The following is a 121,896-nucleotide window of genomic DNA, read 5'->3' as shown; positions in this document are numbered from 1 at the left end:
AAGTGTGTACATTTTTAATATATAAGGCAACACCTCCTCCCTTTTTCCCCTGTCTATCCTTCCTGAGCAAGCTGTACCCATCCACACCCACATTCCAATCATGTGTATTATCCCACCAAGTTTCAGTGATGCCAACAATGTCATAGTTGTATTTATTTATTAGCACTTCCAGTTCTTCCTGCTTATTCCCCATACTTCTCACATTTGTATATAGGCATCTAAGATACTGGTTTGATCTTTCCTCCCAGTTTTGTCCTGACCCTCCTTTCTCTCTGACAATATAGCCCACACTCCCTCTCGTTTCCGACCCATCTCCATGTTGCCCACTTACCTGTGGGCTTTGCTCACCTGTCCCCGTCGAACCTAGTTGAAAGCCCTCCTCACTAGGTTAGCCAGTCTGTGTCCAAATAGGGTCTTTCCTCTCCTCGAAAGGTGAACGCCATCTCTGCCTAGCGGTCCTTCCTCGAATAGCATGCCGTGGTCTAGGAAGCCAAAGCCCTCCTGGCGACACCATCTTCGCAGCCAGGCATTCACCTCCATGATGCATCTGTCTCTGCCCGGGCCCCTACCTTTGACAGGAAGAATTGAAGAGAATACCACCTGCGCTCCAAACTCCTTCACCCGTACTCCCAGAGCCCTGTAGTCACTCTTGATCCACTCAGTGTCACACCGCGCAGTATCATTTGTGCCCACATGGATGAGTAGCATGGGGTAGTAGTCAGAGGGCTGGATAATCCTCAACAATGCCTCCGTAACGTCTCGGATACGGGCTCCCGGCAGGCAGCATACCTCCCGAGATGAAATGTCAGGGCGACAGATGGGCGCCTCCGTCCCTCTCAGCAGAGAGTCTCCGACCACCACTACCCTACGTTTCCTATTCGCAGTGGTGGCAGCAGACCTCCCAGCCTTAGGGGTACGAGGCTTCTCCTCCTTTACTGTAGGGAGTGATTCCTTCTTTCCTGTATCAAGAAGAGCATAACGGTTACCTATTACCACGGCAGGAGGGTTTGGAGCAGGGGTGGAGCACTGCCTGCTGCCAGAAGTAACCAGCTGCCAGTGTCCACCCTGAGCCATCTCCTCCTCCACCAGTGGTGTATCAGCAGTCCTGTGTACTGGGACAGCTACCTCAGCTGTCTCCACATGGACACTGTCGAGGAATTGCTTGTGGATTCGGATGCTCCTCAACCTAGCTACCTCCTCCTGTAGCTCTCCCACCTGCTGCCTGAGAGATTCCACCAGCAGGCACCTCTCACATTGGATGGTCCCCCCAGCCTGGATATCAGTAAGTGGAAATTGCAAGTTACAGTCTCTGCAAAACCACACCAGGATCTGGGTAGAAGCATCCATGCTCAGGCGCTCTGTCTGGCTACAGGCACAGGTGGAGGAGACAGAAGCAGTGCTGGCACAGGTGTTGCGGGTCTTCCTAACCATCGTAAGCCTCCCTCTGTCAAACTCCCGTCTGCAGCCCCCTGTCCACTGAAAGGGTTGTTTAAGCAAGAAGTTTTGAATGTAGTTGGTTTATAGGTATTAAGGGGAATAAAGAGAAAACAGATAGAACCGGCAAGGGACCCTCGCCCCCTTCCTAACTCCCTTGCGAAACTCCCTGTTAGCAGCCCCTGGTCGCAAAAGCTCCCTGGTCGCTTGTGCGCTGCTTTATAAAGCCCTGGCCTGTATGAATGCCCCGCCCACTGATTAAGGCTCAGCCACTTACCAGAGGCTTCTAGCTTTCAAACCTTCCTTTGAAGCTCACAGCTTCCAACTGCCAGCCACAGCACAGGGTCCTTCAAACAATCAAAACAAACAAACAGACTGACAAACAGAAGCTCAGCACACAGCAAGTAACCCTCAAACACAAACAAACACACACTACAGACAGTCACTTACCCCAAAAGGGTGCTGTATTGCTCCTCCTTCACCTGGAGAACTCCCTTGCGAAACTCCCTGTTAGCAGCCCCTGTTTGCATCAGTGATCTAGATAATGGCATAGAGAGTACAATTATAAAGTTTGCGGATGATACCAAGCTGGGAGGGGTTGCAAGTGCTTTGGAGGATAGGATTAAAATTCAAAAGGATCTGGACAAACTGGAGAAATGGTCTGAAGTAAATAGGATGAAAGTCAATAAGGACAAATACAAAGTATTCCACTTAGGAAGGAACAATCATTTACACATACAAAATGGGAAATGACTGCCTAGGAAGGAGTACTGTGGAACGAGATCTGGGAATTAAAGTGGATCACAAGGTAAATATGAGTCAACAATGTGATACTGTTGCAAAAAAAGCAAACAACATTCTGAGATGTATTAGCACCAGTGCTATAAGCATGACGTGAGAAGTAATTTTTCCACTCTAGTTCACACTTATACAACCTCAAGCACCTGAGAGAGAGAATTGGGTCCAGTTCTGGACACCACATTTCAGGAAAGATGGAGACAAATTGGAGGAAGTCCAGAGAAGAGCAATACAAATGATTAAAGGGCTAGAAAACATGACCTATGACAGAAGATTGAAAAAATTGGGTTTGTTTAGTCTGTAGAAGAGGAGTGAAAGGAATTGTACAAGGCACTGGAAGACCTCATTTGAAATACTGTGTATAATTCTGGTCACTCAAGTTTAAAAAAGATTAATTCAGATTAGAACAGGTGCAGAGAAGAGCTACTAGGATGCTCAGGGGAATGGAGGGCCTATTTTATGAGAGGAGACTGGAAGAGTTTGGCTTATTTAGTCTAGCAAAAAGAAGCCTGGGAGGGGATATGATTGCTCTCTATAAATCCCAGGGAGGGTGAAATTCTATTTAAGCTAACGCACTGTGTTGGCACAAGAACAAATGGGTATAAACTGGCCATGAACAAATTCAGACTGGATCTTAGAAGAAGGTTTCTAACCATCAGAGGCTCTGGAACAGCCTCCCACTAGGAGTTGTGGGGGCAAACAACTTAATTACTTTTAAGAGAAAGATGGACAAATTTATGAGTGTGAATGTAGGGTGGGGTTGCTTGTGATTGTAGGGGGCAGGGCTCAGCAACATCCAAGCTCACTTCTGGTTTATATCTTATGTTCCTAAAAAGTTCATGCCTCAGGGTTTCAGACAGCCTAAAACCTAGGGTTTTCTTCCCCCAGCGTATTCTGTATATTTTTAATCTCCTTCTTCTGAAACATCAAGGATGGCTATAGCTGGAGATAGGACATTGTGGGGTCATGGGCCAGGGCACTGAGGTGGCATCGAGTATTCTCTTTCTCTCTCTCAGATGCGTGGCTGGCTGGTTCTTGCTCACATGCTCAGGGTCTAATTGGTTGGCATATGTGGCATCCCTGCCACTGTGGGGTTTCAGGTACTGGTACACCTTGGTTCTTCCTATTTGCTACCCGTAGCACATAATAGTCTAGTTTCCTGTGGGCTGTAATACTTTGATCTAATTTTGGTTGTTGGGTTTATTGTGTGGGTGCTAGGTGACGTTGGTGGCCTGTGATACACAGGAGGTCAGACTGGATGATATGGTGGTCACTTCAGGCCTTAAACTCTATGACACAGCCCACGGCTCTACCCCCTTGATGCAGGATTGTTCACTTGCCTCATCCAGGAGGCACAACCGAAGGTATACAGGTGCCCTCTTCTCCTTAGGTCTCTGGTCATCCTCAGGCTGAATCCTTTGTGAGCTCTACAGGCCTTCTATTCTCCCTAAGACCAACACAGTCCTTTCCAGGTTACTACACCTGAACAGCCTCTCATTACTACCTGCTCCCTACTTCCTTCACTGTGGGCTTGATCCTGTGCCCATGTAAGCCAATGGAAAAGCTCCCTCTCATTTAAATGGTGCAGGATCAGGGCCTCTGTGAGCTTTCAGACTCTCTTGGTGCTATCTGTGGGCTGCCAACATGTGATTCTTAGTCTCCTAACTGAGCTGCATGCCAGATCTGAAACCTTATCCCCTAATGGGGCCAGTTTACCCTGTGACACACAGGATAAACAGAATGTGTATCTGTAACTGAGTTCAGAAGAGGCAATGGCAGTGAAGAAAAGGAAGCAGGGATGTGAAGCAGGGATGGGATTAACATGTTATAAGGAATTTGATACTTGTGATGTGGGTTTCATATTTATCTATGCAAGATTTTGGCTAGGCTATCACTTTCAATCATCAGCTGAGACCAGTGGCATAAGGAAACTGGAGGAGACGGAGACCATAGGCAATAATAATTTTCAAATGTCTGATGTCTGGAGCATCTGAAATTTCATTTGGACACCTCAGGATACACTTAGGGAGAATGATTTGAGGTGTGACATGGACTTATGTAACCTCCTAATGTAATGTAATGTATCAAGTGAGAAGTCAACTATGGCTTTCAAAAGGTAACTAGTTGAAAACATTTTGACAGAAAACAAATGTGAAAAGAAAAGATTTCAGTTAGTTTCTTGGCTGGTTATTTGAGAGGAAGGTTACTTGTAAAAAGCACAGGGTAGATTAGTTTCCAGCAGTGTAATGCTGTCATCTCTCTAACTTCATTAATGCTTCACTGAACTGCTCTAGAGTCATTAGACTGGCCCATGTCACATGTGTTCTGGCTATGAATGCTTTCTTTGTCTCCACTGTTAGAGTGAAAAATGAAAGACGCTGGAGTGGAACTGATTTTGCATGCTGAGAATCTGTGTGAGTGTGAATAGAAAGACCCTCCCTCAACCTAAAATCTATTGATTTTTTTTCCTGTTTAGAAACTAAAAATATAAGGAATAATCAGGTATGTGGGGTGTGTGTTTAAACTGCTTTGAGAACCAATAGGAAGCAAAGCTTGTAGAGAGGCCATGGGGAATACTCCAACAACTGTTACATATTTTTAAGAGGAAAAAAATGAAGATATTTACAATATCTACACACTGATTTCTGAGAATTATTTATAAGAGAGACATTTTGACAGAAGATAAAATAACTTGATGAATAATAAGAAAGAACATTTATAAAATAAATGGATATTTTCCCATATATCTCTATACTATATACAAAAAAAGCTACACTGATAGAATGTTATTAAGGTTGCGAAATCAACACTCAGCAATTAGAAAATACCAGAGTTAAAGTTGCCATGCAGTGTTGTCACAGTATGCAGACAGACAGCTTGAAACAATAGCTCTAACAGGCACTCATTCATTTCAATGGAATGTTAACTCTGGAAGCTAATAGTGACATCAACAATGTCCACAAGTTAACTATTTCATTGCTGATTAATTTAGCAGCAATATCCAGCTACTCTGAGAGTGGTGGGCCTGGGCTAGTGCTACCATCAACCCTCGGAAAAGGCATTTCATTTGTGAGGAGTGGTTTGGAAAAAGGCACTGACATCAAATTCAATGTACTTTTTTTTATTTTTGAACAGTGAAAAAAACCTTAAACCTGTTTTAACATCATTTACAGCCAGATTGTGCCCTGCTCTTATGAGTCTATGCAGGGGAGAAAGTAAAGCCCTTCCTCTACTCCATATGTGGCTGTGTGGGAGCTACCAGATCTCAGGTCTGACCCCATGAGAAAGAGCAGGTCTGCTTGCCAAGCAGTAAGTTGATGGGAAGGGGCACATAGTAGGCAAAGTGACGGCTCCCGCTACTTCTCCCTGCATATGAGTGGGGCAGAACATGCTATCCCTGGCAAAGAGCAGACACATAATCTCATCAGTAGAAAAGTGCTTTTTTTTAGTAGGAATTTGCCATTTCATGCAGTGCATCATTTAAAAAGTGATGCTACAGTGATTTTGTAGGCTTTTAAATAAAGAGCAATTTTTTTAATGTTTGCAGTGTTTTGGGCTTAGTACATTGGGCATTGTCTGACAGATTTCATTTTCCCCATTATATTGAAAAAAAGTACTGTAACAATATAGTTACACAACAAGCTGCTTCAGATACTCTGTCAGCAACAATCTACATATAAAAGAATGTACATTTTTATATATATATATATATACACATAGACACATTTATTTAGTAATCTGTAACATAGTGAAGTTGCACGTCAGCTCTCATTGCCACAGGCTAATAGTCTCTAACAAAGCTCAGCATCAACACCAACCACTAATAAACAAGGGGAAACTCAGTGGAGAGTGAGCTGGTCATAGCTACTGAGACGTGTTACTCTCAGAGGCTTTGCAGATTCTTACAGTTCACTAACCATGCCCAAATTAGAGATTAGTACCAGTGATTTTATTGTGAAATTTACTTTACTTACGGCAATGTATTGCAGCACATTACCTCAACCTAAGACCTAAAGGATGGTTGCACACCTGAAAACATATTTATGCATTTTCCCCTTCCTCTGAACCATCCAAGACCTGATCCTAAACGGTACCGATCACCCTCACTGAAATCAAAGGGAAAAGAGAAACTCAGCAACAATCTTCCCTTTTTGGTGATTTGAAACTGCTGTTTCCTGGTGGGTCATAAGATACTGATGCTGAAACGTGTCCTTAGCTGGCTGTACTTCACTTTGGTCCAGTGGGGTTTGGGTGGAAAATTCTGCATTTGGTGTGTGGGTGGAATATTGTATTTATTTATTTATATATAAATGGCAGCTGTTTGCAGCTGCTTTGAGTTTTGGAATGCTGGGAGTAGTCCCTCTGCAATTCCGAAAGCGCACATGTATAGATAGATGTGTGGAAGATCTGAGTTTTTAAAGCTTTGATATCTCAGGACAAAACTCTTTAGTGATTGTTTTTATGGCAGATTTAAGATAGACATTAACATCTTCTTGTTGCATGGTATTGTGTTCCTGTTTGGTAAAAAAGTGGTTATAGTTGTCATAAGTTTTCTCACGCTTTAAAAACAGTTATGATTAATCATGAGTTATAGTATAAAGGGAGGCATTGTAGTTCATTGAAAAGGGCACTGGACCAGAACTTGATAGACTTTATTCTATCCCTCTCTACTTTGCCACAACATGTCACCTGTCTCAGTTTCCCCATCTGCGAAATGAAACATCTTTAAGTTCATGCTGACTCAACATTACCATTCTCACTTCTCTCTTGCCACCTGACAGTGAAAACCTCCTTAAGGGAATTCAGCAGCCAGTGGCTGACAGTTCAACCCCTTCTAGCCGGGTTTTGCATAGAAGAGTAGGCTTATTTATTAATTTATTTCTTCTAATGTATATACATTACAACAAAAGTGTTGAAGAAAAGTGCTAAGTGCTTTTTATACGAGCTAAAGCCCGGATCATACAGATCAGAATGAAACCAGCAGCTTCTCAAAATATGACCAACTACAAATAAAAACTAAGCCCTGTCAGGAGCCACTGTGTAGCTGAGCCAGTCTCTGGGCGACCTGATTGAATGCAGCTGATCCTGAAAGAAGCTGTCTGACGGCACCACCGGATTGGCTGCAGGAGTCAGCAGGCTGATACCTATGCTCAGTAGCAGCAGCTGCCACAGCAGTCCAGTGGCTTACAAAGATGACCTGTGTGAAACATGCAAAGCTAAGGAAACAGTTGGGCACCTGCTATGGCAATGCAGGGAGAATTAGAAGGAAAGATTCTTTATGGAGAATGGAGATGCCTCAAGGTGAAAGAATATAGTCTGACAGGACTGGGGAAAATGTGGGTAGCATTAAAAAAAGCACTACGGCGGTTTTCTTAAGAGTACAGGACAGAGTAAGAAGATGCAGATTTTTGAATATGTTAAAGCTGCGGTAAGGTGGTAGTCATAGCCTCACAAGCTGAGGCTGCTGCACCATAAAACATCAGGAAAAGAAAGAACAAGAAAGCCAAGCGGTTGCTCAATGCAGTCCTAGCTCGCAGCTGTGCTTTGTCCTGTTTCTAGCCCTGCTCCATCCCCAGCCTGTACCCACTTCTTGCTCCAGCCCCTAGCTTCTTTCTGACTCCTGGCTCAGACCCTTGGCTCTGCCTTCTGACTGTGACTCCAGTTAACCCTTGTGCTTAGGCTTTGGCTTCTGACTCCTGGCTCTGATCCTTGGCTTTGCTCCTGCCCTCCCCTGCCTTCCAGTCTGGATCCAGCTGTAGCTGGTAGGCCAGGCTTTTGCTCCAACCATTAGGCAAGACTGTCCATGACCTAGTTGCTGGTAGTTTGAACAGCCCAAGAAATTAAACGTGAGTGGGTGGGGGGGCCAGACTGCCCTTCAGATGATTCCATAAGGGTGGCTGTGCTCCTGCCAGACATTGTGGGAATCCTGCATTATGGGCCCTGATTATGGCCATGTGGATACAAACTGCAGCCCTGCAGCCCTATCGTCCAGATTGTATCTGCCCCTCCGGCTTCTAGGGAGCCAGAGACTCCAGTGTCCGGTAAGTTTGACAGGAACCATAACAAGTTCTGCAGTTTCATGAACCAGTGCCAATGGATATCCCCATCCATTCTCCAGATGTTAACTGGAGAGGCCCTGGCCAAAGGAGGCCAGAGGATTGGGCCAAAAGAAATCTGATGAGGTTCAACAAGGACAAGTGCAGAGTCCTGCACTTAGGATGGAAGAATCCCATGCACTGCTACAGACTAGGGACCGAATGGCTTGGCAGCAGTTCTGCAGAAAAGGACCTAGGGAGTTACAGTGGATGAGAAGTTGGATATAAGTCAACAGTGTGTCCTTGTTGCCAAGAAGGCTCACGGCATTTTGGGCTGTATAAGTAGGGGCATTGCCAGCAGATCGAGGGATGTGATCATTCCCCTCTATTCAGCATTGGTGAGGCCTCATTTGGAGTACTGTGTCCAGTTTTGGGCCCCACACTACAAGAAGGATGTGGAAAAATTGGAAAGAGTCCAGCGGAGGGCAACAAAAATGATTAGGAGGCTGGAGCACATGACTTATGAGGAGAGGCTGAGGGAACTGGGATTGTTTAGTCTGCAGAAGAGAAGAATGAGGGGGGATTTGATAGCTGCTTCCAACTACCTGAAAGGGGGTTCCAAAGAGGATGGATCTAGACTGTTCTTAGTGGTACCAGATGACAGAACAAGGAAAATGGTCTCAAGTTGCAGTGGGGGAGGTTTACGTTGGATATTAGGAAAAACTTTTTCACCAGGAGGGTGGTGAAGCACTGGAATAAGTTACTTAGGCTTGGTCTACACTAAACCCCCAAATCGAACTAAGGTACGCAACTTCAGCTACGTGAATAACGTAGCTGAAGTCGACGTACCTTAGTTCGAACTTACCGCCGTCCAGACCCGGCAGGCAGGCTCCCCCGTCGACTCCGCGTACTCCTCGCGGCGAGCAGGATTACCGGAGTCGACGGGGAGCACTTCTGAGTTCGATTTATCGCGTCCAGACTAAACGCGGTAAATCGAACCCAGAAGTTCGATTGCCTGCCGCCGAACCAGCACGGTAAGTATAGACAAGCCCTTTGGGAGGTGGTGGAATCTCCTTCCTTAGAGGTTTTTAAGGTCAGGCTTGACAAAGCCCTGGCTGGGATGATTTAGTTGGGGATTGGTCCTACTTTGAGCAGGGGGTTGGACTAGATGACCTCCTGAGGGCCCTTCCAACCCTGATATTCTATGATTCTTCCCTTCCAGGAGACTTCTAGTCCCCACCTCCTGCTGGAGAAGTTCAGAGTTTGTTCGAGCCATGGTGATTGTGTTTGATTATCTAAATTGCACATGGTCCACTGTGAATGAGCTTTTTGGGGTATGTCAGGGAACAGCTCAGCCATCTAGTTTGGGTATCTGTTCCAGTGCCTGGCAGCAGATACCAAATGGAATGAAGCAGCCCGGCACTACCACTTCTGACATGCCCTAAGTGAGGAAATCAAGGATGACGTGACAGGGGTGAAACCGCTGCCCAACCTGGGCACCTTGATCAAGCTTTGTATCCATACTGACTAAGCGCCGCCTGAGAGTGAGTTAAATTCCCAATCCCCTTCCACGCTCTCCTCCCAGGGGTCGGGGCAGATCAGCTGGCTTTGGCCTTATCTCTCTAACATGGAGAAGGGCTGGTGTCATGTTTCAGGTTTATGACTGTATTGCGGGGAATCTGGACACTATGCCATGGATTGCCCCACTAAGAACTGGGGCTTGTTTCAATCAGAAAGACTGCAGGTCTCAGCCCTGATGCAGGGGGTCGTCTTCACTCCAGGGCCCTGAACCCCACTTTATCTACCAGTATTCTAGCTAGGGATGGCCACTATGCCAGCACCGTCCAACTTCCCCTCCACTTACAACATTCCACCATATCAGAGGTCGAGCTGAGTGTGCTTGTGGACTCAGAGGGCTTCGACAATTTCATGGACTTAGACTTTGCTCTGGTTCACAACATTCAAACTCAGTACAAGAGCACCCCCATTTTGGTGGAGTTTATCAATGGATCCCCTTTTCCTCTGGCCTGATAACTTATCAAATGGCACCCTTGATTGTTATCATGCTCCAGGGTCACAGGACCTACAGTTTGGTCTGATCCATACAGCTGACTCTCCCATTATCCTGATTATTTCCTGGCTCATCACCCATGAGCCATGCATTAACTGGGGGCTTGGCACTGTCCTGTTTGCATTGGGACTCCCCTGTCAGTTTTGCCTCTTAAAATCATGTTCCGGACCAGAAGCCCCTCACAATCTCCACCACCTACCTGTGAATTCAGAGACCTCAGGATATACTCAAAGGAGCCATCTGTATGATCGCAACAGCTTCAGGAATCCTGGTGAAATACTGAGATTACACTGATGTTTCTGTTAGAAAAAGGGCTGATACTTTGTCACCCCATCACAGTGATGGTTGTCCAATTGACTTGCAATCTGGAACTGAGATCCCTTTTGGCTTTATGTACTCCCCTTTGGAACCTGAGCTCCAGATGCTCCAGGAGTACCTCTGTGAGAACCTGGAGAAAGAGTTCCTTTGCCCCTCCACTTCTCTGGCAGTGGCTCCAATCATCTCTGTGGCAAAGAAGGATGGCTCTTTATGTTGTCTATCGAGCTCTGAAAAAAGTGATGGTCTGAAATCACTACCCCTTGCCACTTATTAATAAACTCTTTGAGAGGCTCTGTTTAACCAAGATTGTTACTAAGTGGGATCTTCCTGGGGCCTACAGTCTGGTCTGAACCAGGGAAAGGGACAAATGGAAGACTGTGTTCCACACATGATACAGACATTTTCAATATTTTGTTATGCCTTTTGGGTTGTGTAACACAACAGCCATGTTCCAGAATTTTGGCAGTGTTATCTTCTGGAACATATTGGACCAGTTTGTGATTATTTATTTGGATGTTATTCTTGTTTTTTCTGGAAACCAGACTCTGCACGACCAACATGTATGCCACGTTCTCAGCAGACTCTGCCAAAACCATCTTTATGCCCAACTGGAGAAATGTGAGTTTGACATAAGAATGACCATGCTGAGTCAGACCAATGGTCCATCTAGCCCAGTATCCGGTCTCTCACTGTGGCCAGTGCCAGATGCTTCTGGTAGTTGGAGGGTTAGAAACACCTGGCGCATGGTGTTGCATGTCTGACCATCTTGGCTATTAGCCATTAATGGACCTGTTCTTTATGAACGTATCTAATTCTTTTCTGAACCCACTTATACTTTTGCCTTTCAGACCATCCCATGGGAATGAGCTCCACAGGCTGACTATGCATCATGTGAAAAAGTACTTTCTTTTGTTTGTTTTATACCTGCTGCTTGTTACTTTTATTGGGTGACCTCTGTTTCTTGTGTTATGTGAAGGGTTAAATAACACTTTCCTATTCACTTTTTTTCCATTCCATTAATGATTTTATAGATCTTTTTCATATCTCTCCTTAGTCATCTTTTCTAAGATGAACAGTCCCAGTCTTTTTAATCTCTCCTCATATGGAAGCTGTTCCATATCCCTAATAATTTTCATTGCTCTTATCTCCACCTTTTCCAATTCTAATGTATCTTTTTTGAGATGGGATGGCCAGCACTGCATGGAGTATTTACCCCTTTCCTAATGGTTCCTAACATTCTGTTAGCTTTTTTGACTGCTCCTGTACACTGAGAGCCCTGATAATTGTGCTTCTCTGAAAGAGATTTCACTTCATCTGGTCTCCAGGGGCACAGTTAGCATTTGAGCAGCTAAAGAAATCTTTTACCTTTTTGGTCACCCAGGTCCTGCCATGCTCTTCACATTAGGGGCTTTGAACTTTGCCATCTGAGCCATTCTGTCACACATACTGGCCCTCATAATAACCCATTCCAGCCCTGTGCCTTCTATTTGTGAACACTAACCCCCACTGAGAAGAATTATGATATCTGGGACAAATAATTCTTTGCAAGAAAAGTAGCATTTGAAGAATGGAGACACTTTCTGCAAAGAGCTTGGTTCCCAGTCCAGGTTCTTACCAACCACAAGAATCTGGAATATCCCTGAACTGCTCGTAAAATTAACCAGCAACAGATCTGCTGGTTGCATTTCTTTGCCAGATTCAACTTCCTCATCACCTACTGCGCTGGATCACAGAATGGGAAGGCAGATGCCCTATCCCACAAGGATGAACACTCTGAGTCAGATACGGCTCTCTTGACTACCATTTTATGCCATCCAATTTTATTCAAGGGACAACAAACAAAGATCTGATGTCTCTCTCCTCCGATCCCTGCTTCCCCAAGATATGCAAACTACTAAGATCTGTCACACCCTAAATTCTCCTCCTGTTCTGCCCGGTTGGGGGCTTCATTTGAAATATGGTCTACTTCATTATGGAAGGCACCTTTACATCCCAGAAGGTCAGCTCAGACTTGAGGTGTTAAAGTTGTGTCATAATACACTGGCTGCCAGTCACTTCAGACACTCTAAGACCCAAGACCTAATATTACGGAATTTCTGGTGGCCAGTGTTGAGTACTGATGTTAAAAGGTAAATTTAGTTCCTCCTATCTGTGCTGTCAGAGCAAGTGCCCACATGCCAAACCACTCAGTCTTCTCCAGCCTTTGCCTATCCCATCTTGCCCTTGGTCCTTGCATTCACTCCTCCCCAACCATGCAGGCAATGGCCCACCTTTTTCTAGATCATGTTTTTTTGCTCCATGTGCTGCCAACAGGAATAGTCTCAACTTGAGGTCAGCAATTCAGTTCCTATTTTTGGTGCAAACTTTCAGAAATGGAACTGCTTACCTCCTTGACCTATCACCCATAGACTAGGCAGGGAGAACCAGGTCCTTGAACAATACCACTGTTGCTTTGTCAGTTATCGTTAAGATGACTGGGACATCCTCCTGACATAAACAGAGATTTTAGGCTACAGTTGCCAGAATCCTTGGAGGTCCACCCGGTCTTCCATATGTCCCTTCTGAAACCTTATGCAGAGCATCCCTTTCCTAGCCACTCCACTTCACCACCACTTCCCACAGATGTCCAAGGCCAAGAGGAGTACAAGGTCTGGGAAATCCTACATGTCAAGGAAGTTTAAAGCAAACTCTGTTATCTGTGGGATTGGAAGGGCTATGGACTGCAAGAGGGATAGCTCAGTGGTTTGAGCATTGGCCTGCTAAACCCAGGGTTGTGAGTTCAATCCTTGAGGGGGCCACTTAAGGATCTGGGGCAAAATCAGTACTTGGTCCTGCTAGTGAAGGCAGGGGGCTGGACTTGATGACCTTTCAGGGTCCCTTCCAGTTCTAGGAGATAGGATATCTCCATTTAAAAATAATAATAAGGATTATGTATAAACTGTCCATGCTCTATGTGTCTTAAATCAAAACCATGCCCTGAAACCAGGTCCCATGACCCCTAGGAGGTGTCCTTGAAGGGGGGTACTGTCAGGGGCCAGCCTGCAGCAGAGCTAGTCTCAGGGCAACCTAATGAGCACAGTTGGTCCTGATAGAAGCTGTCTGACTGCACCACCTCATTGCTTGCAGGAGTCCACCAGCCACTCAAAGCCTTCCTACCCACAGTTATGCTTGATCCTGTCCCTGCCTCTGCAGTCTCTAGCCTCACTCCAGCTACAGCTTATACCTGCTCTAGACCCCACTTCTTCTTGGCTCAGACCCTTGCCTATGACTTGTGACTATGATTCCAGTTAGCGCTTTGGCTTCTGACTCTTGACTTTGCTCCTAGCCCTCCCCCTCTGGATCCAGGTGTAACTGATAGTTCAGATGCTTGCTACAAGCATTAGGACAACTCCCCCCCCATGACAATTACTGACATTGTCACTGACAATCCTAAATTGCCCACCATTCTGGCTTCAATAGAACTATGCTGATTTATACCAGTTGGTAGTCTAGCCTATTGATCTTTGCAGCAGCATCACATGGTGATCTCATAGTCTTTGCTATCCTTTCACCACCTGGACACTCTATGAATGCTTTCTCCCTCTAATTATTATCTACAGTTGCTCCCTGGATGTTTATAGATATTGGCCTGGAAAAAAAACAGCAACAACTTTATTGCTGTATCTTACTATTGCTATGTTTTTTCTTGTTTATATTTGGTGCTTCAAAAGAGCTCATTTCCCAGTGTTTAGGAAAATTATGAGCACAATTGATTGAGAGGAAAAATGTAGACAGGAAAATATGTATGAAAATTGTGAGTTCTTTAAAAAGAACATATTAGATGGTTAACAAGTCGCAATTTCACGGTGAAGAAACAGGATGAGTTTGCTAAAGCCCATCCTGATTCAGTGGTGAAGTGCAGACAGCTATTAGAAATAAAAAGCAATAAATAATAACAGAAAAAGGGGGGAATAGATAGCAATCAATATAAATCAGAAGGTATGAATGCAGAAAATTGATAAGGGAAGTTAAAGACATCGGGGAAAATCCATGTCTGGTGGGACTAAGACCAATAAGGAGGAATCTTTTTAAAGTATATTAGGAATGATAGAAATCCTAGCAATAATATAGGCCCATTACTATATGAAATGGTAAAACGGTTAATGATTAGGCTTGGATGGAATAGCTTTTTTTATTGGTAAACATCAATTTCATCACACACACACACACACACACACACACACACACACACACACACACACACACACACAAGCCAACAAAAAATCTGAAATTTACAGATAGGCAAAGTAAGAAAAATACTGCTTGAGAACTTATTAGAGTTTGAATTAAGAATATTTACTTTGTATATTTTGGTATGTGATGTTGACAATTTGTGTTGTAATGGTTATAAAGCTTTAACTTTTAAAATCTCAACATCTATTGTCATTAAATAATTATTGTCTAACCATCCCCCCTGATTTGCTGACACCAGCCCGAAGTCCCAGAACTGTGAAAATTTAAATAGATAAAAATTGAAAAAAAGTTTAAAAATAAACATCAATATCCATCAAAATTATAAAAATAAAATTAAAAAAGGCAAATTCTGCCAAGCCTAAAATGATGCAGAAAAGTCAGAATTATTCAAAAAATATTTCTGTTCTGTATTTGTAAAGAAGCAGGATGTACTAATTTTATATGAGAATAATGAAGTGCTTTCTAGTCCAACATCTACTAGGGATAAACATTTTTAAATGAGCAGGCTAGGACAACTGGCAGCCAGGAGCCCTAAATGAGTTGGCTGAGGAGATGTCTGGCCTCCTGATGTTAATTATTAATAAATATTAGAATAATGGAGAAATTTAAGAAGACTGGAAAAGTGCTACTGTTGTGCCAATATTCAAAAAGGACAAAGGGACAACCCAAGTAACTATAGGCTGGTTGGCCTGAAATCAATCCCACACAAAATAGAGAAAAAGTTGATACAGGATTCAATTTATAAAGAATTAGAGAACAGGGATACAATTAATGCCATTCAACTTGGTTTTATGTAGAATAGATCTTGTCAAACAAATCTGATTTCATTCTTTGAGGAGATTACAATATGGTTGATAAGGTAGCTGCACACATGTAATAGACTTAGGCTTTTTAAGGCATTTGACTTTATACCACATGGCATTCTGATTAAAATATGAGCACTGTACAATATCAATAGTGCACTCATGAAATGAATGGAGAACTGGCTCAATGACAGATCTCAAAAGGTAGTCAAAGGGGAATCATCATTGAATGGAGGTGTTTTCCAGTGGGGTTCCATAAAGACCAGTGCTATTCAACATTTTCATCAATGATCTGAAAATGAATGTAAAAATAATTGCTGATAAAATGTGCAGATGATTTAATGATTGGTAGAGTGGTAAATAATGAGGTACTGATACAGAGTGATCTGGATTGCTTGGTAACCTGGGCCCATTCAAACAAAAGGTGTTTTAATGCAGAGCTACACATCTAAGAACAAGGAATGCAGGCCATAATTTCAGAAGGATGGACTGTATTCTGAAAAGCAGTGACTCCAAAAAAGACTTAGGAATCATAGTGGAAAATAAACTGAACATGAGCTCCCAGTGCTATGCTGTGCCAAAAAGACCGAATGTGGTCCTTGGGTGTGTAAATGGGAGTAGTGAGTAAGAACAGGGAGGTGATTTTTCCTCTATATACAACATTGATGAAAGTGATATTGGGAATATTGGGCACAGTTCTGGTGTCCACATTTTAAAAAGGATGTGGAAAAATTGGAGAGAATGCAGAAAAGAGCTACCAAAAAAAGAGCTAGAGAAAACGAGAGACTTAACAAGCTCAATCTATTTAATTTATCAAAAAGAAGACTGAAAAAAACTGAGAAGTGACTTGATTACCATGTATAAGTGCCTTACAGGGAGAAATATCTGGTACTAAAGTGCTCTTTTCTCTAGTAGAGAAAGGCGTAACAAGAATCAGTACCTGGAGGCTGAAGGCAATAACATTCAAATTAGACACAAATTTTCAACAGTGAGGGTGATTAAGCACTGGAACAAAGTACCACAGGAAGTGGTGGATTCTGCATCCCTAGATGTCTTCAGATCTGGACTAGATGCCTTTCTGGAAGTTATGCTTTAGTCAACCCCGAGTTACTGGGCTCAGTAACTGGGTGAAATGTAATGCCCTGTGATATACAAGAGAGAGATTAGATGATCTAATAGTCCCTTTTAGCCTTAAATTCTATAAATATAAATAGGTCACATGGGCACATTAGTCATCCCCACGTTTACATACTGAGAAGTAAAATTAATGAAATGAAGATCTGAGCATCTCTTTGCTATCATTCTATATAATAGAAAATGTGGGTCCTTAACCCCACTTGCTTTTTGTGCACTGCTTTCCTCTCTAGACGTGCTCCACAAATGGATTCCCTTAATACAGCAACACTGTTCACCTTCCTCACATGAAAAATCCCACTGTTTTCAGCGGGATTGTTCACCTCAATAAAATCAGGTAGGGTATCAGCCATTGTGTTTTCAAGAATTTTACTGGGGATAGAGGTCAGGTTAATTATTCAGATCATTCTTCTTTTGCTTTTTAAACACTGGACCTATATTAATTCCCTCTCCAACCCCCCGTCCTTGGATGTTTCACCTGATTTCTATGATCTGTCAAATGTAATCACTACTGCTTTCTCGATTTCCTTTGCTAGGGCCTGATCCCAAGCCCATTGGCTTCAGTGGAAAGACTCCGCTTGACATCAATACGTATTGGATGAGGCTCTCATAGTCCTTCAGGAATCCCACCTGGTCTTCAAGATTTGTATTGGTGAAGGTCAGGTGAATAATTTTTACCACCTCCTTACTGCACTTTTTTTTGTCTGCATGGTCTATTTTATTCCTTTTAATTTGGCTCCCTGTGTATCTCTAGTCCTTGTCCTTCCTATTAAAAATGAAGACATATTTATGTAGGAGTTCTGCCATGTTAGAGCCCTTGGATATTGTTTTCTCTTCTGTGTTCTACATCCTATTTCATCCTCTGTCTGTCTTTTCCCCTTAATATATTAGGAAAAACTCTTATCTCTCCATCACACCTACGGTCAGCAGGATTTTGCTGTTTTTTTATTTATTTTTTTTAGCTTCTCTTATTTTTCATACCCTTGTTGATGGGTGTTATGCATTCTGTATTTGGCATCACTCAAGTAGAAATTCTACAAATGTAGGGCCTGATCCACTATCAACTGATGTTAGTGGAAAGGGTCAAATTAGTGTCAATGGGCACCATTGGATTATTCCCTTAATTTCTTTTGTATACCTCCTTTTAACTACATCAAGTGTTTTGTTACTATTTATGATTTTCCTTTTGATTAGGATTGTTCCTTTTTAGGCTTCAGGTTTAACATTAGGTTTCCCATACCATTAAAAGAAAAATAAACAAGTATGAGCTATCCTTTCTTGGATTTATTGTTTCCTAGATGTACATGTGGACTCCAGTTGGTAGTACAGTGCTTCTGTTATATACATTTGAATCATAAGGAGAATATGTGCCTATTGTGTCCATTAGTTCAAGATTTCTCCTTTGCTGCCTGGACAGAGATGATTTTACGTAAGATCACTTTATGCTCAGAGCCTGCAAACACTTATGCACAAGCTTTCATGCCTGTGAGCAAACCTATCAATTTAAAATTGGACTACGAATGTATGTAAAGTGAAACATGTGTAAGGGTTTTCAGGATCAGGGTCTTTGGTTCAATCGCTTGGTAAAAATAGGAAGCCAGTTTCTCTACCTACAGGATCCAAACAACACCTATTGATTTCCACAGGAGATACTCAGGTTCTACATAGGAGAATCAGGCCTTAGAAACCAGTAATATTTCAATATATCATACGCTGTAACCATTTTAAAGGTTCTTTGTGTAGAACGTCGTAAAATTTCATAGGAATGTTTCTCAATGGAACTTAAACTAACAGGTTTCATACAAAACCATGAAACATAGGTGGGTGCTGAGTTAGCTAAAATGGTTGGTTTATTAAATAAACAAACTAACCCCCCCCAAAAAAACAAACAAACAAACAAAAAAATCCCCAAACAGATGGCCCAATTTTGAAAATTCTCTGTATCTGGAACTCTTATACTGAAGAAAATGAAAATTCTGTGGGTAGTGGTCTTGCAGAGCTCTGGTCAACATACTAGGGCAGCATTTGCCAGCACAAGCGTGAAATATAAGCACATATGGAACCTGTCACTGAGAAGCATTTCTCTTTACCTAACCATAATCAGATTGTCTCCCTTTCTCCATCATGGGTCAGGTTTTTATACCACCTGATCACAGCTTGTTTCTCCCATAATCCAGTGCTCCAATCACAGAGAAAATTATGAGCAACTATTGCCATCCCAGAAGTGGTACTGTTCTGTAGAACCTTCCCTAGAAATCAGCCATTTCTGTTGAACCCTTGCCCTTTAAAATGTGCAGCTACATTTTCTACCTTATCATAATTAACCCCACGGTCTAACAGACAAATCCAGCAACATTTTGAATTATTCTCTTCAATCTGAATAAAACAAAACAAAACAAAACAACCCTTTATCCCCCACAAAGCTTAGTTGAGGAAGCAACTTGGCAAGAAATCAAGAGAGAAACAGCCAGACAGTGTGTGAGAGAGGGATGGTGGCTAGCCAGCCTCAGACAGAGATAGTCAAAGCAAAAATAAAAAAAGCTATTCATTTAGAAAGCCAGGTGCTCCTCACTCTCCTAGACTCTAAATTAGCTCTTTCTTTAGGCTGACATTTCAGCACAGCTGGCCAACATTACATCTCTTACTACTCCTTGGGGCGCTTCTCTTCTCCCCAAAGGCACTATAAATCCCTAGTGTCCCCTTTCCACCCTTCATTAGGGGCCCCATTTCCAGGTACGTCTTAAAAAAGGAAAAGTAAATCATGAAGGAATCCCATTCCTATCACAAACCAATCCTATTTTTTCCTGAGAGTCAGAAAAATAGCTGTGACTTCTGCAGCCACCACCAAGCATTAGCATGCTGGTTTCTAGGGGGTGGGGAGGCACCAGGAAGTAAATCTTGGGGAAGAGGAGCTATACTTGACATGCAAGGCATCCTCTTCCTTCTCTCCTCTTTCAGTGGCCTGCAAAGGATGGGGTAGGGCTGGAGCAACAGAGAGGGCAGGGAGTGTTACAATTGCTTTCTTCTAATGCAGCACAAGGATAAGGAAAACATTTTTATCACTAAAGCTACTCTGTCAGCTTCACTGTCCCAGCCCCATCCTGTCCGGCTTTCTGAGTCAATTGAAAGAAACAGTACACATAATACCATGTCTTCACCCCTTTTTTCTGCATCAGCAAAATTGTTAACAAAAAATACTGATCCAAACTGGGGCCCCTGCTTTAATCATGGACTGTGTACCAACACTGTAAGAAGAAAGTTTGAGGCCTCTTAGGATTTGTTATCTCTCAGCTTCACAACCTTTAAGGTCGGCAGAGTTGTTTTGGTCTGTCAGCCCAGAGGCATCCTAGTTGGGCTTACTCCAGTGATTGACATGAGGATTACCCTACAGCTCAGCAGAACTAATATGGGGTCTTTTTGCTGTAGAGGATTTTTTTTTTTAAGCACTCTTTACTGCTCTCTCCACCAGCTCATCCTCCTGTGGGTTGTGAGGGCTGGAACTAAAATGCTTTAAAAAGTCTGGTATTCAGATCTAGAAAACTTGGGATCATTATCAGTAGAAATGTATGGATCCAAAATTCCTTACAGGAGTTTGGATCCAGAGATTTGGTTCAGGCTTGTCTAGCAGTATTTAAATTGTAAGATCTTTGAAGCTGGGATAGCGTCTTCAGAAAGCACCTGTCTGTAAAGTTCCAAGCCTAGCATAGTGTTGATGCTATACAAACAAGAATCTGTAAATAAAACAATAAACAAGCAATAATAATTACAACCTAGATAATGGGTAACACAAGAATGGCTGATTGCAATCTAATGACAATTAAATATTGCATTCTCAGACACTGAAAATGTTCTAAAATACAACTCTTCAGCTTGCAACAGCAGATGTGAGACCACTGGAATCCAGGAGACTCAGCTGTCTTTGGGCTAAATTGTCCTCTCATTTCCAAGAGACTGGATTATGCAACAGGAAAATGAACTTGTGTTAGGTCATGAAGTTCCTCATAGACTTTTTATTGCTGTTTTCCACAAATGGTTGTTTAAGGACTCTAACCTGAGGGAGCATTAGTTACCTGAGAGGCAGCATGGTCTAAAGAGTAGAGCATTGGCCTAAAATTCAGGAGACCCGAGTTCTATTACCAGTTCTGCCAATGACCTGCTGCGTGGCTTTGTATAAGCCACTGTTCCTACGCTTCTTCTCTATCGTTCTTCTATATATAGACAATATATGCCTCTTGAGGGCAGGGATTATCTCTTACTATGTGTTAGCATACTATTAGTTAGTTAATAGCATGGAATAGGTTTTTTAGAATGTGTAGGGCTGAGTATTATAGGAATATGTAGCAATATGCAGACTATATGCACATTCCGTATATCACACCTATGTCACAGAACAGGAATGGGGCTAGAGGGTAACATTTTCAGAAATGCCTAAGTGAGTTAGAAGCTCAAGCCCCATTTTCAAAAGTGCCTAAGTCACCTCAGAGAGAGCTGTGCAAATAATACTTTTTTTGGTTTGCTGACAATTCCAGAAAAGTGGGGAAAAATTGCTTTGGGTCAACCTGCAAATAATTTAAAACACCAAAACAGACATGGCAAATTGAAAAGTAAAAGAAAAAAATTCATTTTGGGTAGAACAAAACTTTTTATTTGACCGGAATCAAAATGTTTCATGAGCCTTTTTAAACTATTTGCATTTTAAAAAATAACATGAAGAAAATTTCTACACACAGTCATTTCAACAGCCTAAATCAGAACTTTCCATTTAAAAAATGTTGAAATGAAACATTTTATCTTTTCCAGATTTGTTTGTTTTCAAAATGAACAAAACTGAAATGAATTCACAAAATGTCTTGATGTTGCTGAATCTGCATATTTAACAGACAAAAAGTTTTGGCTGAACATTTTCACCTGGCTCTAATTTAGGACCCTAAATCCCTTTGACTTTCAAGAAGATTTAGCTTCTTCAGTCACATAGGTGTTTTTGAAAATTTTACCCAGCACCTACATCTGATTCACAAGAAAGTCAGCAGTAAAAGGACTGCAGAGGTGCTGGTATATTAACAGAAATCTGAAACCTGATGACTGAGTGCCTGGCCACAATCAAGGAAGTAATAAGATATTTGAATGCGTGGAGAAATTAAACATATGCTAAGGGAAAATGCAATGCCCAATATTCAATAGGATTTTGCCTACTGTGCCTAGTATTGCAGAAAGATAGTGAAAAGATGGAAAGGTAAAAATGAAGGGGAACAAATGTATGTAGCTTCTTAAGCAGTGAATGGAGGCTAGAAAAACTAGTCTTGAGTATTTATTACAAATCAGGAAATTGCAGATCCAATCATGCAGTCCTCCATGTATGAAATTCAAGCATGGACCCTCCCCCCCGAAAGGAAAACTACTACAGGAGCTGACTTAATATAGGACATGAATGAAACACTGTATCTAAAAGGTATGATGGGAAGACTATAGATGCCCCAGAATGTTTTGAAATGTGTGAGATTCTGGAAGGAAAGGGAAATGAATTTGCAGTCTGGTAGGCCAGGATCAAAGGAGCTTTAGGAGGAACTTGTTTTTTCACTGGGATGGTTAGTGTGTAGAATCAATTGGTTTAAAAATCAATATGTATATTTAAGAAATGCCTAGAGGGAAAAATATATTACAAGATACAGTTGGAAAAAACAGACATGGATGGACAACATGATCTCCTTAGTGCCAAAAGTTTCTGTTATATAATGTGTGTGTTTCATTTGTACAAATGTCAAGGATTCATTAGATGATGAATTATGGAATTTAGGTTTGCAGTGCTACCCTCATGGTCAAGCAAAGCTGCAATTGTGCAAGGCAAGCGACCCTGAAATAAACATAGGAAGGAAAATAACATCTTGGTTTAGAAAGGATCCAACAAGCTGCTGCCCTTGAACATAGCTTATTATGTAGTTTCATTCCCTTGATGAGCTCAGAAGAATAAATAATAAAGGTCTTTCAGAAAGAATCCTGTATTTGTATTCCTGTCCAAGAACGGGAAGCAGACCTGAGTGTGCTCTTCCTAATTTGCCCCATCCTCTTTCTACCTTGTGTATTTGCATATATCTCACAAATGAGATACTCATTAGCTCTTGATTTATCATTGTATTTCGAGACCCCTTTTCCAACCCATTCCTTCCTCTCCTGCAATAGCAATCCAAGACTGACATTAACTTTTACTCTTGTTACTGTCCTGCCCAGTAATCATAGGCATTACAGGTGAGCTGGGGAAGGCCCAGGTTCACCAAGAGGCACAAATGGCTCCAGGAGGAATATGATGACATCAGTGACATTTCCACGTGGTCAGGAGCCGCTGCCTCCTTTGAGTGGCTGATGACGGAGTGTGTGTATGGGGAGTGGGGGCTCCCAGCTGCCACAGCTACTTGGCTACAGGTGGCTGGGGGAAGTTCCTAACTGCTTCTGCCTCTCTGGGTGGAGATGGGAGCACTGACTGCCACTGTTGGGCTCCCTCCTACCCAATTGCCACTGGTGTAGCTTGTGCAATGGCCTGGATCACTTTTCATCTTTATACCCTCTGAAGCAGGGAGCCCTGTGATGAGACTGGTTCACTTCCCCCCACCAGAGCTGAGAGCTGTCACCTCTACAGGTGCTCTTGGGGCCGGGCCCTGTGAGGAGGCTGCCTGCTACACCTGGATTGGGGGGGGGGTCCTGTTTGTGGGGAGGGACCTCCCTTCAACAGTATGCTGCCCAATAGTGAGCACTCTGCTGGAGTGGGAAGGGCTGAGGCCTCCCTCCTCCTGGATGCACCCAGCCTACCAAGTATGGGGAACACTGGACTAGGGAACAAGGAGGCCCCAGCCTCCCTGAAAAGCAGCAATAGCCAGGGGTTATGAACAGGCAGTGGGCCCCATCAGCCTATTTGAAAGCTCTTTTCATCACCAACACAAGTATTATGATTACTTATTGTTTTTATTATCATAGCAGCTAGGAGCAGGACCCAGTCAAAGAGCAGGACCCTATTGTGCTAGGTAATGGATAAACACAGAACAAAAAGACCTTGTCCCAAGGAGTTTAGAATCTAAGTAGGGGCAGAGTCATGTGGGATGGAGTGGGGCCACCTCTGGGTTTCTCTGAGTGGGTGTGTCTAGGATCCTCAGATGCCTTAATCCAGCTCTGGTTAGGGACAGTTGAGATTGTGAGGATATTTACAGGTATGAGGGGGAAGAAAGAGTGAGGAGGAAACAGATATGGTGAGGGGGGACAGAGGTGGGGGTTACAGGGAGAAGATCAGACCTGTGATCAGAGTCAGGTAAGAATCAGTGAAGTGTAGGACTGGGAAGGGCCTCAAATAGTCATCTCGTCCAGTCCTCTGCACTCAAGGCAGGACTACATAACAACTAGACCATTCCTGACATGTGTTCTTAAAAACCTCCAGTGACAGAGATTCACAGCTTCCCTTGGCAATTTATTCCAGCGTTTAACTACCCTGACAGGAAGTTTTTCCTAATGTCCAACCTAAACGGCCCTTGCTGCAATTTAAGCCCATTGCTTCTTGCAAGAGTTCACTTCTGATCTCATATCTGGCTATGAGCTGCTGCCAATGGGATGGCTCAGTATAGCCCCAACACACACTCACTGGAGTTTCTGCATTAACTAAATTTACCTGCAGTATAATCCTGCTTGCAGCATCGCCAGACAGACGGACACAGGGACAGATCAACAGTATCATCCCACTCCGTTTACAGCACCTGTAGGTCTGTGTAGTATCTACCTGTCCGTCTACTCAGGCTATATTCTCTCTCTCTCTCTCCCACACACACACCTTGATTTTCTCTGCACTATTGTCCTCACAACTCCGTCTCAGTTCATCTCCGCATAGAGCATCCAGAGATCGAATCTGTCTAATCACCTCTGAGAGTTGCACAGTGTTACAGTCCCACAACCCCCCCCCGCTATGTGTGTGCCACAGGAAGACACACACCGGCTGCTCTGCAAACCAAACCTCCAGCCACTGCTTGACACGCGCAGCACAGACACACACACACTCACATGCCCAGAGCGCTGCAAACTAACCCCCCTCTCCCGTCCGAAGTGAACAGGCTTCCGCAAGGCAGCCCCGCTCAGAGAGGGAGACCCCGGGACGCTCCGAGGGACACAGCAGGTGTGGAGACTCTGCCCATGGCTGACAAGAGCTTCATTGAGAAACCCGAGCCCTTCCCGCAGAAGGAGGAGGCTTTGGAGTGGGGCTACGAGGAAGGTAAGGAGAGGGTGGGAAGGCAGCGGGCTCCCGGAGCTGCTGGAGGGAGAAGTTTCATTGTGCGGGGGAGAAAGGGACGTTTCACCCATGGAAAGGCAAAGTACAGTGACATGCAGACCATCATCACACCGTCGTAATGCTGGCTTGTGGGGTTCCTCCTTAGCAGCTAAACTTTCATGGTGTCAAGGGGCACTGTCAACTTTCATTTGACCAAATCCATATGTGGTACAAACACCCTTTTATGCAACCTAAGACCAACAGAAATATTTTCCCCATTAAACAAACAAACAAAAACCTAACAGGAGAAATCAGGTATTTTAAAAATAAATAAATATTCCTCTGCTGCCTTTAAAATTCAGACACTGGAGCACTAAGAACCTGATAGTGAAACCGACTATAAAACAAAGTAGAACTGATTTAGCTGATTTCATTGTCCAAGGTCAAAGAAATGCAAAAAAGGCAAACTGATCATAAATTATGAGTAGCCAATGGGATTTTAAAAATTAATTCATGTTGAACTATCTAACAGTATTAGTAACAGGGGTAAAGGAATTTGTTGGTTTACAGCATTTTTTGACAGTGTCCCTTTAAGTGAAAGGGTCTATTCAATTATATATTTTTGCATGTATGTAAAGGTTAAAGCTGCATGCCCTTCATGAAAAACAGTCATATTTTATTTCCACATGCTAGCTTTTCATTTTATTTTTAGGAGTCGAATGGGGGTTGATCTTTCCTGATGCTAATGGAGAATACCAGTCTCCTATTAACTTGAATTCAAGAGAAGCCAAATATGACCCCTCACTACTAGAAGTACGTTTATCACCAAACTATGTTGTTTGCCGTGACTGCGAAGTAATTAATGATGGGCATTCCATTCAAATTATCCTTAAGTCAAAATCAGGTATGCTTAATCATTGTTTACATTTTTTCCCAACACAATAAAATGGATGATAAAGTTTAGATTGTCTTAAGGAATATTCTCTGCACAGTAACTGAACTGAGAAAGAACATTCACTTCTATAAATGAGCTGTGATCCAGATTCTGCATCATTTTAGTCAATAGTAGTTTTGCCACTGACTTTAATGGAAGCAGGAGTGAGCTTTGTGGGTAGCTGGATTGTTGTGGTCCAAAACTGGACATTCATTTTTGTGACACTGTTAGAAATCTAATAATTAATCCTATGTCAAGAAAGTTAGCTGCTGTTAGAAATCTAATAGTTAATCCTTATATCAAGAAAGTTTGCTGATGCCAGCCTGGTTCACAACATGCAGCATTGTTGAAAATTTCCGCTTATGATGGTGTGACCTAATTCACTTGAGCCAACAGTGTTTGAAGTTTAGAAATTGTCCAGAATATAACTAAGATGTTGTGGAACCCAAATTGTATTTTATACTTATGACTGACAGACTGATCCAAAGTCTATGGAAATCAACAGGAGTTTTCCATTGACTTCCATGGCTTTTGATGATGCACTATATGGATAACTGTGGACCTTGATGGTTCATTTAGGATAAGATGCTTGAATTATACTTAGGATGTTGATAGGCCTTCAATTGTAAAGGGTATTGCATCAGTATTTGCCCCTCCCCGCTTTTCCCGCCCCCCTCCAAAACCCCTAGAAAGCAATAAAAACACCATTTCCAAGTTGAAATCTTGGGTGAGGAATTCTGTGATCAGAACTTTGCATCTGGATGAGCTATGCTCAGTGCAGGACTTAAAAGTCTGGAGGGAAGGTGGAGAGAGGCAATCCTTTGTGATCTTCCAGTCCTGTGGTGGACAGGGGCCAGTTCAGACCCTGCATAAAGTTAGAGGAGTCTCAGAACTGTGCTGGCTGGTAACAAGACTGCTAGAGCCCAAGGCTTTCCAGCCATGCCTGACATGCCACCTACTCAAAGCAGTCTGGGAAGGATGGTGCAGAGCCAGCTTTATGTCACCTGGTTATTCACCTGTTCTGGGGGAATCCGCAGTTGCTCTGTTAGTGCAAAGAGGTCAGAGCAAGGGCCCAGGATCTGGCCTGTGATGTTTATTTTCATCAAACCATATAGGTGGCGGATTTGTATAGTGGAAGGAGAAACAGGCATGCAATGTACATCTTTGAGATGAGCTTTAGTCTGTCAAGATAGCACTAGGGATTCATGTTAATATTCAGAAAGTATGGTGTTTACCATATTTTAACAAGGATGAAAACTTGCATGATGTGACCAGTCAATTCACCACAGCAAGTGTTCTGAGGGCCACCAGTGATACATGGGCCATTGTTTGGGCACTTCTGTTGGAGGAGGGGGGGATTTTTACAGAGAGTTAAAAAGTTATACATGTCTGGATATGAGGTCCTTGAAAAGGAGTAAGTCACCTCTAAGTCACCACCGTGAATTCCTAGTGATAGTGCCTAACTGTTACTGTCTTTGGTGACATGTGGGAAATAAGCTGGCAGTCTCAGTTAAGTCCCATCTTCTGTTCCTAGGTCTGCCACAGATTTCCTGTCGCTTAATCTCTCTGTGCCCCCGTTCTCCATCTGTAAAATCAGGATAGATCTTTCATTACAGGTGTATGTCTTCTGCCTCCAGGAGGGGGAGGAAGGAGTTAATATAAGCTCCCTTAAGCTTAAAGACCACAACACTAGAACGCCTCTGTGTCCAGTTCTCTAAACTGGCCAAACCCAGGATCTTGCTATGGCTCCCACAGCTTGCCACCTCATGGGCTGCTGTGAAGACAAATCCATTTAGCCAGATTTTCTAAATGGGAGCTCCTGAGCACTGAGCACTTTTGAAAATATGGCCAATTAATGTATGAGAGGTTCCCATATACATGGCGTAGTAGCCATAGAAAAGCCTACAAATATATAAAGTGGAATGACTAAAATATACACCTCTACCCCGATATAACGCTGTCCTTGGGAGCCAAATAATCTTACCACGTTATAGGTGAAACCGCGTTATATCGAACTTGCTTTGATCCGCCGGAGTGTGCAGCTCCACCCCCCCCAGAGCGCTGCTTTACCGCGTTATATCTGAATTCGTGTTATATCGGGTCGCGTTATATCGGGGTAAAGGTGTATATTAAAATCAATAGTTATTCCATTTCAGACTATACATTTTTCAGCTGTATCATTGCACAGTGCACATATTGTTGTCATCTATAGAGCTATCATTAATGATGGTTCTTTTGATCCTTAATTCAGAACATACATTCAGACTCTTCATTTGACTTTATAAACATTTTACAGGCTGCATCCAGTTTGGGCACTGTGCATGTATGATATATAAGATGGAGAAAGCATGACTGACTTTACAATGGAGGAGAATAGATATGATTGAGAGCCTTCTTGAATATTTCAGAAATATTTTAGGGGCATTCTACTAGCAGAAACACTTCTTCTTTGACCACAATGCAGGTCAAGTATACTTTACAAGGAGTGACAGTTTCAGTTTCAGAACGCAACAAAAAAACTTCAAAACAGACTCCAAAGAGAGACAGCTGAACTTGAATTATATGCAAATTAGATACAATTAATTTAGGTTTGAACAGAGACTGGGAATGGTTGGGTCGTTACACTAATTGAATCTATTTCCTCATGTTAAAATATGTTAAAATATCCTCACAACTTCTATGGGTCATCTCGATTATCACTTCAAAGGTTTTTTTCTCTCTCCTGCTGATGATAGCTCATCTCAATTGATTGGCCTCTTACAGTTGGTATGACTACTCCCACCTTTTCATGTTCTCTGTACGTATAAATATCTTCTTTCTGTGTGTTCCATTCTATGCATCCAATGAAGTGGGCTGTAGCCCACGAAAGCTTAAACTCAAATAAATTTGTTAGTCTCTAAGGTGCCACAAGTACTCCTGTTCTTTTTGTGGATACAGGCTAACACGGCTGCTACTCTGAAAAAAAGTTTCAGAATGATTTTCCAATAGGGAATCACACATTGCAGAGAGGCAAAGTGCACATGAATATGTTCTATGCACTAATAATAAATAGTCTTAACATGAGATGAATGTTATGAATTAAGCCTCAGAGATAGGTTTGGTGATGGTCCTGTAGGTCCAAAACAATATTACAGTAGAGAGCACTTCCAGTCACACATATAATGGGAATAATATTTCCTTTCACCAAAAAAATCTGTGTTACTAAAGATATAATATTAATATAACACATTATCAGATTTTGCTGTATTCTGGACATGTTGGTTTCCTCAATGTTTATCACACTGAAGACAGTGAGAGACTAGAGTTTGATAGGCTTTGGAGCAGACCTGTAAGCATTCTAAGCCCCAAATCTGCCCTTGTATATGAGAACATTACTCCTACTGACTTCAGTGAAGAGTTTTAAGCATGTACCTGAATGCAATATTTGGTCCTAAGCAGCTTCAGGACTCACTGGACCAAACTCTGGTATGGATGGAAGTGAGGGCCAAAGTTTGGCTTCAGATCTGTACACCTATGTGTATATACCATTGCGAAAAGATAGATTAATGTCAAATGTTCAAGTTATAATTTATACTTCTTTTCATTTTTTATGACTGGGGGATGGATCTTTTTGTTGTTTAATTTTAAAGCATTATCCCACATTCACAACTATGGGTTTTAGAAACAGCAGTGGACTATTCTGGTGGTCTAGAGTACTGTGAAGCATCTTCCTAGTGGTTTACTTTAAGTAAATATAGTATAGTGTTGATATTGACTCTTAAGATTATTTATTATGAGCTCATGGAACATAAGGGCAACCTATATCTCACAAGCCTGGCAGGTGTTGTCTATCAAAATATCATTATCTAACAAAACATTGGCAGCCAAGAATGCCAGAGTTTCATGACCAATTTCCGCACAACAAACATAGGTGATACAGGCGAGGCATTTGTACAGCTACGAGGCAATTATGCACTTTGACACCAGAAGGAAACCACATCATCTGGTTAGAACACAGAGCGTCTGTTTGGTTATCAATCTATAAACCTATTCACTCTTTGGAGTGATAAGCATACAATGGTTTTATCTTGCAATATGACTAGCTGTTCCACCTTGTAAAACTCAGAATGCAGGATAATACCATTTTCATAGCATTATATAACTGAGAATGAATTGGGATTCTGCAGATGGGTAATAACACAGGAGAAAAGGCAGCAGGTATGTTAGCTTTGCTCCCATTCTCTCTTAGATAAATCGTAATAAAGAAGTTTGCAACAATCTCCCAATTGTTTGTGGACAATGTACTCAGCAGCTTGTTTGCTTGGAAAACTAAGTATGTCTTCATTTGTGTTCTTTTCCAGTGTTAGTAGGTGGTCCATTACCTCGGGGACATGAATTTGAACTACATGATGTTCAGTTTCACTGGGGGAGAGAAAACCAGCGTGGCTCTGAACACACTGTTAATTTTAAAGCTTTTCCCATGGAGGTAAGAATGACAACACATTACAAAAAACCTGTGCTATGCATAAGATGTTAAATCATTGCTTGATAACCTGGTAGTTCAAAACAGCTTTTATTTTAGCTCAGCATTTTTCATACGAAAAAACCGTCTGCTGAAGTGTGCTTTAGTGCCAGTAAATTGAGATTTGAGTCTTTAGTAATGTGCCTCTAGCATACATCGTATTGCATGATTAATTGGCCATAAAGTTAACTTGCAGAACTATTAACTTCTGTCTTAATAATATTAGCATTCTAACAAGATCTGCTATTTCAACACTTCCTATGTCACCTTGACTAATAGCTATAGTTGGGGGGAAATAGCTGCTGGAAGCCTTTCCATGGTAAATAATAATTAAATAATAAACTTGGTTTAAAAAAGCATAAATAAATTGTTCATGAAAAGCTTTAGACATCTGAAAACTGGAGGATGTATGAAATTCTTCTATATAATCATAGCATGGAGTGAAGCTCAGGTTTGGAAAGAAGGGTACAAATGTTCTGCAATCTTAAAATTTGAGCTGTTCCACAGATACTCAGCTTTATGTTCCACGATTGCAACTGTACTGCAGAAGATCATTCCAGTATTTTCATATACTGTGCACTTCATCTTATGTTTTATAAGGAGACTTTCATGCCTTTTTTCAGAGGTTTTAAAATTATTTTTGCCTTGCTATTTATCATAATCCCTTAGAAGCTCGAAATGCTCCATTTATGCTCTCCTCTTCAAGTGCTTGGGCATTTGTTACTGACTGGTTACACATGGAGCCCACTCTGCTGGAATAGAATTTTTTAAAAGAAAAAGGATAAAAATCAGTGTTTATTTAAAAAATAAATATAAAAATCCACACGGACTTGTGGAATAGATACAGGTTTAATGCGTAGCTTAAATACCTGTGTTAGGAACATTGGTCAGATCTTGGCCTCTGCTGTGACTGTTTTGTATCAGTCCACTGCAGAACTGGCTTCAGGAAAGTTACCCCTATATGGGGGACTCACCAGGTAATGTAGGGCCAGAGTAACAGCTTCTACACCCCCTTTTACTGGACCCTGTATAGATGCATCCCCACGCCAAAGCAGTTCCAGTGGCCCCTTGTGACAGTGGGCAACTGATGCAAGATAAAGCAAACCTGTCCCCAGTAAGTTAATGTCCATTTAAAAAATAAATCAGTATGTAAAAAAAGGTCAGCATGGAGGCAAGCCATGAAAAAGGTCCAGGGATTAGCCAACGGATCTGATCAGCCTCAGTGGGAACCCATGCTGCGTCTCCTTTAAGGGCAGCATGACAGCTGTGCTAAAACGTCCTGACAAAGTGAGGGATGTCAAACCCAAGATTTCATTACAGTTAGCACAGAAGTGTGTATATAGATCTATAGAAGAGCAAATTGGGTTCCACTTCATCTCTTGCATCAAAGCCATTTTTGGCTAAGTTCTGATCCTAGGATCTTGCTTACTGGTGACAGTAGGATAGGTCTAATGGCTGGAAGTTAAGATTTATTGATTATTTAAAATACATTGTAAAAGCAGCATACACATGCAGCCTTACACACAGGTCTCCAAGCAGATTTCTTTTGTGGGACATTATCACTCTTGGGTTAGAAGTCATGTACAGACAGATATACAGGCCGTAACCCCATGTCCCTTATTCCCACACTATCCTGCTTTGACAGCCTGTAGATTGACTTCTTTGCATGTCTTTTGGGGAGATTGAAATGGTGGAGGAACCACACTTTCTGTAGAAAACTTCTGCTCCATGTTCCCCTTCTACCTATGAGTTTTCTAGTCTTAGGCATACAGGACAGCTACATTTTGGTCCAAATATCATACTGTAAAAATTGAGGAGGGTGAAAATAGGTGCTCATGACAAATACATATGTTCCTTCAATAGTATGATTTATGTCACATCTTACAGAACACGGGATTCTAATCACTGTCTTCATTCTGGAGATTTCCACACATTACTTTTATCAAGAACAGTCACTTTGATCAGTAGAGCTATTTTCTTGCCTGTTATACGGGCATCTTTTTGTTCAGGAGCTGGTGGTCATAGTATGTATTTTAGGGCCTTGTTTTCAGCGGGTTGGTAGGTAACAGTAATTTAATGTGTACACTAATAGATAGTGATAGGTGTCTACCCAGTTGCATACCCATCTGTGGAGTATGTGTTCTCATCTTGTAGTGTGTATGTGTAAATGGGTATACACAAATGCAAGCCTGAGAATCAGGCCCCTGAGAGCTGTGCCTGGCTTTTCCACTAGAAGAGAATGTCTGTCCCAACTGCTGATTTTTGCCTTAGAAGCCTGAAATACATTTCTGTCACTGAGAATAAAAAACATTGGACGATAAGACTTTCAGGAGGACCCAAACCAAGTATATGAACAAATGATAAACAAAACTGCATGGTTTTTACTAAATCTATTAGCAACACACCAGACTGGGACTAGATTGTAATCTCTATTATTCCATTAACATCCCGAGTAATTCTATTGAAGCCAATGTAGTAACTCTGGATCTCAACTGATATATTTGATATGGCTCTCTGTATTTATTGATCAGAGCAGCAGTTTGATTTTGAATTCCGACTCTAAGATATAGGAACCATCCTACACACCCTTACATTAATAAACTGGGCCAGCTATTACAGAACAGCTACAGAATATCAGCGTAACAACCCTTGTAAAGTCTGACTTTAGACAGGAATGTTACTTCTCAATGTTTGGAAGAGGATTACTGCTTAGTTCCTTCCTCTGGTTCTTTACCCTTGATATAACTATTAGATAGGAATTAAGCAATATCCTGTATCTCTAAGTGTAACAATCTATTATTTTCTGACTAGACATCTTGGAATCTTGCACAGGGTTAGGACATTCAGGTTCATGGCTAAATAGATTAGCAAATTAGGTTTGTACTGTGACCTCTGGGACAAACACTTGAAATGATTTACCATGTTGTTTTAACAAAACTGCTGTTCATGTGACTCCTTCAGAGGCTAAATTTGTTGTTTTTATTATTATCAGAAATTCAGTAAAGTCTTGTTTTTTCAGCTTCCCCAGTGGAAGAAATCAAAATGTTGACTTTAATATATATGTTATCATTTTAATTGAAACCCTTGTAGTTGCAATAACCAAGATAAGCCAGACAAAGCAGCAAACTGCAGTCTAATGTAAACATTGTAACACCTTTTTTAACATGTACTGTACATGTTGTTCACAATCCTCCTCCCTTTGTTTCTAGAAAGAAATACAATGCCCAATCTTGCCTTGCAGCCAAAAACTGGGAGGAGGTATTTCATACAGCCTTCCTCAGAAATCATATGCAGTATTCTACTGAGCATACTCAGGGATACTTTACTCTCTCAGGCTGTTGTTGATGTTAAAAGTTTGATAAAGAGCTCAACAATAGAAGATTAGTATCTAGTTCCATTTCCTTGAAAGATACAGAGGCTAGACTGTGACTTGGAGTACACACCTATACAGCGGAGAAAAGGGAGTAAGAGCTACTCTTCTACCTGTGCATGAACTACCCAAGCCTTGAGTGTGGAGATGAATGAATAAGTGGGTGCTGCAACCGCCTTACTCTTCACCCCCTCCAGAAGGTGGGTGGGGAATGGGAAGGAAGGGGTGGCAAATGTGTGGAACCTTGATTCTCCCCCTCCTACTTGTTGCCTGCTGCAGGAATGGAGGTTAAGAATTTACTGCTGATATAGGCCAACAGCAAATTACCACCCTACTGGAGCAAGGGAGAAGCCTGGAGGGAATTGTGCCTCAGAGACGTGTCTCTGAATGTCATAGTATGTCCCTGAACTTGTCCTAGGCCGGTGTAGCTTACACACTGGTACTTGCTCAGGACTGGGCCAAACAGCACAATTTAACCCTAAAAGAACAATTAATTTTTAGAATCAATCACAGGAAGCTGCTATAAAATAAAACTGACACTGGTCAAAAATGGTTCCTCGCAATGCTAGCAATTTGACTGGGAGCAGAGTGGAGAATTCTGTAGAATCCAACCCTTTAAAATATTGGCTGATGTTAGCTTGTTTTGTACACACATTACTAGCCAGCTGCAGTATGTTTTTTCCAAATCTTGTGCAAACGATCAGTGGAAGGGAATAAGCTGCAAATCATTTCCAAGCCTTTCCAAGATGTAGAGGAAGAGAAACACCTTCCCTTTTGCTGTCATAAATTTTCAGTTAAAAAAAACCAACCTCACAGTTGCCTGCGGAGTCCGAATGAGTTTTGAACAGCAAAGCCAAACAAAAGTAAAAAATAAAATAAAATTGTCTTTTGCGTAATGTAATATAAACCAAACTCGTTTGTTCTGTAGTATTTTTCATCACGACAATAACTATCACTAAAAATGCTGTAATAAATACGTAAAACTCACCCAGTCTAAATGAAACAATTAGATTTTCTTTTGCTCATCTGAAATGATGCCATCTTAAGTATTTAATTGAGACAAAGTACTATTTTATGGCTTCAGACTAAAATTATGATATTACATTTCTCTCCCTCAAGCATCTTCACCATCTGTTTAGCAATACATAGGGTTTGGTTCTTTGGATTTTTTTAATGAGCACAGCTTTCAAATCAGATATATAGACTGTACCAATCTGCTCTTTTTCATTTCTGTGAGAAAAAATTCCATGCCCCTAACGCACAGGTTTATTCTCAACTTTACCTTAATCTTGAAATGTCTGAATTAGGTTTTGTTAAAGCATTTTGGACCAAATTCTGCTCACCTTTGGTATGTCTACACTGCAGTAAAACACCTGTGAATGGCTCATATGAGTTGGCTTGGGCTTGGGCCGCAGGGCTATAAAATTGCAGTACAGATGTTTGGGCTCATGCTGGAGCCTGGGTTTTGGGACCCTGAGGGGGGAGGGTCCCAGAGCCCAATCTCCAGCTTGAGCCCAAATGTCTATACTGCAGTTTTGTAGCTCCACATCTGAAGCCCCGCGAGCCCAAGTCAACTAACATGGGCCATCTGTGAGTGTTTTATTGCAATGTAGACATGTCTTTGAGTGAAATTCACCCCTTATTTTGCATATATGTATAGGGTGACCAGACATCCCATTTTTAAAGGGACAGTCCCATATTTAAGCTCTTTTGCAGGTGTCCCAACTTTCTCTTTAAAAAAAGGCAAATTATCCCGTATTTTCTGTCTCCCCCAACCATCAGTACTGGTGGGTCCTGCTGCTGGCCGGATCCCTGATCACTAGCTGCCCGCCCACCAGCGGTGAGTTGGGGGGGGGGGTCCAGTGGCCGACAATGGGGGTGGGTGTGCAAGGCTGGTGGTGGGGCTGGCTGCTCCCCATGCTGGTCTGTCAGCACAGCCCCCGCTGTGTGCTGGCTCTTGGCCAGCAGGCCCCGCCCCTCCACCCTGTTTCTGGCAGGCATTGGCTGCACGCTGCGATAGCTGGTGAGTGTGTGCAGGCGCTAGCCGGTGGCCTCTGCTGCCCACCCATCGGCCCTTTACGTGCTCCCCCTCTTGCTGTCCTCTCCTTGCTTTGCCCTTTCACATCCCCCCAGCCCCACTGCTCCTCCATATCTCCCCTCGGCGGGGTGCGTCCTGTTCCCAGCGCTGTGCAGAGAACCAGCCCTTGGTTGGGGTGCTCAGCTCACCAGCAGCCTGGCCAGCAGGCTCTTTCCGTCCCGCACTGCCTCTGGCTGGGCCGGCACCCTTGAAAAACCCAAGACCCTCCAGCCCAGGGCACTGGCCAGGAGGAGCTGAGCCCTGCATGTGCCAACCCCCCAGCACAGTGCTGGCATGGGGAAGCCTCTCAACCCCTCAGCTAAGGTCTGGAGTGTGTGTGGGGAAAGCGATTTCCAGCCTGTTCATGCCCCAAACCTGCAGGTCTCACAGTTTAGCACCCTCTTCACCTGCCCCCCCGTCCTTCCCTCAGGGAGTGCAAGGCTGCTGCTCCATCCCCTAGTCATCCTCCGCTGCTGAGCCACCTCTCTGGCCAGGTTAGCTGAAGCCCCTGCAGTCAGGTTCCTGGGCCTTGGTGCACAACGCATCCATAGGGCTTAACCCCTCCCTGCCCACGCTGTAGCTGGGGGACAGAAGGCGGCTGGGTTTTGTCGGTGGCCAGCAGCAGCCTGGAGGTATTAGCTGCCTTTCAACACTGTGTGGGAAGGAAGGAACAAGCTGCTTCCAACCACAGGGGAGCGGGGCAGGGAGAAGAGATGAGCTCTGCAAAGACATGGTCCAGGTCATCCCTTCCCCCCTCCTGCCCCTGCGGCTGGAAGCAGCTCCCATCCCTTCCCTCCGGCACAGTGCTGAAAGGTTGTTGCTGGACACATTCTGGAGTGAACCCTGGCAGAAATCTGGGGAGGGGGAGCATGTGACCCTGCGTCGCCCCTCCCCCATGTGTTACCTCGGGAAGACGTGGCACCATGTATCAGGAGAGGCGGGTCCATTCCGGGGGCCCAGCGAGGCATGGAGGGTGGAGAGCGCTGGGCAGGGAGGGTCGGGTCAGTCGGTCATCCCCCTGTGTGAGAAAGGTGTATGTAAGTGTGTGTGTGTCACCTCTCCCTGTATGAACCCCAAAGCCTTAAAGATAAGAATATAAATAAAAAGAATCCAACTACACAGTATTTCTTTTTGACAGGGGCTCAGACATCTTGATTTTAATTTGAACGTTTGTACTGCATAGTTCTGATTGCCATTGAATTTGCTTGAATACAAGTAATTTTACCAGGTGTCCCATATTCAGCATAGGGAAATATGGTCACCCTATATATGTAGTTCAGAGGCCTCTGTGCTGTTTATTTTATTCAATGATTTATTGCTTCATTTGTAAATTTGCTTGATAAAACAAAGCAAAGAAAAAAAATACATGTAATTGTAACACCAGGTCGGCAATGTCTACTCCCCTCCATGCACACACAAATCCTACTCCCTTTATCTCACACAAGTACTCCCTTTGACCTCAGTGAGTCTGGTGAGAGGAGTAAGGCAAGCAGGCCCATTTTAACAACACTTATTTCTAAGATTAGGCACCAATCTTGCACCACTGAAATCAGTGGGAGTTTTGCCAGTAACTTTAATGTGACTATGATCATAGGCAACCTATGGTACGCGTGTCAAAGGCGGCATACGAGCTGATTTTCAGTGGCACTCACACTGCCTGGGTCCTGGCCACCGGTCCGGGGGGCTCTGCATTTTAATTTAATTTTAAATGAAGCTTCTTAAACATTTTAAAAACCTTATTTACTTTACATACAACAATAGTTTAGTTATATATTATAGACTTATAGAGAGAGACCTTCTAAAAACGTTAAAATGTATTACTGGCACGCAAAACCTTAAATTAAAATGAATAAATGAAGACTCGGCACATCACTTCTGAAAGGTTGCCGACCCCTGATCTGGGCCATAAACTCAAATGGGAATGTTTTAAACACAGGCCTACATCTCATTCACCTCATTGATTTACTGCTTGTAAAGGATGGAATTCACTCCTTTGCAGAGGGGCAGCACAAAGCTTATGAATTGCTTAAGATCCACTTACGATCTCAAAATAAGGGGGTGAATTTCACTCTTTACAAGCAGGAATTGGCTCAGAGTGCTTTAACAAAACTTAATTCTGCTATTTTAAATTTCAATTTTAGGTTTTTCTGCTCATAATTTTTAAGAAGTATTTTTAATAAAGGAAGTTCCCTAATAGAATATTAACTTAATATTCAAATAACTAAATGACTGTTCAGTCTAGTATCATTGTTGATTAGTAATGTAGTGTTTAAAGTAGTGTTTTTTTATGACTAACAACTATTCTTCTATTCACAACCGGATCCAGATTCAAACCATCACTGATGAAAAAAATACATAATTTTACCTCTTATATAGAATGAAGGTATAACCATAATTTGTACCCCTTACATAATACTTTATGGATCAGACGGATTCCTGGTACAACTCCAGAATCATCACTGGAGTTACACTGGGGGTTGAATCTAGCTGATGCTCTGCAAAAAAGTATTTTCCAGCAGTTTTTCACTTAGTACGAACTTCAGATTTCCCCCTTATTTACTGGTTTGTGTTTTGTTTTTTGGCTGTTGTGCAAAACTGGAAACCCTCTCTCCCCCTCTCAGTAGACCAAAGAGAAACTGACAAAATGAAATACATTCATTATCATCATTTTAAAAGTAATATGAGCAGCATATGATTCCTGAAATAGCTTTGTTACCAGTTGCTAAGTTCTTTCAGTATTAGATTTGTTATTTGTTGCTGACAGATAATTTGATCCAAATGATCAGTCACAGTCCCCAAATTGTACTTTGATTCTAGGTAATTCACCAATATGAACACTGAGTGCTTATGGCTTAGCTCAGTCACACATAGTTTATACTTTGCAAAGAATACATTTAAGAACTTTGTATTGCAGTGTTGATTCATAAGGCACACCGGGTGCATTAATGGTTGATATGCTAGCAGGCGGGGATGGCTTTGCTATAGCCGGATGTAGGGAGAAATGCTTCTTCCAACTCTTTGAAAGAAGGGTATTCATGTGCTTATGTCAAATGTGTTTGGGGCCTTCTTTGTGAGCAAAAACTGCAATTTAATCCAGGGGTGATGCTGGGAAGACATACACGATACTACTCAGCCACCACCATTTAAGGGAAAAGTCACCAGCAGGTGGGTCCCAAACTGCTCATTGCCCATCTGCTCCCATTTCCAGGGATTTTCCTGTTTTTTTCCCAATTGTGCAGCAGATGCTTTTGAGTCTCATGCGCACCTCAGAATCTTTTGGGCTGGCTGCTGCAATAGTTCCTCTGAAGCACCACTGTTAACAGTGCAAAGGATTACGCATTTAAGAACTGGAAGGTCCCCACTACAGATAAATCAGCCAGAAAGCAAGGTACCCTTTTGGGTAAGAAATGACACATAGGGAATATTTGGTAGAAGGAAATGAGTAGCAAGCCATGGGAGAGGTCTGCGGTTGAGGGCTAATCTTTGCCTAGAAGGCCAACACACTAGGACCAAATCTTATTGTATTCACTCAGGGCTATGCTGTTGCACTTAGCCACAGTGTGTAGTAATGGCTGATCTGGAACTGCACTATCCTAGGGGGGAGCACTGAAGGTGGAATGTCTCACAGTTCCCTGGCTGTGTTGAAGGGAATGCAGTTTCTGAGACCTCTTTAAAGGATTCAGCATTATCTCCTCCATCCCTTGAGTAGATGAGGAAAATGCTGATTTGATGAAATTGAAATGTTTTGTGGGAATGTATCAATTTCATTGACATTTTTGACCAATAATTATCTAAATATTTTGTTTGGGTAAAGTCAAAATCTTTAGTTTCCATATGGCCAAAGCACTTCATTTCAACATTATTGTTTCAACTTTTATGCTATATGAAGTTCAGTATAACATACTGTAATATAGTCAAAATAATAATGTCAAAATGAAATGTTTTCATAAGATCATTTAGATATTTCTGAAATGAAAAATTTCCCCATTTTGCGGAAAATGACTTTTCATTATGATTTAGGATGAATGGAAATTTTGAAATGTCAGAATTCCTCATGGATTTAAAATTCTGAGTTTCAACCAGCTCTAATAAGCATCTATATAGCCAGACCATTCCCCTGAGGCCCAATCTAGTACCTCAATCACAGACTATCTCAGAGAAAAGCCATTATACAATACTAATGCAGCATGTAAAACTGCAATTCAACAGCAGGCCATTAAAGATACACAATGAAGATTATTATTGTTGGAAACTTGGGCAGTATTGAACTGAAAATTGTTCTGAGCTTCCTTGAAGTGTGTACTATTTAAGTATAACTGCTCATTGGAGAGAAGTCAAGGTTATGTTTGGAAAATAACTTACTCTTGCTGTTACTGTCATCCATTTAGAAAGAACCTCAGGTCACCTTACAGCAAATATCAACCCAAATTATCTGTAAAAATGAAATAAACAGATGGGAGTGATCATTGTGTTATTCTGCCTTCATTAGATAAATTTATGTATAAAAATAAAATCAGTGAGATTAAGATCCCCCGCCCTGCAGCCCTTGTTTAAATGACAAGTCCTTTCTCGGGTGAATAGTCTGGTTTTAAAGCCCTGGAAATTAATTGCAGTTTCCTTAGGCCCACTGATTTCAGTTGAGAAGCTGGTCATGTGAATACATTTTCCAGAATTACTCTCTTAAATCACACCTCTTCATGTTTTCTTTGCAGCTTAGAAAACTGGTGACTCTGATAGCACACAATATAGTTGACTCTTCCACAAGATGCAGCAAACTTGTATGCATTAATAATCACTATATATTAATCCAGTCTTCTTGCCAGATTTTGGTCTCTCAAAGCTTAAAAATAATATATCAACACACACACACAGCAAAGACATCTACATAGCAAAAACAGACTGGAGAGACTTTTACAGAAATCCCCATCTTTCCCACACACCCCTTCCTAGTCATCCTAATTAAGGGGCAGTGGGAGGCAAGGCTGGAGTGTACTGTACTCCAGCTATCTCCAGTTGAAGTACAGAATCTTGAGTACTATTATCAGCTGGCACAGATTAGAGCAGCTCCAAGGGTGCTGTATCACCTGGGCGGAAACTTGGCACAGCAAAGAATCTGGTCTATAAATCTGACCGCAGGATTTACACAGCATTTCACTTTCCTGGTGAAGGGTTTGTTGCAAAAAGCCAACAATCGGGAGCCAAGTAATGACATATTTGCTTTCTTCTTCTTTTGTTACTATATAGAATATTTATTAATGGTGGAAACAGTTTTCATTTTGAGATGATTCCTGTTTTCATTGTATCTCCTGCACACTTTCCTTCAGTAAAGGAAAATTGTAGAACACACCCAATAATTTACTTATAATGCATCCCTTAATTATACAATTGTGGGGGTGAAATTTATTCCTCCCATAACTAGTGAACAGCATGTGACCTGACACATAAGACCCTTGTATTGTTACCTTTGATGGCCTAACTGCACAACCTTCTCTTAGTTCCTCTACCAATCATACTGAGCTGTTTGCCCCCACAGTACTCTATGGCAGTGAGCCCTGCCTGTTAATCATATTGATTATCATGGTGATATTTTGGTCTCCTATGCAAAACTGGAGTAAAAAGGTTTTGTGTGTGGGGAGCTTAAAAGATTTTGCGGGGGATCAGGTCCTTCTCCCTGCAAACCAAGGCAGAGAGAGGAGAACCTTGCAGCTTGCTACAGGAGATACTAAGGCCCGTGGACTGCAGTGGCAGCTGTGGCTTACTACATTACGTGCAGGTGGCTCAAGGCCACATCTTGCCACTCCCATCGGTATTGAGAGGGCTGCTCAGCATTCATCTCTGTGTCCATCAGAGACTCCCTGTGTGGCCTCCTTGTTTCCTGATCTCATGCACAATGGAAATGAAGTAGGGCTGTCGATTAATCGCAGTTAACTCATGCGATTAACTCAAAAAAATTAATCACGATTAATCACAGTTTAAATCGCACTGTTAAACAATAGAATACCAATGGAACTGTATTAAATATTTTGGATGTTTTTCTACATTTTCATATATATTGTATTCTATGTTGTAATTGAAATTAAAATGTATATTATTTTTCATTATAAATATTTGCACTGTAAAAATGATAAACAAAAGAAATCGTATTTTTCAATTCACCTTACCCAAGTACTGCAATCTTTTTGTTGCGAAAGTGCAACTTACAAATGTAGATTTTTTTTTGTTATATAACTGCACTCAAAACCAAAACAATGTAAATCTTCAGAGCCTACAAGTCCACTCAGTCCTACTTCTTGTAAGACAAGTTATTTTACATTTACAGGAGGTAATGCTGCCCTCTTCTTATTTACAATGTCACCATAAAGTGAGAACAGGCATTTGCATGGCACTTTTGTAGCTGGCATTGAAAGGTGTTTAGGTGCCAGATATGCTAAACATTCGTATGCCCCCTTATGCTTCGGCCACCATTCCAGAGGACATGCTTCCATGCTGATGACGCTCATTAAAAAAATAATGTGTTAATTAAATTTGTGACTGAACTCCTTGGGGGAAAATTGTATGTCCCTGCTCTGTTTTATCCACCTTCTGCCATGTATTTCATGTTATTGCAGTCTCGGATGATGACCCAGCACATGTTGTTCATTTTAAGAACACTTTCACTGCAGATTTGACAAAATGCAAAGAAGGTACCAATGTGAGATTTCTAAAGATAGCTACAGCACTCGACCCAAGGTTTAAGAAGCTGAAGTGCCTTCCACAATCTGAGAGGGATGAGTTGTGGAGAATGCTTTCAGAAGTCTAAACAGAGCAACACTCCGATGTGGCAACTACAGAGCCTGAACCACCAAAAAAGAAAATCAATCTCCTGCTGGTGGCATCTGACTCAGATAATGAAAATGAACATGTGTTGATCTGCACTGCTTTGGATTGTTATCAAGCAGAACCCTTCATCAGCATGGGGGCATGTGCCCTGGAATGGTGATTGAAGCATGAAGGAACATATGAATCTTTAGTGCATCTGGCATGTAAATATCTTGCGATGCTAACTACAACAGTGCCATGAAAACACTTGTTCTCAGTTTCAGGTGACACTGTAAGCAAGAAACGGGCAGCATTATCTCCTGCAAATGTAAACAAACTTGTTTGTCTGAGCGATTGGCTGAACAAGAAGTAGGACTGAGTGGACTTGCAGGCTCTAAAATTTTACATTGTTTTATTTTTGAATGCAGGTTTTTTTTACATAATTCTACATCTCTACGTTCAAATTTCATGATAAAGAGATCGTACTATAGTACTTGTATTAGGTGAATTGAAAAATACTATGTTTTTTTACACTGCAAATATTTGTAATAAAAATAAATATAAAGTGAGCACTGCACACTTTGTATTCTGTGTTGTAATTGAAATCAATATATTTGAAAATGAAGAAAACATCCAAAATATTTAAATAAATGGTATTCTATTATTGTTTAACAGTGTGATTAATCACATGATTAATTTTTTTAATTGCGTGATTAATCGTGATTAAATTTTTTAATCGCTTGACAGCCCTAAAATGAAGTATTTCTGCTAAGATTAATCCCATCTTGTATTGTAAAATGGGGTGAAGAGGAGAACTTGGCTGGCCTTTTCTGTATTCCTCATCCTTTTCTGTATCTCTTTTTACTCTTTTTTCCAGCCTGCTAAAAATAGTTCTAGTCTTTAGAGTCTTTCCCTCTATGGAAGCCCTTCCTGCTGTTAATTCTGTTTTTCAAAGGACTGTCAATATTTCTGGTATGTCTTATTTGAGATGAGATTGCCATGTGTGAATTTACTGTTCAGCACGAGGACATACCACTGATTTATATGTAATGTCTCAATTCTCTATCCCTTCCTTAACAAAAGCCTAACAGCTTAGTTACTCTGACTGCTTAAGCACACTGGATTGTCCACAATGACACCTAGGGCTTTTTCTGAAATGGTACAACTAATTCAGAACCTATCACCGTGCGTATGGATAGTTCCAGCTGTTCCTTACGCTTTCACTCGTATAAATTGAAATTTCAACTGTAGGTGTGCCACACAGTTATCGAGTTTTGTTCAGGCCCTTTGGTGTGTGCCTTGCAGTCTTTCCCTTTATTGACTCGTTACTTCATTTTGCGTTGCCAGCAGATCTTCAACCCTTCTTCGAAGTTGCTAGTAAATAAATTGAACAACACTAGTCAGTGCTGGTTTTGGGCTACACCACTACCAGCCTCTTGCTATAGAACAGGCCATTTATTCCTAATCTACGCTTTCTATCGCTTAGCTAGTTTTTATTCCATGATTCAGAATGAAAATTGCTGAACAGCATCTCACTGTTACCTTGTGCTCTCCTCACATCTGTTCATTGTACCCACCTGTTGTCTCTTTTGGTCAGAGACTTATCTTTCTGTTGTGTATGTTTACAGAACCTAGCACAATAGGGCCCCAATCATTAACTGGACCTGTAAAGGTTACTGCACTACAAATAAATAAACATGTGAATAGTCATACTAATTCTGAGGGATTTTATATCACCAGCCCTTAGACTTTCAAAGTCAATTATATCCAATGGTTCTTTCTCATTCAGTGAATTATAACAGGTTAGAGAGATCCCATTTACCCTAGCAGAAGATGTGCTGTTTTTTCCCCATTATACTCATTGAGGTGCCTTCTAACTCTAATGATTTGTCAACTGTGTTTCCTAGCACTGAAATGCTGCTCTCCAGTCCATACTTCTCAGGATCACCTTTAACATTGTTTTCAAAGATGGGCTGTCACAGGGTGCCTCTGTTACTATCCAGTGAACCTCACTGCCTAACTAGCTCTGGTAGTTTCACAGCCAGCCACACACACTGGGCTGCTTATCTTATATCAAGGTGTGTATTTCCTCCTCTCTTAGGGCAGGTCTTCACTACAGGGGGGAGTCGATTTAAGATACGCAAATTCAGCTACGCGAATAGCGTAGCTGAATTCGACGTATCGGAGCCGACTTACCCCGCTGTGAGGACGGCGGCAAAATCGACCTCCGCGGCTCCCCGTTAACGGCGCTTACTCCCACCTCCGCTGGTGGAGTAAGAGCGTCGATTCGGGGATCGATTGTTGCGTCCCCGAGAGATCGATTTCTACCCGCCGATTCAGGCGGGTAGTGTAGACCTAGCCTTACATAGTAATACCACGCAATGCAGTCTTACAGCCAGGGTAGGCTTCTTTGCAGCCCATGCAAACTCTGTTTGCTTCCTTCTGAGCTGCCCCTTGCTTCCTGTTTCCTCCCCTTATGTTCTCTCCAATTACCTTGCTAGCCCACTGATTGTCACCCAAGTGCTCACAATGCACTCCCCTCCGGAAAGTGTATAATTGTCCTCAGCTGGACCTGCAGCCTTCTCCAGGCTGCAGCAATGTCAGTGTTCAGGGTGCTGCTGATAGCACTCTGTCACATGGGCACAGAGTTCTATTCACTTCTCTGTATAGCAGTCATTTTTGTCTGGTTTTAAAGGAGACTAAGGGAGTTAGGTGCCCAACTCCTGTTAAAATTCAGTGGGATTTCAGCATCCCTGGGGTTCATTTGAAAAGCCCAGCCTGTAATGATAAACTATATAGCTTTGTTAGCATCCCAGGTGCGTCTCCATCCACTGAGACCTCTCCTCAACAGTCTGCAATTATCCCACATGGAACAAAACTGTACAGCTGATGTGGATGCTCAGCTCAAGATCCTTGTACCCTATTCCTCAGAGCCACACTGGAATCAGAGCCACATTGGTTTCACTATTATTTATTTGTCTTGTGGTAGCATGGACCATGGCCCCATGGTGCTAGGTGCTATACAAACACAGAACAAAAAGATAGTTCTCATCAAGCCTTCTGCACCCATGGAAGGGACTAGGGAGGGAAGGCAAGTTCTGGCCAAAGTTGATGTTCTGTTCAGTTATCACTTAGCTTCACTCAGACTGAATTTGCATGGTTAAATGATATATTTTTAGCCTGACTGAACACCTGCACCTTGCCATTTAACCACACAGGCTTTGCTCATTCACTTTTTTGCTTCCTTTTTGTGTTGTGGGATACACAGACCTTCTGCCTCACCGCTAAGATATTCTCCAACAGCCTTTATACTGCTTCTATGAATTTTAATTTATTAACTTTCCCCTTCAGGCTGTTAATAACTAACTTCCTATTTAAAAAAAAAATCGCCATTTTGAAATTGAATGCCATGGTAGTATTCCTTGGTATGATCCCCCTATAAGGATGTGGAACTTAATTACTGTATATTATAGTCAGTCTTAGTGGCTCAAACACACTTGCTTCTTAAAACAATTCAGCAGTAAGTCAAGTTTCTCCCTTTTAAATGCTCACACAAACTATTGGTTATGGTAGTAAGAAATTGTTTTTCCAAGTCATGCCCTCATGTGACATTGTTTACTCAGTATTTGGGTAGCTGAAATTACATATTACCATTCTACTAGCTTCTATTGCCTTTCTGATCTCACATACATTTCTGGGCCATATCTTAAGCCAGTGGTTCTCAAACTTTTGTACTGGTGACCCCTTTCACATAGCAAGCCTCTGAGTGCGACCCCCAGCCCCCTTATAAATTAAAAACACTTTTTAATATATTTAACACCATTATAAATACCAGAGGCAAAGTGGGATTTGGGGTGGAGGCTGACAGTTTGCGATCCCCCCATATAAGAACCTCATGACCCCCCAAGGGATTCTGACCCCCAGTTGAGAACCCCTGTCCTAAGCTTTCACTAAGGTCCCTTTGCACTGTAGAAGCTATAAAAGGAACATCATACCAGTTCCAAATGGGCAGGTGAAGATTCCCTTTACTTCATACACTCTCCTCCACTTTTGTATCATGTTGTGGGTGGAACCAAACCATGATGCCCTCTAGAAAACCTGAACCTATGGAATGTCCTTTAAGGGCAGTGTTCCTCCACCTTTTTGATATCAGGGACCGGCTTGCTGCCTTCCTAAACTGTGCCAGGGAGATCTCAGGGATTGGTGCCGGTCCACGGATCGGTTGTTGAGAAACACTGCTCTAGAGGACTCTACTGGCTAGTGTAAGTTAGAGCAGTCCTTAGGATGTTCCAATTGATGTCAAGGGCAGGTTCAGCCCCAAGGCCAAGGGCAAGGGTGATGATGGCTCACCACAGCTTTTGCTTTCCCCCACAGTTGTGCCCTTTGACTTCATCTTTGTTCTGATTGAGAGCCCCATGTGCATCCTAATTTTATTAACCTCAGATTTGTATTCATGCTGAATCTACCTCATAAGTACTATTCTCTACACAGAAAACCTATTCTTCCTAAGAAGCTCTCTCTATATCCCATAGATTCTTTAATATGTAGTAATACTTCTCTTCCTCTTCTACCAAAACCATCTTTCTAGTATAAATTGCAGCCGGAAATCATGGTATAATGCAATTCATTCTCATCTAACTAGTACACTGAAGCCAATTATTATGAGACCTTCTCCATATTTCAGGCTTTCCAGCTCATCTATTTGGTTTTCAAGCTTCCGGCATTGGTATATAGGCATTTGTAGTCTTTATGTGTAATGATGCACTCATTTATATGTAACCCTTTGCACTGGGATGCCTATACTGGATTTCCCTGCCTTTCTTCTGGTGCAACCTAAATTAGAGCATGCCCTCAGATGCGAAATGTGAAGGAGAGCAAGGAAGAATACAACAAGGTGGAAAAGCTCAGGAGTCGAGTCTGTGACTCACCCTCCATTTTGGGACCCAGAAGAGGCTCCTCTGCAGCCATGCCACATGATGGAGGAGTTCAGCAATTTGGAAGAGGGAAATTCAAAGGGGTGCTGGACTGCAGTCATTGTTGAAGGGCAGGCTTCCCTCTGAACTGGGTTGCTATTCATGCAGATATCTGTCTGGAAGTTAATGCTGATCCTACCAGCTGTAACTTCTACTCCATGCTTGTATTGCACTTCGTCTTTGTCCGAGAGGGCCATTCCACAGTATTCATACAATATTTAAAACCAGAGTGAAATCAGGTTTGATAGGATACATTTGGATACCCCTCTCGATAAGCTTTGTGATGCTTAGCTCACCCAAACAGAACCTTGGAATCTCTTGAGCCTGAGATACACACAGAACTAATAGGGACAGTCTTTGTCTTAAGCCTTTAGACACATGCTTAGCTGACAACAATACTGGCCTAAACAAACTGTTCCAGAGATTACAGTACCTAGTTGCACAGTTAATGGGAAATTTCTGTGTAACCTAGTTCTGATGGAGAAACAAACAAGCTCCCAAGGATTAATTTACATTTGACATTGCTTGCATAAAAGATGGGAGTCTTTGTAATAATTAGCCCCTCAATGAGAGTAAGAATTCAGGCAATGGAAGAAAATGAATAGCTGATTGCAAAAATAGCACATTAGCACATGCTCAGTAATCATAGTGAAGTTACAGTAGCAACAAGATGTTTTTCTAACTTTGATACAGTTTAAGCTGTGGATCTGAAAAATAATTCTTCATAAATGGCACCATATTATTGTACATATCTGCTCACTATGATCCTCATTCTGGTCCCGCATTGTCAGACCCTCCCTGCCCCTCCCACAAAACCCAACAAGGGCATGCCACATTTCTGCCTTCCCATGGGGAACAAGTAGTGGAGCAGATATATAGAGAGAATCCACAGCATACTGCTGTGACGTTCCCCTGGTGTTCTCTGGACTAGTGATCTGGTAGGTCACTCCAATCCTTGACTCTGGGAGCCAGCCTTACCCTGCTCTGCTCTGAGAACCTCCACTCCTGGGCTGTTCATGTACAGCCTCTGGCATGTAAGCTGCTTTGATTGTGCAACCAAATGAAATAAAGGCAAAACGCATTCTTAGCTGATCTTAACACTTTCAGTGCCCTTACAAACTTAGATGCTTCTCACCACAGGCTGGCTGGTTGCCCTTCAGCCAGGCTCTCCCCTTTGATCAGCACTTCAGTCGCTTGGAGGTGATGTCTGTAGATGTAGGTGGAAGAGAGAGGAAGAGCATGACAAATGTCTCTCCCGTTTATCATGTTCTTTCTTCCCTCTTGGCTTTGTCCCTCCCACTTCAGAGTCAGGTGAGAATTACCTCATCACAGTCCCTGACTGACCAAGGGAAGGGGGATGACTCACTCAAGAGTCCAACAGATCCGTTGTTGCTGCCTAGGCCAGTGTCCTTTGTTCCTGTGAGGCTGGGCTGGGTTTGTCCCATACATGCCCTGATGAGGTATGAACTGCCCCTCTGTTTCTGGAGAGTTTTGCCTGGACTTGTTTTAAGCCACATTTTCAGCCTCATAACTATATACATGAAATTACAATCTATACCATTACTATAACAACAATGCTCAGTGCATCATGAGCCTTCTGAAGACACCCAACATGACAAACTTTGCATTGGATACCACACAATCATTTTATAAGGATGAACATAGAGGTGCAGGGGGTTCCCCCGAGGCACAGAGTGTCACAACTGTGACGTTTAAATCCTCAGCCATACTATTCACAGAGGCATGGAGAAGAACTCAGTGTGGGAAGAGCACAACTGGTAAGCTCATGAGCAGAACTAATCCTCAGGATCACATCACCATGTTAAAGGGGTGCCATGGGCCATGGCTGCTAGCTGGACTGGGGGAAGTGGCTACAGCCAGGTTGTGCGGGTGCTTCATGCTGCATTCTGTTCTCTCAACCAAAATGCTGTTGCCTTGTGCAGACTTTTTCCGTCAGGGCCCAGTCCTGCTGCCACTGAGGTCAATAGAAGTTTGCCTTTGAGGGAACATGAGCTGGCCTGTAATTGCCTTTCCAGTCCCAGCTGCTTAGTTTACTATTAAAACTGTCCTTTGACTAGTGGAGGATGAATAGTTCCTTATGTTTGTCCAAATAGCAAATGAGGGTTTCATAATTCCTCTCATAACAGTTAAAGGAAGTAAAAAAAATTATATATAATACTTTTTAATGTAGAAAAACTGGGCAAATTATTCCCTATTGTGTAAATGTATAAGATACTTATAGTCAGGGCTGGATTAAAGCTAAATGGGGTTTAGATCCACCAAACCTTTGTGCGCCTATCTCCCTAGACAGATGGCTTGCTCAGCCTCCTTTTCCCAGACAGACTTCCTCCTAAGGGTGAGCCCATTCCCTTTCTCAGAAGAGAAACAGGCCAACTCACCCTAGTAGGTAACTGGCTCCCATTTGCCCACCACAGCCACTGGGCAACATCCTACACCAATCTGTACTGTTAATCAGATGTGTCATCATAAACAATGGGCTGCGATTTATTTCATAGGGAGCTTTTCCATACAGCATCTCAGGAGAGGTCTGTCACTCAGATGACAGCTGGATATGGGAATGTGGCAGTACAGGGCAGGGCTAATAGTGAGTCAAGTCAGGCATAGCTTAGAAGACTAGGTAACATTGCAATCCAGAGTTTGCACTGCTGGATGTCTGCAGCCAGGTACATGATATAGCACTTCCTGACTAGGTTTCTTGATGTGTAAGAATAGGACTGGCTGACATCAGAGCTTTGTTCTCTGTGAACTCATGACCCCTCTGAGCTGCATAGAACAGCCATTGCCGTAGTCAGAAGTAAACTTTTACAAAATTCTGTGACTCTGTTTGTTATCCAAAGAAGCTGGCTGCCAGATCTAATAAACCTATCAGCAGTACAGAGAATGCCTCTGATTCCATGTCAGGCTCCAGCATCCCAGAGCCCCATCTTTTCATTCAGACATAAAAGATCTTGCTGTGGTGGCCTGGAAACAGAAAGGCATGGTTTCCTAAATCAGGGCGAGTTGATCATTTTAAAGTTGCAGGTACATTGTTAACATAGGGCCTGAAGCTCAGGTCCTTACTGAGTTCGTATTCAGTCCTTACTGATGCAAACTTCAAGTTAATGTCAGCGAGGATTTTGTCTGAGTAAAGCCATAAGAACTGAGATCAGCGCGTGTTTGGATTAAGGAAGGATGGAGAAAAAACTAAGTAAGGTCCTCAGGCTATGTCCCCTACAGAAAGAAATATTTCTCCTAGGCTCAATTCTGAGTTTCTTAGTGATACTTAAGAAGAAACTTCTCTCTAACTGATGGCAGAACAAGTCAATTTCATCAGCGCTGTGTTATTTATTTACCATTTTTAAGACTTCAGTTCACCTTGAAAGGAATTCGCTACTAACTTGCCACTCATCCAGCTACAATAAAATCCTCTGAATTATTATTTTCTCCTCCAAGGGAAAATAAGTTATTCTTTGACAGCTAAGGACCTTTTCCTAGTTTTATAAATAGTTTGTGAAAATACTTACCATTGTGCACCCAACTGGCAGAGTAGCAGAGTAGCTGACTCTTTTTGGCTCAATAAAAACAGCATAACCACTGAAAATCAAAACTTTAGCTGAGTAAATTGTACAGAACCTTTCCTGCTGTACTGACATGCTCAGCTTGTTTCTACTCTGAATGATGGATGCTTTAAAACCACATAATAGTAAACTGCCAGTACAGTCTAGTGGTTTTAATCTATTATTTTACCAGATCTGTGGTTATATTCATATCATTCTGGTATCACCAATATGTACTCTTTATATGACTGCCTCACATCAATGTAAAATGAAGGTTAGCAGAATATTGTGCATTAGTCTGATAAGGATCAAAAAGTTAGCATCACTCTCAGAATACACCTCTACCTCGATATAACGCTGTCCTTGGAAGCCAAAAAATCTTACCGCCTTATAGGTGAAACCGCGTTATATCGAACTTCCTTTGATCCACTGGAGTGGGCAACCCCGCCCCCCCCGGAGCACTGCTTTATCGCGTTATATCCGAATTCGTGTTATATCGGGGTAGAGGTGTAGTGAATATAAATTGTTACATGTTGGATGGGAAGTGAAGCTATGAAATGTACAGTTTACAAATGCATCATATATTTGTATTATAAAAATCTGCAAAAGTGTTGGGATCAGTTCTCCCAAGGTGGACCTCCTACTCCATTAATATTAACAGGAGTTGTTTGTTCTATCAACTGCGGAATGTAAGCCTTAGAGTTCAAATTGTATAATCTTTGTTGGTAGATGGGTTTCTTTTTTTTGCCACCAGTAGTTGTTTTTATTTTTGTGTCTCATGTTGTCACCTGACTTCTGTATGCCTACCCATATTACAAATAAAACAACGAACAAACAAAAAACCAGGCAAACAAAAAAGTAAAAAATAAATGATAATTTCCTCAGAGCAGAATTGTTTTTCTACTTGTTTTCTGATGTCTTCCTTTCTTGGTTCACCTATCTACTTATAATATATAGAGATATACCTATCTCATAGAGCTGGAAGGAACCGTGAAAGGTCATTGAGTCTAGCCCCCTGCCTTCATTAGCAGGACCAAGTACTGATTTTGCCCCAGATGGCCCCCTCAAGGGATTAAACTCACAACCCTGGATTTAGCAGGCCAATGCTCAAACCACTGAGCTATCCCTCCTCCTTATTACTTATACTTATATGGCCTCCATCAATTTAACCTCTGAATGATTCCCAAGCATATAAGACTAGAAGGAAGAGGTACAGTTTTGAACTTTCTTTCTTCCTCCCCAGTCTGGAGGAGAATTAGCTTGATTGGTTTTTTAATGAAGCTATAAATCTATTTATTTGTTTAAATGTGCATGTATAAAGTCATCAGTGCTAGAGTGAATGCAGTGAGGCATATGGTCATCCTAATAGTATGATTTGTGGTCATTTCTCATTCTGTTGCCTGTCTAATTCAGATTGTAAACTCCTGAGGACAAGGCCTTTGACTCCTTACTTGTCTGTGAAGTACCATGCACAATGTCTCCTGGAGCTCTTCCAGCAGGCACTGGAAGCATTCTCTCTGTAACCCCATTAGGAGCATGCACTGTGTGTTTACCTGAGGGGGTGGCGCTGTCCCCCCATATTTTTCCTGCCACTCTGAGCTATGTAGTGGACACTAGCAGAGAGTAGTGCCTGTGCTCAGGAGAATACCAGGCCTCCCACTGTAGCTGGCCCCTGCCTCAGTGAGCGTGAGGGAGGGAAGGCTCCTTGCACATGCAAAAACTAGGCCCAGTCTGTCCCTAACTAATGCTCGTATGCTCCCATCTGTCATCACAGTTAAATTCAGGAGTCTTTTAATTCATGCCATCCTATCCTGCCATTCTCTTATTCCCTTCTGCATCCATTTTTATCTCCTAGTAGTAACTGTCATCTCAGTGCCTGGTTTCTGCACCCACAAGGTGGCTCAAGCAACCTTTGAAGCCAAGGGACAGAACCAGGTACACAGAGCCCTACACAGATACAAAATTTGTCTCCTCATCTGATTCATGAGCCACAAAAATGGTCTGTGGATGTGGATATCCACTACAGGGCTCTATAGCTACAAGAAGAAAAGAGCAGTTCTCCTCCTCTGATGTAGACCATAATCATCCTGATTTCCACCAGCCTATTACTATTGTTATTTATTTCTATTACAGCAGCGCTGTAGTCATGGGCCAGGGCCCATTGTGCTAAGTGCTGTGCAAACACAGAACAAAAAGATGGTCCTTGCCCCCACAGAGCTTACAATCTAAACCTAGGGCATCCATGACCAGAGTCTGAAGTCTTAGAAACTTTTGGGTTGGAAAGTCCTACAAATGTTCCCCTAGTTCCTGCCCGGGCCCTGTGGCAGGATTGATTTAATAATTACTTAACCTGTTCCTAATTGATTGGTGTCTACACTAATCCTGAATATCTCCAGTGTGGACATTTCCACACCTCCCTTTGGCAGTTTGTTCTCTTGTCTAACTTCTCTTTATGTTTTAGGATTAAATACTGACGTCTACTACATTTATGCGTAACTAGTGAAGGGAAGGGAGGGAAAGAGGTGAGGAAAAGGCATATGGACCTTCTTCCCTCCTGGAAAAGTTTAGGGCAGAATATCTCTATAGTACTAAAGAGAGCCCTAGAGATAGCATGCTAGCATGTCAGCTCACAGCACTACCTCTCCAAGTGTTAGTGGGCTGTGGGGATGTGACTGCTCTCCAGCCAGCTGATACATCCTGTGGTTAACTGTATGTGCTAGCTAGAAACAGGTAGTCATGAGCTTTGCTCCAGTTCAGAGCAGCAGCAAGGTGCACTTCACAGCACAAATCCCCACCAGGGTTTCTGTAGCACAGGATGCACCTCACAGTATTTCTGCTCCTCCTTGTAGACTGGCCACAGCAAAATTTGATCACTAATGCTTTTCTTAATAATGGAGCTACAATTATCAGTCACGTTAAACAGAGATTGGAGCCCCATTGTACTGGACAACATACAAACTCATAGTAGTGGACAGTCTCTGCCCTGAAGAGCTTACAATCTAAATAGATAGGCGAGACACAGCGGGGAAGGCACAGAGAAGTGAAGTAATTTGCGCTTCCCAGTACACAGCCGGTCAGCTTCAGAAATAGAACCCAGGCCTCCTATACCCGAGTCTAGGGCCCTAGCTACTAGGCCAGTCTGCCTCTCAACAAGTAAAGGGTGCTGAAGTGCTATATGGGGCTTGTACATTCCCCCCCCGATTGAGCAAAATCTGAAGTCATGCATTTTCCTTTTAGACCTTCAGAAAACGACTTGTTGCAACGTTGCTGTCAGAATGCAGAAAAATGTCATTTTACAAATGTTACCTCTTTGAACGTAACAACACATTGAATGTCATGGTGGCTTTAGCTCAGATCTGCCTGTTGACTTAGTCAAAGTAATGGGCTCTCTAAACGTTCAAGACCATTGTTACGGTCACAGAAGGAAAGGTTTATGCTGACATTTAAAATAAAATTAATAGCAGTGATATGGGGTATTGTTTTCTGCAGTACCAAGGACATTGCCATCACAATTGCAGTCACTGGAATGTTGTTCTTTTTTGGGTGTCTGTACAAACCTGTTTGTAGGAAGTAGATTTTTCCTTGTTAATTTCAGGGTTTGTTATGTTCATGGGATTGCATGAGCCCCCTCTAGTGGCTAATGTAATATCTGCAAATTCCAGTCTAATCAAATAATGTAGCATTTTGGACAAATAGTCTGACTTAAGGTATAGCATTGCCTTCTAAACTAATTGGATTTGTATTAGTTCATCTTTTCCCTAGAGACAGATTTAGTAACTAAATTGTCTTTATTTGATTTTTTGTTTTGCTTTTTAAAGAATCATTTAATATTAAAAAGTGAAAATGGAAATAAAGGTCATTTTGTGAAAGTTTCAAATATATGAACAGAACAAAGTTACAAAAGGACCCATTTAAATAGTAAACTTAAACAAGATGTCAAATAGATTGATTTGCTCCTTCACACTGATTTGCTTCCAAGTAAGGTTTTATGAATGCAGGACATTCAGGGACACAACTTAGTTCTGCGTCTTGTTTTAGCTGGTAATTTATTTGCTTATAACTCCTGTAGCTACGGGTAAGTGTTTTTTTTATATTAGCACTGCTCAATGCAAGTGGACTTTCTAATGAAACTTAGCTTGGAGTTTTCTTTATCATGTCAAATATTTGTGTTCAGAATGAACAAAATGATCTATTATGCTAATTTGATTTGCAACAGTACATTTAAAAATCCTTTATTGAACGTTTCTGAAAGAATGATAATCAGAGTTGTATGTTTGGTTTCTATCCGAGCTGAAATAAGGGATGAGGCAGCAGTCTGAGGGCCTGATCATGGGAGATGCTGAGCAATCTAAGCCAACTCTCTGGGGGTGGAGAGCAGTCATCACTGCTTGGGGGTGCCAGGCAGAAATAGTAAGACGGAGAAAAACTCTATTTTACAAAACTATTTTTTGTGAAACTGGGAAAAATGCTAGCTAAGCAGGTGACATTTTCACCCCTCAAACACCAAACAATGCAAAACATCAATCACTCGATTTTACAACAGGGAATTAAATTTAGTTTTTTGTACCTGTTTTATCTGCATGGAATGTGCCAGGGCTGCTCCTAGATAAACTTAAAAGCAGACATGCTTGAGTGGGGGAAACCTCTGCAATGCCATAGCCAAGGAGATAACATGTTATCATTACAGCTGGAAACAGTCAGCTGTTTGAAATGCATATTGCCATTGACTATATAAAGCTGTCAGTGTTCCCCTTTCTTTCTTTTCATTAACAGATTGCTTCTATGACAGGGGTTCCCAATTCTTGCTGGGCAGCTGTACCAGTTTGCCAGAATAAGACCTCCCTTTTACCAGCCAGTGACTACTGCTTCCTGTTTACCTGTGCTGCTACTAATGCAAGCCCTGATTCAGGGAAGCTGGTTAAAAGTAGCTGGATGTCCACAGGCTTTTATTGACACTTTGGGGCCTGGGGGGGTGGGGAGGGGTGAAGGCAGTTTAATACACACTTATTATCCACCAATACCTTCATCTCTTGCATCTGCAAGCTGCCTGTCTCCACTTCTCCCCAGTCATGCTGCCTGTGTTTACCTTTTCCCCATTTCCCCTTTTCCCAACCCATTACATTCAATAAGCGGGGATGGGGGTGGGGGTAGGGGTAGCGGGGGGGGAGGGATTGTTGTTCATTGATGAGGTCCCAGCGGTTCACCATTGCAGTGGTAGTTCATGAGACATGTACTATCAAAAAGGCACAGCCAGCCAATTAAATGACTGTTAGGAAAAATCTATGTCCACAGCCATACTCTAACGTGGCGAATATGAATTTGTGGCTTGGAAGACAGAGAGCTAGCTGACAGTGACAGACGCCATGTCGATGGGTTGAGTTTGCAGAGTTTATTTCAGTGCCTCAAAATGAGGGAGTACACCATTTGTAATGCACTGGCTGTTACCACATTGATCCATGCCTTTGTCATGGATACTTGGCAGCTGAATGCAAGACATCCTTTCTGTGGTTAAAATAGGAGGGGAAGTTATCAACAGTACCTTCTTTCTTACTGGACTTATAATGGTCATCATGCGATTCCATCTTTTATAATATGTGCTAGCTTTGTTAGCTAAAATCACCTTCCTGTTTCTCAGGCATACACAAACTTTTACCTACTGGTGACATTGTCTGCATCATTTTGTTTTAGCTCCATCTAATCCACTGGAACTCTACACTGTACAGCAGTATTGATGAGGCAGTGGGGAAGAAGCACGGGATAGCTATCATTGCTCTGTTTGTGCAGGTAAATATTTTACTGTGGTAATCACATGTTATCATTTGGCTCCTATAGAAGAGTCCCCTTCTACTTTCTACTGTTAGTGATTTCAGAAAACAAAAGAAATCGACAGTTGCTTGTATTCTAATACAACAAGTATTTATCTACACGTAGCTTCAGTGCAAATGGTAACTAAAATGATATTTGATTAAAAGCAACATACACCTCTATCCTGATATAACGCTGTCCTCGGGAGCCAAAAAATCTTACCGTGTTATAGGTGAAACCGCATTATATCAAACTTGCTTTGATCCACTGGAGTGCACAGCCCCCCCCCCCCCCGAAGCGCTGCTTTACCGCGTTATATCCGAATTCGTGTTATATCGGGTCGCATTATATCGGGGCAGAGGTGTATTTAAAATAATGTAACTAAAGAATGGAAAACGTACCATCTAACAGTCTTGTCCTGCAGCTTTGTCATGTCATATAAGCTAAAGAGCAGTGGGCTGGGTGGGTACTTGGATGACATACCTTTAAAGAACACTTAGGTGGCAGCAGGAAGTGGTGTAGGAAATTTAGAAGGTGCCACGCTGTCTTCTCACTCAGTCAGTGCTAGGTGGTACTGTGCTGCTGCAGGTGCTGTATAAAAACTGAAGTGCTGACCACTCTTTTGTTTGTTAAAAGTCCCACAGCACTGATGTTCTGGCCAAACTTCCGTTGGGGTAATTACATCCTGTCTACCTCAGTTCACCCTGAAGTTTCAATTGGAAAAGGAAATTCTTAGTTTCTTGTCCTGAACTGTTGTGTACAACGGCATGGTGCTACCTGTAAATGGTGGCAGTAAAACATAGGCCTTTGCTGGGACAGGTGTGGAATCACACCTTTCCAGTGGGAACAAAAGGAGGTAGTGTGCCTCTGGGATATGACACCTCCTAGAGCTCTCAGGGACCACGTCCACTTAAAGTTTGCTCCCTTCCATTCTTGGCCAATTCTGTTATTCAGGCCCTGGGAGATACGGGGACGGGAGGAGTGTTGTGTGGATTAGTCTCCACTTACTTTCTGGCCCCAGTGCTGCCAATAGGGGTAACCCTGTAGATAGTTTGTGCTAGACCCAAGGACACCAGCATAGTATGGCCTCTGCACAGGAGTATAAGGAGGGGAGAGACTTTCCCTCTTCAGAGACATTGGACTGGGAGATGCTGGGTGATGGTGCTCACAGGGCAGCCCTTCCTGAAAAGTCAAAAATAAAGGAGCCGTGTAGCCTGTTGGTGACCCTGGGTGTTAATTGGGTGTTCATGTGATCCCCTGACTCTAAGTGACACTAAGTGGCTTCAAGAGCTGTGAACACTATGAACAAAGCCAACCAGTTTTGATTCCCAAACCCCCTGTGAACCCAAAGCATCGATTTCACATAGCCCTAGTCATGACAAGCAGTGAACGGTTCCGTTTAAGGAGGTTTGAGGAAGAGAGTTATGATTCACATTTAGATCAAATGGATTTTCTTTCACAGTTGTACTGTTAATTAGCCATATTCCATAATGAGCTTCTGAGCACCTCTGAGATTTACCTCTATTTGAATGTAAAGGGACATTGGTTACAGTCTCAGCGCTGAGATAGAATTGTTAAACAGTAATGCTAGAAATTCTCAGTTCTCTCAGCTTCGTATCCTACAGGCTTATGTCATAATTGCTTATGTAAGTCGCCCTCTAATTCCAGCAGAGGTAACTTTGGAGTCACTTACAAAGTTACATACGATTCTTAAATAAATCTTTGAAACGTAACCAATATCTTTTTTTCTACTTCTGTCTCTCGCCGTAAGCATTCCATGGTGTTTTCTTATTAGCCAAGAAAGGCTCCACATAATTAAAAATTGTCTAAAAAAATCATAGTTTGCTTTATGCTACTTATTAATGGTCCAGTGAGAAAACAAATTAAGTCACATTTCTTTTCAATTCTGTTAAAGGCAGAAAGAGTGATTTTTTTTTAAGCCTCTGTTTATAATTGCTTCTTGGAGGTTTCAAACTCTGAAACTTTTTTCCTCCTAAAAACCTATACGCACAAACACATGCCCTAACACCCCCAACACCACTAGTCAGTTGAAGTGTTGGGTGCTTTTTAAAAAAAAACTATTCCTGCCTTGGTGTCAGTTCCCCCTGCACTCCAATTCCACCCATGCACGGGCATTTACAAAAATTTGGCAGATTAGAAGAAAAGTCAAATTTTAGGTCTTTCAATCTTGTTAGAGTTCTTATGAATGTAAAAACACTGGGGGGGGGGGGGGGAGAGAGGAGGGGTCTTGTTCTGCTCTCACAAGCATGATGTAAGTTAGGAATAACTCCGCTGAAATCATGATGCATGGTGACATCAAAATCAAGCCCAGGAAGTTTTGTGAGTTCCCGATTTTTAGGGGGGAGGGATTTTCAAAATCACCTACTTAAGAGCATGAGTCCCACTGAAAGTCAATGGGTCCTGTGCTCCTAGATCACTTACATGCTTTTGAAAATGCTCCCGTATTTTATTCTCTTGCCCTTGTTATACAGGAGGTCTGATTAGATGATCACAATGGTCCCTTTTGATCCTAGGAAACTGTGAATCTATGATTCTATTCTTTATGGACTCTCACACCCCCTTCACCATCTTAGTATCTGAGTACCTTCCAATAAGGCATTAAGCAACGTGAGTAACATCGGTCAGATGTTGTTCATTCTTTCTCTCATCCTCTCCAGAGGGGGAGAATTGTGTGTGCAGTGAAGTTTTTGGCTTCTGTAGGTTTTTTATGCCCATGCTGCTCTATTAGTACTTATGTACCTAGCTCAGAAACATACTGCATTTAAACAATGACATTTTGTAAGCTATCTGAGCGCATTTGTGCCCATGTACATGTGCATACAGCTCTTAATGAAGTCAATGGCAGGCGTGCATGTATGTGTGAGCATATGTATATATCTCAGGTTAGAATCAGATCCTGATTCTACAATGCAACCTGGCTACTTTAAATCTACATTAAATAATCAGGATCTCTCACCTTAAAAATTTCTTTCTACATGTGTCTTTTGTCCGCTTTTCAAAGACATTCAATAAAGGTGTGGGGTGAAATCCTGGCCCCATTCAAGTCAATGGGAATGTTTTGGTAGTATAAAAGGGGTGTGGGTGTGTATGGGGGGGGGAGTGGGGAAGAAAGGGGTGAACTATGATTCTGCACTTTTCATCCAAACAAACTTTCCTTAGCTTCAATGAGAGGTTATCCTCAATAAGGAGTGGAGCACACAGCCTCAGCTATGCAATACTATGGGAACAAACTCAAAGGTTTCTGTCATGCTTGTGTACTAAGTTCTTTTCTATGTATTTTTCTAACAAAAATGTGTAAGGACAAATTGTAGCCTTGGCATTTATATCTCACAATGCTGCATGGCTTTGACCCTTACATGAAGCATGTGCTGCACTATTGAGGCAAAACAAGGTGAGTTCAGGCTTATTAGCCTTGACTTTGACTTTTTTTTTTCTGTCAGTTTCTGTTACTGTTTTAAAGTTACTTAAACCTAGTTTCATTCTGGCCAAGGTCTTTATTGTATGGGAATTAGTACCTCTTGTTTGAATTTGCCATGTAACAGAATAGTTGGTTAATCCAAGGTTGTGTACAAACAAGCACTGAACTGGCCAGACTTGTTGACCTCTCTCTTAGTTTTCAGAAACAACACAGCAGTGAAGTTCATTTTTGGGTTTGCTTGTTTGTTTGTTATGTTTCAGATAGGAAAGGAACATTTAGGTCTAAAGGCCGTAACTGAAGTTCTCCAGGACATCCAGTACAAGGTGAGGAATTGTCTGAGGGAAACAGAAATACTTGACAGAGATGGACTGAATGGGGGAAGGGCAAAGAAGATAAACTGAAGCAGAGAGTACAGTATCAGAAATGTTTGTGCTAAGATATCATGTGGGAGCCATAATACAGTGGTCACCATTAAAAGTCAATATTTAACAATAAATCCCACACAATTAGTACAGTTATTTCCTATTCTGACTGCAGGGAAAGTTTTAATCTCATATACCAGTGACGGTTCACAAGTATTGATTTTTTTAATGATACCAATACTTTGTCAGTGTGAACTCAACCACCAAGAAAGATCTGTACTGAATGTTCAAAGAACCCCAGTGTCAGTATTCCCCAACCTGTCAGGTTTCAAGTTATACAAGAACAGAATATGCAGGCCGAACACCCAGGCAAAATCACAACTGCAATATGGCTATAGCATAGTGGAACCCTGTTAAGAAAGTCAATGAATTAGATATGGCATTGGAATAGGATTCAGGGGATCTGGGTTTTCTTCCCAGCTTTGACACTGATTTATTCTGTGACCACTTAATCAAGACACTTAATCTCCCTGTCTCACTGTCCCCATCTGTAAAATGGGGATAATGATTATAAAGGGCTTTGAGATCGATGAATGACAAGCACTGTATAGGTCTGAAAAGACAGAAGTATAGGAATTTTAGGAATTATGTATTATTATTAATTAATCTGAATTTTAAATCTTGTTTTAGTTGAACAATAACTCATGTACTCCAGGTGTAGCATTCATTTCTACAAACTATTATTTTGTGTGTGTGTTTGTGTATGTGTGTGTCTGAGAGAGAGAGAGATTGTATAGAACTCTTTATACTCTATTGGTAGCACAGATAAAAATAGGAAGATCATGAATGCTCACTCATGAATTCAGAGGGCCAGCATGATACATGCTTTGTGCATATATACATTTTATTTGCACTAAGCACATCAACATAGTCTTATATTATAAAGTGTCACACCCAAAAGTCACATCTTCAATTTCAACCCAACTTTGCCATAATCAAAAGAGATTAATGAGAAGTTTATGATAATATATTCACGAATACTTAGAATTGGTATATTACATGTTTTCTAATAAGCTTTCCAAATCACAGAGTGAAGCACAACACTTCCTGCTCAGTGGGCCTGATCCAAACCCACTGAAGTCAGTGGAAGTCAATGGGTTTTGGATTGGATTTGTGTTAGGCATTTTTATGTGGGAAATACAAATCCAGAAGCTCAGGATTTGGCATGTAAGTGTAGGAAGGAACTGATTTTCAGCTGCTTTGTTTTAAAATGCATTTTTAGTTAATTAATTTTACTGCACCTGTTAATAATCTCTAGGTTCTTCCAATTTAAAATAAAAATTAAATCAAATGTAAACAAAGAACAATTAAAAGGATCTTCCTTAAAATGCTTCCCCTTTCCTTGAGCAAGGCAGCCACTGCAGAGATCCCGCCATCTGCTACTAAATAAAAACCCACATGCAACATATAACAAAATATTCCTCTAGGGGATAACCCTTCCCCCCCCACACACACACTCACTGGTAATTTTTACATTTATAAAGCATTAATGTTGGTGTAAAACACCTTTCTGCAAAACCCCCAAAAGCTTTGAAATTCACTTTTGAAAATCAAAGACATTTTCAATTGTGCAGTTAACTCTGTCCTTCGATGCACATGTTGTCATCCATGATCTCAAAGGCCACCTGCTATTAGAAATCTATGGGCAGAATTTGGCCCTTAGAAATAATGGAGTAAACAGGCTGTTTGGGACAAAGCTCACTTAGGGGCCAGTCCTTCAGTTCACTGCGTGCAGGCACGCAGCTTCACCTATGTGGAACCCCACTGAAGCTAATGCAGTGAGCTGCAGGATCAAGGCCTTACAGAGGGCTCCATGCCAAAAGGAGAGACTAAGCTAGCAGAGATCTACAAAAATGGGCTGGGTAGCCTTAGACAGAAAATATAAAATAAATAAATAAAAGGGTTGTATAGCTGCAAGGACTAATGTAATGATGATTCAATGGAGACTGTCATCAGTGATTGCCAGGGACAGAAATTCAAGGCTTACTGTGATGACAACATTCAAAGGCTCCTTTTTTCCCCTTCAACATCTTTTTAATGAGAATTGGAGATGAGATGGATTTGTATTGATTTTTCAGGGGAAGTCCAAAACAATACCCTGTTTTAATCCCAACTCTTTATTACCAGGTAGGTGTTGTTTCATATACAGCAAACCTTTACTTACTAGTGTAGATGTACTGTTACATATGTTACATCTGCATTCTGAACAGTCTAACGCCTTGTGCCACTTTATAAAATCCTGTTGCAACTCATTTTTTCCTGGAGAACTTTAATGTAGTTCAATCAACAGCAAAACTCTCTGTAGATCTGGACATGAGTGCTCCATTGACCAACAGTGGAGATGAACAGTGTCTGGCTATCAGCAATTTACCCATTGATTACCCATTATATTTCTCATCGTGTGGAATCATTGTTTCCAAGATTGCTGCCTCTGCCATGCAGTTGACAACCGTGATACTCACAGGAAGTCACAATTTACATCAGTGGCTTTTTTGGTCTCCTAGAGGCACAGACCCAGCCTGAGGTGATGTGGAGATACAGTGTTTCCCTGAGCATTCTAGTGTACCTGGGGCGTGTGGATGCCAGTACATCCTTTAAGATTGTACAGCATCCACTACTCTCTGGCCAGCCATCTTAATAATCTCTCATCCCTGCTGGCTTTTTGTGTTTTCTTTGTGCAGTGCTCTCTACTCCTCCAGGCTTCAGAGGGTAGATATGAGTAATTCTTTATACAGAGCTGTTTTTCTAAACAATTACTGTACAACGTTTGATAATTAATCCCCACAGCTCCGTTGGGCTTGATGTCAATGGAAAGCATGCCCCAAATGCTAGGATATCTACATCACACATGGGTAACAGAGAAGTAAAATGACTTGCTCAAAGTCACACAGCAAATAACTCTTAGATCAACAAAGACAAATAAGTGTAACCAACCCCATTGCAGGGTGTCATGAAAATTTGACCCCTTTTTGACCAGTTCTACCAGTTTCCTTCAGAACAAAGCTTCCATTGTAAGGGCTGCCTCCATGCCAAATTCCATGCCATTGTGGCAGTCTCTTTCCACAGTACAGACCCAAAACTACATTAAAAGAACATTTTTAAGGTTGGAAAGTCAAGTACTCAAAAGATAGGAAATGCCAGAATTAAGGCTGCAAATGAATCATAGAATCATAGAATATCAGAGTTGGAAGGGACCTCAAGAGGTCATCTAGTCCAACCCCCTGCTCAAAGCAGGACCAATTCCCAGCTAAATCATCCCAGCCAGGGCTTTGTCAAGCCGGGCCTTAAAAACCTCCAAGGAAGGAGATTCCACCACCTCCCTAGGTAACGCATTCCAGTGTTTCACCACCCTCCTAGTGAAATAGTTTTTCCTGATATCCAACCTGGACCTCCCCCACTGCAACTTGAGACCATTGCTCCTTGTTCTATCATCTGCCACCACTGAGAACAGCCGAGCTCCATCCTCTTTGGAACCCCCCTTCAGGTAGTTGAAGGCTGCTATCAAATCCCCCCTCATTCTTCTCTTCTGGAGACTAAACAATCCCAGTTCCCTCAGCCTCTCCTCATAAGTCATGTGCTCCAGACCCCTAATCATTTTTGTTGCCCTCCGCTGGACTCTTTCCAATTTCTCCACATCCTTCTTGTAGTGTGGGGCCCAAAACTGGACACAGTATTCCAGATGAGGCCTCACCAATGTCGAATAAAGGGGAACGCAACCTTATTTCAGCCCCCTGTTGCATATGCATTATGATACTGTCTTTAATTACATGATCACATAGTGTTTTTTTCCACAGGACCCTTGCCTACCAGCTCTGCCTAAAATTAAGGACTGGATTGTGGCTTTAAATCAGTGCCCATGTTGGGTGAGGGTGAAGATGTTTGCAGTGGAACAATGCCTACGGGAGAACTAGGAGAATGCATACAGTGGCACCTTTACAGGGGTGCAGCAAGTGTTCTTCCTCATGATGGCCAAGGTGCACATGTGGATATGGAGGGAGTGTATAACTACAGCCCTAGCCATACCTGCTTCTCCTCATGGGGCTTCTGTTGCAGCTCTTGGCCCTATCACTGTGGGAGCACAAGAATTTAAACCCCAATCCAGCAAAGAGCTCTGAGCTCCTTGCAGGATCAGAGCCAGAAACTGTGTCTTATCTCCACTGACCAGGGAACAAGAAAGGAACTAATTCTTTCATCTTCCCTTTTATACAGGCAGGGTTAGGCACAAAGGAGGCAGCACTTACTAATGATTAGAGCAGAGAACCAGGGAATCAAAAGACCTGGAATCGGGTTTCCACTCTGACATATATTTGCTGTGTGACTGAGGACGTACACTCTCTGAAACTTGTTTTTCACATCTGTAATATAGGGATAATAATAGCCATTTTTGTAGATTTTAGCAGTCTTAGATTCTTGGACAGAGTAAGTATAAATTATTATAATAAAATCTGTGTATATGTGAATAGAAACTCCTTAATTACTACATTAACATTAAATTATCCTTTTAATTTCAGATCCTCTTCTACGTGATTATTGGGTATATGAGGGCTCCCTTACCATCCCTCCTTGCAGTGAAAGTGTTACCTGGATATTATTTCGATATCCATTGACTGTATCCCAACTGCAGGTAATAACTGTGCTTAAAGTGACCCGAGAATATGGTTCTGAGCTAAAGGTTATAGCGTACAAATATATAGCAGGATGCTATACCTAGCTTTTCTTGAAGATCCCATTAGATCTGTACATGGCTTTTCAAGTAAATGTTAAACCTTTTGAGTCAGTGAATGCACGGAAAGGTCAAAGATGGAAACAAATCTTGTTATCATTTATCATCTGAATTTAAAATAATTCTTTACTAAAGTGAAAGCAAGAAATCAATGAGCTAAAGAAATTCAATCCTTTGTAATCAAAAGCTTTCAAATAGCACTTCTTTTTGATGTTAAAGGAACAAAGACACACTAGGAGACAGTGTGTCCTGGAGAATGAAATTGTTAATAGTGTAGGTTAACTCTATTACTTTGGACTATATTTAATTTATCTTACTCTTTTCCTAATCCTACATAATAAAAGTTGGCAAATGAACAGTCAATATAAATTTGGCCCATTTTTTAAAAAAATATGCTTTTATAATATATATAAGCCTTTCTGCACAACATAAATCAAAAATACCAAAGAAAACTGTTGGTGCTGAACACATAAATATTCCCTGGCAGTGTTTGAAACCCAGTCATAGGAACACCAGCAATGAGCAAGGTGAACCTAACTATAACACAGAATATGAATGCATTGATTTTTCATTGTCCGTGCTGAGAGAAGGCAAAACAGTAGAGACAAAAGAACATAAACAGTGACAAACTGGATTTTTAATTTTTTTTCCACTTTTAATAATCTAAGACAGGGGTCGGCAACCTTTCAGAAGTGGTGTGCCGAGTCTTCATTTATTCACTCTAATTTAAGGTTTCGCATGCCAGTAATACATTTTAATATTTGTAGAAGGTCTCTTTCTATAAGTCTATAATATATAACTAAACTATCATTGTATGTAAAGTAAATAAGGTTTTAAAAATGTTTAAGAAGCTTTATTTAAAATTAAATTAAAATGCAGAGCCCCCTGGACCGGTGGCCAGGCACTGTGAGTGCCACTGAAAATCAGTTTGTGTGCCGCCTTCGACAGGCGTGCCATAGGTTGCCTACCCCTGATCTAAGGTGTTACTTGTAACACAAGTAAAGAAATGTGTTTGTTCACAATTTATTTTAAGTTGACAGTGTTTGTTTTAATATGAGACGTTAATTCAACAATATAATTCATTGATCAGGGGGTTGGACTAGATGATCTCCTGAGGTCCTTTCCAACCCTGATATTCTATGATTGATCATAGAATAAAAGCACTAGCTCCCAGTAAACTTATTTTTAAATTAAGTGACTGCAACTAAAAAATATCTAATCATGAGTCTGACACTTCTTTTCTTGCTGAAAGGACAGGTCTCATGACAGTCTAGCACTGATTGAATGAAAACACATCTGTTGATATCAGCAGACTCAGAATAACTGTTGTGAAAAATGTACTCTGTATTAATCTATGTCACCTGCTATAACCATCCTAGTATGATAGTGTTAAAAGGTCTTAAATATGAATGTAAACAAAACAATACTCAAGTATCAGAGGGGTAGCCATGTTAGTCTGTATCCACAAAAACAACAAGGAGTCTGGTGGCACCTTAAAGACTAACAGATTTATTTGGGCATAAGCTTTCATGGGTAAAAAACTACTTCTTCAGATGCATCAAATAATACTGTGGCTATCAGATTGAGGCCTTGAATGACATTCTGCTTTACACTACTTAGATATTTTTAGCCTATATTCTGTATTTCCTGATAGTTAATAAAATATTTTAGTATGTAAATACAAAACCTTGAACACAATAAACACAACTGAAAATGCTAATAGATTTTGCGGGCTATTGTGGAGAAAAGTTTACTAAATCTCTTTTTTCATCACAGAAATTCCTGGAGATTTTGGTATTTATTAGGAGAAATATTGCTAGCAATATGAGAGAGGCTATTCTCATGATGAAATAAAAGGACTAAGTTGTCCCTTATTCATCTCGATAGGTTGCCATTTTGCCCTAAGTCACTAGCTCAGGCAACCCTGTGTCCTGTTAGCTAGCCATGAGTAATTCAGTATATGATAGGCAAATTAAGGCAATTAGTGCACAGTGGCTGGCACAATTTAAGCTACCTACACACCGATGATTCCACACTAGTTAACACACAGAAAAAAAAGTTCTAGAGGTCATGGCTACTACAATGAAGACACACAAATTCACAGCAATGGTTGAAAAAGCAAACTAGATGCTAGGATGTATTGTGAAGGAGATAGAGCTTAATGTGGTCCATATTATGCTGCCATTATATTAATCAATGGTTCAGCCTCATCCTCTCACCTTGATTACCCAAGTTCACTTTCAGTCAGGTATCTTTAAGAAAGAAAGCAGTAATACACAATGTGCAGAGAAAGGAAAGAAAAGTGATTAGTGTCAGTAGGCCAGATCTTTCAGCTGCACTGTTGGTTGGATTAGGCCTTAACTTGGCCTAAACAGCTCAGGGAATATCACCTCAGTTGAAGGGTATAAAGATTATGTAACATAAGTTTAGATCTCCCATTCCTATACATTCCAACACATTTTCATTTTTGCTCAATATGGGCACAAAGATGGTACAGAAGTTCTTGTATAAACTGGTTTGATCTAGACTTAATTATGAGTGGCTGATAAGGATTCCAACCAGTTGGCCTGATTCTCCTCTTACTTATGATAGTTTTATATTCCATTGACTGCAGTGGAGTTACTCCTGATTACACCAGTGTAAGAGGAGAATCAGGTCCAATACATATTTGTCACTTTGGTAGCTGAGATTGGAACCTATTAATTACCTGAGTAACAAAAGAACAAACAAGGAACAGAACTATCAGGATGCTAGAGCCTGATCCTACTCCCCCGGCAGTCAACTGGGACCCGACTGCGCAGTTGTTTTCACAAGCAGTCCTATTGAAGTCTGGATGGCTTTTGCCAGTAACTGTTCAGCAGTGGGAACAAGAGGTTCACACTCTGGCCCTTGGAGTTTTTTCACTCATGTCAATAGGAAGAAGATCAAGCCTTTACTGGATAACTGCTCCCTCCTAGTGTCAACCTTCTCCTTCTTCCTCCCTTCCCTTCTCTTGTCTGTTTATGACCCTCACTTGTCTCATGTTACCTTTATTTCAATGGGAAGGACAATGTCTTAATTTGTTTTGGGAGACACCGAGCACATTCCTATGCACTACAGAAATATAACATTGTAATAAGAATAGTATTCTCCCCCTTATGATGTTCCCAAAGGAAAGGAAAAATAGGGAAAAGCTTGTTCAGACTTTCCTGGACAATTTGTTTTTCTAACTGGACACTTATGAAGAATTTGCTTTGTGGTTCACTGAAGCACAGAACAATTGCATCCTCTGAGCCAATCAGAATGTGGCTTTCTAACAGTGATACAGTGAGCAGCTGTCATTCCACTATACTCACTGCCAGAGTTAGCTAGTTTTGAATTGAGTGGTTAGATCTCTAGCCCCTTTGTCTAGCTCATTCGTACCGAATCATTTTAGAAGAAAATAAATAGTCACTGGAATAGATGATTGTGGCTGGAGTGGTATGGAAATATGTTCAGCAAAATAAAGAACTATGGGAGATTCATAGTATTTTGTTCACCCAAAAAAGTACCTGTTTTCATAGAATGTGTCACTAAGGTACATGCAATTTTCAAACAAAACTGGAAACAAAAAAACACCTACATGATAATGGGTCCATTTTCCAAGCAAATCTGATTTTCACAGAGGAAACATTCTTGGGTTTGTGTTGTGCTATGAAGAAAATAGCCATTTAATTGAAACCATAAATAAAGCAAAATTTAAAGTCTGAAATCAGGAAATCTGACCTAAATGTTAATTCTGAAAAATAGAAGCTAATGGTGTTTTTGTCACCAGCTGTGATATAAATGATGAGCTGTGTCTACACAGTGTTTATAATACAACGAAGAGCTTTAATCTGGTTTAGGGTTCTATAAGTTAACATTTTGGGCTTGAATTGGTTCTCAATAAAATTCTAAGGGACTGTTAGGATGGATTTTAGTGGGACCAGGACTGGGCCTTATTCCATTCAAAAAAGGTCAGCTCATGCACCCTGGATCTGAACATGGATGGAACCCTCTGTGCCTGGATCTCCCTGCTCCCAGGTGGAATGGGTTTTTGCTGGGAGAGGGAGCCACCTCTACCGAAACATCCTTTTTCCCTGCAGGGCCTTGCAGAGTGTGTTTCAAATGGTGGTGTCTGTGGGAGGGGAGAGGCATGGGAAGGTTGGCAGAGGGTGGCAAACTACACATTGGGTGGGACAGAGCCAATGGGTTACACAGTTTCCCTTCTCTTCCCTGTGGAAGTTATCTGGGAAAGGTAATAGAGCCTGGGCCTGTATTATCTTTCCCACAGAGCCACTTCCTCAGTGGTCATGAGGACAGCCGTGGCTAGCAGAGCCCATGGAGTGTGTCTGGCCTTGAACCATGCTATCAGGAATTGGGCAGGCAGACAGTGGGGGCTCCAAAGCTGATGCAGGCGCACAGTGCATCTCAGTGCGATGGCTCTGACCCTCTGCAGATCAAAGGTTTGTGATAGGGCCCCAGAACTCAGTATGTGGGACTGGGGTGAACCCTGCCCTCCTGACTGAATGGTGTTGGAGCTGCTCTGTGAGGAAAGCCTCCAGGAGATGAGTGATCCAGCTCGGCGTACACTGCAGCGCATTTGAAGTTGAAGCAGTGGATAATTCCAAAATATTGGCTTTAGAGAAAGGCTTTTTCCTGCTTGTTTTGTTTTTATTTGAAGTCTCCAAGCCTCCAAAGATCAAACGAAAGCTGTGCTCTTGTGAAATGCTTCTTCCCAAACTACAGTGGTTTCAGACAATTCCACTATTGATTCAGTTCAGCTCTGGTGGAAGAGGCCACGTTCAGAAAAGCCGCTCACTGCTTCTACCAGCACTTGACTTCTGCAGGTTTCTTCAGTCCCCAGGCCTGTAATGTGTTTATTTTCAGTTCGAGTTAAATAATTATAAAATAATAATAAAAAAATCTTCAAGAATAGGCGTCTGTATTCCAGCTAAATTAATACAACAGCTCTACCTTAAAAAGCATTCTAAAAGAGCCTCACCACTCTTCCCTCCTTTCATCTTTTCAGTCCAACCTGTCTTCCTTACATCTCAGCTGTGAGAGGCACAACATGCTGCTCTCTGAGGAAAGAGAATCTCAGCTACAGGGAAGAGTTAGCTGCTAAATCAAACACATACATCTGAAAAGAAGCGACTCTGTACTTTTTTGGAGTAAATAACAGTGATCGTGGTTATCTTCTGAATTACAATTGGAAACTGTGTCCCCAGCCAATATAGCAGCTACAAAGATTCTAGAAAATACCACTAGCTATCTTGGAACTTCACTTTCCTAAAAATCTGGGGTTAGATTTACATGCCCCTCGGTCTCTATTATACATGCATAGAGGAGTCCTCTGTGACACATTTCCTTTCTTGGGGCTGGCAGAGCCCTTTCTGCATGCTGGGGGATCAGTGTGGAAACAGAGTCATGCAGGAGGATGAACGGATAGTAGGAATACCCATCATCCCCCCCACCCTGGCCTGACAGACGTTACATGGAAATGATGATATGATCCTAGGCTCCATCACTTTTTCTGTGGAGCTCCAGTCTAGGAATGCAATGGAGTTGGGTTGCTGGGGAGTTGGGTGCCAGGGCAGAGATACAGAAGCTCAATGTAAAATGGCAAAGTTTTTTAATGGTTTTCTACACACAATGGAGTCTCTGTGAGAGAATCATTATAGAGATTTCCATGCAAAAAGCCCCCTTGGGTGGGTTTTACTTTGAGTGGGGAGAATCTACCCTCTATATTTTGTTATTATGCCAAAGAAAAGATAAGAAATGTAATTATTCTATGAAGTTTAATTATTTAACAGATCACTCTTTCATGTTACTTTCCTTCTGCTATGATGTTCTTTTCTGTTTAAAATACATGTGATTTGCATTCATTTAAAATCCTATTTTAAAAACAAACTGTCAAAAAGAGTGTGCTATTGCAGCAACGTGCACAGACTGGTTCAGTAGTGCTGCAAGACTACTTTTTGTCTCATGCTTAACAAATGAAGATATGTCACTATGAACTCACCCTCTGGCACCGTTTCTGATATCACAGAGGACTTATGCTGCTATTAAAGGAGCTATCCCTGATTTACCATCCTCTAAGTGAGAGCAGAAAGAGGCCCCCTGTCTGTTGTGTTATTGCATGTATAGGAGGTGATCTAAAATGAAATGCAAGATAGGGAAATATCTGCACGACAGGCCTTAGGTGCTTTGTTGCCCATGGCAGAAAACGTTTTCGGTGGCCCCTCCTGCACCAACCCAAAATGCACAAGCAAAACACAACAACTAGAAAAAACTAACACACCAGGGATTTGGCACCCCTGAATGTGATCATTTGGCACCCCTAAATGTTGGCAGTCAGGGTGGCTGCACCAATTGCCCACCCCAAAGGCTGGCCCTGAATATATGCTCTAAAAAAAGTGGTGATAAGATATGCAGAGATTAGCTTTCAAAACCATATGCACACACTTTCTTCTTTTGCCCACACAGCTACATATTCGACATGTGCAATTATTTTTCTGCAGTTACAATGTAGGCACTTATTTTAAAAATAATTGGCTCAAAATACCATATTCATGTTATACCAACAATTTAAAAAATACAGACATTGGCTAATCTGCATTTTCTTCCCCAGTTATGTTCAGTTTTTAATCTATTGATTTAATTTTTCAAAAGAAGTTTCTAAAATTGCATGGAGAAGTATGAATGTCCAAATATTTGGCGAGCACTTTTTCAAGAGCAAGCTGTAGTTTGAGCTAGAACTCTTTGGGACATTATGCACACAATTGAATAGTTTGACATCTGTTGTAATTGCTAATCATTTTGCCCAGGCAAATGCAGTTTTTGTGTACAAATTAATTTATCCACTCACAATTACTTGATTATGAGAATTGATATGCTCAGATATTTAGGCATTGAAAACCACACATTCAACTATAGTTAAGATTAGATCATTGGCCCCACAGTGAACAAAATATCTAAAATATTCTGCATGTAATTTCTTTACTTTTTCAGATAGAAGAGTTTCGAAGACTGAGGACACACGTTAAAGGTGCAGAACTTTTAGAAGGCTGTGATGGGATGTTAGGAGATAACTTTAGACCAACTCAGCCACTTAGCGACAGAGTCATCAGGGCTGCATTCCAGTAGCAAAAGAAGAAACAACAATGAAAACAAAGCTTTATTCAGGTAAGGGAGAGTTCAGCAGAAAAACAAAAGTGGAAAGTAAGTCTATTCAAACAATTTTCATGATAGAGATTGTGTTTTAGGAGACAATGCTTTTAGACAAATGTTCTGGGTAACCCATGTACTTTGAGCCTTGCATTATTTTAATTTTTCATCTGATACCACAATATGTTTTGCCTTTATCTGCACTCCCAAACACCTTGTAATAATTAGGTTCAATATAGCCTCTGTCCAATACTTAGTAAAGTCAGTTGGAGTCTTTTCATTGATTTCAGTGAACATTGGATTGGGCCCTGTTAGAGCAATTTGGTTTCCTGTGACAAGAAGTGTGCTAAACCTGAGGACAAGTGAGATTTGCCTAGTTGGATGCACGGGTTGATTTTTACATTTTGTATTTTTAGGACTCCAGTCACCAATGAGTCGTTTTAGTGTTACAGAGCTCCACTCCTTGAGACTGATAAAGATGGAAGAAAATGACCTCGTCTCAAAGGAGGATTGTTTCATTTGGATCTCCTCTGTCCTCTGTTAAAATGTTACTCTTTTACTCCAAATGCTGCATGTTTAGTTAGGCACAGCCAATGCATGCAGAAGAGGATGCTGAATATTTGGCCTTTTCATGGCTAATGTTAATCTGTTGTTCCATTAATTAGAGTAGTTATGATTGTTTCTTGCCTCAGTAATGTTTTTAGCTTCCACGGGCTTGAAGAACAAGAAGTAAAAGATGACTTTGGGTCCCGTGCATAGGTGCAAATACACATTTGAACCTTCACTACTCACACGTCAGTTAATCAAAACTCCCACAGTCTATTTCCCCTGACCTTACATTTAAAAATCCCTCAATATTCCAGCATAATTCACCAACCCTCATTACACTTAGATAACCAGTGTACTACTCAGCAGCCTGGTGATGGGATATACTAACACTGAATAAAAGAGAACTTACTATGCAGACAATAGGATCAGCCCCAACTTGGTAACCAACATTATTATTTAACAGCCCTCCAACATTGTCAAGAAAATGGACCATTCCAGATGCACAAGCTACTCACTTGCTCTCTGTAATGCCTGATGATGCAAAATAAGTAGACATATCTCCATAGCTACAATGATCAACACACTCCCCCCACAACATACATTTCAGGATCCATAGGTCTTACACATACCTGTCACAATAATGTGATGTACCTCATCCAGTGGGTGAAATGAGACAATCATTATGTTTCTTGAATTAACTCTCAGAAAAATGATAAAAGACAAAAACATCATATCATCCATGGCCAAACACTTTTCACAAAGTGATCACTCCATCTCTGACCTCTCAGGCCACAAAGCAAACCTGAACAATACTTTCAAAAGGTGAGTCTGGGAGCTTAAATTCATAACTTTGCTAGACACTAAAAATCATGGACTCAGTAAAAACATCAGGTTTATGGCTCATTACAACAATCGGTAACTCACTAACCCTCCTTTGTTCTATGACCGCAGAGGTGTTAACTGCCCACTTCACCTTGAATGGTCTCTGGCAACTTGTGTTAACTCCTTATGCTTAATAATTTGTATTTAGCTGTGACACTCTGAGTAACTTTACCATACCTGAAGCAGAGCTCTGTGTAAACTCAAAAGCTTGTCTCTCTCAACAACAGAAGTTGGTCAATAAAAGATATTACCTCGCCCACATTGCCTCTCTAATATCCTGGGACCAACACAGCTACAACAACACTGCAAACAAAAGAGAAAAACTAATAACATTCTGCTCAACCACAAGAAAAGTTCTCACCCTGGGCAAATGGATGAGTAGAACATCTATAAAACTTCTCTAGCCCTGGAGTGTCTGAGTTTTGTACCAAAATACAAGAGCAATTAGGCCACAGTTATCCAATAAACTGCTCAGCTCTGCAGGAAGAATCCAAATACATAAAAGCAACAATTTCCGTAGCCCCAGGAACCACTGGTTAAAAAGAAAACAAGCACATATTGAACCTCACTTGGAAGAATGCCACCATTTGGTTTGTTATACGTAGAGGGGAGAGTACTTCAGAATCCTGCTGGAGTGTGAAATCTTAGCCTGATTAATTCAATGGCAAAACTCCCACTTGACTTCAGTGGGACCAGGATTTTATCCCTCATCTTTATGAGATTATATTTTGAGCTCCAGCTCCGAATCTTGATTGGCATAACAAGTGATCAGGCAGAAGATGGCCCCTCAGGTAGATTGGTAACTTGAAACGATCAGAAAATGTAGACATTAAAACCAATGGGTTATAAATGGTCTCTCTTAGTGTAGTAATCCTTTATATAGAGATATATGAATGACAGAAACTGTTAAACAGGCTAATGCAGAGGCCTAGCATTCTGGTGGAGGGCTTTAATCAATCCTTAAAAACATTTTCTAGGTAAGTACTTACCATGTATTTCATATCTGTGTCATGTACCGGCTGCACAGATTTTAACAGTGAAAATGAAATACTGGTCTCTCTGTCAGCATTGCTTCCACACTCCTATATTTAATTTTTGGACACATCCCTAAGCCCACTGAAACCTCAATTACATGGGCCTCTGCAGTCACAAAATGTCATCACTTTAATCTTGAAATGGGTGATTCAAATCAACTTGTCTCCTGCAGAAAAATTACTTAGGAAAATCACAGCAATATTTAACTACATTTTTTTCCTCTGTGAGTGAATAATGCCCTAAGGCCATTGCAGGTAATTCAGGTCTCCGAAACAGTGAAATTACTTTACATGCTGACTTTGAATTTTAAGCATGAAAGAGTTTCTTTTATAACTGTTGGAATTGAAATGTGAAAACATCCCCCTTTGCTTTTATGTTTGAAATTTTATTACATTTGTCAACACCTACAAATAATGGTTTTAAATAATCAGATTTGCCTTGGCCTTGCTTCACAAAATAACTTGCAGTTTCAATTTCCAAATGATGGATTTTTATATGTAAAATGCTAGTATTCGCTGTCGGGCTATGCTAGTTAAGGACTCTACAGTACTGAGAAAGATCTGTGGCTCAGGGCATTTTATAAGTCTACAGAAGACATGCATCTCGACTCTACACCTGATTGAATTATTTATCAGAAACTCACTTTGCCAAGGGCAGTCTTCTTTTTAGTTTTGGATGCATTAGTCCAGATAGCATCAAGCTAATCAAGGGGGAAGAGTATATCCTCACTGCTGAGTTTGTCTCTGAGGAACTCAGAGTATGATTTATGAAGGCTAAAAACTGCCCCTTCACAGTCCAGCCTTGATCACCCCTGTCTAGAGAAAAGAGATTCTTGTCTTCTTCCCCGATCTCACTTCTATGTTCACTTTCTAGAGTGTTCCTGGCACTGTCCTCACTGGTGGGAGGGGTTGAGGGACTGTAGCATCAGGGATGCATGGGGAAGGCACCTACCCTACTATGTAGAGCAATCACATCAGGATGGCTAATGCTCTGCATTTTCTTCTCCTCAATGACAGTGTAGCATCAATAAGAACTGTGTTGACACTGGCTGGATCCTACTGTGAATTTTATTAAAGCTAGTCGGAAAATGGATTTTCTGTCCCATGAAAAATTTGGAGATTTGGGAAAAAAAGCATCCAAAATAGGGATGAAAAGACAAAAATGCCAAAACAATTTTTTTTCTTTTCAGGTTAATCAAAATGTTTCATTGTGATTTTTACCCTATTTATACAAAATAAAGTACATTGCTAAACAAAAAGACATTTTGAAATAAAAAAATGAAAATGTTCATTCTGAAAACATCAAAACAGGATGTTTTAACCTTTTCAAAACAGTTTTTCTCCGAAACCATTTTTGTCAAAATCTAAACAATTTGGCAAAAAAATTCAGTTTTGCTTACACAGCATTTTCCAACAGAAAAATGTTTTCCCAAAAGCTTTGGACCAGCTCTACTTAATAGCAGCTGTGGAATTCAGAGCTCCCACCGGAAAAGAACAGTGAATGATGCCAGTGATAGCACCATCTCTTGTATTGCACATCTCTTTGACCCAGCTCTCCCCCCCGTAATTCACAGAGTGGCATCTACATAATGGCCAGGGAGGGAGTGCTCCCTCCCTTCGCAGGGAAGGTTACTTTTTGGAGGGTCACTTCCACTCATATATATTTCTGGTTTTATTGTTCCTTAGCTATTATATCTATAAAGGCTGGCAGACTCTGTACACACAGGGTTATCAGTATTCCTATGAGTAGGTGAGCTGACCATTTTCTCCCATTATTTAAGTTAGCAGGGTTTGGCAGCAGGCTTGCTGCCATTGAGTATGGAGGCCCCCTCCAGTAACATCAGAGTTCCCCCCGAGTTCACCAGTCTATCGGGGGAGGAGGAACCAAATGATTCAGATGAATGTATTGTGTAGTGAGGAAGAGAAGAGGGTGCTTGAAAGGTTTCATTGTTTCCTAGTGAATCAGGATGTGGGCTCTGTGTATGCCACATTCATAAATTTGCAGAACATCTGCTCCTCAACATTGACTGAAATCTTTACAGAGCTGAGCAAAGATCTAGGCGATTATCATCAAACGATGTGTTATACATTGATGGCAATATATGGTAGTGGATTTAATGAGCTACAAAACTTAAAGGAAGAGATGACATAGAGAACATATTTCTTGGTAGGGGTTTTTCATTCAAATTTTAAACAAATGAGTCATTTATTTTGCAGTTGCCTTCTACTCTCAACAATCCACTAGCAGCTCTATAAAGTGAAAATTACCCAGGTAGTGTTATCCCTCAGTGCTAGTAGTCTGACATCTCAACTTCTCAGTTAACACCAGTACCTGATAGTGTTAATATCTGAGATCGGGGTTTATTATATGATGTTGCTGAAGCTGGGTCCCCTCTTCTGAACTACTATTACCCATGAGAAAAGATGTTGCCGCAGGGGGTTTCAAATAATTGAGGTGAAGCCATATTGTCAGCATGACCATAGCAGAGCCAGATCCCTTACACAATAGTACCTGCCTCTCCTAGAGCTGGTGGTGACAGGTAGCCCCTCTCCCCCATGACACACACATATCCCAGAAGACTTGTTTCCATTTCCAGTCTCTCTCAGACCACACCCACCACCTGCCACACAACTAGTGCAGAAAAAGCTTATTGCAGTATATTTGTCCTACGACATGCAGGACTTAAAAAAAAATCCACAGATTCCAATAAAACTTTTATTTAAAAAATCATTTTGGGGCAAATACCACACAAACAGTTTTCAGCTCAATAGCAATTCATTTCAGGAAGTTCTGAGCAACTGAAAACAGGAGCAGTGTTGTGAACCTTTATGACCGATATCGCAAATCTTTCAATATATGGTGTTTTTCCAAGAGCCTCCTCTAATGGAATGCAATTGTTACCCAATAATCTCAGCTGTCTTTAGAAAAAAGTATGTTACCAGTTTCCATAGGTGCTGAGAAAAGCTACAAACTGTGAACCCTAAATGCTGCAACACTAGAAGGCAAATAAAAAAACTCTCATATTTATTATTTTTTAAAACACATGAGTTTATAATGTCATTTGGGGCCTGACTCACAATTTTTGAATGTGTGAGTCTTACACACAAATGATCTAACACAGAAATGGGCTAATATTTATCTAATGTGCAGATAGGCGCTTTTTCAATCATGTATTTTTGACTGGCGATTGCATTGTATATAATTTCCTATGGCTCTATTACCCTCTATTTTCATGATAATCTTCAATATTTTGTCAGCCACTGACTTGATAGACATGCCTTTTGCTCTGCTTTTGCTCTATAGTATCAATGCGGCCTCTTTGAATACTCAGTAAGGGTATGTCTACGCTGCAACTGGGAGCATGCTTCCCAGCCCGGGTTGACAGACATGCTCTAGCTCTACTCAAGCTAGCGCACTAAAAATACCAGAGTAGCTGGGGGTAGAATGAGCCGCAGCTTGGGCTAGTTACCTGAGTATAAACCCACCCAGACCTTTGGGTACATATTCGGGCAGCTAGACTGAGCTGCCACCTGTGCCACCACCAGCTACAGTGTAGACCAGGGTGGGCAATAATTTGTGCAGGGGGGCCACTCTATGAATTTTGGTAAGTTGTCATGGGCCGCACATTTCTACTATATTAACGGAGGGGGTGTGGGGTCTGGGAGGGAGTTTGGGTGCAGGAGGGGGCTCCAGGCTGGGGTAGAGTGTTGGGGTGCAGGCAGAGGGTGAGGGGTGTGGGCTCTGAGAGGGAGTTTGGTGCAGGAGGGGGCTCCAGACTGGGATAGAGAATTGGGGTGCAGGAGGGGCTGCAGAGTGGGTTCTGACCTGTGGCAGGGGGTTGGGATGTCGGAGGGGGTGCAAGATGCAGGCTGTGGCCGGGAGGCGCTTACCACAGTCAGTTCCTGGACGGTGGCACAGCAGGGCTCAGACGGGCTGCCTGCATGCCATGGCCCCACGCCTCTCTCGGAAGCGGATGGCTGCTGCTGGCACATCTCTGCGCACCCCTGGGCGGGAGGGCAGTGGGTCTCTGTGCGCTGCCCGCACCCACAAGCACTGCCTCCCAGCTCCCATTGGCTAGTTTCCAGCCAATGGGAGCTGTGAGGATGGTGCTGGGGCCAGGGGCAGCATGCAAAGCCGCCTCCCCCCGCCATGGGTGTGCAGAGACATGCCAGCAGCAGCCGGCTGCTTCCGGGAGCGGCGTGGGGCCATGGCAGGCAGACAGCCTGCCTGAGCGTCCCACTGCACAGCGGGACTTTTAGTGGCCCGGACTTGGAGATCATGAGGTGGAAGAGGAGGCCAGACAGATATGTTAGTCATGGCAGGCCGGACAGAAATGTTAGACAAGCCGAATCCGGCCCGTGGGCCATATTTTGCCCACCCCTGGTGTAGACGTACCCTTTGTTATTGATCCTGAAGGTGCTGAACATTCTAGACCTGAATCAGCAAGGTCTTTAAGCATGTTTCCCACTTTTAACTTTTGCATTCAGTGGAAAGTTAGACACATTTTTAAGTACCTTGCAGAACTGGGGTCTATGACCCTGATCCTGTGCACATTGTAGTTAATGGCAGACCTCCCATAAACCTGGATGGTGCAGGATGAGGCCAGGAGTGCCTGATCTAAAGGCCATGTATCTTTCCATTGACTGCAATGGGATCAGGCCCCAAGTTCATGTGCTAAAAAAATTGTTGGTGGAAAAATATTTGCAGATGTAAGTATTTTTGCAGTTAAAAGTATCTTCTTTTTATATTGTAACCCTAAATCAAATAGATTTTTTTCAGATATAACAACACGTTTTCCTCCAAGTCACAGCCTATGCTGATTTTTATGGATGATTTAAAAGTTTTTGAAAACATGTTATTTACAATGGAACTGCTGATGTACTCAGCCTTAACTAATACTAAATGTGTCAATAACTGAATGTTTGTCCAATGTACACCAGCTTTTATTGCAGTAACAGAAAGTAACTTGGATTATAAATAATTTGATCAATAAAATCACTAGTGTTCCAAACTCTGGAATGGAAGTAGTAGGAAAAATAAATAGTAGGTGTTAAAATACCATTGGGTGAAATTAGGCTTGGCCTTCTGATGGCTGCACAGGAGAGCAGGGAACGGAGTAACTTGGTGTGGGGAGAAGTAGACTCATAGATTCATAGATTCTAGGACTGGAAGGGACCTCGAGAGGTCCCCTGCCCTCATGGACCTGCATGTCTGAGCAGGGGCATAGATTGTGTGGAGCTTTGGTGCACCCCTAACATATTAGTCAGTAGAGTTGGCAGGATGTCAGAGTGAGGGGAGAAGTCACTGTAATAGTCTACACCCAATAAACAGGTGGTGCAAATGTTTCCCTTCATGAGCCAGAGAGCTGTCCTGGGGTGGTGCAACTAGACACCTCCCCCTACACAGCGGAAAGGGTCAGTGTAGCCCACAGGAATGAGCATCATATAAATAGATGTGATCCATACATTTCATATAATGTTTGTAAAGTATGTCACACGGCAGAGCATGAATGGAAACCCAGGCAAGGGATGGTATATGCAGCAATGCATTAGCATTATGAAACTGAATTAAGGAAACTATGGTTCTGTTAGTTTGTTGTTGCTGAGTAAACAGCTGAGGCAGATTTCTGCAAACTTGACATTTCACAGATGTTGACATTACCAATCAATAAGTATCTTTTTTCCCAGTTACTAGAAGCCTTTGCGGTTCTTGAAGCTCACAAAGAAGCTGCCCTGGGGAAATTCCAACACATTGGGATTTTATTCTTTCCTGTTATGTTGATACAGAAGCTGGAACAAGCTTTCATCAGTCATTCATCACTCTGATGTGATTACCATTCTTCTCTTCTCCCTAGTTTTAAGAAATACTATCAACATGTGTTTGTTCGAAAAGTACAGGCTGATGTCTTAGAAGTGAAGAAATAGGAACATTTGCGCATTTAAACCTTGTTCCATTTTTCAGTTAATGACTCTATCACAGCCATTTCAATTCCTCTTACTGTATCCACTGGTTAAGGTTCAGTATTTAAAAAACAGGTTAGTTTTACTGTTAAGTTTCAGGTTTAAAAAAGGCTGTACTGTATATTGCCAAAATCTAGTGTTGGGTTTCCTCCTTTTGCAAAGACTGCTGTGTGGGGCTTAGCTCTCTGGCCCCAATTCAGCAAAGTACTTGAACATACGCTTACCTTTGAGCACAGCACTAGTCCCATTGAAGTCAACAGGACAACCTACATGCTTATGTAACTCACACACTTCCTGGGTGTGGTGCTCTGTCCCCTCTAGTGGCACTGAGACCACTTAGAGATTAATGAGTCTGCTCTACAGCCTAAGCTAATGGCCATGTGGCTTTTAGGTCATGCAGTAAAGGTTCATGCACTAAGCTCCAGAGGTCCCAGCCACCCACCCACCCATCCCACCCACCGACAACCAGTGTCTGTCAGCGTTACACTTACACTGTGTGTGCTTAAATATGTATTGGAGCCAATACTATTCAATATCTTCATTAATGACTTGGATAATGGAGTAGAGTGAATACATAAAATTTGTGCATAACACCAAGCTGGGAGGGGTTACAAGCACTTTGGAGGACAGGATTAGAACACAAAACGATCTTGGTATGTTGGAGGATTGGTCTGAAATCAATAAGATGAAATTCAGTAAAGACAAGTACAAAGTTCTACACTCAGGAAGGAAAAAATATCAAATGTACAAATACAGAATGGGGAATAACTGGCTAGATAGAAATACCACAGAAAAGGATCTCGCAGAGATAGTGGATCACATATTGAATGTGAGTCAACTGTGATGCTGCTGGGAAATCTCATTTTGGGATGTATTAACAGGAATATAAGACATGGGTAGTTTTGTTCTGCTCTGCTTGGAACTGATAAGGCCTCAGCTACCTTACTGTGCCCAGTTTTGGTTGCCACACTTTAAGAAAGATGTGGACAAACTGGAGAGTGTCCAGAGGAGAGCAACAAAAATAATAAGATTTAGAAAAACTACCTGTAAGGAAAGGTTAAAAGAACTGGGCCTGGTTAGTCCTCAGAAGAGAAGACTGAGCAGGTACGTAACAGTCTTAAAATATGTAAAAAGTTGTTAGAAAGAGGACTGTGATTAGTTGTTCTCCAAGTTCACTGAGGATATGACAAAAAGTAATCGACAGTATGCAGCAAAGATTTAGGTTAGATATTAGGAATATCTTTCTAACGGTAAGGGTAGTTGAGCACTGGAAGTTATCTAAGTAGTTGTGGAATTTCTGTCATTGGAGGTTTTAAAAAGAAGGTTAAATGAACACCTGTCAGGTATGGTCTAGGTATAATTAAAACAGCCTCAGCACAGCGGGGATGGACTAGATGACCTCTCAAGATCTCTTTCAGACCTACATTTCTATGATTTTGTGGCGCTGGATCTGGGTCAGAGTGTTTCTCACCAGGTATGATCAATCCCTATGAGAAGGAGGGAATTGTCTCTGAGCTGGAATTACATTTTCAGAATGAACACAGTGTTGAAATTGTCTTTGTTTAACCTGTAGTTGAACTGCTTTATAAATACCTAAATAGAGATAGGTAGAGAGATACATACATAGCATGTCAAAATCTTTTAGACTATTAACAACAACAACAAAATATTTTGCTTTCTTTCTAAAGCTAAACAAAATCAAGAGATGGCCTGGGGTCATTATCTTTAGGTTACTAGTACATATTTTCACTTAGACAAGAATCCACATCATAAAAACCATCATCACCGATAGCAGCCCCATGATCTTCTGCTCCTTTCGCCGCTGAGGTTCCAGAGAGCCCTGATCTCCTGGGAACCCCAGCAGCAAAAGGAGCAGAATGTGGGGCTGCCAGGTGGCCCCACACCAGCAGCTCCTCAGGCGCGGCTGTACCGTCCCAAGCCCAGCCCGCAGCCCTTCCATGCAGCTGCGTCTCCTGAGTCCTCCCGCCTGGGGTCTGTACAGCAGAAGTCTCCAGCGCAGTGGGAGGAGGACAGAGTCCACCCCAGGCAGCATGGAATAGATGTGGCTCATGGGGAGGGGATGGGGAGAGCGCAGGGATCTCGGGCTGATTTCAAAAGTTTTGATCAAGATGCTTCTGTAATCTCCTAAGCAATAAATTCTTTAATGCAAGAAATGACCTTTGAAATAAGAGATCAGCAGAATTGCCTTGGAAACAATGCTTTTCAGAATTTGGAATGAATTATCAGTTGCTTTTTATGGCTATTTTATATGTGTTAATATTTACTTCTTTTGCAATTGATTTAAACTGCGGTATTCTAATAATAGGCCCCCAAAATTTCCCAGGTAAAATGTTTACAGTTTATGGCCCTGATCTTGCAAGCTGCTGTCTATGAACTTACCTGCATAGTACCTCACTGGAATCAATGAGACTCGATATGGATACAGGTTCTACCCATGGAAAGCAGTCTCCAGGATCAGGGGCATAAACTGAAAAGAAACATTTCACCTGGGGAATTTTCTGATTTTTACACACACACATTTTTTTCCAAACTCATTTCATACACATAAAAAAAAGCTGTTGTTTTGGCTGATAAAAATCTTGTACAATATTTATCTCTAGTGCAAGATTTATCTAATAGAACATTACTACTTTTAATATAACATGGTAGTAAAATTATCCTTAAACAAGAATAAAGGGTAAACTTGTAACACTATTAATTAACAAAATTAACATTTTGTCGCATAATACTTTACTTTACATATATTTGCATAATAAACACAATACAAAATCCTCACATTTATGCTTAACTAGACTCTTTGCCACAAACCTTCCTTTAATACAATAGTTGCCCAAATCCCAATTCAACTTAATTTCACTGACTTTGATTTCTGGACCAAAAGCATTAAGCTTGAAGTAGTGAAAAATGTATCATGTGTGCATTCAATTAAGGAGTAATTAGATTCTCAATCACCCTTACATCACACGAGGGATTAGCCAAGAAAGAAGAGAGAATCTACTCACTGTAGTGTATAGAACAGTTTTGTTAATTAGTTTAGCACTAATTGAGATTGAGAAAGTGTCAGTGTGTCATAACGTAGGTTTGCCTACATAGAGCTGTCTTTGAGAACTGTGGTCCAGAACTTGTAAACTAAGGCTATTGATGTTTTCACTTCAGTGATTTATGGATTATGCCCTACCTGCCTAATAACCCCCTCAATAATTATGCCGACAATACCAGTTATTTATTTTTTGAAATGCTATTAGGCTATGGCCCCAAGGAAGCCACAGTGAGGAGTGGGGATCCATTGCAGGGGCACCCCTAGACATTTTTCACACAGAACACACAACTGAACCACTCGCACTTTAATTTAACATAGCACCATTCAGGTTTGGCCCAGCTGCCCCTCTGTCATGATGGAGGAGCCACCAGGCCAAATGTTACTGAGTGGCATTGCAGCCTAGTGCACCAGGTCACAACACCACTCATTGTGGGGACCCTCTCAAACGGGGGCTTCAGGCAAACTGCTCCTCCCTCCTCCTCCCAGGGCAGTGTTATGTACCAAGTGTAAGGCTGTGGGGGGCCACTGTGTTGTGCTGGGCACTCCATAAACACCTGAGTTTACAATCCAAGATACATCCAGTGGTGGGAGCCTGGCGGGAGGAAAACTTGGCAAGGCTGCCATCAGGGTGTTTACTTCACATCCTTCCATTGGGCCTATCCCCAAGCTCCATGGATCCCTTGAGAGTTGTGAGGAGATTAGGGAATAACATGGAAGCATGGGACAGTTGTATAGATGCCTTTGCGCCTCCTCCACATTAGACCCTTAGCTCCCTGCAGCTCTCCCTCGCTCCTTGACAGGACAGCCACAGCATAGCCATACTGCCAGGGAGTAGCTGTCCCGGGACCTTTTAAAGAATTGGGGCTCTCCAGAGAGGAGGGGGTTCTGTCTAAAAGCCAACACATTCTCAGAGGAACATTCACACCTCAGCGTTTGGTGCTCCATGTTTATAGATTTAGATGAGGTATTTTTAACAGTAAAGTAAGGTTACTTGTCAAATACAATGAAATAGTTCATTACATTCACACCAGCCATTTCAGGACAGGTACGATGAAGAGCATCACAGGTTATTTGATTGGAAGGATATGGATGATACGTGTTTGTACAGCACCTAGCACAATGGGAACCTGATCCATGACTGAGGTCATAGATATTGCCATGATACAAATAATAAATAATAATATTATTTCCCTAGGTATGTCTAGACGATAGACCTAAATGAATCTCCTTATTAATTGAAAATTGGACTTCAGCCTGCTACATGCTGAGCAATTCCTGCAAGGTACACAGTAACCTCAAGAAACATACAATGATTGCAGGGTGCTCAGCACTTCACACAGTTGGGCCCCTGAATCCAGGCTATACAGTTACATTTATTTCTCTAGTGACCGTTTGTATTATGCACATTAACAGCAGTGTTCCAGTTGGTCTGCTGGGAAACACATGGCTTGCTCCAGCATTAGGGTTGGTTTGAAGTTATGATGATGGTACTATTTTACCAGTATGCTTAACATTTTGACATGTTCATGTCGACTTTTTTCCTTCTCTATTAAATGTTTCAGCTTCTCCTGGAAACAGAAGAGAAGGAACTGCTATAAAATTCAGATCAACAAAGGCTTAATTTTCTTCAGTGGGTTTTGTGGAATACTTACTCAGAAATATCAGGCATGACTGATCTTGCTCACGTCAGTTTTTCTCCATTGCTTTCAGTGAATTTCCTTCTGATTTACACTGGTGTAAGTGAGTATCAGTCCATCCTGTCATTGAAGGATACACTCTGCAACTCTCCCCACCTGCTGTCATTAAACTCCTGCTTCAGTTTCCCCGGTCTCCCTAGCAGGACATAAACAGTCCTTCAGACCCACTGTGGAGGAATTTCAGTAACATAATTGTTCCACTCTCCTTTCAGAGAGGGGGAAGACAATGCTCCCACAGTGCCCTGGGATGAGAAATGGAAACTTTTGAGACTGCTGCTTCGGTTTAACCACAAAGCCTGTATTGTCTGCCTTCATCTAATTCAGCCTTGATAGACAGCTGTGACAGTTGGCCTGTCCACATGGTCCAGTGAAATTCTGGGAATGGGCTGTACATTAAAAAAGGAAAACACATTAAAAGCCTCCCAGTCACCGCTGTTATCTTTTTACATTTTAATTACTGTTACTGACATACTACAGTTTCTGTATTGTAGCACTCTGTAGCTGTCTACAATGCAAATAATACTAGTTTTAAGTTTGAATGTGAATATACACACACACACATCAAATTCACATGTTTTGGATATTTTGATTTTTTAATTTTATTTAGTAGTATCTCTTCATGTGTTGGCACTAGCCAACATTTCTCTTGTAGAGGAGGGATCAAAGATGCGTTCTACAATGTTACTAAAATAATTGTTTGTTCAGGGGGAAGTTTGTACAACTTCAGAAATAATTGCAGAGATGGAAAGAACTTGCATCCCTGCAAAAACTGTGCCCTTAAACCTCAATGCATAGTTTATTTGAAATGTAGCAGAATGCAATTTGCATTATTAGGATTCTTTTTAAAGTATGGAAAATTAACTGATGTTGAAATAAACTGAATTGTGTTAATTATTTTCTACGCATTGAATAGTTGAGTTTTGCAGAGAAATATTCTATCCTTATGCAGAAAATTACAGGGCTTCATCCATGTATGTGCTGTGTCATTCACAAGGAAGGGAGAGGTTATACATGGTGCTGCACATTGATGAAAGGGGCAAGTTAGATTAAAACCGGTGCTGCCCCTTAGCACTGTATACTGCAGTGAGGGCAGCACTATCTGGTGTCTAAGCCCAGTCCACACACAACACAGGGAAGAAGGGAGTAGCTTTTGGAAAGGGAAGCAGAGCCAGATTGATGAAACCTGCAGCCTAGATGATGAAAATATCTTGTAAAGTAAAGCTGTCAGAGGTGGCTTGGATCTACATAGGTAACAGCGTACCCTGCATCATCAATGCTGGAGCCAGGGATTGAGAGGGCAGGTTTGAGCGTGGTTCTGCGTGAGTAGAAAAACTCTCAGTCACAGATGGTGAGCCCCATGCAGGGGAACAATGGAGATGCAAACACAGGGCTCACAAAAGGAGGGTTAATACAGAGGAGCAGACTGGTGAATCATCAATCACAAAGGCATCACCGTGCTATGCTAGGCGCAGTGTCACAATGCATGTTTGATCCAGGTTTTCAGCACTGCATAATGAGCAGTTGCTGCATAAACAGTTATGGAGTCTCACAATCATTTATGTGCATATTAGGGCAGCTGGGAACAATAGAGCAGACCCAAACATCAAGCAGAGGTGGGGAAGCAGAGTGGATGCTATACACTACCGTATGTGTCCGGGGCATGCTGTACATAACAGAAGCCATCACTATCACACAGAGGGAACACAGACATAAATAAAACTGTCTGTCATACCATACAATGCAACAAATACACACAGGACATGCAATAAGCAGCAGATGTGACATATGTTCAGAATGAAATTGCCCATTTGTTTTCAGCATACAAGAGGCCAATGCCTTATAACTAGAAACTGGGTGAGATTTTCAAAGGGGAGTTGGATGCCTATGAAAAATTCACCCTGAATTTTTAGGGTTAAACTTGCTGCCACCCCCAGTTTTTTTACCTGGTTTTAGCACCTTTTCCCCATGGGGCCAACAACCATGTTATCTGGTTGGGACTCAAATTTTCAGTACTGGCAATCAGCATGCATATAATCGGAGCATTCGCTACCCCTACCACCCTATTAACAAAGGAGCCACTTGACTGCCTGCTGCTGCTGCTTCCTCCGCTCTTGGACAGCAACTCCCACTATCTGCAGCAGCAGTTAGCAACCACTGATAACAACAAAATAATTGCCTGAGATCCTTCCTCCACTGAGGAGGCTCTATTTGTCAGGGAAGGTGGAGTCTCTGACTCCCCCTCCAGGAAAAAGGCTCAGGGCTGGCAACCGTAAAGCAGTCTCTACTCTGCAGGGGCTGGATTGGATCGGCCAGACTTTTGCCAGTGAACTGCTACTGTTTCCTAGCTGCCATGATGTGCTCCAGTAGCTCTGCTTTCATTTAAAAAACAATTAGGGGCCAGAAGTCGATGGACCTAGGCCAATTTTTGGCAGCTGGGTACCCGGCCCTGGGTCTCTAACCTTTGGGAAACCTCCAAAATGTAAACTAATCAAGCTCTGAACTCATTGATTTCCTGGGTCCAGCTTTAGCTCATTCAGAAGAAAACTGGTGGTAGGTCTTTCCCCATTTGCACATAACATGTTAATGGCTGAATATTAGCTGATGGATCTATCATTTTAATATGACAAATATTGAGCTCATGATGAAATCTGAGCTATTTATATTCTACAAATAAAATGTGCCCCTTATCTTGGGCTGTACTATGTTATCCTGGCTGTGAAATAGGGAATACATTGCCAAGCAAATGATGTAATGTCTCCCTTAAAAAAATCCATTATTTCTCTTTCCTGTGCTCCATTCCTGTGTTTACTTACTTTGTTGCATTGCTTTGTGCACTGATGGTCATAGGTAAAAGTGCTACAACTGAGGAAGGGAGGGAGCTTAGCAGACCTGGCTCTTCAACATTATTTTTATTTTGAAGGTTAGACTTTTGAAGGAAAGAAAAACAAAAAAGCAATCACATAAAACTGTGTTGTGTATTTACAGCTAAACCTCATCCTAACAGCAAACATGGTCACATATCATACCTGTCCTAATTATAAAGGGTTGTTGTCAAACCAATTTCTGTGTGTTAAGAAATCTTTCCTTTTGGTAAATAAAGATGGATAAATCTCTCTGGCTTCAGTATGAATTCTTCAGGTGTGAAGTCTGCAGACCTGGTCCTTTGTCTTATGCTAACATCATTCTGCACACACAGCTTCTATCGATAACAGAACGCCTCAGTGAGACATCTACAGGTATGGGTGCCTATTAATATATTTGAAAAATTCTAAGAAACAATAGTACATAATAAATGTGAACTGAGGACAATATATGGTCACAGATTAATTATTTCCTTTTTAAAATGACATAAGTTTCTGATCCAGATTGCCATATAACACTTAAAGAATATATATTTAATTTTTATGGTTCTCAATACTATTTCAAAGACTTCTTTGAAACTGAGTTAAGGGTGCTGGGCATAAAATAATTTCACAGACAAAATTTCTGCAGTGTAGGACAAAAGATTCCTGGCATGATCCAAACCAACCTTCTATAGCCTTCAAGAGAAAGTTAGTCTTGAGGCAGAAAACCAAAAGAAACCCAACTCTGGGCAGGGAGGTGTGCGGGGAAGAACCTTTTCTTTAATTGGTCTTCCCACTGCCTAGGGGCTGAAATTTCTTTTCTTTGACCCATTCGATAGCCCACAGGAATTCTTACAGCCTTCCAGCTGATGCAACCCCAACAGGAGAAGCGGAACAGGCTCCAGGTGGCATACAAATTGTCTCAGAAAGGACTATCTGGTATGTGTCTGTGTGTCTGCGTGTCTGCCTCACCTCCAAAGAGTAACTGAGGGCCCATCATTGTTGTAGATGTGTTGAGCTTAGTGTAAAAATGCTTAAAAATGAGGACACAACTTAGAAAAATAAATTTTATTGAGAGAATTATTAAACTGAACTTAATTGACACTGCATAAGCAAGTTGGAGAGGGTGAGTTCCAGATCTTTCTTGTCTCACAGAAACCCCACCCACCAAAACTCTACCATAGCCTATCAAGTTGAGCATTACATCATGAGCCCAAACTCTCATTGGTTGATTGTACCTGGAGAGCATGACGCCGTTCCTAGGTTATTGTGGAGGCAGCGGCCTTTTACAAATGAATCCTTCCATGGTTGTCCCGTACACCACAGCGGGAGAGAGGAAAGACTTCCTGGCTTGTAAAAATGAGGGACTCTCTCACTGTCAGGTATGGGGAGGGGGAAAGAGGAGAGAGATCACTGTTTGGTTTGGAAGTGTGGCATGAGGAAAATCTTTGACCTGATGGATGGCTTTTTCCTCCCTAGCTGAGTTCCACAATGGAAGTGTCGGCCAGGCATTGGTCTTTGGGATGGGTCAGTCCTTTACAGTCTTGCCCTGCTAATTGAATGTCAGGCAGCTGAGAAAGAATTCACACCACATCTCATGATGTTGGAATGGTGGACAATGCACAGACAGTGTGTATGTGTCTATATATAATTTTATATATATTGCACACAAAATGCATTAAAAGAATGTTGTTAAGATTGCAAAGTCAAGAAGTTAGGAAATACTATTTTCCCCGCCCTGTTCTTCAATGTGTGGCCCCAGACCTTCTTTACCACACACTATTCAAACCCTGCTCCGAAGATAGAATAATTAATTTCCTCCTGGACTCTTCTCTTCATCCTATCTGTCTCTTAGTCTTGGCTTCTAGGCACCCTTTCTTCCCTGCCCCTCTCCCGGTTTCCTGTTTTTCCTGACTCCAAGTACCAGTCTTCCTCCCCAGGGCTCTTTGTGTAATCTCATTACCCCCTCTCTCCATCTCCATCTCCTTATCCTAGTCCCCCCCTCACACCCCAGCTTCTCATCAGATGTGTTTCCCCTGTGCCCTGTGGTTGTTAATCCAGTCTCCATGCCCAACCAGTCCCAGTCTCCCCTGACCCAGCTCCTCATCTGATCTCAGTCTCTCTCTTAACTCACTGGCTCCTAGCTCCCCTCTATTCCCCCCTTCTGTTCCCTGTTCCAATATCCTTGCTCAGCCAGGTCAAGTGTCCCACTGGCTCACAGTCCCAGTTTCCTTGCCCAGCCAGTCCCGATCTCCCTCAAGCTCCCAGTCTCCTTCCCCTTGCTCCCACTCTCCCCACCAAGTGCCGGTCCCCATTTCCCTCTCCACTACAACAGATTTCTGTTCCAGTTTCCTCCCCAGACTCCTTGTCCCAATTTACTCTCCTCCTCCCAGTCATGCTTTTGTCCCCACTGCATTTAAATCAGGCAGCTTCCTCCTCCATACTGCTGGGCCTAGCAGGGAGTCATTGAGAGCACAGGAGAGACAGGCTCCCTGCTCTTGGTTCTGGTGTCCAGTCCTGTCTCGACTCAGAGCAGCCCAGATCTATAATTGCTAAGAAAGTCATGCTCAGACTCAGGCTGGAGCATTCCCAGTGCACACAGAGCCGTGGAGATTTTAGCTGCTATATTCTAAGAAGTCTCTGAGCATGTGTGAACCACAGTTTTTCAAAGAGGTTATAACTTGGCCAAATTTCACAAAGACACCAAAAGCTGCATTCATGACACAAAGGCCACCCCACCCTCTCAAATTTCAAGTCCCTGCTCCAAAGCAGGGGGGCACTGACGCTTTTCAAATAAAAGGTCACCAGAATTTTTTAATGTGGACAAAATAATGATTTTTTCCCTAGCCTTATACTAAGAAACAGCTGAACTGTTTTGGCTAGAATTTTCCAACATGTTCAATCTGAGGCAGATACCCAGTATGGAAAATTTCAGTCCAAATGGTTTAAGTTTGGCAATGTTATATCAGGGCCCTATAATAGGGCAACCTAAATAAAGGTAGTGTTACCCACCTATAATATATATATATGTTATCCCGCGTATAATATATATATATATATATATATATATATATATATATATATATATATATATATATATATATAATCAGCTGTTCAAGCCTCTGAATATCACAGTGGGAAAAAGGAATTTGCTTATTAAGCCTCCATCTTTGCAGCAAGTCTGTGGTTGGGAGCTCTTCTATTATTTATTTATTATTATTGTTATTATTATTATTATTAATACAAGACTTGCATCTTGCAAGTTCCCATATTCATTGCCCAACATTACTCTTTGCTTTGTTTCCTCCAGGAAGACAGTAAACAAAGCTTTACTTGAGAAACTGCATTTCATCCCACGTGCAATAGACACCCTTTGTTACCATACACTCCAGCATTTATAAAGCAAAGAGTTTTCTAAGGATGGCGCTTCGGAAGCACAAAGGGAATTGCATGTCCTCATTATTTCAGATGATATCTGTTTCTGTGGCAGAGCCAAAAACATCTTATTCTCACACAGAGGTAAAGCCCACTGTTTCCCATAGGCTTTACTATAAATATACACTACAAATAGAGCTTTCTAAACTGCCTCCCCTGTAAACATCTGACAGTGCTGAATATAAAACAGATGAAAGGTATGGTAACAGAGTGAAACACATACAATTGAATATGTCATGTCAACAATATTTTATATGATATACTTAAAAGCAACTTTGAAAAATGTGTATGTAACTTGATTTTTATTTCTGATGGATTGAAGAATATCAGTGGAAAGTGAATTCCATGATTGTGGATCATAATTAGAGAAAGGCTTGATCTCTTTAGCTGAACAATCTAATACGGGTTGAGCAAAAAGCAAGCCAGAAGTAGGGAAAAGGTTTAGTTGGGGCTTAGAAAATTGCAGTAACTCACACAGATAAGAAAATGTTTACTCAAGAGACAAATCAAAAACAAACACAAAAAATCCTGAAAGCAATCTAGTATTGGGAAGGAAGACAGTAACAATTACCTAGTGCATGAGGTTTAGAGTGATATTAGAGAAAGTGATTTAGCAAACGTGCTTCAGCATTTTGAACCACTTGATTTCATAGCATTGTATGTTTTAGCCAACCTGCCATCACTGAATTTTAAAAAAATCAGCTCTAGAAACTCAAGAGTCAAGGGTATCCCAAAGGATCCACAGCACAGCAAGGACCAAAGTGAAGGGTTTTATTTCACACAGAAACTCAAAAGCAGCAGAAGTCTAAGCTGATAGGGTCCTACGCATGATGCCTTCAGACCAAGAGGAGGTTGAGAAAAGTTTGCATGGATCTGATGTTTACTTGCAATGTATTATTCAGCCAGTAGGTGTTTGTGTGCTATATAGCATTTCAGACAGGGTGTGGTCCTTGGTAAACAAGGAAGACAAAGATGAAACTCAAGCAGTGTGGATTCTGTCTGAAGTTGGTAGCTGTGTTCTCTTACAAGTGCCCCTTGCTTAAGAAAGATTTTGATTGCATAGGTCTGGACAGACCCTGCAGGGAAGTCCTATATATGGAAAAACAGAGCCATGAAAATTAAGAGGAATCTATGGATAGGACCCTTTCTCCTGGTCATATCATGTCCCAAAGAAAATTCAGAAAGAGATGGCTACAATCAAATAGAAATTACTGCTGCCTAAATTGGCATGAATTCCCATTAAGCAGGCTATTTGGCTCAAAAGAAGAGGCGGTAAACATAACAAAGATTGCTGTGAGGCAGCTGGAGCAAGTGTACATGTGGGTACGGGTGGATGCAATGTCAATGTTAACAAGGGGGTCCTCAAGAGGAAAGTTAGAAACTCAGCATGGGAAATGGGCAGGGTCACCACCTCCCTGGCAGAACCGGGTCCTGAGATCTGAGAACTCCAGCCATGACACAGACTCACTGAGACATACCCTAGCAAGTAGCCACAGGTACTGTAGCAACTGCAGCTGTGCAATTCTGCTCCCTCTGTGGGTGTTCCACATATTTGCTGCTTCTAGCATCCGTTTCCTTGGCAGCACTTGTACTGCGATGGAGACCTATTTATTGTGGGGGCCGGTAGCTGAACTTCCAGTTACTTTTAGCCCCTGCCATGCTTTCAGAAGTTGTCTTTGTGGCAAATCGCAAGGCATTCTCGCTGCATTTTTACGCCGGCTGTTACTTGTGCAATTTAACTGTTATTTATTATTTATTTGTCCAGTGCAAATAATGTGTTCAGCACTGTGCAGGAAACAAAGATGGTCAAGAAGTACAGAAGTACTCAGGTGAGACTTGAGGGTACCCAGTGCTTCACAGAATAGAGCCCATTGAGAAGACAGAACAAACTGGGACATCTAGAGGTCAAAATAATACTCCTTTGTAATTATTCTTATTTTTAATGTGAGCTAATTTAATGCAATAAACACACCTTTTTGCCCATACTACTTTTTCTGTGTGACAGAGCATCCTAGCCCAAGCAAGATACTTAACCAAAAAGCAGAAATTGTGTATAAGGAAATATCTGAGATTTCTATTTCAAAGAAACTTTCATACTGAATTATCCAAGAGACAACTGATGGTACATTTCCCAGCACTTCCTTTCTGTATGCACACTATGTCAAAGTTACAAGAATTTAATCTAGAAGAGTATATGGATTGGCAAAGTGCTTTTTCAATTTCAAAGAGCTCAAATTTTGCTCTAGGTTTGAGACACAAACACAGAGGTCCCTGTCATCTATGCTTCACACACTCAGGATGGAAGTTGCCTCTGTGATAAACACTAGCAGATGTCAAGGAATTCTAGCTGCAAACAACATAATTTTTTAACCTTCCTCCAACAGGAGGCTTAGGCTCTGAAGAAACTGCAAATTCACAGATCATCTTCAACATCCTGTAATTCTGGGCTTACAACCACTCCCGTCTTCAATGGCTTTCCACCTTTCATCTCACCCTGCTTTTCTTTCTCCATTGCAAGATGCACCCTCCTATCACTTTTCCCTAGTAGAGCCTATTCCTAGTATTATGGATTCCTTTTTCAAATAAGTTCAGTCAGTGGATGCATAGTTTATAACATGCCTGATTTTCTATATTTTAGCAGTACAGGGCAATTTGTCATTTCTGTATAGACTTGGCTGATGAGTCATTCTCAGGCTTTTCCCATTTCCTTACAGCTGTTGATCAATTAAAAATACACCAGTTGTTTACAAAATTACAAAATCTAATCTCATCCTAGAGCATTAATTCTCATTTTAGGATTGATTTCTATAGCTATGCTTACCGTACCATCAAGATTTACATTTTTGGGGGTCAGTTAATGGCTAATGAGCATTATAAATGTTCATTGCAGACCCATTTCATTTGTTAAACACAGTGAAAGAAGAGAAAACTGCTTTTCTTTCTGGCCAATAGTTCCAGAGGTTTTCTTTAGGCATCGGTAACAGTGGGCATCAAACTATGAGTGTTTCACTTAAATGAAGCTAGGAACAGGGATTGAACAGTTTTTCAATTAGTTTAGCCTTTCCTTTTAAGTGGTGTCTTTCCCTAGGAGGGAGAAAGCCTCACAGACCTAATAATAGTCACTTCTTTTTAAACCAGAACAGTTGCATGCATTCCTTTTCCATTTTTGTGGGAGTGATAAACCAGGCCAGGTTCATTGCATTGCGTTACTGGGACATCTTTTCTTATTCACAGAAATCCTGAAATTATTGTCAGTGGATGAACTACTTTACAAGAAGAGCCTACAATGTTTCCTAACCCCAGCGTCTCAACAGTAGGCATAAGCGGCATTAAACGTTACAGGGCAGGGAGGGACGGAAAGCTTCTCCCCACCACACATACTCTTTTTGCCCCGGTGTAAGAAAACATTCAAATGTTAAAAAAATATAAAGATTCTGGTCTTATAACGTTTAGAACCCCTAGTGGTATTAAGGGTCTATTGGCGATCAGCCCTAAATCTTGTCCCATCATTCTTAGGTCATAGAAAGAAACTATCTCCCCCTCTTTCTATCTGAGGTGGAAATTGGGGGAACTGAAGAACATACAGATATATGAGCAAATAACAGAAGACCATCCTACATGTACACAGGGATTTGGAAATTCAGTAGACATCTCAGAATGCAAGATTTTTTGATCAAACTATGGAAGATGGCCACACCAGGAGATGAGACATTGGGCGGGGTAGGCCAGAGAGTTGAGGTGGCATGGAGCATTCTCTGTCTCAAGTACATGGCTTGCTTGCATGCTCAGGGTCTAACTCTGGGGTTGGCAACCTTTCAGAAGTGGTGTGCCGAGTCTCCATTTATTCACTCTAAATTAAGGTTTTGCATGCCAGTAATACATTTTAACATTTTTAGAAGGTCTCGTTCTAAAGTCTATAACATATAACTAAACTTTTGTTAAAAGCAACAAAGAGTCCTGTGGCACCTTAAAGACTAACTGATGTATTGGAGCATAAGCTTTCGTGGGTGAATACCCACTTCGTCAGACGCATGGCCCTGATGAAGTGGGTATTCACCCACGAAAGCTTATGCTCCAATACATCTGTTAGTCTTTAAGCCACAGGACTCTTTGTTGCTTTTTACAGATCCAGACTTACACAGCTACCCCTCTGATACTAAATTATTGTTATATGTAAAGTAAATAAGGTTTTTAAAATGTTTAAGAAGCTTCATTTAAAATTAAATTAAAATGCAGAGCTGCGCCCCCCCCCCCGCCTCCCTGGACCGGTGGCCAGGACCCGGACAGTGTGAGTGCCACAGAAAATCAGCTCGGTTGCCTACCCCTGGTCTAACTGATTGCCATAAGTGGGATCAGGAAGGAATTTTCCCCCACGTCAGATCGGCAGTGACCTTGGGTTTGTTTTGCTCTCCTCTGCAATGTGGGCGGGTCACTTGCCAGGATTATCTAGAGACATCTCACTTAATAATTTTCTTGCCACTGTGGGGGCCTCTAGCGTTGGTGCACCTCAGTCCCTCCTAATCTCTAATTTTGATTGTTGGGTTTAGTGTCTGGGTGCTGTGTGGTGTTGGTGGTCTGTGCTATACAAGAGGTCAGACTAAATGATCTGGGTGGTCCCTTCTGGCCTTAAACTCTGTGACTCTGTTTGATAGAAATTTCTCATCTGTTCTTCATGTGTTTTTGCCCATTATAGGCTTAATCAATTTCTCTCATTAAGAGATATGATTTTAAAGTTTTTGGCATTTTGTTAAAGAAGAGTTCCAAGTTTTACCTCCAACTGAAGTAAAAGTAAATCTCTGACTTTATCAATTTTTATGGAGAGAAAGACCCAAAAATGGAAAGAGGTGAATTTTTTAAATAACCTAAATTTACATGTATTATTTACTAGACCAGGAAAACAACTGAAATTCCAGCTAGTCATATGAGGCGCTACAAATAGAATGATTCCCCCCTCCTCCCCGTATTCTAGGTAAATAAACACCTGGATGAAGATTTTTTAAAGTGAGGGCTTAAAATTAGGCTTCAAAATCCATATTTAGGCACCTAAGTATGTGGCCTGATTTTGAAAAGTGCAGAACAACCAGTAATTCCCTCTGCCATCACAAGCTGTGATGGAACATCCACCGCACCCAAGGCAGAGCAGGTTAACTTAGGTTAATGAACCTGATAGGCTGTACCTGAGGGAGAGCCAGGGCTTGAAAAGCTGATTGATGATGGAGCCACGCTGAGAAGGAATGGGCAGGGCTGGTATAAAGCCAGGAAAGTGGCAGCAGAAAAGGGTGACACGAGAAATAATCTGCAGTCACTTCCTGGGAGGAGGGAGTTTGGGCTGGTAAACCCAGAGAGGGGGTGAACCAGAAGATGTGGAAAGGAGTCCAGGGAAAAAGCAATGGAGTCTGAAAGCAGACCCCAGTTACTAGACATAGACACTGATATAGTAGCTGGGGATCAGAAAGTAGTGGGATGCCCAGCCACCTCCACTTTCCCTGGCCCTGAGTGCCAGAAGTAGGTAGAGGGGTATCCAAAAACAAAGACTCCTTGACACCAGAAAATTCCACTACTTGGTGATAATCCTCCCATGTTTAGGAGGATTTAGAGACATAACAGGTTTAGAGACATAACATACCACCACAAAGTGATCACACCAGGCTTGGAGGACCTGCGCCTAGAAGTAAGAAAGAGGTTAATGAGCCCATCAAGTCCAAATCACCTATGTAGAATGTTTTTTCTGTATTGTTATGAAAGTTTTGTATCCCCTTAGTTGTTCCTAAATTCTTTTTTTCATAAATTCGAAAGCCAGAAGGGAGCATTATGATCATATAGCCTGATCTCCGGCATAACACAAGCCATAGAATTTGACCAAGTGATTCCTGCATCAGGCCCATAATAGATGTTTGAACTAGAGCTTCCAGTCTTGATTTAAAGACTTCAAGTGATGGAGAACCCAACACATACCCAGGTAAATTGTTTCAATGATTACTTATCCTGACTGTTAAAAATTTGCACTTTATTTCTAGTTTAATTTGTCTAGCTTGAGCATCCAGCCATTGGCTCTTGTTATGACTTTGTCTGTTAGATTGTAGAGTCCTCTTCTGTCAGCAATCATCTCCCCATGTAGTCACTTATAGTCTGTGATCAAGTCACCTCTTAACCTTCTCTTGGATAAACCAAATACATTGAGCTCCTTTAGTGTCTACTATAAGGCTGTTTTTTCCAGACCTCAGATCACTCTTGTAGCTTTTTGCTAAACCCCTTTCAGTTTGTCCACATCCTTTTAAAAATGTTGACACCAGAACTTGACACAGTATCATAATCATTCTCACTAATGCCATATATAGTGGTAATAATGTTTCCATAGTTTGATTTGATAGCCCCTGCTTCTACATCCAAGAACTGCAATTGCTCTTTTAGTCATGTCATCATACTGTGACCTCATGTTCAGTTGATTATCCAATCAGACCTGGTTGTATGGGTCAGTCACAGGATGACTATGAGTCACCACTGTGATGCAGCTGTGAAAAAGGCAAATGTATCAGAAGAGGTATTTCCAGTAGAGATAGAGAAGTGTTAATGCCATTGTACAAGGCACTGGTAAGATCTCATTTGGAATGAGATCTTCTGGTTCTGGTCACTCCTGTTTAAGAAAGATTAATTCAAACTGGAACAGGTGCAGAGAAGAGCTACTAGGATGATCAAAGAAATGGAGAGCCTATTTTATGAGTGCAGACTGGAAGAACGTGGCTTGTTTAGATTAGCAAAAAGAAGGTGGAGAGGGGTAGAATTGCTCTCTTTATAGACATTAATGGGGTAAATACCAGGGAGGGTGAAGAGCTATTTAAGCTGAAGAACAATGTTGGCAGGAGAACAAATAGATATAAACATGACCACATTCAAGCTAAAAATTAGAATAATGTTTCTAACTATCAGAGGGTGAGATTATGCAACAACTTGCCAATAGGAGTTGTGGGGGGCAAACAACGTAATTGGTTTTAAGAGAGAACTGGGAAAATTTGAGTGCAATTGTATGACAATTTGCTTATGATGGCAGGGCTCAGTTTTTTTGCTTTATTGTATATTAAAACTTCTGGTTTATGTCTTATGTTTCTAAAAGCTCATGCTTCAGGGTTTCAACTGGCCACTGACATGGGTCAGGAAGGGATTACCCCACACTCAGTGTATTCTAGGATTGCTTTTTTTGCCTCGTTTCTCTGAAGCATCAGGGATGGCCACAGCTGGAGATTGGACATTGGGTGGGAAGACCAGGGCTATAAGGTGGCACCAAACATTTTCTGTCTCTGGTGCTTAGCTGGATGGTTCTTGCTCACAAGCTCAAGTCTAACGGATGGCCATATGTGGGTCTGGGAAGGAATTTTCCCTCAGGTCAGATTGGCAGTAACCTTGGGTTTTTTCTTCCCTTCCTCTGCAGTGTGTGGCTGCAGGTCACTTGCCAGGACTATCTGTAGGGTGACCATATGTCCCGTTTTGACTGGGAGAGTCCCTTTATTAAGTCCTGTCGCAGCTGTCCCGACTTTTTTTTTACAAAGGTGGGCATTTGTCCCATTTCCTTTTGCCAACTGACCAAGTTGGCAAGAGCAACCAAGCCAAACAAGCCCACTTTTGTCAAAAAATGTGGGATATGGAGGAATGTGTGGGGAAGTGAGCAGTGATGCCAGCCTCGCACGAGTGAGGAGCGGGGAGACAGGGCTCAGGCAAGCAGCTACGTCAGCACCAGCCTCACATGGAGGGTAGACATGGTTTGGGTGAGCAACGATGCCAGTCCTGTATGCTGGGTTTAGCATGTGGGTACTGGGTGGTGAAGGTGGCCTGTGATACACAGCAGGTCAGACTGATTGATCTGGTGGTCCCGTCTTCAACTATATCCCTTTCTATGTCACTGCTTCCCAAAATAACTGTGACCTGTGTTTTTTGGTCTTTGATGTATGACCTTACATTTGGCTTCATTAAAATGCATGACCTTCAAGTGAGAACCACTTACCAGGAGATTCATATCACTTTGTAGAAGTAACCTGTTATTATTTACCTCTCTACCAATCTTAAATCCAGAGGGGACCATTATGAAAATCTAGTCTAACACCGGCCATAGAATTTCACCCAATAATTCCTACATCAAGCCCAGAACTTGTGGCTGAGCTTTTGTGCTGTACATAATCCCATGCTCTCAACTTCTTAAATTTAATGTGACCGCAAAGACTTATACACGTTATCTTGGTTAGCATCCTGAAAATGTTATTCATATTGCTGCTCTTCTTATCAAACTTGTTTCATTTTTCCTAGAGCTTTTAGAATTTTTTGCCTTCTTCTGGATCCCTTCTCTCTCATGTGTTTGTTCTTTCAATAATATAGTGCCTATATTTTAACACAATGGACCAGATTCTGATCTCAGTTACACCCATGTAAATCCAGAGTAGCTTTATTGAAATAACGGATTCTACAGATTTTAAGGCCAGAAAGGGACCATCATAATCATTTAACCGGATTTCCTGCATAACACAGATTTTCAGCCAGTAATACCCATATCAAGTTCAACAACTTGCAGTATTATTGCTTTTGTACCCAAATTCTGTGATAAAAAATATTTTAAAAGTATAAAATAATACAATGGTACCAAGAGTGATCAATGCAGCTCTGATGCTGTATCATTAATGTTGTACCACCAATGCTGGAAATTGCAATACATAACCTAAGAAACTACCGGGGGGAGGGGGGACAAAAAACAACGCGCACCCCAACCCTTATCTAGGAGAAAACCATAACCAAATTCTAGACCAAGCTTAATGAATGCTGAACTCTAAACTTTATTAGGCTACAGTTGTCATGATCTTCTGTGAATAAATGCATGTGAGACTGGACGGGCAGCGGAGGGACTGGATGAGAGAGATTCCGCTGGAAGTCCTTGTGTGAAGTTAATGGCTTCTCTTCGCTGTGTGGCCAGAGTTCAGTCTAAGTCTGGGAAACAATGTAAGCATTTGTTTTCTGAGAGCAAATCCAAATTTCAGCAGAAGATTGGGTTCAGGTTAGACACCTGCAAAGGCTGAGGTTTAGTCTGCTTTGGACTAAATTAATTCACTGAACACAAGATGGTTCTTTTTCCATTGCTGCACAGCAAATGTACTGGGATTCCCAGTAGTGTGGATGGCAATTACTAATAAATGGATGGACCCCAAAAAGTTCTGGCCATTTCCTTAATTATTAAAATACTTTTAAAAATCTGTTCCTCAGTGTTTGTGTCTCCTTTATTGTAACCTCACCCTTCCACAACAGTAAACCAAGTGTGCAGACAACCCATTATTAATCAAATACTTTTTATATCCCAGCCTAAAAATAGGGATTGGTGACACCTACCAGATATCCAAAAATTTCTATTCCTAATGATATTATAGAGAAAATAAATCATAGACAGCAGGAGTGAGCTTATAGTCTTTTCCCCCCTTTGCGCAAGGGTGTCAAGGTCCCTGGTGCAGCAAAGCCAGTGCAGTTTTGCTGTCCAAAAATGTATGTGGTGTGGGAGATTAGGATTTGTGAAGCCGGTAGTTGGATTGCACTGCCCCCTGCACAGAGCTTGGTTCTCTTGGGACTCCCTGGATTCTGTCTCATTGTGGGAGAGGGATTTCTTCCTCTCTTCTTCCCTATTATATTTCGCAGGCCCAGCTAGGTTATTGCTCTGGCTGATGCTGGGAATACAGTTTTGACTAAAGTGTAGTACTTCTTTAAGGAAGTGTGTGTGTGTGTGTGTGTGTGTGTGTGTTAAAAAGGGCATCTTCTGACTCTGCAGTGTGTGTATTCAGAGTGAGATCTGCTCACTTTCATGACAAAAGTTAGTTTTCACTACTACTTCCTCCCTTTACAGCTATGGACAGGTGAGCTGGAGTCTTGTTTGGCACTTATCAACAGAGTTGTTAAGTGAATTTTAGAAAGAGTACTTCTCCTTTTGCCCTCACCCTTTTTCCAGTTATGGGAGGATCAGTATGTGTGGTCCAATAGAATTCAGAAGTATTATCAGGGCCGCCCAGAGGATTCAGGGGGCCTGGGGCAAAGCAATTTCGGGGGGCCCTTCCATAAAAAAAAAGTTGCAATACTATAGAATACTATATTCTCGTGGGGGGCCCCTGTGGGGCCCGGTGCCTGGGGCAAATTGCCCCACTTGCCCCCCCCTCTGGGCGGCCCTGAGTATTATGGCAAATGGGGCAATGCTGCTATCCTGTCCTCCTTCAAATCCAATCTTAAAACCCATCTCTACTTTGATGAATTGTAGATCAGCAGTTTCTCTTTGAGGTCTGTGTTTGAAGTTTTTTTGTTCAAGTATGGCTACTTTTAAATCTGTTATTGAGTATCCAGGGAGATTGAAGTGTTCTCCTACTGGCTTTTGTATGTTACCATTCCTGATGTCTGATTTGTGTCCGTTTATCCTTTTACGTAGAGACTGGTTTGGCCAATGGACTATGTGCCAGCAATGCCCCTCTGCCATGTACATTGGCCAAACCTAGCAGATATCCAAGAATTTCTGTTCCTAATGACAGTTCCTGGCAAACTGTCTAATGACAAAGGCCAGTCAGATGGCCCACTAGCTATTCATTAAAATCTAGTGCTCACTCATCTGATTTATTGAAAATAGCCACCACCAAAACTGTGCTGCTTCCACATTATACACTTGCTAATATTCACAGTCTTGTGTTCCTGTTGCTGTCATCACTTCCTTCCCCCTCCCTGCTTCAGTTATTTCCGACAGCCTCTGTTGTCATGTCTCATCTTTGTTTACACAGTAAGCTCTTTGGGGCAGAGACTAGTTTATTTTATGTATGTACAACACCGAGAACAAGGAGGCCCTGAGCCTGATTCTGGCCTCTGGGTGGAACAGTAATTCAACTAAATAATAATACCAGATGATGTTAGTACAATCCATAGGTCACCTTGGAGTATATAAGCAAAAAAATATCTTCTTAGAACTGCATGGCTGATCTCAAGACTCTAACAGCCTGCTCTCCTTACCTGTTTGTCTGTCTGCTGTATATTCAATTCATGAGGATAAAAAATCTATCGCGTCAGAATCTGCTGTGTAGATCTGAGAAGATAAATTTGTCCTATTTTATTTCGGAAGCATTGTCAATATCTCCTAAGAAGACTTTTGGTTAAATAATCATTAATCGCTCCTTTCCATTGGAGTGTAAGGCAATTAATCTTTTATGTGTATATACTTTAAAATTTCTAAATATAAAATATGTTATGTTACCTTACACTCTAATGGAAAGGAGTGATTATTATTAACCAAAAGTCAGGAGATATTGACAATATATGTGTGTATGTGTATATGTAAACGCATACAAACATGAGTGTATATGTATATACACACACACACCACAAATATATACTGTATAGACTCGTTCATTATCCTGTTCATTTATAAGTCGACCCCCCCAAGATGGTTAGGTAAAAATAGCAAAAACTTTATGATACTTTCATAAGCATATTTCAGGGGTTGGCAAACTTTGGCTCCTTTCCGCAGCTCCCATTGGCTGGGAACGGCGAACCGTGGACACTGGGCGCTGAGGGGCTCCATGCCTGCAGATGCCCCAGGTAAACAAAATGACAATGTATTAGATATTCAATTCAATGATTCCACAGAGTTTAAAATCATCAAATTTTGGTGTAGACCCATTTATAAGCCGACCCCCGCTCTTTGATGTGTCACTTTTTTACCAAAAATATTCAGCTTATGAACGAGTATATACGGTAGTTATATAGCTTTGTGAAAAAAATATATATATATTCAAAAAATTTATATATAGATATCTTCCTAAATGAAAAAAGTCCTATTTTGAGGGGAGGGAACTGTTTCCCGATCAAGAAGCATGCTATTTCCAAATGCTGTTTAGACAGCCTTTTATTAGCAGATTTAAAATTAATATCACTTCACACCTATTTCGTGGTTTTCTCTTTCCACAAACACTTCATTCATTCATAAATGACACCTTACTTATCCAACTCGGAGTACCGCTGTCAATGTTGTTTACTATATTACAACGAACTGTCTGTCCTGGATTGGCATCTGTCATACTAAGCAATGAAATATACAGTAAAAGGTGAGGAGATATCACAACTTCTAAACAATCAAATTAGACTAGTTGGCCTAGTGGAAAAGTGCTGCAATAATAATTTTGTCCATTTATATTGAAATATACAGAGAAGCAAGGTTGAGACCACATTCTCTTTTAAAAATTAGCTAACTTCCTGGCACCTGATTTTGCCACCCTTATTCACACTGGGTAGTATTTTTTCCTATGGGCAGTGCCACTGAGTTTACTGGGACTATTTGTTTAAGTCTTAACTAGTCTAAGGGTGGTGGAATCAGGACCTACATAGCTTTGTCTCTTCCATTTTAGAGTTACAGCTGCACTCCTAAATTTTAGATTATGGAATAACAGCAACGTACAAATTCAGACCTGTGGAGTGACAGTGCCATCAGCTGTTCTGAATCTATATAACCAATATGCATTCCAGTGGTTAACCTGAGCCACTTTAGTATGTTGAGGGACTGTGGCTTTTCTTGGTGCTTGTATGCTTTCATTGTGAAATATGCGTTGTTCAGAGTTAGAGCTGTATAAATTGTAAAAGGTAGCTCATATGCAACAAGACCATGAGCTAAAGAATTGGTTCTTTACAGATCAAACTGATGTTTCCAAATGCTGCCACCAGAGGATGTACCAAGCACATTTTTTGTTGGATCAACATATAAACAGATTAAAATAACCAGACTTTCCACCAGAGGTAGTATAACTTCTCTAAAGACATCAGAAATTTCATTGTAAACAACAGGTCATAAAAAAGACAGAGCATGGTGAGAAGCAAAGAGGGTTGTTATGTATTAGATTTTCTGATGCCTTGTTCCCAATTGTTCTTGGGTCATTAGCATGATACTAAATGGCAAAAATGTCTGATTCATTACTTGAAAACACTGTTAATAGTGGGAATGTCTATTCAAGACCAAAGTCCAGTCTCTATTGCAGTTTCTTGAAAAGACAGCAGCCATTTTAGTGGTTGAATTTTTTTTTTCATCGCACTAATTCATGTGGTAGAACTGGGACAGTCAGCTATTTAGGAACAGCAAAGAATGAGGAGTGTTTAAAGTAACAGTCTAGTACAATGTTTACTAGACTGAAAAAGTGACTCCCAGTCATTTAAAAAATGGTTACAGTAAAAAGGATAGTAAGAGCCTCAGCTGTAGATAACAGGATAGCGTTTAAAATTGGTGTCTTAGAGCAAGGTCTGTTATCTTCTCAAAGAGAAATGTCAAAGACTACTTAATAGTTACATCCTATGTCAATAAGAAAGCATATACTTTGTAGCTGAAAAAGCACATTTCATCTCTCCAATTTTGCCTGTTATTAAATAAACTGTATACTTCTAGACTACTACAAGTATACTATAATATATGTACTTTGAGAATGTATCATACAGATAGATTTCAGGTATGCTTACCATGCATTAATTCTGCTTTTATACCTCATTAAGGGTCTGACCCTGATCCTATACAATTCAGTGGCTCCAATAGTGCAAGATCAAGTCCTAATTTAGCTATTTTTCCAGACCAGAAAAATTGATTGTGCTAACACATTGTAACCAAGATGATTTTTAACAGAACTCTGCATCTAGTGTAGGCTGGACAAATGATGTTTAAAAACTTTAGCTGGTTGTATTATACTTTGACCATGACTAGCTAACATTTTAAAACATGATTTGCCCTTCTTACACTAAACAAAATCTTGTGTCTTATTTAAAACTGTCTTAGTTAAAACACCTTAGCAAACATTTTAAACACAACCTATTTCCCTAGTCCAGATTTGTCCCTATGGTAGTATATCAAATAAACAGAATGTTGAAAGTCTGTGGAAAAAAAGTTATTCTGGGTGTATTACAAGTTGCAAATTCATTTATTTTTTATGGCTTTGTCAATATAAAAATGAGTAGAATAATTTTGTCCCAATTATAGTGCTACGAGCAGCTTCAGTTACTGTAGTAAAAATAGTGGATTAACATATTAATTTGACACAGAAATTATATTAGGAATAAAGTCATTAAGTCAATACAGTGAATTCTGTTAACTAACAGCATATTATTTCCCACTAGGATTCATTTTTTAAACCCATCAGATTTTTTAAACAATATAACTAGTCACTTACTCCAGCTTTGAACACAGGATGACAGCCAAAAGCACATATATATGTCTGCTGGGCCGTGTAACACATCAGGTGGCACAATCTTTCCCTCTGAAGGTGGAAGGTAACTCACCATCCAGCGTCTCCTTGAAGCAGGACCAGATAACAGAAGTAATCTGCAGCGCAGAAAATCCTCCGGCAGTTTAGTACCCTACTTTTGTTGTGTGTGAACAAATCAAAAGGCTGTTTCTATATTACATTATGGGAAATCCCTATTTAGGGTCCACACACAATTAAATGAGCAAAAGTCAACCAGTATCAAAAGCATGGATATAGCACAGCTCGAAGTATTAGTTGTCTGGCTTGTTGTGGTCCAGAACTTAGACCCAGACCCTCAGAGATATGTAGGCTCCTAACTTCTATTACATTGTAATCAATACCTGTAAATACCGATGATGATCTGGGCTGATTAGTCACAAAACAATCCCTAGTCTCCTAAAACCTCATTCATGGGTCCAGTTAGACTCAGTTGTCACGGGAGGATCAGGGGTGACTCTACTCTATCTGTGTGCTCCTGTTCAAAGAAGTCCACACCAGCAGGTTCTGCTCCAGTGTGAAGCTAGTGGTCCAACTCTGTAACATCAACTCTGCCCCTGGTGGTCTGGTTGGTCCTTACTGCAAAGTCAAATCTGCACCACCCCATCTCTTAGGTCTTAGTGAAATCAGATCTGCACTGCCACCTCAGGTCTGGTCAGGTCGTTGCTATGAAGACAGCTCTGTACCACACCCACTGGCCTGGTCTGGTCTGGTCCAGCCCAGTCTAATCCCACAGAATCCTTCCACACCCGGTTCAGAATCTCCAGAGGCGGGCAGAACCTAGAGCAAAACACAACCCTTGGGAAGAGTCTCTGAAATAGAGTGGATGTCTAGGGCAAAGTACTCTCCTCTTTCTTGTGGAGCTTGGATCCCATTCCCGAAATATAGTTCACTGCCTATATTCTTAGGGTGACTCTCTTATGCCAGGGTATATTGGGCACAAGTCGTTTGGCCTTTCATGAGTACAATTGCAATAACAATTTATTATCATTTACACAATCAGAACATCATGATTATTATAAATAAATCTGTCCAGAACAGGCTTTTCCCCTATAGAAGGAACAGAGAATTCCATCCCAGTAAGCCTTCTAGCACATGTGTATTCCCAGAACTGATTTTTTCCGACCACTGTGATGCCAGAAACCCCAAAAGGTTTGGCTGTATGTGGGAGCTTTCAGTTATTATTCATGTGGTATTCTACCCTCTGCAATGGCCATATCTGGAGCCAATTGCTGGAGTGTAACTTAATCTACAAGCTTGCTGAAATCACTTCAGAAGCTTCTCAGATGGGCTGCTGACAGGGAGCTGCCTGGTTACATGAGTTTTAACATATCTTTCAGTTAACTCAGAGCCCCAAATTCAAAATCTTCTGTAGCATGGAGGGACATCATGTGGATTTGTGATACTTGCTTGAGGACTTTGGAGCCATAAACCCACGAATGGACTACAATAAGAGATACGTACAGTATTTTCTTCTGACAAATGCAATTTTGTTCCAATACTTTAATGACATTATTTAATTGAAAGCAATAGCCATTTTGCTCAACCCAGAAATTTGGAAGTGCAAAAGTTAAGCATTTATCAGCGTGAATAAATTGTGAAAGGTATTTGAAAATAAAAATGCTCGGTCATCACGGTAATGTTAAATCTACTTCCTTATGTGGGGGGGTTTAAAGTCTAATCATATTTCTTCTTTGAATCTGGGCCAATCCTGTTTCAGGTGAAGAACAATGGGAGTTTAAAGGTGAGAAAGGTTGGGTCCTACATATTAGCTTCACGGAGGAGCCCAAAACGTCCATATTCTGGAAACTAAGTATTTCCAGCTGCACTGAGCTGACTGAATACAACGTGCCACATTTCCAGATAAGCACTGAAAGGAAAGAAGACAAGTATTGCTTTCTTCGCGCTGGTGCCAGATTCTAAAATTTTAAAACATCCTGAAAAAAATTATAACTAAAATACTGGCTTTTTGGGAAACACCTGCCCCCTCAAAACCTCTGCCTCTCTCCAAGGCCTAGGTCTTACTCCATGGGGACAGAATCCCTAAGCCCGGACACTGACCAATTGTTTCCACAAGGATTACGTGCAGCTCAGGGGTACAACAAAGTAATTTACAGTTTCAGGTAGTTTGAAAAATGTTCATCAAAAAGGCTTTTTGAGAAAAAAAAAAAAGGCCTTTTCAAATTTTATGAACATTTCTGTGATACATTTTTATATTGTTTGAACATTTTTTATTTTTTTAACTAAATGATTCAAAATGAAAAAATTATTTTCAAACTGATTGGAAATTTTAAAAAATCATTTCTATTAAAAGTGAAAGGAATAAAAATGAAAACTTTTTGTTGGTAGTTTTTATTCCCTTCCCTCTCTTCACTGCTTTTTTCCATTTAAGAAGAGAGGGAAGGAAGAAAAAAGGAAGAGAAAAATGGGAGGAAAACCCAGAAAAATGATTTTTCCCTTTCAATTCCATACTGTGTGACTCAATGGGAGTTACCAGTAGTTTCCACAAAATATTTTGAACAAAATCACTCATTTCAGTCAAATAAAAATTTGCTGATTTTTGACAAACAATTCAGAACCAAAAAATGTACTTTCAGATTGATACAAGATGAATATTTTTTGTTTAGAGTCACACAATATGGAATCTAATTTGAATGTAAAACTGCCCTTAGAAATGTCACATGAAGTCACTTCAACTTGTGTTGAAAGTGTATGTGTCTGATTTCCTAAAACCGAGGAAGGTTGTAGGTTCCTGCAAGGCCATAAATCTGATTTTACATTCAGATTACAGATAAATGAAATCTAAAACAATAAAAATACCACAACGAGTTAATAGAAAGGATTTTCAGCTATGTATTGATATACTCAATACAATCTTATCATTTTAAAAAGTTTTCTATCTCTCTATTCTGATTCAACTAAAAATGAACATTAAAGTTCATTTTCTAAGCAGTTTAGCATGTTGCAGGGTATGGGCTGAGACACTCTCAGTTCTAAGGTGTTTGGGATATTTGACTTCCAGACTTAACAGTACACCAAAGGCAAGAGGGTTCCTAGCAGTGATGTTTAAGATGGGAATTGTGGGGCTCAGTCAGGCAACTGCCATACACCTATTATTACTATGGCTGTGGCATCCATTAGAAGGGGAAGTTTGCTTATGTGCCCACCGTCCATATCTATACGGAGACAGATGGAATAGTTCCTTGGCCCCACTGACAGCTACTCCACAGCATACAAGGAGGAGGCAGCATCAAGCTGCTGTTACACTAAATGGGAGTATCTGTCAGGGCCTGCCCACCCAACCTCAACCTGAAGGTTGAGGGAGCCTGGAGACTCATTAATTTCAGCCCTACACCTGCTAAGAAAGACCATCTGCAGTTGAATAACTGCCTACCACCAGAAAAAAGGGGACCCATTTCCCAACTGACCACCCAGCCTACTACCTGCTCCCCACTCCAACAAATCTCTACACCACGAGAGACTGCAGAGTATCTGCAACATCACTGCTGCTGTGAGGAACAGCTGCCAGGTCAGGGAGTCAGAGGTGAGGAAGGGGAATGGGATTGATGGATTTTCTGAAGGGAGAGTATTTTACCCAGGGAACGTCACACCCATCACTGACTCTGGCAGAAATTAAAGGGACCCTTTTGTTAAAATTTTGGCAGTATATCATGGAACTCTAGAGCTACATAGAGGTTCCATCCTTTGCTATGACTCCACTTTTGCAGTAAATAGGGCCTGATTTTCAGAGGTGCTAAGTATCTACAACTCCCACCAACTTTGCCTAGACCTTTGGTTGCGCAGCCTGCTGGAAAAGTCAGAATGCTGTATATGTGTGATTTTTCTGCAGTATGCTGTATGCTTTTCAAGTACAATGTGAAGCATGTACAAAGTGTATTACCTTTTCCTATTAATTATATTTGTGTCATAATAATTCTCTCTCACTTTGGATGAACGCTGAGGAATTTATTTCATTTATTTGGGAAAGATGAAGTCTGGGGTACAACACAGTGGTTAAATAATTGCCAGGTCACCATAAAGACATTATTATATTTAATGTGCACAATCTTAAATTCAGTCAACTGCTGCTACAAGCCAAGCAGAACTAATCAAAATATTGAAGGTGGGGGCTTGCTGCAAGTGTTTCTTAAACATTTACCAGTCGTGCTATTTACAAGACCAGAAGAAGAGTTACTTTATTGTGAGGTAATTTTTTTTTAATAATCTGTAGCTAAAATTGAGCAAAAATATCTACTAAAGAGAAGCCAGACAGTTGTAGGTTGGTCATGACTTGGATTTTTGTATTCATCTATTCCACCAGGGATAATATTCTCTCTTTTGAGGATACACACCATTTTACAACTCTTTTAAAGCAAACATCCTGCTCTTTACAGAGACGACTCAGCATTGCTATCTCAGCTTTTGATCTGGAAAACTGGATATCATAACTGGATCCCATAGAACCATAAAAATCTATGGCTGGAAGGGCCCTCATGAGGTCATCTAGTCCAGTCACCTGTGCTGAGGCAGGACCAAACATACCTACACCATGGCTAAAATGTATTTGTGTAACCTGTTCTTAAACTCCCTGAAAAGATGGGTATTCCACAACCTCTCTGGGAAGCCTTAACTATTCATATATCGTAGTTAGAAAGTTTTTCCTTAAATCTAACCTAAATCTCCCTTGCTGCAAATTAAGCCAATTGCTTCTTGTCCTACCTTTAATGCACATGCAGAACAATTGATCACCATCCTCTTTATAACAGCCCTTAACATATTTGAAAATGTTATCAGATTCCCCCCCTCAGTCTCCTTTTCTCAAGACTAAACATGTCCAGTTTTTTTAACCTTTCCTCATAAATCAGGTTTTCTCAACCTTTTATCATTTCTGTAGATCTCCTCTGGACTCTCTCCAATTTGTCCACATCTTTCCTAAAGTATGGTGCACAAAACTGGACATAGTACTCCAGATGAGGCCTCACCAGTGTCAAGTAAAGCTGGACAATTACCTCTCATGTCTTACATACAACACTCCTGTTAATATACCCCAGAATGATATTAGCCCTTTTCACAACTGCATCACATTTTTGATTCATATTTTAATTTGTGATCCACTATAACCCTCGGTTCTTTTCAGCAGTACTGCAGCCTAGTCAGTTATTCCCCATTTTGTAGTTGTGCATTTGATTTAGCCTTCCTAAGTGTAATACTTTGGACTTGTCTTTACTGAATTTTATCTTGTTGATTTCAGGCCAATTTTCCAGTTTGTCAAGGTCATTTTGAATTCTAATCCTGTCCTCCAAAGTGCGTGCAACTCCTCTCAACTTTGTGTAACCTGCAAATTTTATAAGCATACTCTCCACTTTGTTATTCAAGTCATTAATGAAAATACTAAATAGACCTGGACCCAGGACAGACCCTTGTGGGATCCCACTAGGTACATGCTCCCAGTTTGACAGCGAACCATTGATAATTACACTTTGAGTATGGTTTTTCAACCAGTTGTGTACCCATTTTATAGTAATTTAATCTAGATCGCATTTCCCTAGTTTGCTTATGAGAATGTCATGTGAGACTGTGTCAAAAGTCTTACTAAATTCAAGATATATCACATCTCTTGTAAAAGCTCACTTTGACTTTTCCAAACAGTGCATCTTCATCTTTCATTTCCTCAGACATGAATAACTCCATCTCCTCCTGGGAAAGGTCTGGCAGCCTGGTAGCTAGCATGATTTTCTGACATGTGATGTGTTCTCCTAGCATCTCTCTATTAAAGCAATGCAAGAACAAAAAGCAAAAACACAAACACAAAAAAACAAAACAAGAAGGAGAGGGAATTTTTCTAGGTTAATGGGGCCCAGATTACAGACTGAAGGATAAAGAACTGAGTTGTGATCATGGAATTTTAGTGAATATTTTTGTTCTATATCAGGCTGGAGCAAGCAGTGAGGGCATGCCTGAGAGACATTGCACAGTTTGCTATTAGTCTTAAATAGACATTTCAGCACCTGAGAAGTGACCTCTTCATGGTTTACTTGGTGAGAGGCTGAAGAACTCAATCAGTCTGTTCAGCAATATCAATGCATTAACCCCGTAAAATGCTTTGTCCAGGGAGAACAAAAGAGAGACCAACCAGAAAATAGTCAGAGAAGTTACACATTAACAATTGTGAACAACCAAACAGTAGCAATATAAGAAAAACAATCAAAACGGATAGGATGCCATCGGAGGCAGTTATCGTGTGAGATCACAATCATCACTTGGAAGGATGGAGAGAAACTTGGGCTTCAACATAGATTCGTAGACTCTAAGGTCAGAAGGGACCATCATGATCATCTAGTCTGACCTCCTGCATATTTCAGGCCACAGAACCTCACTCCCCCACTCCTGTAATAGACCGCTAACCTCTGGCTGAGTTACTTCTCTAAGCTTTCTGTGAGGCCAGAGGTGACTTCTCTGCCATAAGCTGGAAAGAAAGCCACATGCCCAATTTGTGACTGTTACCTTTATAAGGGTGGTAGGCTTTGTATTAGAACAGTGAGCTCATCTGATGGTAAAATATACCTGATATAAAAAACTACTTTCTCTTAGGATGCGAAACTCAATTGGAACAAACTACCCGACTACCCAAGAAAGGTCCAGTCACAAACTGTTATTTGCTGTTGAGTAAAGACATTGCTAGAGCAAGTGACACTTAAAAAAATAACCTAATATTCAAATATCTTTGGAGGCAAATGGAATTTGAGTCAGCGAAGCTGGTATTCACAAAATAAAACGACTATCTTGATTTAGTCTGGGATGAACTGATATAATGTTAGTTGCTCAATTAGACTTCACTGTTGAAGTTATACAACCAAAAGTGGGCTATATGAAATAGGAGTTCTGGTTACATTGACATAAACACTTCTGGATTTGTGACTTTACACAGGTGAGGAAGACAAGTAGCTTTGGCTATGTGGATGAGACAGAGTTATCTTCTTAATACTATATGTCAGAAATCTGATACTCTAATTTGTAGCAAAAGTTCAATGCCAGGCTCATAATACTTGCTTGCTGTAATTCATCTACACAACTTATCTTTATACTTCTCTTTTATATTATTATTTTCTCTGTATCTGTTTAGACTTGCCAATAAATCTTGTTTTACTTAAAATGGCCTGTACTGAGTCTCTGAAGTAGTAACTGGGGCAGTCATTAATTGGTGCCTTGGTAAGAGAAACTGAACTCTGATATCAGAGGAAGCAGAGTCATAAGTAAGTATTGACAGGAGTGTTCTAATGTCTAATATGTCCAAAGTCTTGGTTAGATGGGGGTGTGGGGGAGGAGAGAAGGATCCCAAACTCTATTGTCATGACAAATCTAGTCTTTTCATACATTTCTGGTTTAACACTTCCAGTTGACAGATTAACAGAGATGAGTAGCATATGGGTTGCTCTGATATGAGTTATTGCATGTGATACTCAAGCCTAAAGTGTATCACTCTTTTAGAATGATGTACAACGGAAAATTGTTAATAGATATTTCCTGCTTAGATCAATGCTAGGTTTAGGGACAGGAAAATGAGTTCAAGTATCAGTTAGAACCAAACATTCTTGGAAGCTCATAAATATTTGACTAATTGTATTTATTTTAATTTTTATACATCTCTGATATTCCTGGCTTCAGCTTGAACCAAAATCAGAACCAAAACAGATTTCCCTCTATAGCCCAAGAAAAGCTATTACCATGATGTTTATGGCTGAAACTGCAGGGGAATGTATTTTCAATTAGCCATATATGCAGACTGACAATATTGCAATGACCACAACAACAAGGACAAGTGCAGAGTCCTGCACTTAGGACGGAAGAATCCCATGCACTGTTACAGACTAGGGACCGAATGGCTAGGAAGCAGTTCTGCAGAAAAGGACCTAGGGGTTACAGTGGACGAGAAGCTAGATATGAGTCAACAGTGTGTCCTTGTTGCCAAGAAGGCTAACGGCATTTTGGGCTGTATAAGTAGGGGCATTGCCAGCAGATTGAGGGACGTGATCATTCCCCTCTATTCGACATTGGTGAGGCTTCATCTGGAGTACTGTGTCCAGTTTTGGGCCCCACACTACAAGAAGGATGTGGAAAAATTGGAAAGAGTCCAGCGGAGGGCAACAAAAATGATTAGGGGGCTGGAGCACATGACTTATGAGGAGAGGCTGAGGGAACTGGGATTGTTTAATCTGCAGAAGAGAAGAATGAGGGGGGATTTGATAGCTGCTTTCAACTACCTGAAAGGGGGTTCCAAAGAGGATGGATCTAGACTGTTCTCAGTGGTACCTGATGACAGAACAAGGAGTAATGGTCTCAAGTTGCAGTTGGGGAGGTTTAGGTTGGATATTAGGAAAAACTTTTTCACTAGGAGGGTGGTGAAGCACTGGAATGGGTTACCTAGGGAGGTGGTGGAATCTCCTTCCTTAGAGGTTTTTAAGGTCAGGCTTGACAAAGCCCTGGCTGGGATGATTTAGTTGGTGTTGGTCCTGCTTTGAGCAGGGGGTTGGACTAGATAACCTCCTGAGGTCCCTTCCAGCCCTGATATTCTATGATTCTATGACCATTCAATTACCATAATACAGTCAATCCCAGAGTGCACGTACACATTTTAAAAATGACCCTACTGAAAGGTTTCATATCTTTAGATAATATTTATTTATATTGTTGAGTCCCTAAGTAGCTTTCACTAGAATTTTAGACATACTGAGCGAAGTACTTCCCCTGCTGAAGTCAATGTGACTTTCGATGTAGACTTCAATGGGTCCACGATTTGACCCAATATGGGTACTTGTCTTCAAAAGACAATAAAAAGGGAAATTAAAGGCCTATGGCATGACCGAGGTGTGCTCCCTACATCACACAGTGGCTCTCTCCCACTTGAAAATGATTTTTTTGTTTTTTAAATGAAATATAATTCCAGCACATTACTGGGAGTCCCAAAGCTTTTAGATTCAGAATGTTTTCTGACAGTAGCGAAACCCTCAGACATAACCCCCTCCCATATTCAGAATTTTTCCTGACCCATGTCCATGAATCATTGCCAAATCTAAGAAACTAATGTTGGAAAAATGAGAAAATGGGCAATTTTGATACAAAATTTAAAGAAGTGCAAAACAGCAGCAACCGAACTATATCTTCCTTCCTCAGAAGGCTCTTATTGACAGGTTCTCGGATTTTTATCTTGAATAATACAGTCTTTGAGTTTATTTTAAACTCCCTTTATTTTAAACTCCAAGTGACATCTTGTCCACTAGCACCATTCCTTTATTTTATTACAGTTTTATTTTACTTCACTATGCTTACTTTAACCTGAAAAACAATAAAATCTATTGAGTGATAGGTCAAAAGTGAGGTTGCAAGAATTTTCTGAGCATGGAGTATCTTTAAAATTAAGTAGGCATGATTCAGTTGAAGATAATGGATTTCACAGCTTAAAAAAATCTCTTTATGATATCTTGTTAAAATATACAGAAGAAATTTGAAGTAAATAAATTTAAATAGCAGGTCAGATCTGAGATTCATATTTTGCTAGACCGCGTAATTTTAATCTGTCTCAGTCCAAATTAGACTATTTTAAAAATACGGGATCTATAAAAATATGTGCTTGTAATGCTAATCTCACTACTCAGGGAGTCTGGATGCCTCAGTAAAAGAGTGAAATGTGTGATAACACTAATTGCATGAATACCCAGATAGTAAAACAGAACAAGAGGTACATATACTGCAATTGATTGAATAAAATTTAGCACCAAGTTATAGGAAAATAGGCATAGATCAGTAATTGACTATGTATGTTATTAATTAAGGACCTGGTCCTGCAAAGCCTTATATACATTAGTAATCCCATTGAAGTTACTGCCATGTGAGTAAGAATTACTTGCATGAGAAAAGGTTTTCAAGATTAAACCCTAAAAGATAATGATTCTGGTCCTTTATTTACACAGAATCCTCTCATAGGCACTTCTTTACATGTTTTGTAAAAACAAATTTATACTGAATCTTAACAACAACAGGGTTCTTTAAAAATTACCTATATTCTAGCTTTGGAGTTTACATCATCCTTCCTTACACTCCAACTGAAGACTGATGGAGGCACATAATTTTATGCCAGTGTTGTAACACCTCTGAGTTGTGTTAGAAAACTTTAGAATTCACTTCACTCCATAACAGGAACTGTTTCCTTTTCCTCCAAAAAATGAAGAATGCAATGTAAGTAGTTTTCTTTAGTCAGTTGTGTATATTTTCCTTAAAGCATGGAATTCTGGTATTTTTTTCAACAGCAATTATAATTGCCATATATGAAAACAATTTTCTATGGCTTGCCACAAAGTCTGTTCACAGGCCTCATTGTTCATATACAGATAGACATAATGCCCATATTTGACATCAACAGATGCAGCACTATCATACCATACAGAAAGTAATGGTGCCTGACATTTCTAGGGTGAAAGCCTCTCTTTGATTTTAGTGCTAATGGAAACAGACTTTTTTTGTCTTCTTGTAAATCCAAAGCCAAGATGTAAATGGGTATGTAGTAAGCAGACTTTTTTTATTCCCATGGAAAAGAAGAAAAAAATGTCTCACTGCAGGTCTATGTCAGTGTACTGAAAGAAGATTTTTTTTCTCTGTTAGGTTTCATTTCTAAATATCTATTAGACATGTGAATGGACTGCACATGCAAGTACCAATATTTATACTTTATAGAGGCAGGGGTTTGGTATCCACATAAATTACAGCAAGGTGAAGTATTTACAAATGGAGGAAGAACTTCAAACAGATTCACTATAGTGATTCCCAGACGTAGTATTCTGATGCCTAGTACTAAATAAAAATCTCAGGTACTCTGGAAGTTAGTTTTATAGCATCTCTGAAGGGTTGGTTATCAACTTAATGGAGTAGTGTCAGTAAATAGCGTCTGACTTCAATGGAGCAATGCCAATTTACACCAACCGAGGATCTTTATAAGCTATTAAAGGTGCTGCAGAAAGGTGCTAAATACTTTGAGAATACTTTCAGATTGTGTCAAGACAGGAGGTTTTTTAATGAGGGTGACCTCTTGTACAATTTTCACTGTATTGCCAGAAAAAATTGAGGTGCTAAAATGGTATTTTTTGAAAAGTTACAGTGTTGAACAATGCTGAATGACTAATTATGTGACCTAATTCCTACAAAATGTATTTTCAATATACGGCATACCTCATTATACATTTTTCTTCATTCATGGAAACTCACAGTGCTATTGTTAACTGAGTGCCATCATGGTGACATATAAAATAAAGAAGGTCACTGTCCTTGACCCTGGGCACTTACAATCTGAGGTCCTGATCCAGCAAATACCTAAACATGTGTATAAATTAACTCAGTGGGACTATTTATATACTTAGAGTTAAATATATACTTAAGTCTTTGAAGAGCAACCAGTCCAGACAACCAGATGAAGGTCAAATTTAAAAGCTGTGTAGTTTTTTAAATATACATTTTGTGGTATATTACATACTTCTTGCTTGGTGGATTATCATGATATGCTCTTTGGATTATGTGATATTTTACTCTTTAAAGTGCAATTGACACTTTGAAAAGCCTGACAGCTGAAAAAAATAGCTTAATTCATGTTTTGTTATCTTTATCCTGTTTTTTCTTTTTCTTTTCTTTCTTTTCTTTTTTTTTTTTTTTGGTGGCAGAATTTTAGCTAAGAGATCATTGAAATTCTGAAGTAGAGCAAAGCCAAATTAAAAATGTACATCTCATGGGAAATTCTGACATTTCAATATTTGTTTTTGACCCAATAAAATTAGACAAAAAGCTGACATTTTGAAATTTTTCCCAGAATGGAAATTCTGAAAAGTTTTGACTCAGAAATATTTTGATCAAAATTAAACTTTTGACATCCTGAAATTGAAATGTTTCATCTTGTTTTGTTGAATTGAACTGAAACACTTCCTTTCAAGTCAGATCAACATTAAACTGTTTCTTTTGCCTTACAGGAGTTGTAGTTGGACCCCTATTTTGTCCACAGTGCAATGTGGACTGAGCTGCATGATATATCAGGGGAGCCACATGTCTCTGTGTGCATCATGGGAAATGTGGTGCAGCCTGGGAGCTTGGCCCATGAACACAAAATGGGAAACAATATAATTGTATACTTGGAAGATCTCCCATCTTGTTTTATACCACCTGTCACACTAGGCCAGTCTTTCTCTCTGAACAGACACAGTCTATTGTGATGGGATGCAAATACTGAATCCCTCATGCCTGCAAGCCCTGGGAGGTCTGGTTGGTGACTGATCACTGTTCCTAGCTCTATGTCTCTCAGACACATGACCCCATGCCTGACACCCTTCTCGAACAGTGGGATCCTGCAGTCTGGCTGCCTAGACCTTGGAACCAGTATCTTAGCTCTCCTGGGCCTCCAGTTTACTTAGATATGTTCCCCCAGAGTCCACCTGCTGTGATGGCTCTGGTTTTCTAGGCATGGTAGTAAATCAAGGAGACAAAGTCTTAGCAAAGGAGTTTCTTATACACACATATTTTACTCAGAAACAAGCACAAGAGAGTTACAGAGCTATAGAAAAAACAGGCTCCTGTATGCAATCTCCCTCAGTGACCTCACCACCCTTTTGAGATCTGATTTTTGGTCTGAGTCTTTCAGGCTAGTCATCCCTTCTAGCTTCTTGACCTGACTGTCTTGTTTGTGGTGGAAGAATGGCTTCCCTTTGTTTTGAGAGTATTCCTCTTTTAAAATAGCTTCTTGCCCCTGTGCTTCTGCTAAGGAAGTTCCAGACTCCAACACCCTGTCAGCATCTGGGCAGAGCCCTTCAAAATGAATGTCCTTGTTGATAGCAAACCCACTGTACACCAGGGTAAAACCATTCAGTGCAGAAGGCCATTAATTCCTCTCCCAAAGCCTCCCAGATGTAATCTCTGTAGTCAGTGTCAAGTTCCTGCTACAAAAATAAAGGCTCAAAATCACATTGAAAGGTTATGGTCATAAATGGTGTTCACAAAATAAAAATGGGATTCATAAGTTGACACACATATCTCCCCAACTGTGTCAACACCGTCATACAACCTGGATTATGTAATGTTAGTGGCATACAGAGAAGTTGGATAAAAACACGAAATATTCTTTATGAGAAGTTGCCAAGTAACACTACTTTGTTTCTTTAAAATCCAGAAGCTTACCCCACAAGAACCAAAAACAGAGCGAGACAAAACAGGATGTCCCCAAGGAACAGAGTCACAATTCAAGACCCTTGCTGTAGGCTGGCTCTTTGCAGACTGACTGCTGTGAGACCCAGATCACATGCTTCCCTATAGTGCCCCATAGCCTGAAAGCAAAATCAGGAAATCCTGGAATATTTAAAGTGGTAGTTCAAAATTTGAAAATAGTTTTCAATATACCACAGATTGATGGAAGCTGTTTAATTTCAATCCAAAATCTTATTTTGTTGAAAAGATAGTGCTCCCCACCAATTTACAGGATATGAAAGGACAATGTCTGGGGGCAGCCTGCAGACAGCTAACCAGGTGGGGTAACCTATATAATCTCATTATTTTCCTTTTCTTTCAATACAATTTTGTTCAAAATAATACAATGTTGACATGATTATGTATAAGTACTTACATGGGGAGAAAACACCAGGCACTAAAGGGCTCTTTAATTTAGAGGAGAAAGGCATAAAAAGAACCAATGGCTGGACGTTAAAGCCAGAAAAATTCAAATTAGAAATGTCACACATTTTTAGTAGTGAGGGTGTTTAATCATTGGAACAAACTACCAAGTGAAGTGATAGATTCTCCATCTCTTGATGTTCTCAAATCTAGACTGGATGACTTTCTAGAAGACATGCTTTAGTCAAACATAAGTTATTTGGCTTAATACAAGGGTAAATGCATGTCATTCTATGGCCTGTGTTATACAGAAGATCAGATTAGATGATCAAATGGTCCTTTCAGTCCTTAAAAATCTATGCATCTAAATCTCAAAGTTTCCAGAACCCTTTTACCACTAACAGAATGGAACAAGAAACACTCCACCAGTTTATTCCTGTGCCCTCAAAGTCAGACATAGCGGCCATTTAAACAATCTTATCCTTGAGACAGTTGCAAAAATACACATGATTTTTATTTGCTGTTGCCAGGGCATTTTATAATATTCTACACTACCCCATAATAATGATAGCTTTGTGCCAACAGCATGCAGTCACTTAAACTTTTCCATAATGGACATGCACATGAATCCATAATAGACATGGGTATGGATCTGTTTGAAGTTAGACTCCATTTTTGTTTTTCGGGCACGATCAAAAAATCAATAGCTAACTAACTAACTAAAGATCAGGCAATAGATGCATTATTTTCTTGTTTCGGTTCTTATTTGAATTCTTTATTCGTTTCTCACTAATGCTTTTCATTCTAGAGAGCTCTATGAATATATAAGTGTAAGTGCTGCTTATTGTGAGCCCTTAACAAAGAGCAGAAGCAGTGGGTTTCAAGGCTTTTTGGCTATGATGTGCTGCTTTCTTGATAATGGGCTCTCTTGGAATTGTAATGAAAAGCAAACATATCATTAAGAAGGAGCTCCATAAAAACTGTCTGCCATATATCTTAAGGTTCATTAGTTTAGATTAATGACTGACTCGATATACATGACAATGAGTGAAGCAAATCTTTGTTTACCTATTGACAATTCAATGTAACTGTGACATGCATAAACAGGCTTCCCTCTGATTAGCTCCATGTTTTAAAGTAACTTTGTGTTATAAAACTTGTTAACTACAGTATCATTTTATTGAACTCTGCTCTGTGAATGATGTGATCTACATTGAAAGGCATCAATATTGCTGCCATTCCTGGCAGGCATTGGAGCATTATGCACACAGATTGGAGTAGATATCTCATTGTACAAATCCAGGGACCCAGAAAATGTCCAGTTATTGAGACTCTGCACTGAGAGGACAATGTTCTATTCATGGGCTCTGCAGTGTAAGGTCAGAGAATGAAACCTGAACTAAGTATAAGGTTCAAATTAGTTTCATGATTTTGCTGAAGACCTCCCTGAATGTTAGGTTCTGGAAAGCATAGATCCTTTCCCAGAGTTCCCCGCCAAAGATATATTTAATTATTCATAACACTGGGCATAGCATTCTTATGAATTGATACTTAGGAAGTGATTTCCAATCTGAAGCTTCTGTAAAGCCAAGGAGAAAGAAGAAAAAAAGAGATGTGGATATGGTTAATATCGTATTTTTCTAAGTGACACAAGGGAAGTTCTATGAGCCCATTATAACAGTGCCACCCTTTCAGAAGGTG

General features: G+C 41.1%; 1 protein-coding gene across 7 annotated transcripts; it reads left to right on the top strand.

The window, feature by feature from the left end:
* Positions 1 to 4,584: 4,584 nt before the first annotated feature.
* On the top strand, positions 4,585 to 74,519 carry CA8 (carbonic anhydrase 8). 7 transcript variants are annotated; one of them, XM_065585615.1, is made up of 11 exons: positions 4,585 to 4,646; positions 17,363 to 17,489; positions 24,904 to 25,068; positions 25,778 to 25,969; positions 30,340 to 30,464; positions 56,964 to 57,059; positions 60,780 to 60,842; positions 63,020 to 63,068; positions 65,453 to 65,565; positions 72,676 to 72,849; positions 73,248 to 74,519. In XM_065585615.1, the coding sequence occupies exons 3-10, from the start codon at positions 24,990 to 24,992 to the stop codon at positions 72,808 to 72,810; spliced, it is 852 nt and encodes a 283-aa protein (XP_065441687.1). In that variant the 5' UTR covers positions 4,585 to 4,646; positions 17,363 to 17,489; positions 24,904 to 24,989; the 3' UTR covers positions 72,811 to 72,849; positions 73,248 to 74,519. The 7 variants fall into 7 exon arrangements, 5 of the variants coding, with proteins under 5 accessions (XP_065441687.1, XP_065441685.1, XP_065441686.1 ...); XM_065585613.1 differs by lacking the exons at positions 4,585 to 4,646; positions 17,363 to 17,489 and adding an exon at positions 24,006 to 24,022; XM_065585614.1 differs by lacking the exons at positions 4,585 to 4,646; positions 17,363 to 17,489 and adding an exon at positions 24,012 to 24,120.
* Positions 74,520 to 121,896: the final 47,377 nt, after the last annotated feature.

The sequence above is a fragment of the Chrysemys picta genome, chromosome 2, assembly GCF_011386835.1.
Source record: "Chrysemys picta bellii isolate R12L10 chromosome 2, ASM1138683v2, whole genome shotgun sequence".
Lineage (NCBI taxonomy): Eukaryota > Metazoa > Chordata > Testudines > Emydidae > Chrysemys > Chrysemys picta.
Note: the sequence above shows the minus strand (reverse complement) of the source record. Positions and strands in the feature narration are given on the sequence as shown.

What these genes read in the sequence shown, in the direction of transcription:
- CA8 (XM_005288123.4), top strand. Translation starts at nt 24,861, where the DNA reads ATGCCCAGAGCGCTGCAAACTAACCCCCCTCTCCCGTCCGAAGTGAAC. An exon ending in TATCCTTAAGTCAAAATCAG is followed by an intron (nt 25,970 to 30,339) that starts GTATGCTTAATC and finishes GTTCTTTTCCAG; the next exon opens with TGTTAGTAGGTGGTCCATTA. An exon ending in TCATTGCTCTGTTTGTGCAG is followed by an intron (nt 57,060 to 60,779) that starts GTAAATATTTTA and finishes GTTATGTTTCAG; the next exon opens with ATAGGAAAGGAACATTTAGG.